The following is a 121,896-nucleotide window of genomic DNA, read 5'->3' on the forward strand; positions in this document are numbered from 1 at the left end:
ACAAACAGAGGAGCAAAATAAATTTATAAAACCATTTGAAAAAGAAGAAATACAGGAGATATTTAAAAAATTACCAAACAATAAAACACCGGGAGAGCATGAACTCCCAATAGAATTCTATAAAACATTCAAAGACTTATTAATTCCTCCTCTCCTGGAAGTAATGAACCAGATTGAAAATACACAAAACATACCAGATTCATGCAAAACAGCAATAATTACAGTAATACCAAAGATGGGGAAAGATCCACTAACACCAGCATTGTATAGACCAATATCTCTACTTAACACAGATTATAAGATAATAGCTAAACTATTAGCAAACAGATTGGCCGACTGTGTACCAAAACTAGTAAAACTAGACAAAACTGGATTTATTAAAAAAAGACGAACAACGGACAATATCTGTAAATTCATTAACTTAATCCATGCAGTACAAGGAAACAAAACTCCAACAGTAGTGGTTGCTTTAGACGCAGAGAAAGCCTTTGACAGGGTAGAATGGAATTATTTATTCAAAGTACTACAAAAATTCAACATACTGAAGAAATATATTAATTGGATTAAAGCATTATATAAGGGACCATTGGCTAAAGTGACAGTAAATGGATATATATCAAACCAATTTAAATTAAGCAGATAAACAAGGCAGGGATGTCCACTATCTCCCTCACTGTTCGCATTAGCTATAGAACCACTAGCAGAACAGATAAGAACAGAAAATAAAATACAAGGGATAAAAATAAGAGAAGTAATATAAAATCAGTCTATTTGTAATATGAAATCAGTTATAATATACTTCTTTGGCTTGGCTTCGCGGACGAAGATTTATGGAGGGGGTAAAAAAGTCCACGTCAGCTGCAGGCTCGTTTGTGGCTGACCAGTCCGATGCGGGACAGGCAGACACGATTGCAGCGGTTGCAAGGGAAAATTGGTTGGTTGGGGTTGGGTGTTGGGTTTTTCCTCCTTTGCCTTTTGTCAGTGAGGTGGGCTCTGCGGTCTTCTTCAAAGGAGGCTGCTGCCCGCCAAACTGTGAGGCGCCAAGATGCACGGTTTGAGGCGTTATCAGCCCACTGGCGGTGGTCAATGTGGCAGGCACCAAGAGATTTCTTTAGGCAGTCCTTGTACCTTTTCTTTGGTGCACCTCTGTCACGGTGGCCAGTGGAGAGCTCGCCATATAATACGATCTTGGGAAGGCGATGGTCCTCCATTCTGGAGACGTGACCCATCCAGCGCAGCTGGATCTTCAGCAGCGTGGACTCGATGCTGTCGACCTCTGCCATCTCGAGTACCTCGACGTTAGGGGTGTGAGCGCTCCAATGGATGTTGAGGATGGAGCGGAGACAACACTGGTGGAAGCGTTCTAGGAGCCGTAGGTGGTGCCGGTAGAGGACCCATGATTCGGAGCCGAACAGGAGTGTGGGTATGACAACGGCTCTGTATACGCTTATAATATACTTAACAGAACCAGAAATATCAATTAAAAAATTACATAAGAAATTGAAGGAATATGGAGAAGTATCGCGGTACAAGATCAACGCAAATAAAAGTGAGGCAATGCCAATGAATAATGCGGATTTCACAAAGTTTAAGGAAGAATCACCATTTAGATGGCAAACACAAGCAATTCGATAACTAGGTATACAACTAAATAATAACCTCGGCCATCTATATAAACTAAATTATCAGCCATTAATGAACAAATTACAAGATGACTTAGAGCACTGGAAAGACTTACCACTAACACTTATAGGAAGGATAAATTGTATTAAAATAAACATCTTCCCAAGGATACAATACCTATTTCAATCATTACCAATTCACCTAACAGAGAAATTCTTCAAGGAGCTAAAGAAAATAATAAGGAAATTCTTAGGAAAAGGGAGGAAACCGAGGATAGCACTAGATAAATTAACAGAATGGTACAAACAAGGAGGCATACAACTACCAAACTTTAAGAATTATTATAGAGCAGCACAATTAAGATACCTATCAGATTTTTATCAAACAAGGGAAAAACCAGATTGGACCAGATTAGAGCTAGATAAAATAAGGGAGAAGATACCTGAGCATATACTCTATAAGTGGGTTGAAAAATTGGTGCAATGTAGGAATTCACCAGTATTACACCATCTGCTCAACATTTGGAAGAAGATTCACGTATAAAGGAATAAAATAAATTATTAACTACCAAAATTAATATTGACACAAAATCAACTAATCCCTTTCATAATAAATAATCTTTCCTTCAGAGAATGGGAGACAAAAGGGATCAAAAGAATAGAAAATTGTTTTTCGAGAAATAAATTATTATCTTTTGAACAAATGAAGGACAAATATAATATAACTCACGATATAAGGTTTGCATACCACCAACTGAAAACCTCCTTGAAGGACAAATTGGGAAACAGTCTGAGGTTACCAGAAGGAAGAAATTTTGAATATGTGATTACAGACAGAATGATAATTAAAAAATTATAACAAACATGTACATCAAACTGCAAGAAAAGGAGAACGAGGAAACAAACTGTAAACCTAAACAAAAATCGGAACAAGATCTCAACATAAAGATAAAGAATGAAACATGGGAAGAGCTATGCTCCGGAACCATGAGAAATACAATAAACACGAGGTTACGCATGATACAATATAATTGGTTACACAGACTATACATCACACCCCAAAAGTTAAATAAATGGGACCCAACAGTATCAGACAGATGTTTTCGCTGTAAAAAGGAAACAACAATACATGCAATTTGGACATGTGAGAAAGTGGAAAAATGTTGGGAAGATCTAAACCAGATATTAAATAAAATCACAAAAAGCAATATACCAAAAAACCCAGAGATCTTCCTTCTAAGTAATATAAGAAATAAAGAATTTGGACTCGATTTGGATGGAGCACAGAAAAGATTTATTATGATAGCCCTAGCTGTAGCAAAAAAATGTATTATGTCAACCTGGAAATTAGAAGACAACTTGAGAATACAACAATGGTACATAGAAATGAATAAATGTATTCCATAAGAAAAAATAACATATAATTTAAGAAATAACATCACAATATTCAAACAAATATGGGAACCATACATGAAATACAATAGAGAAATCCTACCATGAACCTCCACCACCTAAAATGACAGAAGGAGAAGACAACAAAATGAACTGACTCAGTATATAAAAGTAAAAGATAAAAATTTCTAGTTTATTTTATTAAGTGACGACATTGTTTAACAGATTTAATGTATCTTATAGATTGAACTTTGAATAAATGGGAAGGGGGGAGAGGGAGGGAGGGAAGGGAGGGGGAGAAAGGGGAGAAAATGACACTGCATATATTCAAGAGAAAAATGTCTGTATGTATTTTGGTCAATATGGTTTATTATGTAAAAAATAAAAAAAAAATTTAAAAAAAAAGTCTGAGGAAATTTAGCATGTCATCACACAGATGCACTATGGAAAGTACACTGACTCATTGCATCACATATGCAGTATGTGAGGTTCTGCCTCAGGAAGGCAGCCAATTATTGCCATCACCCTGGTCACAACCTCTTCTCAATGCTCCCTTTGGGCAAAAGGTACAAATGCCTGAAAACCACACCAGCTGATTGAAGGATAGTTCCTTTTCATCAACTATCAGATTTCTGAATCTCCTCTTGATACATTAATCATGGACTGCTCAGATATTTAAAAAAATGTCCAGTGGCACTATTGCATTCACTTTTTGCATTCGGGATAATGTGAATATTTATGCCTATCTATTGCATTTATTGTCTTTTTCAATTTAATTCAATTCGTTTACTGTTAATAATTTTTTTTTACAACTACTAGTTTATCTGCAGCAAATAAGAATTTTGGCGCATGTGTACATTCATCACCAAACATTTTTCCAGGCTTTTCACCCCCTCAGTCATAAATTCAGTCCCAGTTTCTCTCCACATTTTGTCTGACTTTATTCCTATCAACTCCTGAATAGCAAGGGGTGGAAAACGATAGTGGGGGTAGTATATAGGCCTCCAAATAGTAGTATAGAGGTGAGGGAAGGCATTAAAAGAGAAATTAGAAAAGCGTGCAATAAGGGAACAGCTGTCATCATGGGAGACTTTAATTTGCATATAGATTGGACTAGCCAAATTAGTAAAAATACTGAGGAGGAGGAATTCCTTGAATGTTTACGGGATGGTTATCTAAACCAATATGTCGAGGAACCAACTCGGGAGCAGGCAATTTTAGATTGGGTATTATGCAATGATAAGGGGCTAATCAACAATCTTGTTGTACGAGGCCCTTTGGGTAGGAGCGATCACAATATGATCGAATTCTCACTCGACATGGAGAGTGATGAAATTAAAACCGAGACTAAGGTCCTGAATTTAAATAAAGGGAATTATGATGGTATGAGACGGGAGTTGAGTAAGATTGATTGGGTGGTGTTTATGGGGGAGTTGACTGTGGATAGACAATGGAAAGCATTCACAGATCTATTGGAGAAATTGCAAAAATCGTTTACACCGGTTTGGCATAAAAATAAACCAAAAAAGGTGACTCAACCGTGGATAACAAGGGAAATTAGAGACAGCATTAGGTCCAAAGAGAGAGCATATCAATTGGCCAAAAAAAGTACCACAACCCAAGACTGGGAACAGTTCAAGATGAAGCAAAGGAGGACAAAGGGATTAATCAAGAGGGCAAAAATAAATTACGAAAGTAAGCTTGCGACAAATATAAAAACCGACTGCAAAAGCTTTTATAAATATGTCAAGAGGAAAAGATTGTAGAAATCCAGAGTAGGTCCTTTGCAGTCGGAATCAGGGGAATATATAATGGGGAATAAAGAAATGGCAGACCAATTAAATTCTTACTTTAGTTCTGTTTTTACAAGAGAGGATACAAATAACCTCCCATGGATGTTGGGAAACATAGAGACTAATGCAAGGGAGGAACTGAAAGAAATCAGTATCTCTAAGGACATGGTCTTGGGGAAATTGATGGGATTGAAGGCAGATAAATCCCAAGGGCCTGATAATCTACATCCTAGGGTACTTAAGGAAGTGGACATTCAGATAGCAGATGCTTTAAGAATTATTTTCCAGAACTCGATAGACTCAGGATCAGTACCCATGGATTGGAGGATAGCTAATGTTACCCCACTATTTAAAAAGGGGTGTAGAGAAAAAGCGGGGAATTATAGGCCGGTGAGCCTTACATCAGTAGTGGGCAAAATGATGGAATCCATTATTAAGGATGTAATAGCGGAGCTTATGACTAGCAGAGAAGGGATCGGACGGAGTCAACATGAATTTACAAAAGGTAAATCGTGCTTGACAAATCTATTGGAATTCTTTGAGATGGTTACAGGTAAAATAAATGGGGGGAGCCAGTGGATGTGGTGTACCTGGACTTCCAAAAGGCCTTTGATAAGGTCCCGCATAAACAACTGCCTTGCAAAATCAAGGCTCATGGGATTGGGGGCAAAGTATTGATGTGGATTGAGAACTGGCTGGCAGGTAGAAGACAGAGAGTTGGGATAAATGGCTCGTTTTCTGAGTGGCAGATGGTGACCAGTGGGGTGCCACAGGGATCTGTACTGGGGCCCCAGCTGTTCACAATTTACATTAATGATCTGGCTGAGGAGATTGGATGTAATATCTCCAAATTTGCAGATGACACTAAGCTAGGAGGGGTTGTGTGCACAGAAGAGGGGGGGTCAGGAAGCTCCAGTGTGATTTGGATAAATTGAAGGACTGGGCAGATACATGGCAAATGCACTACAATGTGGATAAATGTGAGGTTATCCACTTTGGTAAATCAAATCGGAGGGCAGATTACTATTTGAATGGCAATAGATTAAGAGATGGGGAAGTGCAGAGAGACCTAGGGGTACTTGTACACCAGTCTCTGAAGGCGAGCATGCAGGTACAGCAGGAGGTTAAAAAGGCAAATGGTATGTTGGCCTTCATATCAAGAAGGTTTGAGTATAGGAACAAGGATACCTTACTGCAGCTGTACAGGGCCTTGGTGAGACCCCACCTGGAGTATTGTGTGCAGTTTGTGTCACCCTATCTAAGGAAGGATGTTCTTGCAATGGAGGGAGTGCAGAGGAGATTCACCAGGCTGATACCTGGAATGGCAGGAATGACTTATGAGGAAAGATTGCGCAAATTGGGATTGTACTCCCTGGAGTTTAGAAGATTGAGAGGGGATCTCATAGAGACATATAAAATTCTGGCAGGACTGGACAGAATGGATGCAGATGGGATGTTTCCAATGATTTACTGCATCCAGTGCTCCCTTTGTAGCCTGTACATCGGAGAGACTGGGCGCTGTACATCGGAGAGCTTTGCTGAGAACCTTTGCTCCGTCCACATCAGTGACAGAGACCTCCAGTAGCCAACCATTTCAGTTCAGTGTCACACTCCCATACTCACATGTCTGTCAATGGCCTTATATACTGTCCCACCAAGACCATCAGGGCACTCTCCAGCCAGATGGCCTTTACATCCACTTTTCTGGTTTCTGCTTACCTGCTCTCCCTCCTTCCCTTCCCAGTTCCTTTCCCTCCCTTCCCGCCATCCCTCCTCCCCTTGATCACTGCTGTTCCCTCACTCCCTTCTCCACCCATCACCTCGTGCCTTTGCGACCATCCCTCTCCCCCACCCATTTATTTGGACATTTGTTGACATTTTTCCATACCACAATGAAGGCCTCAAGACTGAAACATCAGTTATGTATTTTTAACTTTGCTTTATAAAGGACACTGCTTAACCTGCTGAGTCTCTCCAGCTTTGTAAGTTTAATTAAGTAATTAATCAGATGATTCCTGTAACTTACAAAATTTAACTTTAAATTCAACAGGGGGGCAGTGTTAAATTTTTAGGTGCCAGAGCTCACGAAAAATGGCCTGAGGAGGTGCCGGAGCTGCCCCCTGAGGTATCGGAGCGGTGCTCCAGTGAGCCCTGGCAGCACTGCACCCCTAAAATTTGAACCCCAGTCACTGTCACTGTAATAGTACTGCACTAACCGTGCTGCCATCATAATTAGGACCCCCCCCCCCCCTTCTCCAGGCTTACAGATAAAGCCTTAATAATACAGTATGCTTAATATATTTTTATAAAGTCCCTTACTAGGCAGGGATAGGGAGACACTTTGGGAGAGTTATCCTGGAGGTGAGCAACAAAGGCCAGCTCTTCATCCTGGGTGCTGGTATTTTATTCAGACATAACTTTATTGAAACTTTATTCAAACAGCTCCTGCAGTTGGGACACGACTGAGGCATTCTGCAGGCAGAATGTTTGCTCTCATCTTCACCAAAGGGTGTTGCTTCTGAGAACATTTACTATTATAATTTTAAACTTTTTAAAAAAAATTATTTTCGTTTTAATATCTATTTATTTATTTATTTGCCGGCTAGTGGGGTTGCCAGTTGCTTGAATTTCAGATGTGAATTTTATGAACTTTGGAAGCAGCAGCCAGTAAAATGTTCAATGTACCTGGGTAATAGCACAATAAATGTTATTCAATCATTATTTTTTTCCATTGACACAATAATGTTACTAGTCCACTCTTTTTAGCAATGGTTTCTCATCCAGTCCTCATCATTGCTCTGGGCTTCCCATGAGCCCTTCCTGAATCTTACTCATCCAAACAGTGTGCTTTGATAACCTCTTCTGTCATCATGCAGATAGCTTTAACATTTTAAAAGATAGTTCAGAGCTCTGCCTCTCCCTTATTTATTCATTCAGCTCATTTCTCTTTTGTAATGGTGATTTCCTTCAATTAACATTTGGGAATATTGAAACAAAAGTTTTAGTTTCCTTTCAGAAATATTGTACCATGGCTATTGATTCAGTTGCACTTTATGGCCACTGATTTCAAGCGTTTGCAATCTCTATTTTAATCAGCCTATAATCGAGAATCCTAACCCATGCCCTCTCCAACTTAAATAGCAACTACTTCAAAACATCTTCTGCTTCATTTCATGTCTTACCTATCTAGTGTTGAAATATTTTTCTTTTTCAGAAAGATTTAATTGGTGCTTCCCCAGATATTACTGATCTTCCACACTCCATAAACTACACTTTCTGACCTCTTCTGCACCATATTTCATACTCACCAAGGGTAATAGTAAATGAATGTAACAATGTACCATGATGGAAATATATGGATAAGACACGAATGATATGAAAAGACTTTGAATGTATTTTTTGGTAAATAATTTATGGTGAATAATGTTTCTTTTGTGGAAAAAATATCAGTCACACATTTTCAAATTTGCCAGAATGACTTCCTTTAAAATACACAGCCCTCCTCTCTCTGTCTCTGTCTCTCTGTGTCTGTCTGTCTCTGTGATTCTTCCCCCTTAATTTGATTCTTCTGTCTGATGACACTGTTCCCAATAATGGTTTCTCATTTTTTTGTTGGAATCATGATTTTCAGATCATTCAACCACATGAAGTCAGTTTTGTGATTATCCTCTGTATAGCACAGAAAATGTAAATTTCTAGAATGATTTTATTCATTCACTCAAACTGCACCAGAAGCCTTTTTTTCAGTATTAATAAGTGACAAAGAAATCCAGCATTCTACCTCCTCCTCACTGAAACAAATGTGTTCTGCAGTTCATCACTCTCACATCAAGCTTGCCATGAAACCTGGTGAGTTTTGCTATCTAGTCACAGGGAGAAAATGCAAAGTCCATATAGACAGCACTAGGAACCAGGATGGAAGCTGGGTCACTGGGGCTATGAGGCAACTCTACAAGCTATGTACTATGCTGATTGATTCCCTTATTGTCCAAAGCACATATGTGGGCAAGGATGTCAATCTTCATCTAATCTTGAACACATGATCATATGCTGAATTATCTGGAGAGAAATATCTGTAAGGCAGAGATGGGTACATGGTACATTCAGAAATATTTAAGACACATGTGACCTGCACTATTGTTCCTTTTACCAAAAATGTCCACAAGAATCTGATGGCAAAGATACTGAAGTCCCCAAAAATTTGCTTCTCCAAAACATTCCTATAAATCACTTCCCCAGGGCAGTGAGAATGCTGAATATCCAAAGTTATAGAACAATATTTAATTAATTTATTTACATATATGTATACTTGTCCTGCATATGTATTGTACATATGTGTGTTATGACTGTTTTTCACTGACCAGAAAATGCTGTTTTGTTGGGTGGTACTTGTGCAATTAGATGACAATGAACTTGATTTGATGAGATACACTATCAAAGAATATCAGGGAATAGATCTAAACCCATGACACCAAGACAGTTCACTTAGGTGATTATCTGAATATTTACTAGGAATCACAGGTTAAGAACACAACTCATGGTCTAGAATAGCAAGAATAGTCCTGAACTTCTGTGGGTGTGCCAATGTTTACAAAAAAATGATAGCAGCCTGTATTGGAAAGGGTTGTGGCTGTCATGTGACAGCACTGCCCTCTATCCAGTCAGAGGACATACCAGCTGCCAATCAAGGATTGGTTCTGCCCATCCATTAGTGGACATCTTGCTGATGGATCCATGTAAATGACCTGGACTGCACTCTCCAGCATGCTTGTACTGGTCTTGGGCCATTGGCTGTTGTAATTGGCACCAAGATATTGGACCCTGCTAATGATCTAGGTTGGACCATGTGCTCTTTGTTCTCCCTCTTTGCTAGCTTTGGTCCACCCTGCTTCGGTCCAGGCCTAGAAATGTTGAAGGGTACTGGAGAAACTGCTAGTAAGATGTTCATTGCTAAAAGGGTCGGGAGCATTTAATTAATGTCCCTTGCAGTATAGAGCCATCCCTGCACTGAATCAAGGGGTGGTGGGGAACTGTAGTGATTTTACCTTGATCATTGCATTAACTAGTTCATTGTATTTTGTGTGTGTGTGTGTGTGTGTGTGTGTGTGTGTGTGTGTGTGTGTGTGTGTGTGTGTGTGTGTGTGTGTGTGTGTGTGTGTGTGTGTGTGTGTGTCTGCATCAGTTACCATTTCCCACACTTGCCTTCTGTAAATAAAATCCTTCCCTACCAAAACTGTGTTCAGAGTCCTTGCCTTTGAAGCCTACCAAACCTGTTTCCTCACTCACAATACAGCTGCATTTTTCAGGCAGTCAAACCAGCACAGAGCCCATGGCATAATGACTTGGTTCGGCTGGGAGTCGGAGGAGGAGCTTGGAGAGAGCTGGGCTGTGAGTCGGAGGAGGAGAAGCTTGGTGAAAATGACAGAGTTAATTGGCCAAGGGATCTATAAAAGGAGCGAAAGGGGAGGGAGCGGCCAATGAGGAGTGGGGCAGTGAAGGAGTGGAGACTTGGGACTTTGGCTCAAGGGACTTCGGTAAGAAGGAGCTCCCTGTGTGGTAAGGTGTCCTTTTTGGTTAGTCTTTTAGTATTATTTGTTTAGTTTTTCTTTTAAATAATCTATATACATTAAGAAAGGAGGTAATGGAGTCAGCTGGGATAGTCAAATGCTCCAATTGTGGGATGTGTGACAGCACAGTTGTTCCTGACGACTACACCTGCAAAAGGTGCATCCAATTGCAACTCATGAGAGACTGTGTAAGGGAGCTTGAGTTGCAATTGGATGAAATGAGGATCATAAGAGGCAGTGATAGAGAGGAGTTACAGGGAGACAGTCACCCCTAGAAGGGAGGAGTCAGGGAATTGGGTGACTGTGAGGAAAGGAGGGAGAGTGCCAGTGCAGAGTACCCCTGTGGAAGTGCCCCTCAGCAATATGTATTCGGCATTGGATACTGCTGGGGGAACAGCCTATCAGGGATGAGTCGTGGGGGTCAGGTCTCTGGCATAGGGGCTGCCCCTGAGGCTCAGAAGGGAAGGAGGGATAAGAACAGGGTAATTGTGGTTGGGGACTCACTTGTCAGAGGGACAGATAGGAGGTTTGTTGGACGAGATCGGGGATCCAGGTTGGTCTGTTGCCTCCCCGGTGCTAGGGTCAGGGATGTCTCTGATCGAGTTAGCAGAATTCTGCAAGGGGAAGGTGAGCAGCTAGAAGTTCTGGTCCATGTGGGGACCAATGACTTAGTTAGAAGTGGGGATGAGGTCCTGAAACAGGATTACATAGAATTAGGCAGGAAGTTAAAAAACAGGACCTCTAAGGTAGTAATCTCTGGATTGCTGCTGGTGCCACGCGCTAGAGGGTAGTAATAGGAGGATGTGGAGGATGAATGCGTGGCTAAAGAGCTGGTGCAGGGGGCAGGGGATAAGATTTTTGGATCATTGGGATCTCTTCTGGGGAAATTCGGACCTGTACAAAAGGGACGCACTCCACTTGAACTGGAGGGGGACCAATATCCTGACAAGCAGATTTGCTAGAACTGTGGGGGAGGGTTTAAACTAGTTTGGCAGGGGGGTGGGGAGCAGAGTTTGCAAGCAGTGTCTAGGGTGCATGGCCACCTAGTCAAGAATGATAAAGATAACAAAGGAAGGATGGAGGTTAAGGTAAAAGGTAGAATAGGGAATATATGTGAGGGTCATTCTCTGAAATGCATGTACTTTAATGCAAGAAGCATAGTGAACAAGGTAGATGAGCTTAGAGCATGGATTGGCACTTGGAATCATGATGTTGTGGTAATTAGTGAGACCTGGTTACAGGAGGGTCAGGACTGGCAACTAAATATTCCAGAATACAAATGTTTTAGATGTGATAGAACAGGGGGTAAAAAGGAGGAGGAGTTGCTCTGCTTGTTAAGGAGAACATTACTGCCGTGAGGTGGCAGAATGGTTTGGAGGGATTGTCCAGTGAGGCTGTTTGGGTGGAATTGAGGGAGGGAGGAGGAATGAGGGTACTAATAGGAGTGTATTATAGACCACCAAATGGGCCAAGAAAATTGGAAGAACAAATTTGTAAGGAGATCGCATATATGTGTAATAAACATAAGGTAGTGATCATGGGAGATTTTAACTTCCTTCACATTGATTGGGATACCCATACAGTAAGAGGGCTGGATGGGCTAGAGTTTGTCAAATGTGTACAAGATAGTTTTCTTAATCAATACGTAGAGGAACTGACTCGGGATGGTGTAATACTGGATCTCCTGTTTGGGAACGAGATAGGTCAGATGTCTGAGGTTAATGTTGGAGAACAAATTGGGTCTAGTGATCACAACTCTATTAGTTTTAGGGTAGTTTTAGGGAAGAGCAAAGAAGGGCCTAAAGTTGAGGTTCTGGATTGGAGAAAAGCAAATTTCGAAGGAATGAGAATGGCTTTGGGGAGTATTGAGTGGGACATGATTTTTTCAGGAAAGGATGTAAATGAAAAATGGAGAATATTCAAAGAAGAATTTTTGAGAGTACAGAGTAGATATGTCCCAGTGAGGATCAAAGGAAAGGCTGGAAGTCATAGGGAGCCTTGGTTTTCGAGGATTATTAGAAATTTGGTTAGGAGAAAGAGGGAGGTATACAAGAGGTATAAACAGCAGGATGATGAGAAATTGAAAGAGGACTACAAGGAGTGTGGAAAAAATCTTAAGAAATAAATTAGAAAGGCTAAAAAGAGGCACGAAGAGGCTTTAGCAGACAGAGTAAGAATAAATCCAAAGGGTTTCTATAGGTACATTAAAAGTAAAAGATTAGTGAGGCATAGAATTGGACCCCTTGTAGATAGGGAGGGTAGGCTATGTGAAAAGTCAGAGGAGATGGGGGAAATTTTAAATGATTTCTTTTCCTCAGTATTCACTAGGAAAAAAAAATTGTACCAGTTGAAGTAAAGAAAAATAGTGGGGAGGTCATGAATCATATAAGGATAACCGAGGAGGTAGTGATGGCAGTGTTAAAAAAGATAAAGGTGGGCAAATCTCCGGGTCTGGACAATGTATTCTCAAGGACACTCAGGGAGACTAGTGTATAGATAGTGGGGCCATTAACAGAGATATTTAGGATGTCACTGGTCACGGGGGTAGTGCCCGAGGATTGGAGGGTGGCTCATGTTGTTCCTCTGTTTAAGAAAGGTCCAAATGTAAGCCTGGAAATTATAGACCTATGAGTCTGATGTCTGTGGTGGGTAAGTTAATGGAAAGTGTTCTGAGGGATGGCATTTACAAATATTTGGAAGAACAGGGATTGATTGATAGGTAGTAGTCAGCATGGTTTTGTCAGGAGTAGATCATGCTTAACAAACCTTATAGAGCTTTTCGAGGGGGTTACAAAAAAGATTGATGAAGGGAAAGCTGTGGATGTTGTCTATTTAGACTTTAGTAAAGCTTTTGACAAAGTTCCCCACAGGAGGTTAGGAAAAAAGGTGGAGGCATTAGATATAAATAAGGAGGTAGTGAAATGGATTCAGCAATAGTTGGATGGGAGGTGTCAGAGAGTAGTGGTAGAAAATTGTTTGTCAATTTGGAGGCTGGTGACTAGTGGAGTTCCTGGTTCCACTATTGTTTGTTATATATATTAACGATCTAGAAGAAGGGGTGGTGAATTGGATAAGTAAGTTTGCAGATGATACAAAGATTGGTGGTATTGTGGACAGTGAGGAAGATTACCGTAGCTTAAAAAGAGATATAGGAAAGCTAGAGGAGTGGGCTGAGAAATGTCTGATGGAATTTAATACGGATAAGTGTGAAGTGTTGCATTTTGGAAAGGCAAATCTAAATAGGTCATATACATTGAATGGTAGACAATTGAGGAGTGCAGAGCAACAAAGGGAATTAGGAGTTATGATGAATAGTACCCTCAAAGTTGATACTCAGTGTAGAGCTCGTTGAAAGAATCAAAGACTTGTTGATCCAAACCAAGGCTTTTATTAGCAAAAGACAGGAGCTCTTCACAGGTGGCCGACCAGTCCGGAATGATCCGACCTGGCTAGGGACACAACCCTTTAAGGCCCAGACAATAGGTGTGGCTTAGCTCTCAGCCAATCGCTGTAAGCACAGTCTAGATACAGTAACTATATACACTATGTACATTGGTGATAGATCTGTACTATCACATTCACCCCTTCTTGGAGAACTGACCCTGGAAAAAAAAACAAAAACGAGGGAGAGAATGAAAGGAAGGGGTAGGTCAAGGACTGTAGTGGTCAGGGGGTCTGACCATCCGGCGGGACCGCCGTGGTGCCGGGATTGGGGTCGCTGGAGTGGTGTCGCCAGCGGACTCGTCGGTTGCGACTGCTCCGTCACTCAATTCCCCAGTCGTGTTGTCGGCAGGGTGGCCCGGGTCGTTGGGGTGCTGTTGGTCCTTCTGTTGCGGCACGGGGCCTGGGGAATAAAGAGTTGGGGAAGGTTGGGTTGGGGGGTTTGCTGGGTCTACCGCGTCCTGAGCTAGGTCCCACACCGAAACAGTGTCCTCCCGCCCGTCTGGGAACTCAACGTAGGCGTAATGTGGGTTCGCGTGGAGTAGAGTCACTCGGTCGACCAAGGGGTCGTTCTTTGAGTGCCGGACGTGGCGTCGCAAAAGGACGGGGCCAGGGACGGTGAGCCATGCCAGTACAGTGGTTCCTGATTCAGATTCCCTCGGGAAAAGGAACATCCTTTCGTGGGGGGTGGCATTTGTTGCAGTACATAGGAGAGAGCGGATGGAGTGTAAGGCACTAGTAAGAACCTCCTGCCAGTGAGAGGTGGGGAGACCTTTAGACCGGAGAGCCAGTGTAACCGCTCTCCATATGGTGGCATTCTCCCTCTCGACCTGGCTGTTACCGTGTGGGTTATAGCTCGTGGTCCTGCTTGACGCGATACCACACTCCAGAAGGTACTGTTGCAGCTCTGCGCTCATGAATGAGGACCCCCTATCACTGTGGATGGAATTGGGGTACCCGAAGATGGCGAAAATACTGTGAAGGGCCTGTATCACTGAGGTGGCAGTGGTGTCTGGGCAGGGCACAGCGAACGGGAAGCGGGAGTACTCGTCGATGGCCGTAAGGATGTACGTATTATGGTTGGTCGAGTGGCCTTGATAACATGGGAGTTATCCGGACGGAAGAAGTGGGGCTTGCATTCAGCGCACACCGAACAGGCTCGGGTCATGGAGCAGATCTCCTCGACTGTATAGGGTAGGTTGCGCGCCTTCACAAAGTGGGCAAACCTAGTGACCCCTGGATGACAGAGCCCCTCATGGAGTTTCTGTAGTCTGTCCATCTGTATGCTGGCGCACGTCCCCCTGGAGAGCGCGTCAGGCGGGTCGTTGAGCTTACCAGGCCGGTACAGGATGTCATAGTTAAAGGTGGAGAGTTCGATTCTCCATCTGGCGATTTTGTCGTTTTTTATCTTACCACACTGGGTGTTGCTGAACATGAAGGAGACCGCGCGTTGATCAGTCAACAGTGTAAAGCGCCTCCCAGCGAAGTAATGTCTCCAACGACGCACCGCTTCAATTATGGCCTGGGCCTCCTTCTCGATCGAGGAGTGTCTACTCTCTGGACCCTGGAGGGTTCTGGAGAAGAAGGCTACAGGCCGACTAGCCTGGTTCAAGGTGGCTGCCAGGGCGAAGTCAGATGCATTGCTCTCGACTTGAAACGGGACAGACTCATCGATCACGTGCAGCGTCGCAGCGGCGATGTCAGATTTGATTCGATCGAAAGCTGCTCTGGCTTCTCCTCCCCTTTGGAGATAGTGGGACTGGAACATGTCCATAGCCTCCCTGTATGAGGCGCAGTCCTGGACTAATGCATACAGGAGGTCTCCCAGCTGGGCCACCAGCAGCATGAACAGGTCTTCCGGGTGCGCAGTCGGCATCAACACACAAGCATAGTTCAGGAAACAATGTCTCCAGTGGCTGAAGTGCATGCTTGTACAGGGGGCCGGGGGTCTAGTTCCAGGTAGTTAAGAGGTGCTGCCGTTGATTCGTTTCTAGGCGCCCCGATCATGATGGGGCTGGGGACTGTTGCCTCCACTGATGGACGTGGGATTCCCCAGAGACCGGCGTTACCTAGTAGGCGGTCTCATTCCCATGTCTGAGTCAGTCTCCACCAGGTTTGAGGGGGCTCACACACTTCTCAACCATGGAGGGTTTGTCCCCCTCTTTGATCTCGTCCTCGTGCTTGGGTGGGATCGCCCACATTTTATGTAGGTGGAATAAATTGTGGCGGACTGTACCAAAGGAAAACACAGACACAATGCTACTTGGAGCAACACAGCTTTATTCAATTCACATAAAGATAGTTGACTGCTAGCTGCTTGCAGGCAGTGATCCCGGGGACAGAGAGAGGGAGCACACAGCCCGGGCCTTGACTTTATACTATGGGCCCTCTCGGCCCACCTGATGGTTGGATGTCATTAGGTGGGTCCCTTGTCTCTAGGCCACCTATTAGCCGAGTGATGTACCGCAGCATATCATCATAGAGTTGATGCCAAAAAGAGATGCTTTATCTTCACCTCCATATCTCAGTCCTCTATTCATTGTTTCAACAGTGGTTGTAGTGGAATCTCAAGCTGAGTGACTGTGGCAAATGCGAACCAAGAATCAGTGACTGACTTATTGGTGAGTAAGTGCCACTTGAAATCATTGTCAAATAGTCCCTTCCATAAGTTTCCTGATGAGTGAGAAGAGACTAATTGGCCAGTGATTGGCAGGACTCAATTTGTCATGTTTTTGTGAACAGGACATATTTGGATAATTTTTGGATAGATGCCCAGTTTGCAATTGTATTGGAACAGCTTTTCAAGAAGCTCAGTTTTTCCTGGACCATGAGGCTCTGGTTCTACAACTGAAATGCTGTCTGGTTCCATTGTCTTTACTCAAATTGAGGTTCCAAGTTCAAATTTATTGTCAAATGTTTTGAAAATGCAGTGATGGAAGTTGTTTTGTGAGCAGACCAGTAAATATCCCACACCAGTACAACAAGTAAGACATAATTCAAAAGTATAAAACTGCAGAGTTACAGATCAGAGAGATCAATTGCTATGGAGCCCACCTCTCCTTCAGTTCTATGATCTTTCTAACATTGAGGGAGAGGTTGTTGTTCCAGCATTAAGCTACTAACTAGTCTCTCTCTCTCCCTCTCCCCCCCCCCCTCTCTCTCTCTCTCTCTCTCTCTCCCTCTCTCCCTCTCTCCCTCTCTCCCTCCCTCCTCCGTACTCCATTTTGTTGTTATTACAGATCCTGCCAATAACAGTGGTGTATTCCACAAATTTATAGATGGAGCTGGAGTTGTGTTTGTCCATGTAGCCATGGGTATGCAGGGAGTGTAGTAGAGGACTGAGTACACAGCCTTGTGGTGTGGAAGTATTGAGAATGATCATGGAGGAGTAGCTGTCACCAATCTTCATTGATGTGACCTGAGGGACAGAACTCATGGATCCAATTGCAGAGAGACGTGGTGAGACTTGGTGATTATTTTGTCTGGTACTATTGTGTCGAAAGCAGAGTTGTTGTCAATAAACAGTAGTCTAACGTAGGTGATTTTTGTGTTCCAGAGCTGAGTATAGGACCAGGGAGATAGCATCTACAAGTGAACCCATTTTGACACTGGAGTGGGTCACTGTAAGCCTTGAACAACCACACAAAGCACTTCATTATTGTATCCAATGCCTCAGCCATTCCATAAGAGTGCATGGAATTAATTGAATTGGAGGAAGACTGGCTTTCATTATGCCAGAGATCTTAATAGGAAACCACAGTGGAGCATTTACTCGGAACTTATGGCAGAATGTAGCTGTGAGCACTTTAGCCTCATCTTTCGTACATGCATGCGTACCCCATCACAGAAGATCTTGAAGTGTCTTTTTGCTGTTAGATGCTTAATTATCTGCTTAATGTCATCTGCAACAAGATATGGCATGACTGTTACGCTTTGATCTAATCACCTCTGTAATGTCTGTTGTACACTCTTATTTCTGAATAGCAGTTTCACAATGTTCATTGTTTTTAGATATGCCGGGTATTGTTGCTGATGTGCCTTTCTGAATTCATTAATGAACTATGGTTGATCCTTGAGTTAATATCATTCCCACAGAGTTATACACCACAAAAACAGACCCTTCAGCCCAACTCACACATGCCAAACTAAATCCATTTGCCTACATCCCTCTAACCCTTTCCTATCACTCAGCATAAATAAATGCTTTACATCTTAAAAAAAAATCCCTCATATTTTATCTTTGTGAGATTAAGCTGCAACATCAAGTTCTGCTAAAATATAATGGAATAAATTTATTCAATTGCAGTAACATTTAGACTTGTTACAGCTACAATAACATTCCCATTTAATAAAATGACTAAGTACAACAGTCCAAAAATAATTACAGCAATGATTTTATTGCTAACATAGGACAAATCAACCACAACTGACCTAATTTAATGTATATATAAATCTAATTGACATTGTAAAGAAAACTATGACCTCAATGAGGAAATAGTTTTGCAATAGTTGATTAGGTCACATCAAGAGTTCTTGGGTGTGCCTCTGTAAAATATTTTTCTCCTTTAGTTCAATATAATTGCATTATTATACTTGAAATAAAGTTGATTCCTCTTAATGGCAAATTATAACCATGTTTATTGTTAAAAGGAATTATTATATTTTGTCAGTAATGGTGAATGCAATTATTCAAAGTGATTTTTTTCTTCATTGTTTGAAAATCTTATAATGACTGAAGTGTTGGAAAACGACTTGAAAACCTAACATGATAGATTCAGGATGTGCTCTTCAATCACAAAGTCTATAAACAAAAAAATGGAAATGTCACAGAAAAATGGAAGATATTAGCAAGACTAGGTAGCAACATTTCTTACTGTGAAATTTGTGATATTTATCACACATAACAGCCTGAGTAAAAGTGGGTGATAAACACAAGATGGAGCCCACAATGAGAAAATGTACTCAAAACTGACCGCTGAAAATTAGAAACTTTCCTTTCAGGAGTTATAAATTTAGAAAAAGGCCAGAAGCTGGCAAATGGCTTGATCAATACAGAACAACCATTGCACAGCCTAAACAAGGATAGGGAATTTGTACAATGGCACCTGCAAAAAAACTCTTAAAAACAGGCTTGTGTTTGGAATAGCAAAGTTCAGAATGCAAGGAAGAGTGTTTTTGGAAACTAAACTCTCCTTTGAGAAAGCAGATAAGATTTGTCATTTTTCATAAAGCATGGAGGTTCAGTTAATAAGCCAACAGGGCAGATAGAAAGGTGTTGTTTTATAATCTAAAGAAATATCTATGAAAAGAAACAGCAAGCTAAAGTTGAAGATGACTCAAGAACATGAGAGCATTAAAATTATGGCGGAAAAAAAACCTGTTGGATATATTAAAGAATCAAAGGTCTAATGAGAACTGAAATCCAAAATAGTCCGAGAAAGTTGACAAATCTCAAAGACCCAATAATTTATATTACAGAAAACACATAGGCAGATGGGATGGAGTTTTTAAAGCCCAATCTGACTGAAAGCCTTTTCACTGTTCCTTAATTACTAGTGATTTGAAAACCCTTCAAAAAGAAAATAAAGAAGAACCTAATTGTTTTGATTAAATGATAAATATATAAAGCAACTATAAAGGTTTATATAATGCAATTAAGAAAAGTAAATAGCCAACCAAAATTTCTTTTAAATGTCAGATTGTGATCCTATTAAAATGAATGGGCTCATTTCAGCTGCATCAGATCATAAAGCTGAGGGGTTGGAATAATGTGGGTCTGCTTCCTTGGTTCAGTAACTTACATGCACCGTCAGGTGCAGTATCAAGTCCATTGATGAAGCAAAAGTCAGATTCGCAACAACTGCACTCTCCAGTCTCAAAAAAAGCAAAACATGTCCTTGCCCTTGCATGCTCTGTGATTAGTGAATTCCTCTCATTGAACCCGCTGACTAATCGGTGTGTTCTGAACAATTTTAAAAGGAAGAATTAACTGTTTGAAAATACTACACTTCACCTGGACTTGTAAAAATAATAATCCCGAAAAGGCAACAGTTCATCAAAGGCATTAAACAGAGGCAGAATAAAAACCCCACAACTTGAGGAGAACTCATGGTTATTACCTGGCAAGTTCGAAGATGTGTATATGGAAGGCATGTGGTAAATATTGAAACAAATCATTATTCATTGGGCACTTAAAGCTGCATAATAATTTGCCAAAGAGATCAAGGAAGCTGTTGAATGTACAAAAAATAATTGATTGAAAGTAATAAACAAAAAGGGAGTTAATAGTATTGTCAAATGTACTGTGTAGAGAAAAACCTACCAAAGGCTAATCAGAAGAAATGGATCATTGTTAATTTGATCATTTGTCAATAGATTATCTCGTTCAGTAGCCACTATGAGTTGTTATTCACCAAGGATCACATTTATGTTAAGTCAGAGGTAACTGAATGCTTTGAGTTGAATTACTGCTCAAGGAACTGTGATATCGGTTGTGTCCCATAAAGAGTGAATGTAATTTGCTCATTCAGCACAAATTGGCATATAAAATTCTAATAAATAGCTGAAACATTGAATGAAATAAATCTATGTGATACCATGAGGTTGAGACTAGTGACCAGAGTCTATGAAATGAAGAAATGTTGAAACATGTGGGGTCTGAGAACCTGTGGAAAGCCAACAGACTAGAAGCAGTCAACTTCTGACCATGGAAGAGTCACAGAATATCGATTTTTATGATGTAGTTCTGAGTGGATCTATGTGTTTTAACAGTGAACTGCATCACAGATGTTAGTCGATATAAAAGGTCTTTATTCACCTTGACAACCAGACATTGCCTTGGAAACCCTCTCAGTAGAACCTCAAGTTTTTTTTTGACTTTTTAAACACAAAGACAAAATAAAATTAATAGAAAATATAAAAGCTGCAGATGCTGGAATCTTGAGCAGGCAAAGAATTGCTGGAGGAATTCAGCAAGTCAGTGATGAAGAAGAGACCACTTTACATCTCTTCCCACACCTCTGTCCAGGACCACAAATAGACCTTCTAGGTGAGGCAGAGATTTGCATGAACATCTTCCAACCTAATCTACTGCATTTAGTTTACTCAATATGACCAAATGCGGATTGGATGACCAATTCAGTGAATATATATGCTGTGTTTGTGAGTCTAAACATGAGCCTCCTGTAGCCAACCATGTTCCTGAAGTGGCATCTTTGACCTTGGCCTCATCCATTGTCAGGGTGAGGTTAAACATAAACTTGAAGAACAACATAACAAATTCCACCTGGACAGCCTCAAACCTAATTGCATGAATCTTATTTTTTCTTATTTTAGGTAAATCTTTTCCCTATTTGATTCCTGTTTCCTTCTCTTCTTTACCTATACTTTACCCTCAAAGCACCAAACACAAAATATATTACTTTCATTACAATATTGAGGAATGGTTTCCTGGATATCCAACCAGAGAGAATATTAAGTGACAAACCATATAGGTCCTGAACTTTGTTTTATGTGGGATTGTGTGTTTTAACAATGTGATAATATGATGCCCCATGACCAATGATTGGTTTTGATGGCCTTAAAGTTTTATATTTTTGCTTCCTATGAATGCTGCAAGACTTGGTGAGTTCCTCTAGCATTTCTGTGATTTTACCACCCTGCTATGTCCCTCCAGCATTTCTGTGTTTTAACCATAATCACGGGATCTGCAATCTTTTTGTGTTTCACTCCAAAAGTAAATGAGGAAATTTAAGCTCTTGGGAGTCGATGAATCTTTCTTGGACCCAACACACCAATGGCATTGTAAAGAAAGCACATCAGTGCCTCTACTTTCTCAGGAATTTGCAGAGGTTTAGTATGACACCAGAAACCCTGGGAAATTTCTACAGATGTCTGGTGGAAAGTGTGTTGACCAGCATTATGATCTGGTATGGGGACACCAATACCCAAAAAGACCTGCAAAAGGTAATGGACACAGCCCAGGATGTCACAGCAAAACCCTCCCCACCACTGCCGTGGAAAGCAGCAGCAATCATCAAGAATCCACACCTCCGAGCACATGCTCTGTTCTTGCTGCTACCATTAGGGATGAGGTATATGTGCCACAAGACTTATACCTCCAGGTTCAGGAACAGCTGCTACTTCTCCACCATCAGATTCCTCAACAACAAACTCAATCAGGGATGCATTTAAGGACTCTTACTATTGCACTTTATTGATTTGTGCAATGCAGAGAGAAAAAAAACAATCAGTTTGTTTATATTTCTTTATTTGTTTACATGTTTATGCTGAGTAGAGGTTTTTTTGCAGTGTCAATAAGTAATAATCTGCCTCACCTGCAGGAACATGAATCTTAAGGTTGTGTGTGATGTCATGCATGATGTCATGATGTAATGTCATGTGATGACATTAAATCTGAAATCTGAATGTGGGTTGGAAAGTCATGCCAGCTACAAGCATGATTGAATAACACCCATTATGATTGCATATTTATTCTAATTAAACAGTGATTTTTAATTGAGGAAAACTATGTCTTCATTGTAAGTATTGGTTCAGGGTCAGTGGGTTAAGTGAGGATTTCTTTTTACTTACATTATTCCAGATCATTTGTAGAGGTGTCCATATGAATGTAGCAAAGTTTCCCATAAAATCATCGTCTCTTTAAATTTAATATCATTATTTTATTTAAAATAAAAGTTAATTTCACTTTAATAACATACTTCATCCACTCCTACCTTCAAATAAATGTTTTGTTCTCTTTGTAATTAATCTTATAATGTATGAGGAGGTCATGGAGATATCTCAATCATAGATCATCCATCTCTTTTATAACTTGCATGAGGTCAATGGCATGAAAATCACAGAGCTTATATAATGGGTTGGGAAACGCTGTTAATGCCCAGCAGCAATGATGACAAAAAAAAGCTGACAGCTACAAAGAAAATGGGCAGAAATGATTATTTCAGTTTCAAGGGTGCACTTTTTAATGTCCAGCAAGTAACTCCCCCCAGCTCTCCCTGTTCCCACCTTTCCACTCAACCCCACTCCCTTTGGAAGAAGCGTGAACGCCTGAGAACAATACACAAAGAGCCACTATCTCAAACCTGATTTCCTTTCGCTCTCAGAACTATACCCATTGTTATCCATTGCATGTCAAACTGTAGCAATGAAGTGGGGCATTCAAGTCGATCATAATTGTCAAGTCAATCATAATTCAAGTCGATCATAATTGCCTTCCACAATTGTTTCCAGAAATATCAGTGTATCCCAGTCCATTGATGGAAGGTTTGCTGATGGTTTAGTTAAAAAGAAAGAGCTCATATCATTGAGGACATAATCCTGTCGAGCACACTATTTTATTAAACCCAAAAATAAAATCGTCAGCAGGACTCCAGGATTACGCTCAGCAACCTTACAGTTATCAAATGTAACAGCAGATATATTTCCACATATAGTAATGTTTTGCCTTACCATTCCTTGGTCATGCCGTGTACGGTTTCAACTTGGTTCCAGGAGGCATTTGGATTTCTGGATATACAGCAAGAGACACAAACTGACTAAATTCCAGCTGTCCCCTTCAGGGAAACTGTTTACCACATCATCTTTGTCAATTCCATCTCCCTGCATCACAGAGGGATACATTTTAATCTTAAATTAACTGTGTAAAATGGTTGTAGCTCTTCTGCCACCAATTAACAGGAATTAAAATGTACATCAAAAAAAATGTCATCTTATTAATTGTGATTACTTCAAGATTGTAAAAAAACTACTCATCAAATGCTTCAACAAAAATACAGAAGGACAATGTTTATCAACCACTCCAATTCACTCCAAACTTTATCGGAACACCTGGTTTCAGCTCTCTCTCTGCCCTTCTCCTCTCTCTCTTTCTTTCTCCTTCCCCTCCCCTTCTCCTCCCTCTCCCTTTTAATCTCTCTCTCCCCCCTTTTCTCCCCCCTCTCTCTCTCTCCCCTTCCCCTCTCTCTTCCATTCTCCTCTCTCTCCCTTCTCATCTCTCTCTCCCCTCATTTCTCTTTCCCTCTCCCCTCCCCATCTCTCAACCATTCTCCTCTCCCCTCCCCTTTCTCTCACCCTTCTCCTTCCCTTCCCCTCTTCCTCCCTCCCTCTCTTCCTCTCCATTTTCCTCCCCCTATCTCCCTCTCTGCTCTCTCTCCCTCTATCTCTCTCCCTCTCTTTCTCCCTCTTACATCAACCTGTTAGCCCTGACTTTTTTTGTCCCAAAAGTAAAATTTATTCACAATAAAACTACATAAAAGAAAAAGTCTTTTTGCATCCTCATTGTCATACTCATAAATATTCCATTGCTGTACATTATACCTGTTCCTCAAATTTGCTACATAGCACTATTACCGCCACTGTGGCCCTTTGTAGGTTCTCCTCTCTTCATTGTTTGGGTGACTTCCCCTCTGGACTCAGCCCTCAATGCTCAGTAACTGTGGTCTTTTCCCACAAAGCCAGATTCCTGATTTCAGATTACATACATGATATCACATAAAAACCTGATATTCATTTTGCAGCAGGCCAGGAAGAATTACCACTTATTTGGGAGAAGCAAAACAATGTACACAAGTAAACAAATAAAGAAATGTAAGCAAACAGACCATGCAATGCAGAGAGAAAAAAATCAATAAAGTGCAACAGTGAGAGTTCTGAAATGAATGAAACATTAAAGTCTGCTGATGTTGTGATTATAGTAAAAGCACAGATATGCTGGAGGAACTCAGCCAGTCTTGCAGCGTCCATAGGCAGCAAAGATATGTTACCAACATTTTGGGTCTTAGCCCTTCCTCACTGAATAAGCAAAGAACAGGAAGGCGTAAAATAAAGAAAACTGAAGGCTGGCTGGGGGAGGAGTCTGAACCAACAAAAGGTGCTAATTGGATATTTTAAGAGGATAGGTGAGAAATAATTTTGTCTCTGTGATGGAAAAGGGAGGCAGCGCTGGGGAAAAGGCAACAAAGGGAAGAAGAAGGGTGGGGGGGGTATTGTTGTTTAATGGAAACCAGAGGACATTGTTAATGCTATCCACTTGGAGGGCGACCAGATGGAAGACGAGGTGTTGTTTCTCCAATTTCTGGGTGGTCTCAGTCTGGCTGTGCATGAGACCATGGATAGACATGTCAGGAAGTGAATGGGATGGGGAATGGAAAAGTGTGGCCACGAGGCAATCAATCCTATTGCCGCAGACAGAGCTGAGGTGCTCAACAAAGCAATGCCCCAGTCTGCACCCAGTCTCTCTGATGTAGGTGAGACCACAATGGGAGCACTGGATGCAGTAGATCACCCCTGCATATTCGTATGTGAAATGTTGCTTAATTTGGAAGGACTATTTTGGGCCATGAATGGTGATGAGGGAGGACCTGTAAGTGCAAATGAAGCATATCCTTGGTCACAGGGGTAGTTTGCTGTTGTAGAGTCTGATGGTGGAGGGGTAGCAGCTGTTCCTGAACCTGGTGGTACGAGTCTTGTGACACCTATACCTATTTCCTGATGGTAGCAGGGAGAACAGAGTGTGTGCTAGGTGGTGAGGATCCTTGAAGATTGCAGCTGCTCTCTAATGTTAGTGTTCCCTCCAGATGTTCTCGATAGTGGGGAGGGTTTTGCCTGTGGTATCCTGTGCTGTGATCATTGCATTTTGCAGGACTTTATGTTCATGGGTATTGGTGTCCTCAAACCAGACCATGAAGCAGCTTTCCACCACACATTTTTAGAAATTTGTCAGTTTCCGATGTCATAAACTCCACAATCTCCTGATGAAATAGAAGCGCTGACGTGCTTTTTTCATGATGCCATTAGTGTGTTGGCTCCAGAAAAGATCCTCTGAGATAGTGACTCCCAAAAACTTAAAGTTTCTCACCCTCTTCACCTCTGATCCCCAAATGATCACTGGATTGTATACATCTGATTTTCCCTTTCTGAAGTCAACAATCAGCTCCTTGGTTTGAGTGTGAGGTTGCTGTTGGTGCACCATTCAGCCAAGTTTTCAAATCCCTCCTGCATGCTGTCTCATCACCCCTTTTTATACAACCCACTTCTGTGGTATTGTCAGTGAATTTGTAGATTGTGTTGTGATAATGAGCCACACAATCATGGGTGTATAATGAGTAGAGCAGAGGGCTATGAATGCAGCCCTGTAGTGCTCCGATACTGATAGAGACTCAGGAAGAGATAATCTTACTGATCCTTGCTGATTATGATCTGGAGTTAAGGAAATCCACAATCCATTTACACAGAGGGGTGTTGAGTCCCAGGCTTTGGAGTTTGCTGATCAATTTTGAAGGGATGATGGTGTTGAATACCGAAATGCAGTTGATAAAGAGCATCCTGATATATGCATCTTTTTCTGTTCAGTGTCCCATGGCTTTGTGAGATGGCATCTGCCTTTTGACCTGTTGCTACAATAGGTGAATTGGAATGGGTCCATGTCAGACAGCAGCTGATATGTTTCAACACTAGCCTCTCAAACCACTTCATCACTGTTGATGTGAATGCCCTCGGCTTGGGTGCGTCAAGCCTCAATGCGTCCCCTAGCATGTACTCCTGAAGCCTGAAAAGTGCCAGTCAGAAGCATGCCCTCACTGACATCTCACTGTGCTGAAAGACCAACAGGTTCCAGGCAGCCCAAAGGGCGTCTTTCACCAAGTTGATGATCTTCCAGAAGCTCTGGATGTCCATCTCAGTGTGCATCCCCAAGTATCCCCAGCAGCAGCATGGCAGAGCATTCTGATTCATGCACTGTACCTGGCAATGCACACAGGGACAGGCATCCAGAACTGATGGAAGATCATCAATTCGGAGAAAGATGTCCTTTGGTCGGTCCGAAAATTGTTGATCATCCAGCACACTGAGTTGTTGGTGAGGGAATGGTGTTAATTGGCGCATTCCAGGCTGCTCGAGTAAATGCTGAGGTATGTACAGCCCAAGCAAGGATGCTGTGGGGATAGACCAGAGTCTAGAGACCTTCTATAACTGGGCATTGAGAAGCTGAGACCAAGAGAAAGTTCCTCAAACAACAAAGTGGGGAATAATGACAAAGTACCACAGTGGTGCAGGTGCCAAAGAGGTATGGGTGTCACAATACTCGTGCCACCAGATTCCCTGAATTGGACCACCTCATCTTCATGATGGATGTCCAATCCCTCCATACCTCTATCTCCCATACAGAAGGCCTTAAAATACTTTGCTTATTTCTGGACCAAAGATCCGACCAGTCACCCTCTACCACCATCTTCCTTCACCTGGCAGAACTTGTCCTCACTCTAAACAGCTTCTCCTTTAACTAGGCTCACTTCCTCCAAATCAAAGGAGTAGCCATGGGCACACACATGGGTCCCAGCTATGCCTGCCTGCTTGTGGGCTTTGTGGAGCAATCCATGCTGCAAATCTACACAGCCAAGGCACCTCAACTCTTCCTTCGGTATATCAACAACTACATTGGGGCTGCCTCATGCACCCACAATGGGCTTATCAACTTCATTGACTTCATGGCCAACTTCCACCCTGATCTTAAACTCACATGGTCCACCTCCGACAATACTCTTTCCTTTCTGGATCTCTCTGTCTCCATCTCGAGAGACAAGCTTTCCCTGACATATATTACAAACTGACTAACTCCCACAACTACCTTGACTACGCTTCCTCATACCCAGTCCCCTGCAAGGATTCCATTGACTTCTCTCAAATTCCCTGTCTCCACCACATCTGTTCCCTAGGTGAGGTCATCCAGCCCAGATCTTCCAAAATGCCTGCCTTTTCCACAAACTTGGCTTCCCCTCCACCATCATCAACTCAGCCCTCACTCACATCTCCTCCATTTCTTGCTCATCTGCACTGGGCCCATCTACCCACAGAATCACCCATTTCCTCACCTACCACCCCGCCAACCTTCACATCCAACACATTATCCTCTGGAATTTCAAGCACTTACAACAGGCTCCCACTACCAGACACTTCTTCCCCTCTCTTCCCCTCTCTCCCTTCCAAAGAGACCACTCCCAGTAATAAATTAACTACCAGCCAGGCCCTAGGTTGAGCTTTAGTAGCCCCCCTGATGTCCCAGGGCCCAGGCTACCGCCATGACTCTGAGCTCCCCACCTCAGGCCTGGCTACCCCCACCACCCCTCATACTCACCGTGGCCAGGCCTACCCCCACCACCCCTCACTCCCCGCTGTGGCCCTGGTGGCCCACTGCAGCCCAAACCATTTCCATAGACCTTTGCACCCCAGTGAGGACCTGGGCACCTGGGCGCCATTTGCTACTGGCCTCTCATTTAGCTGTACCAACCACCAGTCAAACACTCTGGCCTTGCACTCTTCCCGTTGTTCACTTACTACCACAGGGGACAGGCTGGACACCAATTTTTCATATCCCCCTGCTCGCACATGCCATAAATCTTCATGCCGCTGCCACCAGCTCCCAGAAACCACCACACACATCACCCTAGTAATGGAGTGGCACTGATTCTTGCCCACAGTCTCCGGCTTCACCGACACAGAAAGTGTGAAATGATAAACTGAGACCAGGCTACTCTTTACTTCACATAGATGCTGCCTGGCCTGCTCCAGCACATTTGCGTTTTGCGTCTACAGTCATTGACATGGAAAATATAATATTTGTAAAAGTACTGGGGGCTCAGGCCCCTTACACTCTGGACCCCAAGGCTTCAGCGTCATGGTTAATCCACCACTGACTGCTCCCTCCATGAACCCCTCATGCACTTATCCCTCCCCACCAATCACTCCCCCTCCCCACATCTTCCCCTGTAGCCACAGGATGTGCCACACTTGTGCCCACATCTCCTTCCTCACCACAAACAGGCTTTTCAGGTGAAGCAACACTTCACTTGTTTATCTACAGATTGATTTACTGCATCCTGTGCTCCCTTTGTGGCCTTCTCTACATCGAAGAGATTGGGTGCAGATTGGGAGATTGCTTCACTGAGCATCTTTGCTCTGTCTGCACCAGTGACAGACCCCCCCAGTAGCCAACCATTTCAGTTCTATATCACATTTCCATACTCACATGTCTGTCCATGGCCTTGTGTACTGTCACACCAAGACCACCCAAAAATTGGAGGTACAACATCTGATTTTCTGCCTGGGCACTCTCCAGCCAGATGGCATTAACATCCACTTTTCCAGTTTCTCGTAAACTGCTCTCCTCTCCCCTCCCCCCACGTTTTCTTCCCTTCTTACGTTCACCCATCCAGCTCTCCTCCCTCTTCTCTCTCTATTCACCCAGCTATCCTTCCTCCCCTTGCTTGCTGCTGTCCTGTCCCTCCCTTTTCCACCTATTAACTCCTGCCTTTGCGACCACACCTTCACCCCCCCCACCCACTCTTTTGTTCTGACACCTGCTGACATTTTCCATACCTTGATAAAGGGCTCAAGCCCAAAACGTGGGTTTGTGGGGGTGTGAGCAGTGGAAGAAACTCAGTCACCACGATGAGGGTCATTAATGACTGTTTTCAAATTCAGCGCGTCCCTTTAAGGGCACCATGAGCTCAGTCACCTGGTGCATTGTGACATCATAATCGCTGCCCAGGGTGGGCGCCGGAAGGGATGCTGGAGTCAAAGAGAATCCTCTGACGATGCCAGATCACCATGGCTGCCTCGCCATGTGGCAATACAAGCGGGGCTGGTTCTCCATGAGGATGTGGGCCACCACACAACACCCCCCAGGACAGGCTACGCGTCCTGTCTCTTTGGTGGCCGGCCCTGGCGCTTGGGTGTGGCCGTCTGCATCGGCTGTGATATGTCCAGGTGGGTCGCCTTCAGGCGTGGCGTGCTGGGGGTGGGGGAGCTATGGATGTCAGTCACCTGCGTAGGTCCATCAGCAGATTTTTGTCAGTGGCCGTGGTGTCAGGGTCTGGGCCGAAAAACTCACCCGGCAGGGAAAGCGGTACACCATAGACCATCTCTGCTGCTGAGGCCTGAAGGTCTTCCTTGGGTGCCATCCTAATCTGGAGGAGGACACAGGGTAGTTCGTCTGCCCAGTCTGGTCTGGAGAGCCTGGCTATAAGCGATGCCTTCAGGTGCCTGTGGAACCTCTCCTCCAACCCATTGGACTGGAGGTGGTATGCTGTGATGTGGTGGAGCTTGACCCCCCCAGGAGCTTCACCATCTGAATCCACAGGGGCAGACGTAAATTGTGCCCCTCTGTCGCTAGTGATGTGCACCGGGACTCCGAAACAGGTGATCCATTGGCTGACCAGAGTCCTGGCACACATCTTCGCGGAGGTCTCCTTAATTGGGATGGCCTCCAGCCACTTTGTGGCCCAGTCCACCATCGTGAGGAGTTAACGAGCCTCCTTGGACACCAACAGGGGCCCAACGACATCAACGTGGATGTGTTGGATTCTGCGAACCGCCGGATCAAAATTCTGGATGGGGGCTAACGTGTGTCGCTGGACCTTAGAGGTCTGGCACCTGGTACATTCTCTAGCCAGTTCCACCACCTCCTTCTTCAGCCCATGCCACACAAATTGCTCCACAACCATCTGCATGGTTATCTTTACCGCTGGGTGAGCGAAGTCATGGATCAAATTGAAGACCTTCGCCCTCCAGTGTGGTGGGACCACTGGGGCAAGGCGTGCCTGTTGAGATGTCGCAGAGCAATGTGTCCGGGCTGCTGGGCACCCAGACATCCTTGAGTTTGAGGCCCGAGATGGCGGTCAGCAAGGCCTGCATCTCCGCGTCGTTCCTCTGTGCCTGAGCCAGGTGTGAGAGTGTTGATGGCTGGATGGGAGAGCACATCCGCCACTACAATGTCCTTGCCCATCCTGTTTCGGATGTCGGTCGTGAACTCAGACATGTACGAAAGGTGATGCTGCTGTCTGGAGGACCATGGATTCTTGGCAATCGCCATTGCTTGAGTGAGGGGCTTGTGATCCGTGAAGGCTGTGAATGGCCTGCCCTTGAGGAAGTAGCAGAAATGGTGGATAGCCAAAAACACCACCAAGAGCTCTAGGTCGAAGGTACTGTATTAGAGCTTTGGCGGGCACAGCTGATTGCTGATAAAGGCCTGCGGGCGCCATTGTCCATCAAGCCACTGTTTCAGAACCCCCCCCCCCCACTGCTGTAGCTGAGGCATCCACAGAGACCAGCGTGTGTGCCTCCATCCGCAAGTATACCAGCGTGGTGCTGGCTAGAGCCTCCTTTGTCATGATGAAAGCCCTGTCCACCTCCTCTGACTGCGATATAGTCTTTTCTTTGGTGGCCATGAGCACGAACAATGGGCACATGGTGCACGTGGCTCCGGGGAGGAAATGATGGTAAAAGTTCACCATCCTTGCGAACTCTTGGAGGCCATTCAGGGTGGAGGGTTTGGGAAATCGTTGAACAGCCGCTACCTTCTCCAGTGCCGGCGCAGCCCCAGCCGCAAAAATGGTGTGCCCCAGAAACTGGAGGGACTCCTTGGCGAACTGACATTTGGCCGCATTGACCGTGAGGATGAAGTTCGTAAGCCGGGCAAAGAGTGTGTGGAGGTGGGTTTTGTGTTCATCGCATTTGCGACTGGCAATGAGAATATTGTCCAGGTAAATTAACACAAAGTCCAGGTCTTTTCCAATCGCATCCATGAGGTGCTGGAACGTTTGGGCCGCATTCTTTAGACCGAAGGGCATACGCAGGAACTCAAAGAGGCTGGAAGGAGTGATAATTGCTGTCTTACCTACATTGTCTGGATGCACTGGGATCTGATGGTATCCCCGCCCAAGGTCCACTTTGGAGAAGACCCATGTACTGTGGAGGTTGGCGGAAACGTCCTGTATGTGGACCACCATGTACCTGTCGGGGGTGGTTACGTTATTCAACCGATGGTAGTCGGATGATTTCTGGACCATATGGAGTGGCGATGCCCAGGCTCTGTCTGAGCACCAGACTATTCCCAGTTCCTGGAGCCTGGAGAACTCCTCCTTTGCCTGAAGGAGCTTCTCAGGTGGCAGCCATCTGGGTCTAGTGTGCAGCAGGGGCCCTGTGTGGTGATGTGGTGGAAGACCCCATGCTGTGGGAGGGTGGTGTTGAACCGTGGCTCTAAGATGGCGCGGTATTCATGGAGGATCTCATCCCTGGTGGCGGCTACGGCAGCAATTTCGGGCCTGCAGATTTCTGTTGTATCCAGTTGGGTGGAGTGTAACGTTCGGGCATTGACCAGCCTTTTTCCCTTCATGTCAACCAGTAGGCCATGAGCTCTGAGGAAGTCGGACCCTAACAGCGCGGTGCTCACAGAGGCTGGGTCAAACCTCCAGTGGAACTTCTCCTTCCCTATCTGATTCGTGTGCCTTGTGGGTGCCATAGGTCCTGATGGTGGAGCCGTTGGCCGCCCTCAGGTTTGGACCTCGAGATTGGGTGTGAGTCTCTAATGCTGTGGGGGGGAAGGACACTGAGCTCAGCCCCTGTGTCCACTAGGAATTGGTGGCTGGTGGATCTGTCCATCACATGAAGGAGGCTGTTTGTGTGGCCAGCCGTCGCAGCCATCAACAGCGGCTGGCCTGGTCATTTCCCTGAAATCTGCAGGGCTGGCTGCACTTATGGGCTTGTGCTCCCCAGCGCTGGTGTAGAAACACCAGGTCGACTGGCCATCCTCTGGCTTGGTCTTGGGACCGGCTTGCGGTCGGCTGGCTCCTGGTCATGCCAGCTAGTTGAGGGCAGCCTCATTCTCCCTCTTCATGTGCCAGAGGGCATTCGCACAGGCTGCTGCTCTCGGGTTTGAGAAGTCTTCATCTGAGAGGAGCAGCTGGATGTCCTCTGGCATCTGTTCCAGGAATATCTGATGGAAGAGAAAACAAGGCTTTGTGGTCTTCTGCTAGGGCCAGCATTTCATCCATCAACGCCGATGGACTACGGACATCAAGCCCATCTAGGTGAAGAAGCTTGGAATCCTGTTGCTGGGGAGTTTGCCTGAAAGTTCCAAGCAGCAGGTCTTTGAGCATGGTGTACTTGCCCATAGCTGGGGGATGGTGGATGATGTCATCCACCCTTGCTGCCGTATCTTGGTCCAGAGCACTCATGACATGATAGAACATCATGGTATCTGAGGAGATGTTGCGGAGTTGAAATTGTGCTTCCGCCTGCCCGAACCACATTCCTGGTCAGTGGGTCCAAAAGGGGGGGGAAGCTTGATGGAGACATGTTAACCTCTGCTGAATCCATGGTGTTTTGAGTCTAGAAAAATATCTAGGCTCATCGGGGTCACCACTGTGGCTGTGTGAGCAGTGGAAGAAACACAGTCACCATGTTGAGGGTCATTAACAACTGTTTTTATTTAAATTCAGCACGTCCCTATAAGGGCACCATGAGCTCAGTCACCTGGTACACTGTGACGTCATAATCGCTGCCCAGGGTGGGCACTGGAAGGGATGCTGGAGTCAGAGAGAAACCTCTGATGATGCCATTTCCCCATGGCTGCCCCGCCATACGGAAATACAAGTGGGGATGGTTCGCCATGAGGATGTGCGCCACCACAGGTTATGTATTTGTACCTTTGCTATATAAAGGACATTGTTTGACCTGCTGGGTTTCTCCAGCTTTCTGTTTCCACATTATGCCTTTTGTAAAATATTCCCTACACACCTGTGCAAGAAAATGTCCTATTTTATATTCCAATAAATCTAAAATGTTGATGCACAAGCAACTTCAGGTGCGAGAATCTGAAGTTCAACACAATCTGCTGGAGGAACTCAATGGGTCGGGCAGCATCAGCGGGAGAAGAAGGGTGTCATTTCAAGCTGACACTCTTCAACAGGACATTTAAAGCTAAATCTATAACTTTTAAATCTAAAACTCTTATCAAGGTGTCTTTCTGCACAGCATGCAATTTCCCAACCAGAGTAGAATAGAATACCAAGCAGGGTATATAATAAACAATCAAAATAAAACATTAAAAAGTAGGCTTGTTGGCTCTTTTTTTAAAATTTAGAGATCAGTACAGTAATAGTCCCCATGAGCCCACGCTGGCCAAGTACACCAATCAACCTACTAACCTCGTACATCTTTGGAAAGTGGGAAGAAGCCGGAGCACCCGGAGGAATCCCATGCAGACACAGGAGAACATACAAACTCCTTACAGCCAGCGCCAAATTTGCCACTGTAATGCCATTGTGCTAACTACAACACTAACCATGCCTCCCTTATTTGCAAAAAGAAATAGAATAAGGAAATATTGGAATAGGATAGGTATACAAGATAAGACTGATCTTCATGTGGAGGATAAATGAACATTTTACAGTTCTGAATTTCCATATTAACCCAAGTAAAGGAGAAGAAAATTAAATGAGAACTAAGTGGCAAGGAAAACGTTGAACTTCAATATCAATCTTTTTCTAATATTCTAACCTTCATAATTACATGCCCAGTATTTGATCAGAGACTGAGTCAACAGATTACAAATAATTGATAATTGCCACTCCTTATAATATTTCTTGTTTGAACCACCCAGATTTTATGTTTTAGTGCTCTGGGAATTTCCTCTATTTGTACTCCCTCTCCTCTGCCATTCAGTCAATAGAACTATAATTGAAATCTCAGATGCATCTTTAAAAGGAAATCATTATATATTTCTGCTTAAGTCAACAGCAGGAACAGCACTGTGGAAACTTCTGACCCTGGCAATGACCTTTACATTCTAAGATTCAGAGTTAAATTTTGAATTAGAATATTTTTAACCATGTGAATGCTTAGAGATATGGCAATGAATATGCAATTAAACTGAAGATCAAAAGAAAAATAAATTTAATTTGTTTTGGAGCCAATACTTCCACTCCTCAAATTATTGTCACTAATAAGGCAATTCATTAATGGCCATGATTACATGCAGGCTATAGCCTCCACTGAGTGCTAATCTATTTTGCCATGCTTCTCCAGTTAAATACAAAATGCTGTTACATGTGGGTACTATTAGCACCTATTAGGTGTAGTGACAGCACAAATACTTCCAATTATATGCTTATGGCATAATCTTAGGACATCCCATTGCATTTTTAAAAATAATTAGAAGCTTCAATCTACACAATCATCTCATTATAAAATCATTTTCTACCACTATAACATCATCCAACTCTACAGCTACATTAACTTATCAATTGGTAAGGCCATTGACTGTACCTTTGTTTTCTCTGGACAATTATTCCAACACAACCACCCAAGCCAAATGTGTGCAATTTTTGTCATCACAACACAGCAAGGTTATGGGGTCTTTGGAGAGGTGCAGAAGTTGTTCACTAGGATATTACCTGGATTGGAGGCTATTAGGCAAAAGGAGAAATTGTATAATGTTTACTCTGGAGGATCAGAGGCTGGTGATGGGGGTGGGAGGGGGAGCAACCTCATAGAAGTATACACACATAGGATTTTTCCCCAAGGTGAAAATGTCAAATTCTAGGAGGTATAGTTTTAAGATGAGAGGGGAAATATTTGAAGGAGATGAGAGTGATAGATGCCTGAAATGCTCTGCCAGAGAAGGTAGTTCAAGCTGGTACAATATAAATTTTAAGAGGGATTCAGATGACAGATGAGCAATGCAAGCAGATGGGATTAGTTAGAGTCACATTATGGTTAGCGCTGACATGGTACGCTGAAAGGCATTTCCTATGCAGTTATGTTCTATACCTATGTTGTTCATAAGAGTGTGTACAAGGTGATGGATACTTTTTTGAAGTATAGTTACTGCTAAAATGTAGAAAACACAGCAGTATTTTTTTTTGTGCATCATAACATTAAAATAACTGGACATCTGCTTTAAGAATATCAGTATCAGAATTTATTGCCATGAACAAGTCACAAAATTCAGTGTTTTGCTACAGCATCATAGTGCAAACATTCATATAAACCATCTTACAACAATAAATTTTTAAAAATATAGAATATAATGAGATGATCTTTGTGTGAGTTCTACTTGGTACCATTCCCAATATGTTGATGATTATCAGAATTGGTTCCAGATCCAAGGAGCTGGCAATCTTCACCAATATTCTGCAATTAATTATCATCCATTAACTTTATCTCTGAATGCTCATTCTCCAATGGCATAAAAAATGGGCAGGACATTGGAATGAACTCCTCTTATCTCCTTTGGAATAATGCCGTGTAATTTAGCATGTCTAACTGTGGCTGTGGAAAGACCTCAGGTTAATAGCTCTGAGCAAATAAATGTGTGTTCAACAATGTAGCTGGGCTGAATAATTAACTTAATTGCCAGCTTAGATTTCGCACCCAGATCTTTAGAACAATTCTTGATTCCACAGATTTTGATTCAGTTCTGAGCAATCAAAATTATGGAGCGGTAAAATTCAGATTTCAGATTTCTTGTCAGAGTACATACATAACATCATATATATCCTGAGATTCCTTTTTCCTGTAGGCCCAGCAGAATTACCATTAATTAGTTGTGCAAAAAAATCTGTACACAGCATAAACATGTAAATAAAGAACTGTAAACATAATGAATGTAAAGAAACTGACTGCAATTCAGAGAGAATAAAAGGAAAATCAATAAAGTGCACAATTAAGAGTCTTTAAATGAGTCTCTGATTGAGTTTGTTGTTGAGGAGCCTGATGGAGGAGGGGTTCCTAAAACTGGGTGGTGCAAGTCCTGTAACAATTTGTGACAATTGAAATGGTCAATTGTTTTTCAGGGCATTTCTCTTAAGTGAAGAGGAGCAGAAAACTTCCCACTCATCTTTCAATTTTTTCTGCTGCTAATAGACCATCATCTATTTTAGTCCTAACCTTCAAGAAATCCCCTAAAAAGCACATCTACTTGATTTAATTGATCTATCTCTGTGCCAGAATTCTTGAACCCTAAGACCTCCTGCTGCCATATATTAAATTAAAATCCTAATTGCTTTGGTGGAGTCTGATTTAAATATGGGGCACTCATAGCACAGTAATCACCAGTGCCATTGTAGCTCCAAGCATTTGTATAATGAAAATGTGATACATGTAATGTGAATGATATTAACCCCACCACTATCTATTTTATACCATTGCAAAGATAAGTTCTTCTTCATTATGGACTATAACCAAAGATGCAACAAAATATTAGTAATTTGGTTGTGCAGCTGACTTTCAAAATCCAGTATGTACTGGACAATATTTAATTGAGAGCAATAACTGATTATTTACATCAAAACAGCCATTTTGTTTCACATCAGAAAGCATATAAGGCCTTAAGGCTGAACTTAACATTCAAAACAATCCAATATCATCAGAGCACTTCTTTGCTGTTAAAGCAGAAATGGTCCATTCATTATTTCAGACCGCACCCCCCACCCCCCACTCAGACAGAGAGACACAGACACTGTTGATTATTGAATGCCCTTTCTCAGTTAATGAACAGAGTTAATTATATCAGCCACCTTAATAGGTTTTGGGAGTTGTGGCCGTTAATGGTATGGGCAACACTATTTCATAAATCAGTTATCAGAATTTTTATTGAACATTGTTACAGACTGAAAACAGTTCTGGACATCCATCACCTTCTGTAGCATGACAGAAGATTAGGTAAGGCATCACAAAGGTGGCAGATTTATTTGTCACACTCTGTCAAGAATTGAAACCTTTAAAGACAGCAATCTTTAAGCTGACATCTTATGACTGTGGCTTGTATTTGTTCTTACACTCCATACCACAGTAATATGCGGCTGTTGAAAACATCTGGTAACATGAGTTGTAACCTCAACATTTTCTCACTCAACCTTTCAAATACAATGCTGCACTGAAAAGAATGCATCAGTGATTCATCATGCACCAAAATGGTTTGCGGCTTACATTCTTAGGCAAAGATCAAAATGGAATTTTGATAAAACATTGATAATACATTACTGGTTTTAATTTACCTAGTCAATATTTAAAATAGACATTAGTGAAGTGAATGAGTAAACCAATGAGGTGGTGTTCTGATGCACAATGGCATCAGCAACTCTGGGAGTTTCCAAACTAAACTTCTGGAGGAGGCATGAGGAGAGGCTAACAATGTTTGTGCTTCACATAGATTGAACAGGTACTACTTTTTGATAGTTTAACTAGGAGAGGGCCTCCAATTCTTTTCAGTGGTTTTAATTTTCACTAATGGCTGGCAACATCATCTATTCTAGGCTCTTCAGAAATACCAGTCTCTGGATGAACACAAAATCTTGCACGTCTTCCATTGTTTAAAGTGCACCAATATCACTTAAGGATGAGATGCGCTTATTTGGGGATAGGCAAAACCTAAAGTTGAAGTCATGAATTCTGAGCTAAAGTCCAGAGATAATGCAAGATCAGGAGGAAGAAATTGCCAGAGGGAAGGAGAAAAAGGACAGAGAACAAAATGTGGCAGGAGCAAGGTTCTCTTAAATTTAATCATTATAATTTTCTATTCTTCTTCTATACCCTTTCTGAACTCATAACAAACTGGCTAGGATCTTCAGAGATAGACCTTGGAATCAGAAAGTGAAAAACTGGAGATCAGGAATGTAGGATGATCGCTAGAGAGTGCATGGTGGAAGGGGAAAGAAAGCATTGGGCAGTGAAAGGAATAGGTGAAGTGTGAGAAGAGGGATAATCACCTGGAACATTAATTATTTTTCAGAACTCGATAGACTCAGGATCAGTATCCATGGATTGGAGGGTAGCTAATGTTACCCCACTATTTAAAAAGGGGGGTAGAGAAAAAGCGGGGAATTATCAGCCGGTGAGCCTTACATTAGTAGTGGGCAAAATGATGGAATCCATTATTAAGGATGTAATAGCGGAGCATATGACTAGCAGAAAAGGGATCGCACGGAGTCAACATGGATTTACAAAAGGTAAATCATGCTTGACAAATCTATTGGAATTCTTTGAGATGGTTACAGGTAAAATAGATGGGTGAGAGCCAGTGGATGTGGTGTACCTGGACTTCCAAAAGGCCTTCGATAAGGTCCCGCATAAATGACTGGCTTCCAAAATCAAGGCTCATGGGATTGGGGGCAAAATATTGATGTGGATTGAGAACTGGCTGGCAGGTAGAAGACAGAGAGTTGGGATAAATGGCTCATTTTCTGAGTGGCAGGCGGTGACCAGTGGGGTACCACAATTTACATTAATGATCTGGATGAGGGGATTGGATATAATATCTCCAAATTTGCAGATGACACTAAGCTAGGAAGGGTTGTGTGCACGGAAGAGGGGGTCAGGAAGCTCCAGTGTGATTTGGATAAATTGAGGGACTGGACAGATACATGGCAAATGCACTACAATGTGGATAAATGTGAGGTTATCCACTTTGGTAAATCAAACCGGAGGGCAGATTACTATTTGAATGGCAATAGATTAAGAGATGGGGAAGTGCAGAGAGACCTAGGGGTACTTGTACACCAGTCTCTGAAGGCGAGCATGCAGGTACAGCAGGTGGTTAAAAAGGCAAATGGTATCTTGGCCTTCATATCAAGAGGGTTTGAGTATAGGAACAAGGATACCTTACTGCAGCTGTACAGGGCCTTGGTGAGACCCCACCTGGAGTATTGTGTGCAGTTTTGGTCACCTTAGCTAAGGAAGGATGTTCTTGCAATGGAGGGAGTGCAGAGGCGATTCACCAGGCTGATACCTGGAATGGCAGGAATGACTTATGAGGAAAGATTGCGCAAATTGGGATTGTACTCCCTGGAGTTTAGAAGACTGAGAGGGGATCTCATAGAGACATATAAAATTCTGGCAGGACTGGACAGAATGGATGCAGATGGGATGTTTCCAATGATGGGAAAATCCAGAACCCGGGGCCATGGTTTGAGGATAATAGGCAAACCATTTAGGACCAAGATGAGGAGGAATTTCTTTACCCAGAGGGTGGTGAATCTGTGGAATTCATTGCCACAGAGGGCAGTAGAGGCAGGTTCATTAAATATATTTAAGAGGGAATTAGATATATTTCTTCAGTATAAGGGTATTAAAGGTTATGGAGAGAAGGCGGGGACGGGGTACTGAACTTTAAGATCAGCCATGATCTCGTTGAATGGCGGAGCAGGCTCGAAGGGTCGAATGACCTACTCCTGCTCCTATCTTCTATGTCTCCCTACACAGATGCTGTCTGATCTGTTAATTTCCAGCATTTGCATTTTATTGTTAAAAAAAACAAGTTGCTCGAGAAACTCCATAGGTCTGAGAAAGTATGTGAATTGATATTTCAGGTTGAGACCCTGCATCAGGATACTTTGCCTCCATAAATGGTGTCTGACCGGTTGTTTTTCTGGTGTTCACTTCATACTCTGGTATCTGCAGTCTCTTTTGTTTCCATCTCCATTCTGTTGCTTTTCAATTAACTTTATTTGCCTGTGAATTACAATTTTCTTACTGAATCACACTTTGCAGAGAAGCCCTCGTGTTTGAAAATGCTAATTCTTGAGGAATAATTAAAGAGCAGAAATGTAGGCGACTTTCAATATAATGCGTGCCGGGGTAATCGTGCAGCAGGAGTAAAAGGAGGTGATTGACATTGTCAATCATATAAACATTGATTTCTGGGCAGCAAAGCAGTCATCACCTCTAAAAGATAAAGCTTTCATGTCATCTTATTTCCTACACAATCCTTTTCCTGCTCCTTCCTATGTTTTAATGAAGCAAAGCAGAACACGTCAATGAGTCTGGTTCTACTTCCACCTTCAAATTCAGGAATTGGTGCTTACCTTTTCCTTTGAACAGAACCACTCTATCAAGTTGCCTCGTCGTTTATGAAATAGAGAAGATAATGGTATGGGCTTTAATCAATGATGAGAATCCAGGATTAGCAATTAAAGAAGACATTTTCGATGTCCCGGAATGGAAACCCTCATCCGGGAAACATACATGGCAGAAGCAGAGGATTTAGGAGAAAAGGACAGCGTTCTAACACGAGACGAGTGGGAAGAGGTGCAATGCAGGTCGCTTTTGAAGTCAGTGGGCTTGTGAAGATGACTGTGGATAGTTTGTCTCCTGAGATGTGGTCTCAGATCACCAGGAATGGCAGAGTGGTGTCAGAAACAGTACAAGATCATTCTTTTCACCTACTGGAAGTAGATTGCAGCCCCAAACAGTCAGAATCCCTGAGGACAAGTCATTTTCTTACTCATCCATTGTCCAAGTGGTGAAGTACTCAAGGATAACTCAAAAAGAATAAAGAAATTAAAGTCAGCAAGTCACAATTTTTAACATACTAAACTGCAGAAATGTAATTGTTTTTATATTCTGAAAAATCATTGCCAGTGACAATTACTGTGCTGTGACATTCCAAGAAATTATTCTTTAATATGTAGCATTCAGGATACAATGTTAACATAATGTGTGGCCCTTTGTAAGGGGCATCAAATGCTCCCAGAAATCTAGCACTTCATCAAGATATGGGACTGATTGTAAATGCTTCTAAAAATGTCTTTACAAATAATTTTAGGTCAACATTATTTTACAAATTATATATATATAGTTGCAAAATTTAAAACATTATAAATGATCTGTTTCTTTGCAACTTTTTAATAATGATTTCAAGATTTTGCTCCAATTTTTCATAATATTTGATTTGTTTTTTTTTACTTGGGTGGGGCTAGCTTCTCAGGGTTTTATAATATCAAAAGTAAAGCTCATATTTGAAAAAGAGTTGATATGACATTTTATGATCTGATTAATATATAACTAGGCAAACTAATCAACAATGCAAGGGGCACTGTGGAGTGCATCAACCTATTAAAATCCCATAACTCACGATGCCTGTTCTGCCACATATGGAAAATCAAACTAGTGGTTGAGAAGTGTAATTTATTCATGACGTTGTCACTTTATGCAAATAAAATGAGCTCGTTAAATAGGTTGCAATCTCAAAGTCACACGTATAATTTTAGTTTGATCATATTTAGGATCTGAAAACTCACAACTTTGAATCTAAAACATGTACTGCGGCCAAATGGTAGGTGTCCTGTTTCATTTTTGTTTTCTCTTTTTGAAACTGTATGGAATACCATTGTGTGCCAAGACAGAACTTTAACTCCAAGATATTTTGGAGATGATGGGAAATGGGCAAATAACATTTTGAAAGTTAATACCAACAATGTTCTCCTTGAGAAAGTATGCTGAGTTTTGTCTGATTAATATAATTTGTTCACACCAGCAACCATTTTTCACCATCCATGAAAACATTTAATTGTATCCTGGTATCTCCATTTTTTTAAAAATCTGACTGTAGCAGCTACAAGGTAGTTTTGCCCAGATTAATATTTTTCATATCCTGAAACTATAAAGGATAAATAAATTTTTAAAAAATAATTATCAAATGCTTCAACAATTGTACAAAATCCTTTACCTACAACATTAATTTTTAAGGATATTTTTACCAGAAAAATCCATGTTTTTCAAAAAAATTTTAATAAAGTTAAATTCTACTGTTGGGAGTTTTTCCATGACCCTACATTGCTTCATTTTTTTTTTTAATGCTGTATTTCACCTTTTCATTCAATCATTGATGAACTAAAGCATCATTCCAGCTTAAGCAATGTTCAGTTTGCTCATTTATGACAGGTTAAAAATATTATTTATTGGATGTTATTTTATAAAGATTTGTCTATCATTTATTAATTAGAATGGTATGAAGGAAAGTTATTCATCAGATATCATGGACACTTATCAATATGTACTTCTCCCACATCAAGAGTTGAATCATGTTAATATTTTAACAGAAATGAAGCAGCTGGTTTTCACACTTTACACTGTCCCCCACGATAACCTCCATCATCCCCACCACAATAATCCTGAAAGAAGTTCGGAGTAGTCACAATGATGGTCCTTGACCCGAAATATTGACTCTCCATTTTCTGTCACGGATGCTGAATGATCTCTCAGTTCTTCCAACATTTCATTATTTGCTCCAGAAATTTAGAACCTATTCCAGAGAACATATGTTCAGTTTCCTGGACTCCCACAGACTGCACTTTATAGCCAATAATTAGCATATTTGGAGGAAACATACAGTTATGCCTTATAAGTGAACAATTACCATCTAATCTGAAATTAAGTCATGGTGGGTCCAGCTGTTTGAATTTATGGCCATTATTATCATTGTACAACAAGACCAAATGAAAGGATGCTCAAGGGGTGACTAAAATTCAGTGTATAAATGTGGAGGACCGAAGTCTCCATGAAACATTTGGGGCAGTACATTGTTTAAATTAACATGTTTTGGTTATTGCAGACATATGTACATAATTCAGCAATTATATATACTTCTATCGCTAGATATACTTTTCTTTAGTAAATTGAAATTTATAAGTATGCATCACACAAGACATAAATATATCGTTCATACTCTTTGCGATCCTCTTACAAATTGTTTGCACTTAAACACAGGACAAAGTTCCACATAAGTTTTCAGCAACATGGTCTCTATTAACCAGTCAATCTTTTTTAGAAAGTCATAACATACTGTGGTCACAAATAAAATCATTTATAACCACAGAGATAATTAAATCAATTTAAAATAATATACATGAAAACATTGAAAGGCCATGACACTACTGTTTTTCAGCCATGCCCAACTAGGGCCATATGATCCCCCTGGAGGCCACAGCACTTTTAAGGGGGGTGGGGGGGGCATGGACTGAAATCATATGTTTTTTGTAAGGAGTACAGAAGAAACCAACTAAATTTAACTGCTTCACAGAGCAAAGTTCAAAAGGGGCCAATCCAAAAAAAGGTTGCGAATGGTTGGTTTACTTTAAGTCATCACTTACGTAAAATATATTCCATGCAGATATTTAATATTCACCATAAATCACTATATATTATCACAATAATCCAACATTTGTCACTTACTTTTACCAAGGCATAACTCAATATATTGACTTTAATCCTGATGTTTTTTATACCGTGTTTGTTACTTATACTACCTGAAAACATGCACTTTTATTTCCTCAGAATCAAGGGACAATTTACCCATCAAATGACTTTAACCCTGGTCAAAATGCAGAAATGTTGGCCTCAGCACTTCAAGGAATGGGTATGTCTTTCCTAATAAATGCATTGGTATGAAAATACCTTTAAGGACAGATATTATCAATTTGCAATTCAGTTATTCTAATGGGAGATATAAAAGCAATCACTATCTCAAGAGTTTTAAGAAGAATCAAATCAAAAGAAGGAATAATTTTAGTACTCTGATTTTTGTTAATATTTTAGTCATTATACAGATAAATTTCACTTATAAATCTTACAAATTGTGAAGGCAATGATGTGATTTGATTGATATAGTTTTGATAGAATTTTCATTGACTTCACCATTAAAATGTTTTGTCATAATAGACAATGTTTATCCCATATCTCAGTCACAAAATTTGGCTTGGCAACACGCCACCATTTAGGAGCTTAGCACCAAAGCAAATGCACTCTCTTAACTTTGTACACCTGAATGCAATCCCCTATGGTAATTAACTACACAAAGGTGAGTTGTTGATTTTGTTTCCACTGGCTGTTGCTGCATTTTGATGTTATCTGGAGTTGTTTAATATTACTGCTAACAAAACCTGCTCATGTAGCACTTGTGGTTTGCTTGCTGCAGGTGCTGAACAGGGCATGTTCACCTATATAATCATAATATAAGTCAACTAGCTAACATATTGAGCAAGCAGTTTGTGTTTTCAATACTAGTCCCCTCCAGTAGAATGCTAAATGGGCAGAACGCAATCAGCATATAACACCAGGGCTGCCAAATTATTCAGTTCTTCAGCTGATCTCATGTATTAACCTCATGCATCTGGGAAGTTGTTCAACAGCAAAGAAGGATGCCCAGATCACATACTCAGACAACACAGAAACAGCCGTTGGCCCAGTGAGTGTGCATTAACCTGCATTGAATCTCCCCACATTTCCATCACCTTCCTCCAGATTCTACCACTCACATACAATGAAGGACAATGAGAATGATCAATTAACTTCCCATCTTGCACAGCATAGAAATGTGGGAGGAAACCAGAGAACTTACAGGAAACTCGTGATCACAGATGGCACCAGGGAGGTCAGGATCAAACCTCATTTATTGAAACTGTGAGCTAGCAGCTCAACGAACTGTGCCACTGGGCCTCGTCAATCTACTTAAAGTGCTTGACAATTACTAACAGTTTCGCCGATGAGTGATTGTCTGCTCTCTACTGCTTTGATTGAATTACCTTACAAGAATTCCTTAAACTGCTGCAGTCCACAGGAACTGCTCTTTGGCATGGATGCTGCTATCAAAATTTATCTTGGAAAATGACATGACAAGAAAAATAAGGAGGTCCCTGCAAAGAAGTACGGGCTCCTGGAAAAGGGTGAAAGTGTTTGGAGTTGAATGCTGCCATATTTACCCATGGTCTTCCTCCATCTATCTTAAAAAGGAACCAAACACCATACACAACACTGGGGCTTCCTGTATCCTCCAATGACTCAGGATTTGGCTTGCAAGTTAAATTCACTTCCACAATATCCTCCACTACCTCCACTCCAGCCCCCAAGCTACTTTTGCTTTAAGTAAGCTCACTTGAAATGTCATCCACCATTCTTTGAACCTATCTGCTTGAAGAAGCTCAGTAGTGGAAATAAGACAAATATACAACATAAAAACAGGTCATTTGATCTGTCAAATCTGCACTGACCAAACAGGCAGTATCCCATATTATTTCACCCTACATTTCCATCTCCCCCTTCACTTACACACTAGGAACAATGCAGAGTGGCCAAAATCCATACAGTCACAGAGAGAATGTGCAAACTCCACAAAGACTGCATCTGCGGGCAAGACTGAATCCAGATCGTTCAACATAAGAGGCAGCAGCCCCTCCCATACAGTATTCTGCAGTGCCATGGGACTGCACTCACTGTGGGGTGAGCACTTCCTGTGCACAATCAATAAGCAAGCTGCATGAATTTGTTTCCTCCCTTCAACTGGTCAGTCTTGATTGGGTTGGTCATGTGCTCCGTGCACAGATATGCTGGAGGAACTCAGCAGGTTACACAGCCTACTTGGAAAGCAATAGGCAATTGACTCTTTGGGCCTTGAGCCCTTCTTCAAGTGTGCCAAAAATCAGCCAAAATTCAGGCCATTTCTAAACTAGTCTCTTTGGAGAAGGTGGAGAGTGGCACAAAAAGTTATACACCCAACTATAGCATGGCATTACTGTATAATTCACTCATTCACTTGCTAACCTCACAGATTTTTGAAATTTATTTAAATAGTTATTAACTGATGACACATTAAAAGTACTTTTATAGTGTGGGCTGATATACACTCACGCAATTTTAGGAGTTAATACCATTCACCAGAGAGTAGAGAATATAAGTAAAATCACAAAATGGTGGCGAAACTCGGTTGGTCAAACAATGTCCTTTATGTAGCAAAGGTAAAAATATATAACCAATGTTTCGGTTTGGAAGAGTGTCGGCAGGCATCCGAACAAAAGGATGGAGGGGGGAGAGGCACAGGGTGGGTGAGGAAAAGGCAGGAGATGATTGGTGGAGAAGGGAAGGAGGGGACAACAGTGATCGGGGAGGTGGGAGGAGGGATGGGTGGAGGGGGAAGAGAGGGGAGAACCTGAAAAATGAGAAAGGGGGAGGGGAAAGAAAAGGCAAACAGTTTAGCAGAAATCAGATATTAATGCCATCAAGCTGGAGAGTCCTCAGATGGAATATAAGGTGTTGTTCCTCCAATTTGCAGGTGGTCAGAGTGAGATAGTATATAAAGCCATGGACACACATGTGAGCATGAGAGTGTGACTCAGAATTAAAATGGTTGGCTATTGGGAGGTCTCTGTTGTAGCAGAGGGAGTGGAGGTGCTCTGCAAAATGCTCTCCCAATTTGTGACTGGTCTCTTCGATGTAGAGAAGGCCACAAATGGAGCGCCAGATGCAGTAGAATCGAATCCCTCTATCACATTCAGATCCTTGTTTCAAATATCAGATGGCAGTCCTTTTTGTTGACAAAATTATTTTTAAATCTCTGAACAAGTACCCTGAACATTATTTCATCAGTAATTTGTGATAGACAATCTATTACTATCTTGCATTAATATAATGGAAAAATAATGCAAGTGACAGCAGACATTTCAAGAACACTTAGAATACTTGATTCCATTCATGGTGTTGGTAAACAATATAAATAGGTTTCTAACTGCATTTGCAGCCTGTTAATCAATTACTGTCAAAGTAAATATCTTGAAAGATCCAAAAATGCATGAGAGCTCATGTTGACCATAAATATTGTGCCATAAATTATGATCTAATAAGAAGCCTGTTACACCTACAATATCGAATAAATAGCCTTAACTTTATTCTAATGCTTCTCCAAAAGTTGCCCATTTTAAAGCAAACACTAAATTAATTTTTGGGAAACCAATAACTGATGCTCTTGTGGTCTGTTTTCTGTTCTAATTTTAGAACCATTTGATTCAAACGTTGATTGAAATGCTGAGGAGAAGCAATTATTTCCACAAAGAAAGAAACTGAATTAATTCTATCAGTCCCATCAAAGGTAGTAACACAAAATCCATAGCACCAAGTTATTTATTTTCCAGCTTACCCCAACAATAATAGTCACAACTAGGGTGGCAGAGTTAGTTTAGCAGTTAGCACAACATGACAACAAAGCCAGAAACCCAAGTTTGAATCTGGCGCTACCTGTAAGGAGTTTGTACGTTCTCCTCATGTCCATGTGGTTTTCCTCCCACGCTCCAAAGAAGTAGAGAGTTAGTAGGATCATTGGTCATGTGGGAGCATTTGTGGTGCAGCACAGGTTCATGGGCAGGAAAGTCTGTTAAGCTGTATCTCGAAATTAATCTTTTTTAATAAAAGATTATTTTAATCATGATTTGGACTGCACTATGGATGCCCATGTAGAGCAGTTTAATCAAATTCTGGATTTCCTTTCCAAAGCCCTATTTTGGAGAGCACTTCATCATGCACATGTGTGATATCTGGTAAAACAATCATGAATTGAGAAAAAAGAATGCAAAATGCTTAAATTCGTTGATAAAGGTTGATGTGAGAGGCAATTGTAGATGCTTTGTAACAAGTTTTAATTATTGTATTATGAATGACAGAATTACTTCAATTGTTCTTATCATACATGATTCACCCCAGCTGGGCATTGGACTTGGTTGGCACAGTAGCATCTCATACTTACACCTACTGAACAGTGGACAAGGAGTTGCTCAGAATCACTCCACCACCCCTACTGGAAAGAAGTGTTAGATAGTCCATATTTTCTCCTCATGACCATTCCACCATTCAAAAAGATCATAGCTGATTCTCCACCATCATCTTACTCAATTTCCATATCCAATATCTTTTCAAGTGATGGCAAGTATGGAGGCAACACATCTACGTTTAAGAAAAGGAGCTCCAAATATTTACAATCCTTTGTGATAACAAATTTCGTCTCACATTGGTCCAAAATGGAAGATCTCTGAAACTTAAGAAGCACCCTTGTTCTAGAATTTCTAGATTGAAGGAGCTGCTCAGTTTAGAATCATATCCATTCTCTAAAGAATCCTGTATACTTCAATGGCATTGCCTCTCATTCTTCTAGACAATCAATTTCTTCAAGCCAAAGGCCAATCCTGCTCATTCTTCTGGGAATCCCCTTAAACTTTGAAATTATGCTAATTTAATTTGGGCTATATTCACATTCATTTGCTTCTTTTTTCTGAATTATCATGGATAACGAGAATTTGGGAAAAGCAGTTCACAGTTATTGATAATCTTACACCAATATACCAAGAGCTCTTAAGGCAATTTTATTCCTTACTCCATCCATCATGAAATGGCCATGGTGGTGTGTGAGGCTGGTTTTATATCATAGCCAATGTTATTGTTTACTGAAGTTCTTGAAAAACAATATTAGGTGATCTTATTTTCCCTCCAAGAAGGGTACATCAAAATTTACCCAGTTACAGATTATAATAAAGCTTTCAACATGGTCTCTCATAGAATATCGAACATGACAGCGCAGTACAGGCCCTTTAGCCCAAGATATTGTGACAAATTTTATAAGCCTACTCCATAACAATCCAATCCTTCCCTACACATAACATTATTTTTCTTACATATATGTGCCTATCTAACAGTTTTTAAATGTCCCTGTTCTACCAGCCTCTATCACCATCCCTCGCAATACATTGCAGGCACTCATCACTGTGTAAAAAACTTAATCCTAACATCTCCCCTAAACTTCCCTCCATTCATCTGAAATAGATGTTCCTTGATATTTGCTATAGTCATCCCGTGAATACAGTGCTGGCTGTCCATCCACTCTATGCCTCTCATAATCTTATATACCTCCAGAAAGGCCTTTGCCAATTGAGTCAAGTCTGTCTTGGGGCAGGAAATCCACTCACACCATGGTTCCAGGCAGGAAGATCTTTGACAGCCTTGCACTGCTCAGGGATGCCATCACCTAAGTGCAAGACAGGGGGGTGGACATCTGCCTGGTGTTAGGTCTGCTTTGTTCATGAATGAGTGAGACAAACACCAGGCTGAGTCGAAATCAGGGTTCTTTGTTCTTTATTACCGGATTGTAACACTTGCGACTAAACATGTTAGTCGGAGAATGCATTCTGCCGTTATCAGCAAAATGGTGATTTTTTATACCCTTGGATACATGCTTAGAACATCATCATATCATTACTTGTCCAATGACTAAAACTGTTGCTATCCTTTCCCTGCTAGCTTCCTGCCTCTCAATCCATCAATGTCTCTCTTATCTTGTAAATACAAGGATGCATTCACATCTTGTTACAGCCCTGTACATTCCCATCTCATGATGTTTTACCTAACAGGAGTACAAGGACACCTCCCCTTCTTGTTACTGCCCTGTACAGGGTAACTCCCTACACATTCCCATCTCATGATGTTTTACCTTACACTGGTCATCTTCTCCTGCTCTAAGATGACCAACCAGATATCACACATGTGCATAATGAAGTGCTCTCCAAAATAGGGCTTTGGAAAGGAAATCCAGAATTTGATTAAACTGCTCTACATGGGCATCCATAGTGCAGTCCAAATCATTAGGTGGGAAACAGATTGCTTCCTGATCAAATCTGGAGTTAGGCAAGGCTACCCCCTCTCTCCAGTCTTATTTGTTTGCTGCAGAGACCCCTTTGCTGAATGAATCAGGAAGGATGAGACGTGCTCATCAAGAACTCCCTGTACATGGATGATGTTGCTGTCTTCTGATCAGCATCTGCGGCCAATTTGAGTCCTCAAAGGGCGCCAAGGTAATCTGGAAGAAGAGCAAGGCAATGCTCTTCAGTAACTTGCCTGACCAGTCCATCATCTCCTTCATGGTTAGATCTGGTTTGGAGAGGCTTGGAGGGACTGAAGCATGCAACAAGAATTGATCGGTGCAAATAGCAAAGGTCCAACAGATAATGTGTCTGAGAGCTCGGCGCTCCCTCTCATTTGTGGGAAAGAACCTGGTCATTAGATGCAAGTTGGTCTCAGTACTGCTGTTTGTGACACAGGTGTGGCCCAGCCCCCAAAACTCTGAAGATGGGGGTTACTAGAGCAGTTTTCCGGTTCATATGAGAATTCAAAATGGAAAGGATCCAAAGGACCAGCACAAACAATTTGCCGGACATTGGGGATAATGGTATACTCAACGTGGCCCTCATCCTGATGACCACCATCATGCATCAGGCTGTGCATGGAACCAAAGAACAAGGGCAAGAAGGGTCATTATGTGCCTAGGTTCTACTTGTCCCAGATGTTGTAAAGGATTGGCCTGGCCCCATTGGCTATGAAATATCCCAGTCAGCTACACACTGCCACACCACCTATCTTTCATGGAAATGTTTTTCCAGGTCAACCCCTTTGACCACCGAATATCCTTCAGACACTTAGAGTCATGGACTAATGGATACAATGGGGTGGTTCCCTAGCAGATTATCCAGGTGATCCGGTGGAATGCTTCATCACCAGTTCTCATGACCAAGCACCAGGACTTGGCCTGGCTGGTGGCCAGAGATGTCCTCACAGTCAGACCCTTTCTGCACAACTGCAACATCACCCAGAATGCACCTTATCCCCATGATGAGTGAGGAAACAGTCATCTCCACTTTGTTGAATGCACGTTTGCTCAAAGTGAGTGGAGAAAGACGCCACGGTTCATTCTCAGCAACAGCATGACAGAGGAATCTCTGATCTACAGGCTGCTCCCAGAGTAAGACATCCAGAACTGCTGGAGGACCATCAACATGATCCTACCAACTAGCTAGAGTGTTCATGCACATTTTCAATCTCTCTTTCCTGCAGTCAGGGGTTTGCACCTGCTTGAAAAGGGCATCTCTCATACCGGTGCCCATGAAGACCAGAGCGAGCTGCCTCAATGACTATTGCCCGGTAGCAATAACATCCACTGTAGTGAAATGCTTTGAGAAGTTGGTCATGGCCAGAATTAACGTACCTAAGGAAAAGAATGGACCCACTGCAATTCACTATTGTCATAATTACTCTACAGCAGACACAATGTTATTGGCTCTCCACTCAGCTCTGAATCACATCAAAAACAGCAAACATATATATGGCTGCTCTTCATCAACTGCAGTTCAGCCTTCAATGCCATTATTCCCTCAGTGCTGGATAAAAGGATCCAAACCCTGGGTCTCAATACCCCACTCTGCAACTGGATCTTTGACTTCCTCATTGGAAGACCACAGTCAGTACAAATTGGAAACACATCTCCTCCTTAGTGATTATCAGCACAGGTATACCTCAAAGATATGTGCTACACCCATGACTGTGTGGCTAGGCACAATTCCAAAGCTATCTACAAATTTGCCGATTACACCACGAGGGTCACCAGAATCACAGACGGCAATGAGGAAGCATACTGAAGGGTAATAGATCAGTTTGTTGAGTGGTTTCACACCAAAAATCTTGCACTCAACATTAGCAAAACCAAGGAAATGATTGTGGACTTCAGGAAGAAGTTAGGAGAACATGAACCAGCCCTCATTGAGGTCTCAATAGTGGAAAGGATCAAGAACTTCAAATTCCTCGGTGTTAGCATCTCTGAGGATCTGTCCTGAAGCCTCCACATCGATGCAATCATGAAGCAGGCTCACCAGCAGCTTTACTTTGTGAGGTGTTTGAGGAGATTCTATATATCATCGAAGACTCATGAATACTTCTACAGGTGTACCGTGGAGAGCATTTTGGCTAGATGCATCATTGTCTGATACAGAGGTGCCAATGCTCAGGGCAAGAAAAAATCTCTTGATAGATAGTCATTGAGGCAGCTTGCTCTGGTCTTCATGGGCACCAATATGAGAGATGCCCTTTTCAAGCATCAAAGAGAGATTGAAAATGTGCATGAACACTCTAGCTAATTGGTAGGATTGTGTTGATGGTCCTCCAGTAGTTCTGAATGTCTTACTCTGGGAGCAGCCTGTAGATCAGAGATTCCTCTGTCATGCTGTTGCTGAGAATGACACCATGGGCACCAAACTTCACTCCATCGAGAACATCTACAAGAGCTGGTGTCTTAAGAAAGCAGCCTCTATATTCAAAGACCCCCACCATGCAGGCCATGTCCTCTTCTCTCTGCCAGCATTGTGTAAATGGTACAGGAGCCTGAAGAGGAGCACTCAGCAACACAAGGACAGATTCTTCCCCGCTGCCATCATATTCCAGAATGATCAATGAACCATAGCCTTATCTTGACTTTTTGTGCACTATTTTTATTTATTTTTGTAAGGTATTTTATATGAATATTTGGACTGTGACGCTGGCACAAAACACCCAATTTTGTGATTTGTTCGTGACAATAAATTCTGATTCTGGTTCAGTTAAAGAAGCACTTTGTCTGCCCAAAACCTGTTGGTCTTTCAGCACAAGGAGATGTCAGTGAGGGGATGCTGCCAATTGACTCCTTCCTGGCTACAGGACTACTTGCTGAGGGACACACTGAGGCTTGGGGAAGGCCCACTGTCTAGATCCTTCCCATCACCAGGCATTGTGGGGCTGAGACTGAGGAGAATTCCCTCAATCAACAGAGGTGGGGGGGGAGGAATCAACAAGGTGCCACAGTGGTTGTAATGGTGTAAATAGAATTGAATGTAAAAATGTACAGTGATGGGAATGTACATATATGAATCTAAAGGTGGAAAGAGAATGGTTTTCCTTTAGTAAATAAATTATTGTGAATAAAATTAATTTTTGGTTTAAGCAAATAGCTCTATAAAGTCACCTCTCACCCTTCATTGCCCTCCTCAGTCAACCTTGCATCAAATATGGTTTATCGACTATAATGTTGGGAAAATTGCAGAAAAAAATAACATAATTCTGTCCATGTGGTCATTCACATTGAGCTCCTTTTTAGATGGCAAGTACCTGAGTGAAGCAAGCCCAGTAGTTTGGCGTGCAGTAGAGTGAATGACTGACAAAAAATTTTTCTGAAATAATTTACACTGCAGGCTTCTTGCAAAAAGTTGTAGGGGTCCTGCAGGATAAATCGCGTTGCAGGAATTGACTCAAAATTCCTGCACGTTCCTTTTTATACTGCGTGTGTAGTGACAAAATTCTTTGATTGTGCTGCTACACGGTTGCAGTCTTAAATCCATAAAAAAGACATGGTCTTCAATCCAGGAAACATCCTGGTACATCTTCTATGCATCCACTCCTACAGTTTACTTTCCTCCAGTAATGATGCAACGGGAACTGAAAACAATACACCAAGTGTGGTCTGACCTGAGTTTTATAGAACTGCAACATTACCTCATAACTCTTAAAGTCAAGTCAAGTCACCTTTATTTATTGTTTATACCATGCTCGCACGGTAAAGGCGAAATAGATTATCTCCAGGACCACAGAGCATACTTACATAAATATAAGTTAGAATAAAAGTTAAACACATTGAAATATTAAAATATTAAGACGTATACAGAAAAAGTACAGGGTACACTATCCACATATGTTCTGGGAATTCAGGAGCCTGTTGGCTTGGGGGAAAAAAAAGTGTTGCCCAATCTAGACATAAGAGCCCAAGTGCTATCCTACCAGATGGCAGAAGGGAGAACAATTTACATGAGGGGTGTGTGGAGTCCTTCACAATGTTTATTGCCTTTTGTCTGCATTGAATGTTGTAGATGTCCTTCATGGTAGTGTGACAAAGTATTTAGAGGTGGCTTGGGTGGAATTACTAAAGCAGGTTGCACGCAAACATTTTAAAACAGAATATTTGCAGGACTTTTGCAGAATGCTTTTTGCAGAGGAGCAACAAAGTAGCAACATTCAGCAGCTTGCTTGGGAGAACATGTGATCTTTGCAGGCAGGCCAGAACAGTTTTGCTCTTAGAGAGGGAAGGTGTGAAACAGAGAGGAGAGAGACAGAAATCAGTTCCAGAGGGACAAGCTGGCAAATTTTGGAAGGCTGCCTGGTCAAAGGAAAAGATTGACAGTCTGAAAGGTGACCTGAAAGAGGATCATCTGGAGAACCCTGAAGGGGGCAAGTTTCATCAGCAAGACTGATTGAGAAGGAATCAGTTGAGGATGTCCTGGAAAAGGAATCTCTCTCTGAAAACCAGCAAGAACCTTCTTGAGTGGTAACCATTTGCCTGTTAAGCACCAAAGACTGGTGAACTTCGTTAATGCTAACTTCTGTGCACAGGACAAGAATTGCCTGCCACCAATGAGATTGGACTGTGATCCAAAGAATTTTTCTAAGAGGGGGGATTAAGTAGGTTAGGTAGGTTAAGTTATAAGTTAAAGTTTAATTCTGTTTTCTTGTTCAAATTATAAGTAAAAACTACTTTTGTTTAAGTAACCCTGGGTTGTGGTGCATATTTATTGCTGTTGGTTTTTGGGGTCCTCTGAACTCCTTAACAGTAGGAAGAGAGTGCCCAATGATCTTTTCCATTGACTACACTATCCTCTGCAGGGTCTTGCAGTCCGAGATGGTATGAGGAGGTTTGAACTCACAACCCTGACTAATGAAGGCCAGCACACCATCTTAACCATCTTATCATTTTGAACAACAACCTTGGATGATCTATTTACTTGGACTCCTATATATCATTATTCCTCTATTAAGAATCCTGTCTTCAATCATGTACTCCAACTTCAAGTTCAACTTTTAAAAGTGCATCACTTCACACTTTTCTAGATTGAACTCCATCTGTCATTTCTCTGCCAGCTCTGAAACCTGTCCATATCCTGTTGCAACTTACAACAATCTTCTACATTATCCATAATGCCTCCAAACTGTGTCATTTGCAAACTTAATGACCCACCCTGTACTTTTTCATCCAAGACATTTATTAAAATAGCAAAGAGCATGTGTCCCTAAACAGATTTCTGTGGAATACCACAAGTCACTGAAGACCAGGCAGAATTTGTTCCAATTACCTCCACCATCTGTCTTCTGCAAGCATGCCAATTTCAAATCCATGCAGCCAAGTATCCATGGACTCTATGCCTCATGACTTTCTGCAGGAGCATACCATGGGGGACCTTGTCAAATCTCTTACTAAAATCCATATACACAACTTCTACCAGGCTTGTGAGGCATGACCAGCTCCTCTTTATACTGACTATTTCTGAGAATACTATGCTTCTCTAAATGCTCATAAATCCTGTCCCTATGCACCCTCTCCAATACAGTAAAACACCCGGTATCCACATCTATGGGGATTGGTAGGTGCCAAATAAGTGTATTTGCTGGTTGCTTGAGATTACGTACTGTGTGATTGGTGAACTAACTGCTGGAGGGCACCCAATTTAAACTTTCATATTTTTACCCATTTATGTTCCACAATTTGTTTGCCATTTGCTTGAATTCTGGATAGCGGGGATTTTACTGCAGTTTGTCCACCACAGACGTAAGACTCACTGGTCTATAATTCACAGGATTCTCCCTCTTTCCCTTCTTTGCCATTCTCCACTTCTCCGCTATCTCTTCTGTGGCCAGGGAGGAACATTGCCAAGACCCCATCAAGCTCTTCCCTCACATCCTGTAGTATCCTGGATCTGGTCACAATCATCAAGGTCTCTCTCCCTGATGAATACCAATGCCCTATCTCCTTCTCCACAAGGCACACATTCTTCCTTTTATCCCAAATTAGTCCTACCCTCACTCTAATCATTCTTCTGTTCTTCATGTATGTGTACAATGCTTTAGCTGTTTCCTTAATCCTATTTTCCAAAGACCCCTTCTAGCTCTGCTAAGTCCTTTCTTGTTCCTTCCTTGCTCCCATATAATTCTTATGAACCCTTTCTGACTTTTGCTTCCTAAACCTTATGTATGCTTCCTTTTTCCATTTGACCACCTCTCTTATTAACCATGGTTCCTTCATCCTCTAATTTTTCCCCTGTCTCAGTGAGACAAGCCTATCCAGGACCCTATGCAAATTGTCTCTAAACATCCTCCACATTTCTCTTATTTCCGTGAGAACATTTGTTTCCAATTTACTCTACCAATTTCCTGCCTAATCCTATTGTAATTAGCCTTTTCCCATTTTGTCTACGTTTTATAACATAAAAACTTTATTTCAAACTACAACTACAACATTGCAAAACACAAAACATACAAGTAAAAATCACCATTAAAAAATACCTGGGGGAAGTAATAATCTCTATTACACAGTACAGGTATTACATATCAAATCAAAACACAATTTTCATGATCAACCCCATACACGATCCCCTGGGGGCCCTACCATTCCCATCCTCATGGACACCATGTGTTCCCACTCTAACACTGCACGGAAAGTCAGCTCGCCACTCACTCATTTTGCTTATCCCCCACACTTGCCCATAGCTATGTTGAAGGTTGATGTTGATGCTTGATCACTGTCTCCGAAATACTCACCCTTTGAGAGTTCTGTCACCTGACCAAATTCATTCGTAGTACTAGATCTGACATACAATGTTAGAAATCCTTCTTGGACACACCTAAATTCTTCCCCATCTATATCCTTTGGATTAAGATGCCAATCAGTATTAGTGAAATTGAACACACCCATAACAACAATCCTATTATTTTTGCAACTTTCCAAAATCAATCTTTGGTGACAGAAGCTATTTGGAGGCCTATAGAATACTCTCAATAGAGTGATTGCTCCCTTCCCGTTTCTGACTTATGCTCACAATGACTCAGTAGAAAATCCCTCCACAATGTCTTTCTTTTCTGCAACTATAATACTGTCCCTGATGAACAATGCCATTGCCACACCCCCTTCTTTTACCACCACTCTTTTTCCTTTTGAAATATCTGAACTCCAGTACATAAATCAGCCATCACAGTTAAGCCAAGTCCATGTAATGGTTACAACATTGTAATTCCATGGTAGTCAGATCCAGAAGATTAAGGTGCAGAAGATTCATTATGATTTGGCAATTGGATTTAAAATGAGCTTGGTCATCGAACACAAAAGGCACTGATGGAGGGGTGTTATTCTAATTGGAGTTCTACAACCAGTGGTGTTCTGCAGGCATTTGTTTTGGGACTTGTTTTGTTGCTGGACAGTTCCAAGGTTGAAAGTTCCTTTTATAGGAAATTATTCAGAAAATGTAACAGTTGTTAGAGTAGATACAACACTCTGGGCCGAAGAACCTATACAGTTCTATAGATTTTCATGTTCTATGTTTGTGATATACATAAACAGCTAGGCAGATTAGTAAGTCTACAGATCTACAAAAATTGGCAAAGTAATGGATAGTTAGGAAGATTGTCAAAGGATTCAGTGGTATATGATCAGTTGAAAATATTGGCAGGGAAATAACAGATGGAGCTTATTCTAAACAAGTGTGGGTTGCTGCACTTCGGAAAGTTAAATATAGAAAGAAAATATGCAGTAAATGGAGATCCCAAAGGAGCATTAACAGACAGAGGAATCTTGGAGTGCAAGTCTACAGCTCCCTGAAAATGGCAACTCAGTGGACAGGGTGGTAAAATAGATATAAATCATTCTTGCCTTCATCAGTCAGCCCTAGAGAAGCAATGTTGCAGCTGTAGAAAATTTTGGCTTGGCCATATTTGGAATATCGCTCCACAGCAGATGCAATATCACTGACTCTCCACTCAGCTCTGGATCATCTCGAAAACAGCAATTCATACATACAACTGTTCTTTATCAACTACAGCTTGGCCTTCAATACCATTATTCCCTCAGTGCTGATCAAGAAGAAGCTACAAGCTCTAGGCCTCTGTACCCACCTCTGCAACTGGATCCTTGACTTTCTCATTGGAAGACCACAGTCAGTATGAATTGGAAAAAGTGTCTCCTCCTCACTGATCATCAACACAGGTGCACCACAAGGATCCGTGCTTAGCTCACTGCTCTACTCATTATACACCCATGACTTTGTAACCTGGCACAATTCTAATGCTATCTACAAGTTTGCTGATGACACTACAGTTATCTGCAGACTCACAAATGGCAATGAGGAAATGTACAGGAGGGAGATAGATCAGCTCATTAAACGATGTAACAACAACAATCTTGTGCTCAACATCAGCAAACCAAGGAGATGGTTGTGGAAGTCAGGGAAACATGACCCAGTCCTCACTGAGGGCTCAGTAGTGGAGATGGCCAAGAAATTTAAATTCCTGGGTGTCAACATCTCTAAGGATCTGACCTGGAGCCTCCATTTTGATGCCATCACAAAGAAGGCTCGCCAGTGGCTATATTTTGTGTGATGTCTGAGGAGATTCAGTTTGTTACTGAAGACTCTCATGAACTTATACAGGTGTACTGTGGAGAGCATTCTGGGTAGTTGCATCACTGCCTGGTATGGAAGTGCCAATTCTCAGGACAAGAAAATACTCCAGAGTGATGTTAACTAGCTTGCAACATCAGAGGAACCAAATTTCACTCCATCAAGGACATCCACTTGAGGTGGTATCTTAAAAAAGCAGCTTCTATCCTAAAAGACCCCCACCACCTAGGCCATGCCCTCTCCACTCAGTGGCACAAGGACAGCTTCTTCCCCGCTGTCATCAAATTCCTGAATAATTAATGAACCTTACTTTTCATGCGCCATTATTTTTATTTTTTATAGTAATGTCATAAGATGGTTATAATATGAACGTTTGCTCTATGATGTTGCTGCAAAACATTGTTCATGACAATAAATCCTGATTCTGAGTTCTGGTCATCATATTACAGGAATGATGTGGAGGATACAGAGAGGATGTAGGAGGGCCTCATCTTGAATTAGAGAGTATTACATATCAGGAGAGATTTTCTTTTTTGTAGTGTCAGAGATTGGGGGCGATCTGATAGAAGTCTCGATAGGGCAGATAGATTCATTTTCCAAGAGTAATATATCCACTTTAAGGCAGTGGTTCTCAACTTTTTTTTTTTCACTCACATGCCACCCTAAGTCATCCCTTTCTAGCCACCTACGGCATAGAATGCCTCTGTGGTTAGTAAGGGATTATTTAAAGTGGTATGTGACTAGGATAAAAAAATGTTTGAGAACCTTTGCTTTGTGGTGAAAAGGATAAAGTTTAATAGCAAGATATTTTAAGAGATTGGTAGTTGTGGGGAATCTGCTGCTGCCCAGGTGAAATGGTTGTAGCAGATACAATATAAATGTTAAAGAGGCATTTAGACAGGGGCGTGAACATGGGGAGTATAGAGGGATATAGACCTTGCAGAAGCAAATGGGATTAGTTGAGTAGTTCTCACCTTTTTTTTTCCACTCACAATCCTCTTTAAATAATCCCTTACCAACCGCAGAGCACCTAGGGCATAGGATGTTATTAGTGCTCTGTGGTCAGTAAGGGATTAAATAAGGTGATATGTGAATGGGGAAAAAAGTTTGGGAGCCACTGGATTAGTAGACTGGCATTGTGGTTGGCACAGATGTAGTGGCCAATAGAGGTGTTACTGAGTTGTATTGTTTTATGTTTAATATTATGATTTTGAAATACATGTAATCAGTATTAACATTGGTTTCACATTTCATACTGATCTGGAAAATTATAATTTATGTTTTGCCTTTTGTGTTTATTATTGGCACTTCTCCATTCATAATTTCGAAATGATTGAACACAGGAGATTCTGGATAAAGATTGTTCCATCAAGCAGATACAACATATGATTTAGAAAAGGAGGTCATGTTCAGCAAATTTACTGGAGTTTTTGAGGATATAAAAAACACATTAGATGGAAGGGAACAGATGGATGTGATGTACAGGCACTTGGAATTCCAGAAAGCATTTAATAAGGTGCCACAGAAAATACTTCAGAATATAATTAGGATGCATGGTGTTGATGGTAGTGCATAGGCATGGATAAAGGATTGGTTAGCCAATAGAAGGCAGAGTGGGGGATAAATGGATGTTTCTTTTGTTGGTAATGACTGGTAAGCATTGTGCTGCAGGGATCTGTTCTATTGGCCCATCACTGCTAATACACAAAAATGATTTGGAGAAGGGGCCCAAGTATATGTATCTTTGTTTGTTGACTACACTAAATTGGGTGGAAAAAGAAAAGTTGCAGAGGATACAGAAAGTCAACAAAGAAAAGCATAATAAGGGGCCTAAATCACTACTAATTGATGACTTTGAAGTTGACCATCATTGCGTTTTGAGAGGCTGGTCATAGCTCACATCAACTCTAGCCTAGCAGCCCCTTCAATTTGTCTACCAACTAAACAGATCCACAGCAGATGCATCTTCCCAGCTCTCCACTCAGCCCTGGAACACCTGGACACCAAGCACACCCATGGTCAGACCTCTGTTCATAAATTGCACGTCTAACTTCAATACCATAATCCCCAACAAACTCATTCTCATACTTTAGGGTCCAGGCTTCAATGTCCCCCCTCTGGAACTGGAGCCTTAACTTCCAGTCTAACAGACCATAATTAGTGAAGATGAGTAACAACATGTCCTCCGCGATCACACCATCACCAGCGCTCGTCAATGATATGTACTTATTCCCCTTCTATTCTTTCTCTGCAATCATAAATGTATAGCAAAATACTGTTCCAACTCCATCTTCAAATTTGCTGCCAACACCACAGGGGTGAGCCAGGTATCAAATAACAATGAGTCAAAATACAGAAAAGCAATTAAAAGGCTAGTAACATGGTGCCAAGATTACAACCTCTCTCTCTCAATGTCATTAAGATAAATGGGATGAGCATTGACTTCAGGAGAGAGTGCAGAGTTCACATTAATGTTGTTGAAATCAAAAAAATAAATTGCTTCAAGTTCTTAGGAATGAATATCTTTAATGACCTAACCCTGGGGTAAACACATTGATACAACATTCAAGAGAGTTATCCAATGTCACTAACCTCTTTGAAGACTAAGGAAGTTTGGCATGGTTCCATCCCTCATCAACTTCTAAAAGTGCAGCATCAAAAGCATACTTGCTGGTAGCATCACAGTATGGTCTTGGAACTGATCTGTTCAAGATCAGAACAAGATTTAGAAGGCAATGATGCAGCTCAGAACATGACAAAAAAACTTCCTCCCCTCCTGCAGTCAACTGGAATTCACTGACTGTGTGTAAAGTAGGCGACCGACCCCCCCCCCCCCCCCCCACCTCTTGGCTCTGCCCTTGTCAGCCCTGATATAAACCCTGTTTTCCTGCCTTATGCCAGATTCACCTGAAGACCTCTGTAAATACCGGCCATTAGTTGCAAGCTAATAAAAGCAGGTTTGTGCTTCACACAAGTCTCTGAATACTATCCATCACGTTACAATTTTATTAGCTTACTTTTGAAGACGGGATGGAAGGCCTAATGAGGCCAGGCAAGCTCCAGGTTGACCCTCTGTCCCCAGAGGCCCCGGAGGAATTCGCCTACTGGATGGAGTGCTTCCAGTTCTACACAACGACCACACAAGAAATCTTCCACTTTGACAACTTCTGGAGATCGACGCTCTTCTCTTGAGTTGTCCCCAAGGGATACGTGGTCATTAGGGACTACGCGACATACAAAACAGCCATCGAAGTCCTGAAGGCCCACTACATGAGGCCCCCAGAATGACATGCCAATGAGACACTGACTCTCATAACGTCAGCAACGATCAAGTGAATCTCCTGACGACTGACAAGGAAGTGCCTCTATGAGGTGGTCTCAGCCCGGGTGAAGAAAGAAGAACAAGTCCGGGATACTCTTGTGGCTGGAGTGAGTTCGAGGTACATGAGGTAGTGACTGTTGGAGTTGGGGAAGAAGGACCTTGCCAGTACCCTCGATCTAGTGAAATCCCTCAACCAGGCCCAACTTGAGCGGATCACCTCGTTTATGAAAGCGGCGCCTTCTCTGAAAGCCAGGCTTACAGAGCACAGTGGTCCCAAGTACCATCTACTGAGGCCACAAGTAACCGGGAGTGCTACTTTTGTGGACAAGCCAAACACCCCTGTGCCAGATGCCCCGTGAGAGATTCTATGTGTTCATGATGTGGTAAGAGGGGACACTGGCCAAAAGTCTGTCAGACAAAGGGGACCCCAGGAAGGGAACTGCGTGCACAGACCCTGAACAGTTGTATACCCTGTGCCCAAGCCGAGAGGTGCGCACCCCAGTCTCTCAATGCTGCTTGCCACTGCCATCTTGCTGTGCTTCGTGGTGGGAACCATTACCCAAAGAGAAGCAATGGCAGGAGTATTGTACTGTGTACTTATCTGTAAAAGGTGGGGTGGGGGGGGGGGGGGGGAGTTTTGCAAGTTCCGACTATCTGTATTGAAAGGTTTGTGTGCTTCTGTGTTGTTGGGCCTAAACTTCTTGAGTCACCTGAAAAGTGTGACCATGGAGTACTCAGGCCCACTTCCCCCAATCACAGTGCAGAACGGAAGGTCCCAAAACCCAGACACTACATGCTGAATATCGAACCCCCACCCACCACCCCCCCCCCCTCCGTTTCAGAACCTAACCCCCGATTGTATGCCAATAGTCACAAAGAGCAGGTGAAACAGTACAGGGGACAGAGAATTTATTGGAGCCGAAACGCAGCAGCTGCTTAAAGAAAAAATCATTGAAACCTGCAATAGCCCATGGAGAGCCCAGGTATTAGTCGTTAGAGGGGGAGGAAAAACCAAGACTAGTGATTAACTATAGCCAAACTATTAATTGCTTCACACTCCTGGACACATACCCCATCCCCCGAATCTTGGACATGGTGAATGAAATTGCGCAGTACCGGATCTATTCGACCGTCAACCTGAAAGTTGCATATCACCAGTTACCAATCCATTCCAAGGACTTCCCCTACACAGCATTCGAGGAAGGCAGATGGCTTTATCAGTTCTTGAGGTTCCCTTCCGTTATTACAAACAGGATCTCGGTCTTCCAGAGGCAGATGGACAACGTGGTAGACAAGAACGGGCTAAGGGCTACCTTCCCTAGCTCGACAACGTTAATATTTGCAGATACAACCTGGAGGGCCATGACACCAGTCTTCAGAAGTTTCTCCACACAGCCAAATCCCTGAACCTCACGGACAATGCCAGTAAACACGTGTTCAGGACCAAACACCTAGCTGTCCTAGGCTATGTGGTGGAGAATGGCATCAATGGCGCAGACCCCGAGGGTATGTGTCCCTCCCTTTGACCTCCCTGTCCTGTGGACCATGAAGATGCTAAAGAGGTGCCTGGGCTTCTTCTCATACTATGCTCAGTGGATACATCATTACACTGTCAAGTTCGGTCCCCTCTTAAAATTACATTCCTTCCCATTGCTGGCCGAAGCCCAGGTGGCTTTTAACTATGTCAGGAGCTACATCGCAAAAGCCACCATGCATGCGATGGGGGAAAACGCACCATTCCAGGTGGAAAGCAATGCCTCTGATGTAACTCTGGCCATGACGCTTAACCAGACAGGCAGGCTGATAGCTTTCTTTTCTCACACCCAGCAAGGCCATGAGTTCCGAAATCCATTTGTGGAAAAGGAGGATCAGACCATTGTGGAGGCCATTAGGGACTGGAGGCATTACCTGGCTGGCAGGAAATTCACTCTGCTCACTGCTCATTCATGTTCAATAATGTGAATAGGGGTAAAATAAAGAATGACAAGATCACGAAGTGGAGGATCGAACTCTCCAACTATAACTGTGAGATAGTGAATAGGCCAGGTATGCCCAATGAGCCTCCAGATGTCCTATCCCAAGGAAGCTATACTGCTGCACACACCAGTCAGTTGTGGTCAATTCACGATGAGCTCTGCCACCCGGGTATCACCCACATGGTTCACTTCATCAAAGCACATAACCTGCCCTTCTCTATTGAAGACAGCAGGGAGATGACTGGGTCATGTCAGATCTGTGCTGAGTACCAATCACACTTCTACTGCCCTGACAAAGCGCACCTGATAAAGACTTCTCGCCCCTTCGAACGACTTAGCATCGACTTCAAGGGGCCCCTTCCCTCCACCAACGGAAACATGTATTTTCTTAATGTTATCAATGAATACTTGCATTTTCCAATCGATATCCCCTGCCCAGACACCACCACCCTCACATTCATCAGAGCTCTGCACTCCATTTTCACCCTGTTCATGTATCCCAGCTATTTCATAGCGACCAGGGCTCATCATTTATGAGCGAAGTTACACCAGTACCTCAAGCAGGACAACTAGCTACAACCCCCGGGGGAACAGACAATTTGAAAAGGAGAATGCAATGGTCTGGAAGGCTGTAAAGCTAGCCTTCTGGGCTAAAGGCCTTCCAGTCTCACGCTGGCAAGAAGTTCTGCCCACCACGCTCCACTTCATAAGATTGCCCCTCTGCACTGTGTCCAGTGTGACTCCTCATAAGCTAATGTTTCCATTTCCGAGGAAATCCACATCAGGGGTCACTCTTCCAGCATGGCTAACGACACCAGGACAGGTACTGCTGAAAAAGCACATGAGGAGAAGAAAAACAGACTCGCTGATTGAGAAAGTGCACCTACTGCAAGCAAATCCGATGTATGCCTATGTGGCATACCCAGATGGCAGGGAGGACACGATCTCGATCAGAGATCTGGCACCTTCTGGAACTGAGGTCCTGATGCCCACAATAGGCCTGGAACCTCCAAACTTCTCGGCACAGGGTTTCATCACTTTGTCAACTTGTTCCACATCCCCACAACCTTCTTTGTGAAAAAAAATGTTCCTTCATGCCCCTTCCAAATCCCCCTCCCCTGCTCTCTCCACATTTTATAGTTATGCCTCCCTTTTTAGATTTTCCTTCTCTGGGAACCATCTGTCACTATTCACCTTATCTATGCCCCTCATGATTTTATGGACCATAATCTCACGTCCCCAAATCCTTACTGAAATTTCTGGTTATGCCAGACCTGAATGTCGTACTCCCTTTTTATGATTCCAGATTCAAGACTCGCAATCCAGAGGAAGCATCTCACTAGCCAATGTCCTTAACAGAATTTATAAATGGATCTCATAATCTCTTGCCTCCACAATATTTTTAACAGGAATATAATCAGAACTGAAAACTAGTAACTGAGAACAGAGAAAGCTAGAGTTTGTTATTCAAATGCTTCCTACTTCAGTAAACTCAGACAGGATGTGTTTGTTTATTCATATTTCAGTGCATCATACAAGCATGCCATTCAGCCCATTTTCTTAGTTGCCTCCCAGAACAATCCCATTCCCCTACTTGATTCTCCAATTCTTATCATATATTTGGGATAATTTACAGAAGCCAATTGACCCAACAATCTAACAGCTAAACCAAGAAACAGCACGATCATGGGGTGTATGAGGTAAAAAACTTAGGGAGTTCATGTCAACTTAACCAAGGCAGTACCAGAGATTAGAGTCAACACAGAATTTACTGGAGTTGAGAGATAGTTACTCAACTTGTTGAAGCACAGTGTTACTGTGTTGATTCCTGTGGTTAATCATATGAGATTGGGGATTCTGCTGGCCAGCAGTGGAGTAGCTTGTTTTCATGAAGCTAGTTGGCTGGCATTCAGCATGATGGGAACTTGCACATATCCAGTCTGCTCCATTGCACTAAAAGAATTAGATACCAGCCCACAAACAAGGGGAAGTAAAGCAAACACTAGAATGACATACTTGCTCTCAATGACTTCAAGACCATGGAGCTTATTGTTGATTTTAGGGAGGAGAGGTTGAGGGATCTCATATCTATCCATATTGATGAGAAAGAAGTGGAGGGAGTTAAAGAACCTTCAAGCTCCTGCGAGTCAATATTTCAGAAGACTTCTCCAGCACATCGAGGTAACAATGAAGAAGGCACACCAACGCCTCTACTTTCTAAGGAGTCTGAGGATATTTGCCATGCCACCAGATACTCTGCAGGTATATCATGGAAACTGCTTAAAGAAATCTCTTGGTGCCTGCCACATTGACCCCCGCCAGTGGGCTGATATCGCCTCCAACCGTGCATCTTGGCGCCTCACAATTCGGCGTGCAGCAACCTCCTTTGAAGAAGACCACAGAGCCCACCTCACTGACAAAAGACAAAGGAGGAAAAACGCAACACCCAACCCCAACCAACCAATTTTCCCTTGCAACCGCTGCAACCGTGCCTGCCTGTCCCGCATCGGACTTGTCAGTCACCAATGAGCCTGCAGCAGATGTGGACATACCCCTCCATAAATCTTCGTCCACGAAGCCAAGCCAAAGAAAGAAAAGAATATCATGGAAAGTATACTGGTTAGTTGCACCACAGCCTAGTTTGCTCATTTGAGTGCCCAGGAATGCAGAAGGGAGTAAACTTAGCCAGATCCATTACAGGTTCTTGCCTCCCATTCCACTGAATGCCTCAAGAAGGCAGCCAAAATCATGAAGGACCCTCATCATCCTGACAAAACCTTTTCTCACTCCTAACTTCAGACAGAAGGTACAGATGGCTGAAGACCAGCACTTCAAGAACAGTTTATTTCTAACAGATGTAAGGATCTTGGATCGCCTCTTGATCAGGGACTTCTCGGACACCACCAAATGACCGTATTATTCCTTCCTCACTTTTTTTGCCCCAATAACTGTGAATATTTATGATCCATCTTTCTTTTGTATTTAGTGGTCCTTTTAACTCAATTAAATATAATATTTTAGTTGGTTTTGTCGTAGTTTTTTTCACAAAGTACTTGTTCAGCTGCATCAAGTAAGAATTTCAGTGCATATGTACATGGTGAAATGTATTTGATGATGAACTCAATGTCATTTATCATGATCAACTCTCCATCCTAAACCACAAATACATTGTGCATTCTACACAGAGAGACAAACATAGGTTTTCTTTTCCTTCATCGTTCTTGGATAGTTTGCTTTCCTGTACTCCATTCCCAACCAATAATACATGCACTTATCATTTTGGGTGACAGCATGTCTGAAGATGTTATTGCTCATGTTAATGTATCCAATTCCCAAATTTTTAACTGAAACTGCAGAAATATGTTTCTTCTAAGGACAGTGGGAATGTTACTTCAAGGGAAGGCAATGAGATAAAATGCTTGCAACAAAAAAAACCAATGTAAGACAATAAGATCATTGGAATCTTCAGATCCAATTGATGGAAAAGTTACAAAATAACCTATAGTCTGGCTGCAATAATGACACCTCCATTCATCACTGTGAAACATAATCATTTAACAGAAGAATGAGGTATCAATGAAGCTAACTGTTTATAAGAATAAGTGCCTTAGGCAAGGACAGAAATTAATTTGGCAGGGGCAGAAATTAAAAAACTTAAAAATGTCATAAAAATTGCATTATCAGTTATATTATCAGATATTATAAATTCCATTGCTCCTTTTATGCATTTAAAAGAAATATGATATTTAACTGTTAACTTATCATTCAAGGAACTTATCTTCTTTTGTTGACATATTTTACCATAAGATGTTGCTCACATAAATATTTTTAGAGAGGATTTTCTCATACAGTTTTATCTTTAGTTTTTTTTTCTCCTTTCCCTTCTGTGTACTCCCATTAAAATATGTTCAGCTTAAAGTGGTAATCAATGAATCAAAACTATTGATACATGGCAATGACCTTTTCTCCATCAGAATGTTAGAAGTGGTGATGTTAGCTGCTGATCTCAAAATATTCAATCCTGTTTGTAACTCTTCATCAAATGAAACAATCCATAACTGCACACAGCTAAACCAGGACAACATTGTTGTGGAGTAGATTTACATTGGTCGGCACAACACTTTGGGCTGAAGCGCCTATAAGGTGCTATAATGTTGGATCAAACAGAGGTCAGTACATGGCATTTGAGACACACATTTCTCAAGTAATTAACAAATTCTTGATTCACCTATTTTTCCTTCAGCTCACAGGGACAGACACAATGGACAAGTTCATTTTGCTGTATGCAGACATCCCCTGAGTGCAGACATTCAGAAACTGCACCCATATCTGCACAAAAGGATATTGGCCATCCTCCTGCCAGGGTTGACTGACTTTAGCCCTGGAAAATCTCTGGTGAATTGGCACAAAATAATTAACTGCTGAGGCCACTGTTACTCATTATATTCTCCGACATCTCAGGCACCTTAAGAGTATGTTTTCAGTATCACCCCCAACTTAATAGCATCCCTTCATTCAGTTAAAATACACATCTGCAGCTGGAAGACTGTTGTTTGTATCCTGTTACATAACTTTAAATCGTAAAGTCATGAAATCATACAGCACAGAAATGGGCCTATGATCCATCATGTCCATACTGACAATCAAGTACCCATATTTGCATTTTTACCAATAAATTCAAGAAGAGATAGTTTAACCACCTATCATTGATGTTAATTCTCCTTGGCATCACTGAATCCCCACTGTCAATATTTTGGGAGTTATCATCTCCTCTGGATCAGACATATGAGCAACACAGATGGTGAATAATCCACCTCCTCACTCTCCAAATCCTTTTTCCCAATTGACAATGAACAAATCAGAAGTTTAATGGAATACATTCTACATGTCTCTACTCCAACTCTCTATCTATTTAATTTTTGCTTTCCCTTTCCTATAAGCTTTGGTGACACTAACTGAAGACCAGTTAAATAAATGCAGACTGATTTGCAGTTCAAATTTGGAAACATTTAGAAATGGATACATCAACATGGTTTCAACAAACTGACCCCTGATAGCGACAGAATACGCATAAACCATACTAGTTAAATACCATCCTAAATAAACTGATTTCTTCCATCTATTAGTTCTAGATTCTCTGTGCACAATAAAACCAAAGGGAGTATTTTGACTGTGGACAAGGGACAAATCAGCTCAGCCACTTCTAGTGAAATGAAATAAACTTTATTTTTGTTGCAACATTTTAAACAAGATCTATGTTATTCATTTAGTGCCATTGTTCTCCTCCATCAGGCCTTTTTATTTATTCTTGTTCCCTGAATATCCAGCTGATATCCAATTTAATTTCAAAAAACTTCTTGCATTCATGCATTTGGAGCAGATAAATTCACACTAGAATATTTCTGTCTTTCTGTATTGCTCTTCGATTATTTTAATTTGATTTCTTTCATTAGTGTGTTACTTACCAGTGTACATTTCAATCTAGCAGGAATTGTATCTGGTGAAAGTGATTGACTGATTGATTTTTCATAACCTTTTATAAATGGAAATGATACAATAGTCATATCTCCATTCTTTGTTTTTTTTTACATTCAGAATGCAACAAAGATGATCTCATTGATGTCCTGACTCAATGCTCAAATGCACAAAGAATGATTATTGCTCAGACCTACAATGCAATGTATGGAAAGGTATGATATCTGCCAGTTTTGCACTATCTTTAAATATGTTTTCCAACCAATTTCCAGATCATTAACAATGAGCTCAGGTTGAATTTCAGAAAGATTCAACATTGATTGTGCAGCCTTTTGTGTCATGGCAGAAAATGAACAGGATGTTAATTTCTTATGTTAAGCTTCCAAGTCTTCTCATTGCCAACTGAAAACCAGACTGAAATGCAAAAGAGGAGAGAAGGCATTTGCTGAGAGTAAGAGGTATTCAAAATCCCTCAAGAATGACCAGATAATGGTCTCCAGAAGATACTTTTTTCTCAGTTTTCATCAATTGTTGTGGAGTAGGTTTACATACGACAGCATGGCATAGTGGGCTGAAGGGCCATGTACACATGTAAACAAACAAAGAATTGTAAATAGAAAATGAATGCAAACAAACCAGCTGTACAATGCAGAGAGAATTTAAAAAATCAATTTAAGAGTCCTTAAATTAGTCCCAGATTGAGTTTGTTGTTGAGGAGTCTGATGGTGGAGGGGGTAGCAGTTGTTATTAAAACTGGTGATGGGAGTCTAGTGACATCTCTACCTCTTTCCTAATGACAGCAGTGAGAACAGAGCATGTGTTGGGTGATGTGGATCCTTGATGATTGCTGCTGCTCAGACGGCAGCATTCCCTGTAGATGTTCTTGATAGCGGGGAAAGATTTGCTTGTGATGTCCTGGGCTTTGCCCACTAACTTTTGCAGGACTTTATACTAAGGGGTATAGACCCGTGATGCAGCCGGTCAGCAAAATTTCCACTACACATCTGTAGAAATCTGCTAGGGATTCTGGTGTCATACCAAACTGCCGTAAACTCCTGAGGAAGTTATGTTACTATTTGGGCAATGCTGTAACTAAGGCCAGCATTTATTACTTGTGATTATTTGTCCTAGAAAATTGAGCTTCCCTCTTAAAGTACCACAGTCCATTTAGTAAATGTGTTCCAGTTATTTGGTCCATGATTTTGAAGGATCAGGTCAGAATATTATCTGCTTATGGCTGTGCCCACAAAGTTGCTATTTGACAAAAGCTGGGATGCTGTTGAAATCTACTTGGTGAATAATTCTGTAAATGGTTCACTTTGTAGCCACAATTACCCATGGTGAGGAATCAAAATGATGGTTGAGCTGCAGATGTGGCTTAATGAAAATCTGTGCACCAGAACATTAGTTGAAATGTCTAATTTAACATTCTTGAACTTGCAGAGTTCAGTGATTGTTCACCAGACTGTTATGTGTTATATTATATGTTATATATAAATATGTTTTTAAAGGAGATAGATTGTGGAGTTTTAGTGTAGGTCACTTCACAAACAGATACTTACACCTCACATCTCATTTAAAATGCAAGAGCTTTGCTGAAGCCAGACATTCAGGCACCAGTAGCTTTGCAAAAGACAATGGAACTGCTTTGGAAGGAACTTTAGAAGTAACTCTGTGGTGACCTGGAAGAAGAAGTTATCATTTGGAAAACCCATGATGGGGCAAGTTTCTTTGGCAAGACATTGAAGTGACTGATCAGAGGAAATCAGTTGTGTGTGTGTCCAATGTGCAACAAATACATCTCTGAAAACAACAAGAACCTTCCTGAGCGGTAACTATTTACCTTTAAGTGCCAGACCCTGGTCAAAATTCGTAAAAGTTAAATTCTGTGCACAGTACAAGATGTGCCTGATACTGATGACCTTGGAGAAGTAAGAAGTGAATGATTAGACTATTAAAACAAAGAACTTTCCTGAACATGTACATATTACATACACGAGCGCTTAGAATTAGAAGGGGATTAAGTTAGGTTAATTTAATAGTAATAAGTTAAATTTTGATCTTGTTTTTATGCTTAAAGAAAATTAAAAGCAACTTTTCTTTAAGTAACCATTTGTCTTGGTGAATTTCTATTGCTGCTGGGTTTTGGGGTCCTTTGGACTCGTAACAAGACTAATTCCTAGGATGGCAGGACTGATGTATGAAGAAAGATTGGATTAACTAGGGTTATCATCATGGGAATTTAGAAGAATAAGAGGGGATATCATAGACACATAAACTCTGAGCATACTAGACAACCTAGATGCAGGAAGAATTGCCCCAATATTGGGGGTCCAAAACAGGGGGCCTCAATCTAAGGTCAAGGGGATGAGGAGAGCTGTGAACTTGATAGAAAGTTGCCACAGAAAATTACTGAGGCAAGTTCATTAGATATATTTGAAATGGGGTTTCATGTGGTTCTTAGAACTAAAGAGGTCAAGGGGTGTGGGGAGAAAGTACAAACAGGGTGCTGAAGTCATATTATCAGCCATGATTGTATTGGAGGGATCACCTGCTGAGTCAATGTGGGTAGAACTCAGAAACAGGAGGGTAAAATCACTCTATAGGAAGTATTCTATAGGCCCACAAACACCCATCAGGCCACCGAGGAACAGGTATGTAGGCAGTTTTTGGAAAGGTGCAAAAATAACAATTTTTCTGTCATGGATGATGACAATTTCCCTAATATTGATTGGCACCTCCTTATTGCAAAGGGTATAGATAGGGAAGAATTTGCTTGGTGTGTCCAAGAAGGATTCCTGACATAGTACGTGGACAGGTCAAATATAGGATATGCCATATTGGATCTTGTACTAGGCAATGAACCTGGTCAGGTGACAGATCTCTCAGTAAGCGAGCATTTAGATATCGTGGTCACAACTTCTTGACCTTTAGCACAGTTATGGAGAAGGACAAGAGTGGATGATGTGGATAAGTAGCATTAATTTGGAACATGTGCCTTAGGGAAATGGAGCATAGTTGGTTTAGCGGTTAGCGCAATGTCATTACAGCACCAGTGATTGGTACCATGGTTTGAATCCCATGTTGTCTGTAATTTTCCTCAGGAGCTCTGGTTTCCTCCCACTGTTTGAAATGTACTGGGGGTTGTGGATTAAAATTGGGCAGCATGGGCTTGTGGGCCAAGATGGCCTGTTACTGTTCTCTGTGTCTAATTTTTTAAATAAAAAATGTGAAGGTTAATTAGAAACCACTTGAATAAGGTAGTGGAAGGTTTGTCCCACTGACACTGGGAAAGGAAGGAGCCATGGCTGACAATAAAAGTGGAATATTTTGACAAGAGGAAAGAAAGAAGCAAAAGCAAGCAGAGCTCTTGAGAATTACAAGGTAACGAGCAGGGAACTTACAAGAGTGAGCAGGAGTCATGGGATTAAAGAAAATCCCAAAGTGTTCTCCATGTTCATGAAGAACAGGAGGATCACTAGGGTAGGATCCCTCAAGAACAAAGGGGGAAACATGTGCCTGTAATTTGTGGAGATAGAGAAGATCCTTAATGAATACTCTGCTTCAGTGGTTACCAAGGAGAGGGTCCTTGATTAATGTCAGGACTGTGTAGAACAGGCTATAATGTGACAGCATGTCAATGTTAAGAAAAGTGTGTTGTTGAAACCTCTGAAAAATGTTAAGATAGATTGGTCCCCAGGTCCAGAAGGGATATACCTTAGATTATTACAGGGAATGAGGGAGAAGATTGTTGGGTCATTGACAAGGATTGCAGGATGGTAAGTGTTCCATTGTTTGAGAAAGGTAGTAGGGATAGCTTGAGAATTATAGACATGTCAGTGGAAGACAAACTATTAGAGAAAATAGATTTATATGCATTTGGCAAAGCATAGCCATACTAGAAATAATCATTATGGCTTTGTTAGAGGCAGTTGTTGGCGTATAAACCAATCGAGTTTTTTGAGGAGGTGACAAAACAAAATGATGAAGATAGAGCAGAGATTGTAGTGTATAGGGATTTTTGTAAGGTGCTTGACAGGATTCTCCATGGTAGGCTCATGCAGAAAGTTATGAGGCATGGGATCCATGGAAAATTGGCTGAATTGATTCAGAGTTGGCTTGCCCTCAGAAAGCAGAGGAGGAATGTATTCTACCTGGAGCACACTGACTAGTAGCATCCCACAGTGATCCACCATTTTTATAAATGATGGATGAGGACATGGAGGGGTGGTTTAGTAAATTTGCATAGGATACAAAAGTTTGAGGTGTATGGATAGAATAGACATTGTAGGCTCCAACAGGGTTATAGATAGGATGCAGAGTTAGATTGAGAACTGGCAGATGGAATTCAATCCAGAAAAGTATGGAGTGATGCATTTTGGAAGATCAAACCTAAGGTTAATGACCAAATTCTTAGCAGTGTGACAAAAGAGTGACCATAGATCCCTTAAAGTTGCCATGCATGGTGATAGGGTGGTTGAGAAGGCATATGGTGTGTTGATCTACATTAGTCAGGGGATTGAATTCAAGGCCTGTGAGGTGATGTTGCAGCTCTATAAAACTGGTTAGATCACACTAAGAGTATAGTATTATGTTCTGCTATTATGAGGTACATCGATAGAGTGGAAAGCCAGCACCTTTTTCTGAGGGAAGTCATGGCCAATTCAAGAGAATATCTGTTTAAGAAGAGTGGAGGAAAGTTTTAGGGAGATGTCAGATGTTTTGAGGAGAAGTCAGGTCTTTTTTTACAAAGAGCATACTGCACACCTGGAATGCACTATCGGGAATAGTGGTTGAGGCTAATACAATAAGGACATTTAAAAGACTCTTGATTAGGTACATAGATGTGAGAAAAATAATGTGACATGAATTGTGAAGGAGGCAAAAGTTAGATGAACTGTGTTGTAGATTTTAGACAGATGAGCAAAACATTGTGGGTTGAAGGGATTATCTTGTGTTATGGTGTTGTATATTCTATGAATGGCAGTGAAGGTTCAAAGGGCTGAATCGCCTACACCTGAACCTCTTTCCCATGATTATATTATTCCAATGGTGTAATAATGTAGCGAACAAAGACACAGTAGTCAGTGTGATTCGTTTTAACTGATTTTACTGAAACTCCCATGTGAGCACAACCCCCATGATACATTGCTGCCCCTGGGAGAATTGTGACATCAGTCTGGAGGGATGGCAATGTTCCCAGTGTCTCCGGGCTCTCAGCCCATGCGAGCCTGCACCTCCATGACCCAGTTTGCTTGCGAATTGGCACAGCCCACTACAATAGGATATTTCAGTGTTCACCTGCGCAAACCCATCAGTTTTAATACTCTAAGTGAAGAATTTCGATCAGAAATGTATTCACACATCTTTGAATAGAATCGTCTTGCACTGTTGAAAATCAAATAAAATATAGTAAAATTATTTCATACACATTTCTAGGAGTCTATGCACCACTCAGGGAATCTCCTCATTTTCTGTGAAGATTTTCATACTCTCTCTCATTTTCTCAAGCTTATTTTTTATATATTAAAGCATCAAAATGGCTTAACAGGTCAAATTCAGCCACAGTGAGAAATTTGAACAGACAGTTCTGCAAAATGTCAGCCCTTTTTTACTTATAGAACATACAGGTATGACTAATCACAGTTTCTCCTGAAACCATGGTACCAAACAGTATTCTTTGCCATCACTTAAACACGTTATTTCCTGCAACCTCAAGCACAGCCTTATATATGTGCCTTGATTGAGATGTCCATAATGTTGAGGTCGACATTACTCTCAAATTCTTCATCTTTGGCGAGGTCCTTTTGATTGAGACATTTGATCTAAGGTGAGTTGATAGTTGAGGAATGGAATTGGCTGGCCCATTAAAGCCCATAGAAGACAGAGAGTCATAGTGGAAAGGGCATTATTCTGGCTGGAGACTGATAACCAGTGGCAATCCACAGGGATTATTCTTGGGTCCTCTGTTGTTCGTGATATATAAAAATGATTTGAATGAAAAAGTGGGTGGGTAGGATAGCCAGTTTGCAGATGATACAAATATTGTTGGAGTTGTGGACTGTGCAGAGGGCTATCAAATAATACAACAACATGGATCATTATCGATGTGGGCTGAGAAATAGCAGATGAAGCTTAATCCAGAGAAGTGCGAGGTGTTGCACTTTGGGAGGTCAAATGTAAGGGGAATGTATACAGTTAATGTCCAAGCTCTTAAAAGCATTGATGTGAAGAGCAATCTGTGGAGTTCAGGTCCACAGCTCCTTGAAAGTGGCCGAGCAATTAGATTGGGTTGTAAAGCAGGCATATGGTATGCCTGTTTTCATTGGGTCAGGCATTGAGTACAAAAGTAAAGAATCCATATTCCAGGCTGAACCTGGAATACTGTTTGCAATTCTGGTTGCCCATTATAGGGAGGATGTGCAGGCTTTACCTCTTTGGTGAAGAGGTTTACCAGCATGTTGCATGGTTGAGAGGGTGTGGGTCACTGGGAGAGCTTGGATAACCATGGGTTGCTTTCCCTAGACTGAGGGTTGACCTGATGGAGATATGCAAGATCTTGAGGGGTATTTTTATGGTGGACAGTCAGGACCATTTACCCAGGAAAAATGGACATGCATTTTAGATCAGAGGAGAAAGCATGCTCTGGGGAAAATAGATTCTCCCTACACCTCAAGCTTCAACACCATTATTCACTCAGTGCTGGTCTACAAGCACCAAACCCTGTGCCTCTGCACCCCCATCTACAACTGGATCCTCGACTTCCTCATCAAAAGACCATAGTCAGTATGCATCAGAAACATCTCCTCATCATTAACTATCAACACAGGTGCACCTGAAGGATGTGTGCTTAACCCACTGCTCTACTCGCTATACACCCATGAGGCCAAGCACAATTCTAATGCTATCAACAAATTTTCCAATGACACCATGGTTGACAACAGAATTAAAACTGGCCATGAGGAAGCATGCAGGAGGGAGATAGATCAGCTTGTTGAATGGTGTTACACCAGTAACTTTATACTCAATGTTAGAAAAACCAAAGAGATGATAGTGGACTTCAGGAGGAAGTCAGGAGAAAATGAACCAGTCCTCATCGAGGGCTCAGTAGTGGAAATGGTCAAAAATCTTCAAATTTCTGGGTGTCAACATCTCTGAGGATCTGTCCTAGAGCCTCCATGTTAATTCAATCACAAAGAAGTGGAGTTTGAGAAGATTTGGTATGTCACCAAAGACTCCCAAAAACCTCTACAGATGTACCATGGAGAACATTCTGGCCGGTTGCATCATTGTCTGGTATGGAGGCGCCAATGCTCAAGGCAAGAAAAAAAATCTCCAGAGGGTTGTTAATTCAGCCTGAGACATCACAGGCACCAGGCTTCACTCCAGTGAGGACATCTTCAAGAGGTGGTGTCTTTAAAAAACTTGCTCTATCCTCAAGGATCCTCACCACCCGGGCCATGCCCTCTTCACTCTGCTACCATCGGAAAAGAGGTACAGGAGCCTAAAAATAAGCACTCAGTGGCACAACCACAGCTTCTCTCCCTCTGCCATCAGATTCCTGAATGATCAATGAACCAAAGACACTGCCTTACTTTGACTTTTCATGCATTCTTTTTATTTATTTTTATAAGGTGGTTTATATAAATGTTTGCGCTATGTGGCAGCCAAATAAATTTTGTGACTTGTTCATGACAATAAATTCTGATTCTGGTTCTATTCACCTCAGAACTTTGGACACTTCTATCAGGTTCCACCACAGCAAGAGAAACAAGGCTGGTCAATCTAATTTCACCTGATAATTGAAAGCTCCATCCCAGGCAACAGCTTGTTTAATCTTCTTTGCTAGCATTCAGTTCCTTCCTGAAGTCTGGCAACCAGAACTAATTTAATACTCAAGTTATATCCTAGCAGGGTTTATAATGATGAATACAGCATTACCCCTATCGTCTTAAATTCTATGTCCTGGTTAACAATCACATATATTCTGTATGCCTTCTTGATTGATTTATGTACTTGTATGGCCACCTTTGGGGTGCTTGAGTTGTAAACCAAAGTCCCTCTGTTCTTCAATATTTCTCAAGATTCTGATATTCATTGTGTATGTCCTAGCTAATGTTCCTAAAATATATCACTTTACATTTGCCACGATTAAATTCCACCTATCATTGCTTTGACCATCTGATCAATCTGCTTATGACATATCTCCTTATTACAAACAATGCTGCCCTTTTTTGTGTAAATTATTAATTATACTTCCTACATTCACATCAAAATCATTAATGCATATAACAGCAATGGTTCTAGAACTGAACCTTCTTGGAAACCTTCACATGTTCCCAATTACAAATCAACTCTCTCCCATTGCTTTTTTCTTCTCATCAAGGAAACGTGGATCCAATTTGTCAACTTGCCTTTGATCCTATGAACTTCCCAAATGGCACTGGGTCAGTCTTTACCTAAGTCCATGTAGACTACCTCAATCACTGCCCTCCTGAACACACTTTGGTAGCTCTTTGAAAAACTCCACCAAATCGGTCAGATAGGAATTCCTAACAAAACTATGCTATCTTTGATCAATCCATGCCTTTCCAATAACTTCCCTACTATTATGTTGGATTTGGTGACCAGGATTACCTTACATCTCTGTTGTTCTTCTGACACAAAGTATCATGTTTGCTGTCTTCCAATCACCTGACACTTCAACTATGGCCAATGAACAGCATTGAATAATGGTCTATTTAAGATCTGGCTGAAAATAATCATGCCAGCTAGACTACTTGTTACATGCTGGCAGCTCTAAGTATTTACAATACACCAATGGAGAGTGTCTCATTGAAACTAAGAATGTGGCACCACATTCGGAAGCCTGGCAATGTTGTGAACTTTCCAAGTTAAGTTCCCACTCTTTCTGTGATCATTAGAGACCCAAATCCTCATTTTAATGCCAACATAATGACATCAAAAAGTTTCTAGACCATTTGCCCAACAAGAGTACTTTCAATACTTAAATATGGTAAATTTTGAACTGAATCCTTCTAACATGTATATTTCAAAAGATCCAATCTGTGATTAAAAGAAACCTTAAAAAAAAACCCAAAATGTAATGAATTGTTAATGAATAGTAAGGTGTGTCAGCCTTTATGGTCAGTCATTTTTGTGACTAATTCAAAGGCTTAACAAACAAGCTATCTCTTAAGTCATGGGTACACTTTTTAGACACAGTACAAACATGTCATAGATTGAAGAGTGAGTCAGAAGCTAATGTCAAGAGTACAAATAGAGGTAACAAATCTTGAGTCATTCAGTACACAATAAGGTTCATTTCAATTTGCAGCAAATAATCATCTATTTGTGAAAGCCCAACCTCATAATTCAGAAGTTGCTTAAAGTTAAAGATAAAGGGCCATTCTGTTTCAGTTTGATTTTCTTGTGGCAAGAATGATAATCACAAATTGTTTTCTGAAAATGATAAGCATTACAGTTAAATATTGCAAAGCAGCTACAATGTGAAACCCCTGGACCATTATTCAGGAATGTTGCCTTGAAGAACATTAAGCTGAAACCAGACACTGCCCCTCAGAGTGGGAATGAAATCTATAAAATGAGCCTTGAAGCCTAATTATAGTACATTGTATTGATCGGGAAATTGTAAGATATGGTCTTGTTAACATAATCTGATTCTGACTCCTGCCCATAGCCGATGGCATTGACTCTTACACTTTTGGTCTGCTATCAAAGTTTATTCAGGAGGGAGTGAGAAGATTAAACTTGCCTGACCACCAAAAGTTGAACTTTACTATTCTTTACTAACTCTAACTCTGAGAGTATACACCTAAGGAAACATTGGGAAAATGCTCCCCCCCCCCCCCCCCAGGGTAACTATGTCACTATTGTAGTTCTACCTGTATTAATTTTCCCCTTTTTGTTCCTTTGCAAAGATGTAAACAGAAAATTAGGAGGGCTGAAAATCAGAAAATACATGTGCCCTTCCAAAACTGTAGTGAGAAATTTAATGTCAACCCTTCTCCTTCCCAATATCCCCTCTTCTCTCTCCTCTTCCTCGCCCTGCCTCTTGGTTCCTGCTTCTTTCTTTTATTCCCTCCAGGCATTTTTTTTCTTTCTCTTCTTTCCTCTCCTCACCACCCTTAATCCTTATCCCCTTGCCTCTTTTCTCTACTTTAGTGCAATTCTTCCCTACCCCAAAATAATCTTCACTAAAGACATCACTAACCATGAATCCATTTGCAACACCACTTATCTTCAAATAAGATATTGTTAAATTCAATATTATTGTTAATTCTGTTAAAAATGAATTGGCTGTTTCCATATGATTATTTTCCTTATTTTAAAGCAAATCCCTCCAACTTTTTTGATAATGTCAATTTCTTCATAAAATATTGTCAATATTAAAGTTATTATAATTGACAAAGAGTGTGTGATTAAGTATATGGTGGGTGTCAATTCATTGCAAATCATATTGATTTTATTGTAGTATTGATTTCATAAAAGATATGCCAATATATGATATCAAAATAAATCACTTTCATTATGTCGAGTAACAGCTACTTTACCCTTTAAAAGAAACCACAATCTTTGATTCTAGCAAACTGTCTGTTCATCATCTTTGCATCTAATTAATCATTTATTATGTATGACTTCCTACACAACAAAACTAACATTGAAATATTTAACAATGATGCAACATAGAGTCATTCTTTAATTTTATATAGCAACCATATTCCACATGATAATATTCTAAACTTTTATTTCCTACTTCCTTCTTATCAACCTAAGATTGCCCTCCCTTTGAATGTAGGGGTCATTTAATTAGCTCGTGTCCTTATAATGCATTGACATTTTCTTGGACCTTGTGCCCATTCCAAAAATATCTTGAACCAACTTTCTTTCAGCATAACTTTACTTTCTGATATTTCTAACACAGAGGGCTGAACTGGTTATTCACAACTTTGCAAACTTATTTAACATAGTTTGATCTTTCAAAGTAGCACTGATGCCAAGAAATTATATTAATCAGAACCCTTTTCTGGTGTAAATCACAACTAAAAGGGAGTCCCCCAATGTTAAATCACCCCAGTGATCATTTCTGGGTGATCATCAAGAAAATGGTTCAATTCACCATAGTGCATTTGTCATTTTTTTTTCAAATAGTACAACTCATGATGCTGTTAGTTTCCTCCTTTGACAACAGTGGCCCAATTATTCTACCAACCTATCCATTTTACAGGGGATCAAAGAAAGATCTTTTTCACTCAGATGATTGGATGAAATCTAGGACATTCTGTCTGTGGGGGTGAGGAGAAAGAGATTCCTATGATGTATCCAGACAAGCATTTAAATTACTACGGTATTGAAGGCTGTAGGCCAAGAGGTAGTAAATGTGATTTGTGCAGATAGATACATAATGGTCAACATGGACAAAGTGAGGCAAAGGGTCTTTTTATGTGCTCAAAGCTCTACAACTCTGACACAGTGTAGACTACTCAAACATTTTCCAAAGTTCTCAGAGAGTACTTAGGTGAACAGGTAATATAGTTTTTTTTTAGCATTGAGCTACTAAGATACTCATTCAATGGGTGCCTCAATGGTGACATCACACTCCATTACTGAAAGTGTTGTGTCGCTGTGATAAATCACCCACGTTAGGTCACAGACCTTTGAGCCTACAGGATAAGATGTGCTCACCTATGAGGAGCCTACTCCCACAAAATCTGTAGAGACATGATATCATTCCTGGACTCTGCTATTGGTAATGAACTTGCAAATGTCAGGTTTGCCAAAACTGTTATAACTGAGATATGTGATATTCAGCGAGAAAACTTTTGAACACACTCCCATGCCTAGACTGCCCTTTCCATGGAGGTCAAATTAATATTAACTAAATTTTTTTGCCAAAGATCCTCTACAAGCAGCCACAGAGGTTTTCTGCCATGTCTTTTGATTCGCTGCTTATTGCAGTATTGGAGAATCTACCCAGGTGTGAAATATTTTCATGGAAAGAATTAATCTATTTTAATTAAAAAAGGGACAGACATTGGGATTTTCCAGAACTGTTGGCTTCCCTTACACACAGGCAAAAATTGATTACATGCTCTTGCTCATAAGCACTTCCTTTCGTTGCCATAACTTTTTTATCATCAGGATTGGACTCCATTCCCCCAATGTTCAGATGCATGTGATCATTAGCAGGATTTTTTTTAGATGGCAATGTTTTTGTGGATCAAATGTTGCATATCCATTGCCATGAGGACTGAACTACTGGAGTTTTCTGCATACAGGCATACCTGAAGGGAGAGATCCAGGGGAATCAAGTGTAATCCAAATTTTCAATAGTTTCACCATCCTACTACTGCTGCTGAGTGCCGATGCAATGAGAGCCAGGCAAGCACCAGAATTGAAACACTAAAAAAATTGCAGATGGTGAAAATCTGAATTAATTACAAAATTGCTGGATGCACTCAGCAAGCCCAAAGACATCTGCAGAAAGAGAAACACAGTTAATTTTTCATTTCAAAAACCTTGCATCATGGATGTTGAAAACTGCATTGGTCTACCAAAAATAAGATTCCAGAACCTACATCAGCTTTCAGGTGTGTTCTGCACCATACATACAGCAGGTATGGAAACTCCATGACTGTGCTATATGTTGCAAAACATTGCTAGTTAAAGGCAGCAGCCAGTGCCAGAGGAAGAACAATACACAGGCCCAGAGTTTGAGGTATGTGAGACTCAGGCTGAATATTATCTTTGCTAGGAGGCAAGGTTGATGGAATAATACTGGGGCTTCACTAATTGCTATTATTGTCCTCCAGCCCCTCTTGCTCTTGATATGCGCAAATCTTCACATGTTATGATTGTAGTAAAAGGACAGAAGTGCTGAAGGAACTCAACAGGTTTCACAGCATTCACAGGATGTAAAGACATATAACTAATATTTTGGACTTTAGCCCTTCTTCAAGGTATGAAGAAAAAAGCAGGCAAGCATACACTTCCTGCAGCAAGTAATTGGAGGAGTATAAGACCTGTTGTCTAGTCTTTGCAAGGTAGAGGTCAGTGTGCCTGACCACTCTGGTCTCAGCCAACATGGATGGTGTTGTTGAGACTGGTCATATTATACTGCATGATTCTGGAAGATGAAAACCTCCACAGCACTGATAATGATGCTTTTTTTTGGCAATTTCATAATGTTGTATAAAGGATTCAACTAGCCATAGCCCCATGCATAGCACTTCAAAAAATAAGATAAACCCATTTTCTCAATGTGACTGCTTTATTAGTTAGAAAACAAGAGATTGCCTCAGGATAGAGGTTGGCCATTAAAGACTAAACTGAGGGAAAATTTCTTCTCTCAGTGTTGTGAATCTTTGACCTCCTTGCCACTGGGCATTGTAAGAGTTGTTTCTTGAGTATATTTAAGGCTTTTTTTTTTAATTAATCAGTTGGTGTATCAAGAGAAATCGAGGAAAGGCAAAAAACTGAATTCAAGGAATGCCAAGTCAGTCACAATCCTATTAAATGACAGAATTGGGACGAGGGACTAAATGGTTTACTCCTATTCCTATATTACAATCTTTTAAACGTTAGACATATTTTCCTGCTTGCCTTTCATTTTAAATAATCCATCAGTTACTCAATTTACTCCACGTTAGTTCAATTTTCTCAGCCATTATTAACTGTCCATTATGAACTGCAGGATTATGATAATATTCTACTTAACCATGAAAGTAGACATGAATGGCTCCTTACATTACTATATCTTACATTCAAACTTCAACCCACCTTTTATATGTGAAGATTATAATATAATAAATATCATTCCATTTTTACACATTAATGTTTTCCTAGTAAGCTTATTTTTAAAATGTTTATTTGTGAAGCATGACATTTTTTGATAAAATTATTTCTGCTTTTTAAATTTAAAACAGTGCTAGGTCTTTTAACATTCACAGTGTCTTTTTCATATTGCTATTTCATTACTGTATATTGTAGCATTTATAGGACTGTTGCCACAAATGTGGCCCCCTTCCCCAAGGTTACTCCCCCATATTAATGTCTGGTCGTGAAAAGATCCTATGCTTCTTCCTCACAGAGTTCGGCATATTTGATTGTCTTCTGGTTTGGTATTCATGGCCAAGCCCAAAATGCCCATTTACCCAGAATAGGAACCAAATGATTACCATCCACATTTTACTAATCCTCATCACACTCCATCATGCCCTAGACTCACTTATAACAATCTCCATCCATGATCTCCTGCACTTCCTGCATTTTTCTGTGGATAAGGGAAACATTTGTCTATTCTGATCTCCTCTTTCTACAATGGCTCTTTAAATTCTGATTCATGTTTGCACACTTTTTTTCATTTTTTAAGTTTGTTCTTTACTTTCTTCATTTTGGCTTATTGTTGTACAACTCATGTAGTCTATAGGTGTTCTTTTTGTACCACATAGGTTTATTACGTATTTAGTCACTTGGGTTTAGAAGAAAGGTGTTCTAATTGGAACTTATGAACTTCTGACAGGGCTACTTCTGACAGGGCTAGACAGACTGCAGGTTTCCATGGACTGGGGTATCTGGGATGAGTGGTTAAAGATTAGTAAGGATTTAAAAAACTGACATGAGGAGTGATTGCTTCACTCAGACCTGTGAAGTTTGGTACTGAAGAGGACTGTATAGGCCAAATCATTTAAGAACAAAATAGAAAAGTTCTAGAACAAAAGGACATCAAAGCATTTGAAATAAATGATCAGCCATGCTTTAATTGAATGAATGAGCAAGCTCCTATTTCTCTGTGGGGAATTCCTTCAGAATTGCAATCCCTTGTCTTTTATGTAGAATGTACATTTATTTATAAGAAATACTTTAATACATTTTTCACTCTAGATTATCTTTGAAGACAGAGGTTATTGCTATAAAAGTAAAGACCTGCTGCTCTCCACCTGCAAAGTCACATTCTCCTCCTGTCTTACTCATCCAAGTAAACAGATCTTGGAAGAATACAAAACTTACATCATCATCTTAAACTCTCGTGGCATCATTTAATTTAAAACTTTTAGAAAGAAGAATGTTAAACTGAGCCAAGCTGACTAAAGGAAATGTGAAAGAAAATTTTGAACTCTGCCACACATTTTATCTAACAGATTGCTGAGGGAATTCATTATCTAGTATTCATCAACATGAATTCCAACATGGTTTTTTGTAAAAATTAATTAAAGCTGCATCATAAATATGATTGTAAACTTTTATTTGGTTTTGCAATATTTCAATTTTGTGGAGCTTGAGGGAATGGTGAAACTTGAGCTGATTATTATCTGCGATTCCTCAGGCAGTCATGAAGATTTCTGAAAGGTGCTACTATGTTTTCATTCTTTATTACATGCCATATAACAAGATGTTTCAGAGATTGCTGAAATGTGATCTTACAGCCATTTCACAACTCTCATCTATATTGCCTGTCCCTTCACTGGGAACAAAAACAAAGTCTTTATTTCCAATTATTTGGAGCACAAATTGCCAGCCTTTGTGTCAAATTTTTCTACCAATCAACGTGCCTGCTTCTTTAATTATTTCATCCGCATTTGAATGAAGGAAAATAAAAGATCAATTTAAAAACGAGTTTCCACCCTCGTGTTGGCTTACAATATGTGGCTCATTCAAATCAAAGATGACATCCACTGGTTGTTAACTCTATTTGTACCTTCCTTGTTGGGGATCTTCCTACATTATGTTATTGATGTCACTTATTACAGTTATTGGATCAATATTCATATTGATGCAGATTGCCCATATGTTCATGTAAAGCGCTGTCACCTCTCTAGTTTAATGTACTGAAAGTATAACAAATATTATTTTTAAAGCACATTTGAAAGTTTGCAAGATTGTTAACAAACATAGAAATCATGTTGGATGGTTTATTTCAATTAATCAAGTGCCAAAAACAAGCATTCTGTAGGTTAGGCTGTGTCGAGGTATCACTCCTGAATAAAACAATTTCTTCCTACAAATACAGGATCTCGTCGCTGACCTTAAGGAAAATTTGTCTGGCCATTTCAAAGAAGTAATGGTAGGACTGATATATGCACCACCTTTCTATGATGCCCATGAACTGAGACATGCTATGAAGGTACTGTAACAATCTTGCACATTGTTTTGAAAATATTGTTGTCTAATCCCTCCTGGAGCAATTGATTTATTTGGTAGCACATTTATATTGGAATAGGCTAACATGATCATTGGTTGTATAGGATTGGGTCATTTAAAATCTGAGTAGAATGGTTATAGAAAATAAAACAATAATTGTTTTTAACTTACAATTTAAAATGTTTTCTGAACTTAAGTTATTGATAAGTTCCAAATCATTTCCTTTGGTCACTATCTCAGGATTCACAGACACTCTCTAATTTATATTTGTATCTAGACTCTAGCATCAGTTGTGTGCAAGAGTGAGAGAAAGGCATGTATGAAGATGAGAGATGGAAGAGGGAGGAGAGAAAAGGAGGAGTCGTGGAAGTAAAAGAAAACAGATGAGCCACGGTTGGGATTGAGAGCTGTCTTCATAAACTCTTGAACTTCAATAGTCTGAGAACCAAACCAATAATCCATAATACACCGTAATCTCCTCTTCTGAAGTACTGCAGACATGTACAAAAAAAGAGTTCATGAAGAAAAGCAGTCAAAAAGATTGTAAATTAATTTAATTACCAGCCAAACTTTGAATTTAAACTCTGCTGAATCAGAAAGTTATGTCACGGGGAATATAAAAAGAAATAAAATGTAATATCGTCGTCAAAATCTTGAAATCATACTAAATGAGCATATTATGAAAGTTAGATTTAGTTTGAGTGATTAGATTTATATTCTCCAAATCTGGCAGATGGTTAAATGGGAAAACCACGTGTACCACTGATGTGATGACTATATCCACAAATGTTTTATACACTTTGCCCTTTCAATGCTTCATATAATAAAGGTAATTTTCCACTTTGCATTTGCAACAAGGGGCCTTGCTCCTGTCAGTGAATATTTGAAAATCTGGTGCTGCTACACTTGAGTGCTCAGCAGTTAATTTGTAATAGTTTGAATAGCTGGCCTCGTGCCTGCTCTAGTCCCAAAGCTGCACATGCTTTCTACAGCCCTGCAGCTCTAATGGAGATTGCAGCAGACCTCCAAGAGGTAAATTCTGATCACCTGGCTGCTTTGATGGTTTATTGTCAAAAGGCCATTGAGATGCTTTTAAATTCCTCGGATGCTCAGATACATTTTACAAATTTTTAAGGATTTAAATAGTTAGAACCATAGAACACTACAGCAGATAAACAGGGCCTTTGGCCATCTGGTCTGTGCAGAACTATTATTCTCCCTCGTCCCAATGACCTGCACCCAATCAATGGCTTTCCAAACCCTTCCCATCCATGTACCTATCAAAATTTTTCTTTATTATCAAAATTGAGTCCGGATTCACCATTTCAGCGGGCAGCTCATTCCACACTCTCACCACTCTTAAGTTAAGAACTTCCCCCTAATGTTCCCATTAAACCTTTTACCTTGTCCTTTAGTTCTTTTCTCACCTAACCTCAGTGGAAAAAGCCTGCTTGCATTTATTCTATCTACACCTCTCATCATTTTGTATGCACCTATCGAATCTCCCCTAATTCTTCTATTCTCCAAGGAATAAAGTCCTAACCTGTTTAACCTTCCTCTGAAACTAATTTCCTCAAGTCCTGGCAACACCCTTGTAATTTTTTTCTGCACTCTTTCAAATGAAGCAAATAAAAATGTTTAAAATTACTTTAAAAGTTTAATTAGAAATTAATTCACATATTAAGATTATTTTTTTAAAATCCTTTAGTTCAGTAAGTTAAAAAGCAACTGATTATCCCTGTACATCTATCCTTTGTGTTATCAAATATCACCTTCCATATTTAAATTGCCAGTATACAAGCAAGAATTCAAACATTTTCAGCTCCAAATTGGATGTGTAGGAGGTCAGAGATGGAAGAGACAAAGCAACAATGTGAGTCAAAATGAGAAATTGCTCGTTCTCAGACCTGGAGCAGATAGACAAGGAATTTAAACCAAGTTCTGGGAAATTCCTTCTGTTTTGGAATTAAATAGAAACTAGTGTGGCTTTAAGCAATGAATTTATCATTGCTTCTGCTTTTCTCTTTTCCAAATCATCTTAACACCAGTAATGCAGCAAGGTTAGTGAAAATGAGGTACACATAATGTTCCATGTCATGAATAAGTATCAAAATTCTCTATATAATCCTTATGTTAAGATCCCAAAGGACTCCAAGACCCAGCAGCAATAGATATTCCCCACAAGTAGTTAATTAAACAAAAGTTGTTTTTAATTATCTTTAAACATAAAAAAAGAATCAAACTTTAACTTATCACTATTAACGTAACTACCCAACTAAACCGCCTTCTAATTCTAAGCACATGTGTGTGTAATGTGTGTGTAAATTTAAGAATTTTCTTTTGTTCACAATTCAATCTCACTTCTCATTTTTCCAAGTTCTCTAGTTGCAGGCAATTCTTATACTGTGCACAGAATTTAACATGTATAAAGTTCATCAGGCTTTGGTGTTCGAATGGTAAATGTTTACCACTCAGGAAGGCTCTTGTAGTGTTGCTGAGAGAGATGTGTTGTTTCAGGATTTTCACAACTGAAGTACCACCATTAGTCACCTCAATGTCTTGCTGATGAAACTTGCCCCATCAGGGTTTTCCAGATGATAACCTCTTTCTTTCAGGCTACAACAGAGTCCAGCCATCTGCCACTCTGGAGCTTCTGTTTCAGTTCCAACAAACTTTTCTTGGCTGATACTGTTCAGTCTCTCCCTCTCTCTGATTCCAACTGCCAGCCACATGTCCTTCCCTCTCTCTCACTTGCAAACCCCCCCTCCCTTCACCTTCTCCAGTAAACAATTGGAGTTAGTCTTCTGCTCCCATCTGTTGTTTTAGGTAAACAACCCTCTCAATGACCTCTGAATGAGGACTTTGCAGAGAGGTCAAAAGCCTTGCAAAAAAAAGTCCAACACAGACGACCTGTGTCGGACTTCGAAGACAATGGTCTATTCATTTCATGACATCATTTCAATTAGCAACTACTTGTGAAATGTGCATACCACCTCCATAATTTCTGCAAAGTCACTGAATATGAATTCTTCAGTATTTCAAATAAGATCTGTTTTAAAGTGTGTGTATGTATGTAACCTACTCTAATTTTACCAATTTATCTCACAAAAACATTTCCAAATATTCCATGACACTTAAAACAAATTTTATGAAAGAGGCAGTGTAGAGGTTCACCCTACTTTGGTGCCCCCTAGAAAATGTGACATAATCATTATCAAGGCACAATGACTGATTCTGCTTCAATAATCAGAAGAAGATTATATATTTTCAAGTGTAAAAGTATCTGAATTCAGTGGTACGTGAAACTTGTCTGTGAACTACTCTTTGCAGATGATGCCACTTTAGTTGCCCATTCAGAGCCAGCTCTCCAGCGCATGACGTCCTGTTTTGCGGAAACTGCCAAAATGTTTGGCCTGGAAGTCAGCCTGAAGAAAACTGAGGTCCTCCATCAGCCAGCTCCCCACCATGACTACCAGCCCCCCCACATCTCCATCGGGCACACAGAACTCAAAACGGTCAACCAGTTTACCTACCTCGGCTGCACCATTTCATCGGATGCAAGGATCGACAACGAGATAGACAACAGACTCGCCAAGGCAAATAGAGCCTTTGGAAGACTACACAAAAGAGTCTGGAAAAACAACCACTTGAAGAAACACACAAAGATCAGTGTGTTCAGAGCCGTTGTCATACCCATGCTCCTGTTCGGCTCCGAATCACGGGTCCTCTACCGGCATCACCTACGGCTCCTAGAACGCTTCCACCAACGCTGTCTCCGCTCCATCCTCAACATTCATTGGAATGACTTCATCACCAACATCAAAGTACTCGAGCTGGCAGAGTCCGCAAGCATCGAATCCATGCTGCTGAAGACTCAACTTTGCTTGGTGGTCACATCTCCAGAATGGAGGACCATCGCCTTCCCAAGATCGTGTTCTATGGCGAGCTCTCCACTGGCCACCGAGACAGAGGTGCACCAAAGAAGAGGTACAAGAACTGCTTAAAGAAATCTCTTGGTGTCTGCCACATTGACCACCGCCAGTGGGCTGATATCGCCTCCAACCGTGCATCTTGGCGCCTCACAGTTCGGCGGGCAGCAACCTCCTTTGAAGAAGACCGCAGAGCCCACCTCACTGACAAAAGACAAAGGAGGAAAAACCCAACACCCAACCCCAACCAACTAATTTTCCCTCGCAACCACTGCAACCGTGCCTGCCTGTCCCGCATTGGACTTGTCAGTCACCAACGAGCCTGCAGCAGACGTGGACATACCCCTCCATAAATCTTCATCCGTGAAGCCAAGCCAAAGAAACAAAACACAGATGCTTTGGCACAGATAGCCTTTTGAATTTCTTGGATAGTAGCCAGTTATAGATCAATTGCCTATTAAGCAGGAAGAAAGGATAAAGTAAAAAAATCAGAGTCCATTTGAAAATTCAATTAATTGTTACTTACAGAACTAAAACAAATTACCTACAACTTCACTTCTGCACAGCAGTTAAACAGTGATTTGAAAAGTTATTTCCCATGATTAGTTGTTTATGTTGCAGATAAATCTCAGTTTGGCTTCATGACTCATTGCAGCAATAAACTATAATTTGACAGACAGCCCTGGTGAATTTAATTCCATGCCACTAATTAAACTTCAAGATGATTTTTAAAAACAATTGGATAATATTTTGAAAAACTTAATTTTGTTATTCCATTAGGTTAAAGTTCATATTTAGTCTAAATATTCTTCATCTCCTCATTACAGTATTAGCAACTTTTAGATTGCCATTGATTGTCTGAGGGGATTTTAGATAATATTTTATCTTAGAACAGAAACATCATCCAAAGTAATTTGTTGGCATTGGCAACAGGGGAATATAAAGTTTTGCCTATATTGAAACATGTAATATGATTATTTTTCCAAGTCAGTATTCTGATTCTATCTTTCTTTGGCTTGGCTTCGCGGACGAAGATTTATGGAGGGGGTAAAAAGTCCACGTCAGCTGCAGGCTCGTTTGTGGCTGACCAGTCCGATGCGGGACAGGCAGACACGATTGCAGCGGTTGCAAGGGAAAATTGGTTGGTTGGGGTTGGGTGTTTGGTTTTTCCTCCTTTGCCTTTTGTCAGTGAGGTGGGCTCTGCGGTCTTCTTCAAAGGAGGCTGCTGCCCGCCAAACTGTGAGGCGCCAAGATGCACGGTTTGAGGCGTTATCAGCCCACTGGCGGTGGTCAATGTGGCAGGCACCAAGAGATTTCTTTAGGCAGTCCTTGTACCTTTTCTTTGGTGCACCTCTGTCACGGTGGCCAGTGGAGAGCTCGCCATATAATACGATCTTGGGAAGGCGATGGTCCTCCATTCTGGAGACGTGACCCATCCAGCGCAGCTGGATGTTCAGCAGCGTGGACTCGATGCTGTCGACCTCTGCCATCTCGAGTACCTCGACGTTAGGGGTGTGAGTGCTCCAATGGATGTTGAGGATGGAGCGGAGACAACGCTGGTGGAAGCGTTCTAGGAGCCGTAGGTGGTGCCGGTAGAGGACCCATGATTCGGAGCCGAACAGGAGTGTGGGTATGACAACGGCTCTGTATACGCTTATCTTTGTGAGGTTTTTCAGTTGGTTGTTTTTCCAGACTCTTTTGTGTAGTCTTCCAAAGGCGCTATTTGCCTTGGCGAGTCTGTTGTCTATCTCATTGTCGATCCTTGCATCTGATGAAATGGTGCAGCCGAGATAGGTAAACTGGTTGACCGTTTTGAGTTTTGTGTGCCCTATGGAGATGTGGGGGGGCTGGTAGTCATGGTGGGGAGCTGGCTGATGGAGGACCTCAGTTTTCTTCAGGCTGACTTCCAGGCCAAACATTTTGGCAGTTTCCGCAAAGCAGGACGTCAAGCGCTGAAGAGCTGGCTCTGAATGGGCAACTAAAGCGGCATCATCTGCAAAGAGTAGTTCACGGACAAGTTTCTCTTGTGTCTTGGTGTGAGCTTGCAGGCACCTCAGATTGAAGAGACTGCCATCCGTGCGGTACCGGATGTAAACAGCGTCTTCATTGTATTCTGATTAACACTTTAGTATTTAAAATGTTAATATAGTTATATAACAGGAAAAGAACATTTGTACTGTCAAGCATAATGGATTTCCATATGTAGCATTTGAAGCAAAATCTACATTTCCTCGTGGAGGAAGAATTGAAATCTAACTAATCTGAAATCTCTCAGTAAAACAACAGTGCCTTTTCCACATAAGAGGCGCCTCATAACAATAGATATTTTCCTAGTGCACTGATTCACGCAAATGAAGAAGGACTTACATTTACATGAGTTCTTTCTGCATCTCAGGGAAGTGGTTTGCAATCAACAAAATACTTTTGTTGTGTTGTTTCTATTGCAATTTAGAGAATGCAATGAATATTTGAAAATTTGAATGCAGGCATGTAAGAGAATCCATTAAACTTTTATGAATATAAATCCATTTATAGCCACAGAAGAAAACATGAGTTTCTTTTTGGGTAGTTGTTCCCATCCTCTTGAATTTCCAATGCTCACTGTGCACAGCCATTCCATGTACAAAGGCATGGCCCAGTGAATTGATTAAGACTCATCAGTAACATTGCATAAATATTGGACTTTGATCAGGTCTATAGATTACCAGTCAGAATTGCATTGTTCGTTTCATTCTTCTGAGTGAAATATGAGTATGGAGAATGCCCTATTTGATTCAGTTTCAGCTAATAAATCAATTAGATCTGTTCAGTAATTTGAAATAATGTTTTACACTCATCAGTCCAAGACATTTCTCAGTAAGTGCTTAATTGCACTGAGGAAGTGATCACCTTTTCACACTTTAGGTTTCGGCTTCTTCAATTCATTCATCAAAGCTATTTCACATCAAGATCACAGAAGAGTATAACAGAAGAAACTAATGGTTTCAGGTTGCAGACAATGAGGATAAAGGTTCTTTATTCTTCCCTGCTGCATTAAATAATGACAAGCATTCTACCTCCCATGTGTGTCTCAATTATTTTGAAATGGCTGATCCATATGGTTAGGAAATAGAAATTATGCTTTATTATACAATTTTATGCAAGAATCAAACCAACATTATTACTAAGTCATACAATGACATGTCTCCAGAATGGAGGACCATCGCCTTCCCAAGATCGTGTTATATGGTGAGCTCTCCACTGGCCACCGAGACAGAGGTGCACCAGAGAAAAGGTACAAGGACTGCCTAAAGAAATCTCTTGGTGCCTGCCACATTGACCACCGCCAGTGAGCTGATATCGCCTCCAACCGTGCATCTTGGCGCCTCACAGTTCGGCGGGCAGCAACCTCCTTTGAAGAAGACCACAGAGCCCACCTCAATGACAAAAGACAAAGGAGGAAAAACCCAACACCCAACCCCAACCAACCAATTTTCCCTTGCCACCGCTGCAACCGTGCCTGCCTGTCCCGCATCGGACTTGTCAGTCACCAACGAGCCTGCAGCAGACGTGGACATACCCCTCCATAAATCTTCGTCTGCGAATCCAAGCCAAAGAAGAAGACAATGAGAATCTGAAAGGACTCAGCATGTCAGGCAGCATTTGGGAGAGAAGTGGACAGTCAACTTTTTGTCAACTTTTTGTCAGATTCCTATTTTGAACCTCAAAATGGTTCCAAACTAGCACTTTCAAAGTCTCAAAAAGATGTTCTTGCAAATTCACACTGATTGAGGTCTGGATGTGAGGAAATTCGGGAGCCAATAACACAGTGGGGTATTGAGGCCAGGTCTTGCAATTGGCTGATTAGTTTTTGGGGGATGATTGTGTTAAATGCCAAACTACAGTCAATAAAGAGTATACTGATGTGCATCTTTGCTGTCCAGGTGTTCCAGGGCTTTGTGTAGAGCTAGTGAGATGGCATCTGTCAATGACCTTTTGTTATGGTTGGCAACTTGGAATGGACAAGGAAGCTTATAGTCCAATTTTATAAGACATTAGTTGGGACACCAAGTGTACTATTCTGGCCAGCACATAAAAGGAAGGATGTCATTGCACTGGAGAGGGTGCAAAAGACATTCATCTGGGTGTTGTGAGAAGCAGAGCATTTCAGCTAATGAGAAGGTTAAGTTTGTTTTCTATGCAGTAAAGTAGGCTGAGGGGGAACCTGAGAGAGGCATAGATAGGATAGATAGTATGAACTTTTTCATATAGAGGAAAAAATGGTAAATATTCCTGGCAAAGACTGAGAGGAGATCTAAGGAAAAACATTTTCACCTCAAGAGGGTTTCAGTATACAATGTACAATGCACTGCTTGAATAAGTGGTGGAGGCAAGTACGCTCATTATATTTGAGGTATCTAGACAAGCCCTTGAATCACCAAGGTAGAGAACGGTATATGGGTTTAGAATTTATGATTAACTGATATCCAGCATGAACAAAGCAGGACAAAGAGCCTGCTTCTGTGCTGTATGTCTTTATAACTGAAATTGTACTGGTGTAGTTCTGAAGTCATGGATCTACATTAGTACTTAAGCAGGTTGAGTTTCTTGGCTCCTGTATTGGCCCTATAGCTGCTCGCACATCCTCATAGATACAAACTTATATTTTTATTTATTCAAATGTCTATTATCCAAAAAGTATTATGGCAAAATTAATTATAGCATTTGCATTAATATTCATAGCATTATGCATTCCTAAATCCTGTGCTGTGATATAAAAGTTGTTTTTTACATTGCTAATGGTGCAAGTTACTTTATTCCTTAGTTTATTGAAGTTTTGATGACACAATCACTTGTTTCAATGTCTTTTTAATCTAATAAGATTCCTTTAAAGTTATTCTCTGAATTATTTTATTTTCTCTTTTCATATATAGGGCGCAGGTACAGATGAAAACTGTTTGATTGAAATACTTGCCTCAAGAACAAACAGTGAAATCTATGCAATCAATGAAGTCTACATGATGCGTAATATATTTTTATAGTTATATTCAAATTCAAATTCCAACTTATTATCATCTGATTATACATATACAACCCAATGAAACAGCATTTCTCTGGACCATAGGCACAAACATTCACAAAGTACATGATAATCACATATATATTAATGAAAATATAATTTAAAATAAGCATATATATAAATATTTTGGGATGATTTATTCAGTTACAGGATACTGTTCATCAATCTTACAGCCTGCGGGAAGAAATTATTTCCCAGTCTGGCAGTCTTGATTTTGATGCTCCTGTACCTCCTTCTTCATGGTCGGGAGCCAAAGATACTGTGTGCTGGATGAAAATAGTCTTCTATAATACTTTGAGCCCTATTTAAGCAACATTCTCAGTAAATGTCAATAGAGCATAAGGAGACCCCACTGATCTTCTCAGGCATTTTCATGATCCTCTGTATTGGCCTGGTCCAATTCTTTGCAGTTGCCATACAACGCAATGATGCAGCCAGGCCAGACACTTTCAATTGTACTCCTGTTAAAAAATTATCAAGATGGGGGCTGGTAGCCGTGCTCTCCTCACCTCCTTAGGAAGTATAGGTGCTGTTGCACCTTCCTGATTAATAAGGAGGTGTTGTGATCACCGCCAGTGTGCTGATATCGCCTCCAACCGTGCATCTTGGCGCCTCACAGTTCGGCGGGCAGCAACCTCCTTTGAAGAAGACCGCAGAGCCCACCTCACTGACAAAAGACAAAGGAGGAAAAACCCAACACCCAACCCCAACCAACCAACTTTCCCTTGCAACTGCTGCAACCGTGCCTGCCTGTCCCGCATCGGACTTGTCAGTCACCAATGAGCCTGCAGCAGACGTGGACATACCCCTCCATAAATCTTCATCCGCGAAGCCAAGCCGATGGAAGGGTCCAGAATAGGTCATCCTTTAAATGAACAGCAAGAAATGTTTTGCTCTCTATTCTCTCCATAAAGCAACCATTGATGTGTAATGGAGAATGGTCATCATGCTGAAGTCCACAAATAATAAATTTCAATTAAGATTCTCAAAATAACATTTTTCAAACTTGCTGCAGCCAAATAGGTACATAAGATATATCAACTGCAATGGTCTAAATTACCACAATATGCCAAGGAGATAATAAATATAAATGGATAGATAGTTCAAGAAAGTAAATGTCATTTCAATACGGTAGGCAGATCTTTTGGTGATCCCGGTGTTATTTATGGTTGAGGTAAGAGTGGTAAGGGGAGATTCAAGAGCCTGAAAGTTGCTGGAAAATAACTGTTCTCAACACTAGAGGTGTTGGACTATAGGTTTCTCTAACTTCTGTCTGAATGGATTAGAGGTTGGTGTCCATGATGGACTTGGTTGGGTTTGCCACTTTCTGTAGCCTCTGTGTCCCTGGGCACTTGAGTTACCGAACCAGTCCATGATGAAGCCAATCAACATACTTTCCATATTGCATCCATAGTAGGATGTTTAACGACGTGCCAAATGTCCTCAGACCTCTTAGAAAGTAGAGAGATTCATGTGGCTTTTTCATGGTTGCCTTAATATGCTGCCTCCATGAGAGATCCTCTGACATATGGATTCCCTGAAACTTGGAAGGTCCCAACCCTCTCCACCATCCTATCAATGAAAACAAGTGTGTGGTCCCTCAGCTTCCCTTCCTAAAATCAGCCTTGTGGTGCCCCTGAATCAGCAAGGCAGAGGTGAGACTGTTGATCCTCGCCTAGAGGGATCTGCCATTTCAATAATATTGTAATTCCTTTCCTCCTCAATTGCAGAGGTTGTAGGATAAGTTTTAGAAGTTGTGGCAGCACATGTTACAAGGTGATCACTGCTGCAAGAGCAGTGAACTTTTTATCGAGAGGCAGAAATCCTGCCTAGATTACATCAACCAAGCTACTTTTTACTCTACGATATCTATTTTCTTGGGTATTGATCTATCTGTAACCAGGCAGATCATCATATACTTGACTTAAGCTTTGGCAGAGAAGCTTTAAGGATGCAAGGCTATATCATTTCTCATAAGAATATCCAAATTGTGCCTCTACAATAGGATTAAAAAGGTGACCCCAATAAATTACCTACGTCCAGATTTTAAATTGGGCACTTTGGAGGGTACATTAAAAATCACTCAATCTTCATTTGTGGCGGCAATAAAAAAAATGACCCTACCTCTAGGACTTGGCATTAATTAACCACTCAAGTCCATGAGGTGGTTGCTATGTCTTTTCTTCTTGGAGGTAGTCATTGTCCAGTTGTTTTTTAACATGAATGTCTCATGTCATTGTTAAGCCAACCTTTAAAATCAAATTGCTGTGGTCACAGAGAAAACTTCCAAGAAGCAGCAGGCTATTGACGACAGTTTATTGACGACAGTCTTCTAAAAGGAAATCCTTGTGCTATTGTGACTCACCTTTGATTATTGATCTGAAGCCACAGGTCCCTGTGATGTTCAGAATAGATGCATCTACTCTGACTATTTCAATACGGGACATTCCCAAGGGTGATATTAGTTTTTAAATGTAATAACTATCTTGAGGTTTACTAAATAATTGCAAGTTATTGCTGTGATTCTGAGAAAACCTCCATGTCAGGCCATTGCTTGAGAAGACTATCACCAATTGTCTCTCGATGTTGATGACTTTGACTTCTGAAGGATTAATAAAACTAAGAGTTCATATACTTTATCTTTGCTTAATATCTGAGTTACTGCCAATAGGTACATTCATATTCCTTTGTTATTGAATAGCCAGTACAATTAAGTAAACTCTCGCACCATGATATTTCACAAGAAAACTTCACTAATCGAAAAACAATGCTGATAATGGGGAACAAAGAAATGGCAGTTGAAATGAATAAGTATTTTACATTTGTCTTCACTGTCGAAGACACTACTTCAAACGACGGGGTAGGAGTGAGTGTAGTCACTATTATTAAGGAGAATATGTTTGGGAAGCTGAGGGGGCTAAAGGTGGATAAGTCACCTGAACTCGATGAATGACAGGGTTCTGAAAGAGGTAGTGGAAGAGATGGTGAATCCATTGGTAGTAATCATTTACGAACCGCTAGTGGCGGGAATTCTTCCAGAGTACTGGAGAATTGCAAATGTCACTCCATTCTTTAAGAAGGGAGAGAGGTAAAAGACAGAAAACCATAGGTCAGTTATCCTAACTTCAGTAGTATGCAAGTTTCTCATTTTCTGCTCTACTCTATTAAGACAGAGGGTGATGAAAGCATAAGATAAATCAGGCCCAAGTCAGCATTGTTTCCTTCAGGGGAGTTTATGCTTGACAAATTTATTAGATTTCTTTGAGGAAGAGGCATCAGTAAATGTTGTCATTTGGATTTTCAGAAGGCCTCTGACAAGGTGACACACATAAGGCCTAAGTAAGATAGGAGAGTGTGAAATCATAAGAAAGATACTAGGAGATTAGTTGACTGGCAAAAGGCAAATATTGGGAATAAAGTGGGTCTTTTCTGACTGCCTGCTGATGTCTAGTGGTATTCCGCAGGGTTCAGTGTTGGATTTGCTAATTTTCACGCTGCATGTAAATGATTTAGATGATAGAATTGATGGTTTTGTAGCCAAGTTTGCACATGACATGATGATAAGTGGAGGACTGGGTGGTGTTGAGTAAGTAGGGAGTCTTCAGATTGCAAAAACGGGCAAAGAAATGGCTGATGGAATGTAGTCATGCACTTTGGTAGAAGGAATAAAGACATAGACTATTTTCTAAAGGCGAAAAAAATTCAGAGAGTGCAGATCCAAAGGGACTTGTGAGTTTTAGTGCAGGATTCCTTAAAGTTTAACTTGCAGGTTCATCAGGAAGGCAAATGCAATGTTGGTATTCATTACCAAAGGATTAGAATATAAAAGCAAGAATGTAATGTGGAGGCTTTATAAGGGGTTGATCAGACTGCATTTGGAGTATTTGTGAGCAATTTTGGGTCCCATGTCTAAGCAAGGATCTGCGCTCATTGGAAAGGGTCCAGAGAATGTTTACAAGAATGATCCTGGGGGTGAGAGGGTTAATGTATAAGCAGCGTGTAATGGCTGAGAGTTTAGAAGGATGAGAGGGGATATTATTGAAACAATGAATATTGTAAAGACTGGGTAGAATGAGGTAAGAGATATTTTCAGTGATGAGAGTTTAGGTCTAGAGGCCACAGCCTCAGAATAAAATGGTATCACTTTACAACAGAGATGAGGAGAAATTTGTTCATTGAGAAGGTGGTGAATCTGAAGAATTCATTGCCACTGGCAGCTGTGGAGGCCAAGTCATTGGATAGCTAATATATTCTTGATTAGGAAAGGTTATGGGGTGAAGGCAGGAGAATGTGTAGAATGGAAGGATATATCGGCCACAACTTGAATGGCAGAGCTGACTCGATGGGCTGAATTCCTTCATTCTGCTCCTCTATTTTATGGTCCTATGGTCCAAATTAATTCAGTCAATTCCTTTTTTTTCTCTGAAAACACTTTTCTATTGATTTACTATTTCATTGGTCCTATAAAAATACTCATTTATTGAATTCAGAGATATCCACATTCCAGTTTAATCACAAGAACTTTGGGTTAGTAGCCCGCAACATGATGTGCAATTTATAAACTTAAAAATTTCACACGGCTGTCGATATCATTTGCATTTTTTTTATTTGGACTTCAGAATTTGGCATTCAACTCCAAGAGGATATTGATTCAGAAACATCTGGACACTTCAAGGATGCCTTAATGCTGCTTGCACAGGTATCTTGTGGCTTTTTTAATATTGCCTCCATTGCTTATTGAATTTTGTGAAAGTAATTCTACGTTGCATTATAAAACCCTCAATATTATTTGTTGTTATTCTAATTATTTCTTTGGTTGGGCCACACTGATGAAAATAGCCAACTCACTTTTCAGTTCTTTTCAATTGAAAATGAACCATACCTAAACAAAAGGCCTCATTATTTCTGTATGATTATGTGTAATGAAAGAGATTGGATTTTATTTCAAATCAAGAATTTTAGCATTTACAATGGTCACTATTATTTATGTGCTTCAGTACCTGTAAGTCCCAAATTCTGTTGTTCTTGATTCTTTGCATTATGCAGGGAAAGGGTGATGGATTTGGCTTTGCTTTTCATTTTCGCATGACAGGAAAGTTTTGATCAGCTTAGTCTCAATAAACCCTCAGCAACGGACAACAGATTTCTAATCAGTGGAGACCCTAGGGATGTATGGAATTTCCAGCTTGTTGAAATTCTCAGCAATAGCCCATCCAAATGGTTCAAAAGTTCATTTTATTGTAACATAATAGTCATTACAAATGTAATACACATAATATACTTCAACTTTTGTCTGCTGTGAGGCAAACAAAGAGGTGCCATAAGCATTATCCGGTTCCCCAAAATTCAGGAGAAAGTGGAGCAAAAGCGAGTCCCTTCAGAGACACTGAGTGTCTGTGGATTCGCCTCCAGTACTCTCACGACTTCTGCAGATGCGCAGGATCCAGTCAAACTATTAGCAGCCCAAACTCCAAGTCCAAACTTCTAATACAATTAGGAAGCCTTCAGTGCCTGAGGCCCTTTGGAAGCCCTTCTTGCCCTTCTTCCCGATTCCAATACCTGGTTCTCCTGAGCCAGTCTCCACCAGCCCACAGCCTGTGCAAATCTCCTAACCACAAGTCACCAAGAGCCCATAGCCAGTGTGGGTCCTCAGCCACTGAGTCCCTCACTGGTCCACTGCTGTGGTCACCATCTGCTCTGCTTCTCCTTCTGAATGGGCTGGTGTTCTGCCATTTCTAGAGCCCTGCACAGGTCTGCTGCTCTGCTGGAGTCTGCAACCCCTAGTGGTACACTGCCCGGCGCAGACACCTCTATCTTCAGCACGGACCCTGTGGTTGCAGAATTTAAAACAAAACACTATCGGCTCCTTTAACAGGTTGTTTAAAGCCATTGGCATTAGAATTGGGCAGTAGGACCCTGTGGAGCAGCACTCTGTTGCCACTCCCCACTTTCACGGATTGACACCAGTGGCAGCGCTGCCTTCACAGCAGCTGTACCAGCACAGCCATTTCTTTTATATCACCAGGATGAGACAAGAAAGTTCTCCCAGTGAGAACCCACAAATGGATGGGTTGAAGGTGGCCTCAATGTGACCCAAGGAATTGGGTTCAGTCTCAACAAAGCCCTGGGAAGCCTGAGATAAAACAATTATTTGGCAACAAGATCAGTCACAGACTTTCTCAGTTCAACTGAGCTCAATTATCTCTTTCCAAATCCATTTTTTAAAGATTAAATCATTTAATTTCCAACAAAATTGACTTCAATTAGTTTTTCAAATTCCCCATACATCAGAATCCAATGCAGTGTATGTCCATACATTAATTTGAGTTTAAAAATTCTTACGGCAAAGGGATTTCCCATCTGAAAAAATCCAAGTACAGTTCAGCAGAATAGTTTAATAATTGTGGTGTAAAACAATCACAGAACAGTTTATCCTGATTACTTCCAGCATTCAATCTTCCTACAAGACATAAATTCTGGACATGATAAGGGGCTCTGACTGCAAGATAATTGCATTAAGAATCTGAATATTTAAAGAGAAAGAGGAAGAGAGTAAGAGAGCTCAAAATTATTAAGGAATCGTAATATTGCTGGGAAGTAGACATGCTGTCCAATAAGTTGTGAGATGCTACAACCCAATGTAATCATTACTTGACACTGTTGACATAAGTTCTTAGAGTTGAAATATTAATTGTTCTCTTTCCAAAGATTTTGCCTGACCTTCTGAGTGTTCCCACACTTATGGTATTTTGGTTTTATATTTCCAGCATCTTCAGTTTTTTTTTAAATTTTCTCACTCCTGCTATTAACTGAATATTGCCATCAGTATTTCAACATGCGTGCCATAAATGAGTACATACCTTTCTCCACTATAACCCATAAAGCAACTGGATTTTACCCTGGCTGGCAATTCAGGGCCATGATCCTGCTGGCTGCGAAAACCAGGTCCAACCACTTAAGAGTCTGAATAAACTCAGGCTTTTCAAATCAGCTGGATGCTGCCCTCTCTTGGAGCATTGTGTTCAGGAATGAGATCCGTGAGACAATGAGATCAGTGAATTTGGGCAGCTCACTGGTATCGGAAAGACTGTTCTGTTTAACCTCTTGCTTAACATGAGATTGAGAAATAGAGAAGAAATAAATTAGATCCCTCTCTCTTTGGACCATTCTACTCCATAAGTAAGTAAGCTATGAGAAATGGAGAAGAATTAACCTGCTACATTGGTAGCTGATGTGATTCTCTCTTCAAGAATTTAAAGGTGCTGGAAGTGGCACATTCGGAGGGGAGTCACATGATGGAATAGTGGCTGGTCGAGTGGAACCAGCCCTCTCCAGAGAAAAAGAAAAAAAAAGTGTGAAAAAACAGAGCTCAATAAACATAAAATACAGGAAGAGAAAGATAAAGTTACAGAGAAGAGACAGAAGATGACACCCAAAAGAGAAAAAGTAAGAATAAAAGAGAAAAGGGAAGAAGGAAAATCACTGGAGAAGAAAGAAGGCTTTATCTGCACATCGGAGCAGAGAGCCACCGTGGAGAGGAGGGGACGATCTCCGGTGTTGGTGAGTCCCCAGAGGAGCGGTGTCCTCCCGACCGGCTGACTTCAAAAATGGCTCTCAGAGCCAAGAAGAGGTGTGCAACTATGCATGCATAAGTAAAAGAAAAGGTTAATGCCGGCGGGAGGGGAACTCAGCTGAGGAGCGGCCAGTTGAGAGACGCCCAGTTTTGAGGCGTTCGGCTGGGGGAAGTAAGCAAGAAAGAAGAAAAGAAAAGTGGTGAGAAAGAGAATGAAGAGTTGGAAGAGGGTGAGTAGTAACAGGACCGACAGGGGTACGACCTGCGGCAGGAGGCCCAGCAATGGGTCAGCGTGCAGCATGGGGCCCAGCGGCAGGTCGACCTCCAGCAGGAGACCCAACAACGGGTCGACCTGCAACAGGAGGCCCAACAACAGGAGACACAGCAGCTGGAGGCCCAGCAAGGATACAGAAGCAGCTCACCAGAGAAGGATGAAGATTCACAGATACAGAGAAGAAAATGACACAGACATAGATACAGAAAAAGAAGAGGAAGAAGAAGACCAAGAATTTCAAAGGAAAGAAGAAGGTAGAATAGAAGGAAAAAGTTTAGATAAAGCCTTTTTTGAAGAACAAATTAGGTCATTAAAAGAATAGCTATCACTAAAATTTAGTTCAATCAAAAGAAAAATGAAAAGAGCTGAAGACAGAATGCAAACCTTAGAGTTGGTCATGACTGAAATAGGGAAAAGAGTAGAAAATGTGGAGGAACGAGAAGCTGCTGTAGAAATGGAGATAAATGATTTAAGAGGGAAGTTGGAAGAGAGCGAAAAAAAAATTAAAGAGACACAAGATTTATTGTCACAAAAAATTGATGTATTGGAAAACTGCAGAAGACAAATAACATAAAAATAATGGGCCTGAAAGAAGGCAAAGAAGGATCAGATATGAAGGAATTTATAAAAGAATGGATCCCAAAGGTGCTGGGAACGACAGATTCACATGAAGAAATAGAAATCAAAAGGGTGCATAGAGCGCTAGTACCGAAACCGCCACCAAATCAAACACCGAGATCCATATTGGTAAAATTTCTAAGATATATAACAAGAGAAAACATACTGGAGCAGGCAAGAAAGAAGGTTAGAGAAATCAATAAGCCGTTGGAATATAAGGGACAAAAAATATATTTTTACCCGGACATAGGCTTCGAACTTTTAAAAAAGAGCAAGGAATTCAACTCGGCGAAAACAATCTTATGGAAGAAAGGGTATAACTTTATATTAAGACATCCAGCAGTACTCAAAGTATTTATTCCTGGGGAATCGAATAGACTGTTCTCGAACCCAAAGAAAGCCCAAGAATTTGCTGAACATTTGCAGAACAGGAGAAGAGAGGAGGAGTGACAAGAAGGATGACCGGCAAGAAAATATACAAAAAAATGTAAAAATATAAAGTAAAGATAATGTACATATAAAGATTTAAAGATGGATAAGAGAAGGGGAAGAAGGGGAAAAAAGAGAGAGAGCTTTGTTATATGTATAGGAAAATAGTGTTCTCTGCGGGGGGCTGGGGGTGGAAGAATAATGGTCACTGCGAAATCAGTTGATGCTTGCGAGTAAGTTCGCTAACCGAATGGAAAGGGGAGTTATGGTTGCCGTCAAGGGACAAGGGGCAATCCAAGGAAGGGAGATTCACTTGGGGTTAAAGGGTTATTGCTTGTGGGGATTATTGGGGTATTTCATGTCTTAAATGCGTTGTCATATATTGAGATTAAAAAGGAAAACTTAAAAAACATTAATGGAAAAAAGGGATGGAGGTGGTGAAGAGGCGGAAAAGAAGTGAAAATAAAGATATAAGATGGCCACGTTGGATTATATGACTATAAACATTAACAGAATATATAACCATGTTTAAGTGTATCCCATTGGGAAAAAAAAAATCACATATAATTTAAAAGACAATGTTACAATGTTTGAAAAAACCTGGGAACCATATATGGAACATAACAGAAAGAGCAGGCCTCGGACCACCACCACGTAAAGTGATAAGAAAATAAACACGATCAGATTTAATGTGAATAAGTAGATGATACAACTTTTTTGTTTGTATTCCTTTTGTATAAAGATATTGCTTTATTGTATTTTATATGTTCAATATTTATTGTTTGTGGAGGGGAGGGGGAAGGGAGGGATGGGGGAAAAAAGAGAAAATGTCACTGAATATTTAAAGAGATGCATCTGTAAATATATTGGTTGATATGGTTCATAGTGCAATAAATAAAGAATTACAAAAAAAAAGAAGTGGCACATTCAGGCTTTATTTACAGCTTGGCAAAAATATATTTCAATAGTGTGTTAAATCATATTCTTATATCAAAACATTTCAATGTTATTACATTTCATTCACATTTTTTTCAAACATTGATATATTCTGGTCACTGGCAAATATTTTTATTTGTCACTTAAGCCACTGATTCATAAAATCTTGTGACCCAGTCTAATAATTTAGCCCATAAAGCTGCATCAATAAATATTCCAATTTGGAAAGTGAAAGACCGTTTGATTTACAGAACAATTTTATGTTTTCTGAGGTTTCAGCTGAAATAGATCTGCTCTCAATAATGTACGAGCACTGGCCCTGGCTATTCAAGAGGAGATCAATACTGGTCTCCAGATGCAAAAGCAAAAATTGTCCTTTTCTCCTTTGCTTTCAAATGCCAATGGAATGCTCAGCAAAATAAATAGCAAATGTTTAGCTCACACAAAACCTTTGGGAATATAGCTGTAATGGCATTCACAACATCTCCGCTGTAGGTCAGGGTCACTTCTTTGAGTGTATAGCATAACTCAAGCTTGTTTCAAGCAGGCTAAATGCATGTTAAATTATCAGAAACTATGGATTCAAATTATTAATGTATATCTGGGCATGGTGTGGATTAATGCTTAATCGATTTTCAAGGTCGAAAGTGGTCAAAGGTTGATCAGATTGGCTTCTTTGTCATAGGAGAGATCAGTTCCAAAGTGAAACTTCTGAGCCTATTTTCTGTGAGATAATTTGAGCAAGCTTAGCCTTAGAACATGTAACATTATAGTGCATTGCAGGCTCTCTGGCCCATGATATTATGTCTGATGTATGTGTACCTACTCCACAACTTTAAAGCCATAACCCTCTATTTTCCTTACATCCACATGCCCATCTGAGACTTTTAAATGTTCCTATTGCATCAGCCTCTACCATCATCCTCAGCAATGCCTTTCAAGTACCTATCATTCTCTGCATAAAAAACTTACCTCTGACATCTCCCCTCACTTTAAGCATATCCTCTAGTGTTTCCTATTTTCACCCCAGGAAAAGGTGCTAGCTGTCCACTCTATCAAAGCACTGATGCAAGACCACTGGTCTTAATTCTCAGAATTCTCCCTATTACCTTTCTTAAATAAAGGGCCTACATTAGCTATTTTCAAATCCGCCTGTAGCTCTCCTGTGGCCAAGGAAGATGCAAAGATCATTGCCAATGCCCTAGCAATCTCTTACCTCGCTTCCTGTAGTATCGTAGAGTATATGCCATCCAGTCATGGCGACTTACCTATCTGAATATTTTTTTTTAAAAATCAAGCAGATCCTTAACCTCAGCATGTGCAACTTCTTTCCAGAAAGGAAAAAAAGCTTATTGAGAGTGTAGTTTCTTCAAAGTAAGTAAGTTGTCAGTGGAGCAATGCCCTCTAGTTTGTGCCTACTTGACTTCTTCCTGGACATAACCAAAGAATTCCCTGATGCTGATATATGCTATTTACTAGAACAGGCAAAAGAATAAGCAAAATCTAATATAGAGTAAAATATAATATTAAAAATAGACTGAGTGAATTTCCAGCCAGGTTATCTCATTTTCTCAAAAGAATTCTTGAAATTCCATGACCCCCTATTAAAAGGTGTTTAGAAATTTCATAGCATTTTTGAGTTATTTTGCAGTATTTCTGCTGAGGTAATATTGGACATGTGTAAAATCCTCCAGTGAAATTCCAAGGTTCATGGTTCCTTTATGTTTGTATGTATACACTTTTGTTTATTTATATTTAAAGTCACAGAAAGAGGCACCCATCGTCCAGCGCCCCCTACCAAGAAGGGAAAGAGAAGCAAAAATGAGTCAACGTGATCCCTTCACCTCCTCTGATGCCATTGCTTCCTCCGCTACCATGACCTCCATTGCCATATAGCCTCCTGTATGTTCCAGCAATGAACCCAAGCTCCAGGCATCCTTGTCAGCCTCTTCAGCCCCTGGTTCTAAACCCTCAATATGATTAGGAAGCTGTTAAAACCCTCAGGAGTCCTGCTCAGCATCCTCATGGATCCCAGTCACGATACCTAATTTCCACGAGCCGCTCATCAGCAGCATACAGGCAACACAAGGCCTGGTGTGAGTCCTACAGCCATTGAGCCCTTCACTGGAGATACCCCGTGAATCCTTCCCACCTCCTATGATAAAGAAGTAAGAGATCCTGAGGGTTCACCCTTTTCATTCATTTTCAGTTCAATGCCTGAAGGGGAAGCAGATTTTTTTTAAAATTATAACAGTAATTACATCCTTTTGAACACTTACCCTCATTCCTTTATTGGCAATGAGTTTCAGAAAGTGAAGTCATTCAGACCAATATCGTGTTCAAGGCTCTGCTGCCACCTTGTGTTTTGAAGAATTTTCTCACAACAATGCATGAAAAAAGTGGACCCAACAAACTATACAGTACTTTATCTGGTGTGGAATGTATCCTCAGCGGCAAAAGTATCCACCTCTGTGTGTGCACCTTCTATATTTCGTAGGAATTAGGAAAATAAAATTGCAACTGTAAAATAAAAAAAAACTGTTGAAATTACTAAAAACTAAAATGATATCAGAAAAATATAAAATTATATAATCACTTTATAAGAACAAAAGGGAAGGTGCATAATATAACATTTATTAAAATAATATCAGAAAAGTGAGTCTATATCTATTAGGAAAAGATTAAAAAGATGTGTGTTTTTCTTGAAAAATGTAATCTAAGGATGATCTAATTAAGCTCTTTGAAATTACAAAAGGTTTTGTTGGACTGCAGTAAAACTCAATTAATCCAGATCTCTTGGAAATTTAATGTTGCTGGATTGGCAAATCTGGAATATTGGGTGTTATTTATACCCTAACATTCTTTTAATGCAAATTTTCCAGTTAACCTATTAAGTTTAAATGAACCATGGGAAATAAAGCCTGGTAAATTTCAACAGAGTGTTAAAAACTGAGCCTGCTGTGCCTCAAGGGAGCAAAGAAAATTAGTGAAAGCTGGGCCTCAGTTAAAAATAACATGGGCAACAACATCTGGTAAAGCAGAAATTGGCCATCCAGAAACCCTGAGATCCATCATCATCAAGTGTTTCATGAGGCTGGTCATGGCTCACATTGACTAACCCTCCAAGCCAGCCTCAGCCCACTTCATTTTGCTTACTGACACAACAGGATCACAGCAGATAACATTTCCCTTCCCCTCCACTCAGGCCTTGAACATCTGGATGACAAGGATACTAATATTCATTGACTACAGCTATGCCTGCAACATCATAGTCCTAAATAAATTCATTCCCAAATTCAGAGACTTTACCCTTAGCAATCCTTCTGCAGCTAGATCTGTGACTTCATGTCCTACAGACTGCAATCAGTGTGAATTGGTGACAAAACCACCTTCACCATCACCCTTAGCACTGGTTTCATGCAAAGCTACATACTCAGCCTCCTACTTTACTCCCTGTACAACCATGCTGTGCAACCAAACACAGTTCAAACTCCATCTACAAATTTGCAGGTGACAATACCTTTATAGACCAAATCTCAAATCACAATGAGTCAGAATATAGAAGGATGATAGTTGGTCTAATGAGAATGTCAGAATAAAAACCTTTCCCTCAATGACAACAAGATAAAGGAGCCTTCAGAGATTTCCTGAAGAGGTGTGGAGCTCATTCCCTTGTCCACATCAATGGCACTGAGGTAGAAATAGTAGATAGGTTTAAGTTCCTAGATGTAAACATCTCCATCATCATGTCCTAGTCCAACCACATCAATGTAACAGCAAAAAAAAAAGCAATTTGGGAACTTGGGATGTAACTGCATCCCTCAACAACTTCTATAGATACAACACTTAAAGCATCCTCCCAGTTGCACTTTAGTGTTAAAATATCCTCAGTGGTCTGAAAGGATTAATGATAAAACATATTTTCTAGGTGCATCTGTGATGTTTTTCCAAGTTGAAATTCCAATGCCTATAGTATAGAACAAATTATGACCATGACTCAGCTCAAAGTGCAGCACTCAGCTTGAGTTTCAATCTATAAATTATAGATATCTGAGGAATAGTTTCACTGTGTGGCACAGGAATTTCTCCACCCAGAAGGCTATCAATGTGACTCAGGTCATCGTACATAATCCCCTCCCCTCCATCCACTCCATCCATACCTCCTCTTGCCTTGGAAAAAACAACCATCATATTAAAAGTTTCATCCCACTCCAGCCACACTCTATTTTCCCATTGGGAAAATCATTCACAATTGCGAAATCATGCGCCACTGATTTAAGAATGGTTTTCCACTGTTTCAACCTGCTGAATGTTCTTCTCACGAGTAAAATAATGTTGGTTTTGCTCTAACTGATCCTTCTCTGCTACTCGGTAATCTGTACATTTTATTATTGTATGGCTTGACCAGCTGGATCGCATCCTAAATGAACCATCTCGCTGTACCTCAGTGAACGTGACAATACTTGAACATGAAATGGCCACTGGAATATCTGAACAGTCAGAGAGCAGATCATCAATATTATTGTAGAAGATGTAGAGAGAATTTTCCACCTGTGGGAAGAAGCAAAATTAGAAGCCTTCGATATGCATTAGTCACAAGGGAATTAACTATCAATTCAGAAGATTTATTAAAATTTCATAACTTTTATTACAATGTCTGCTGCTCAAATAGGCTTCCATTCTTTGTTGTATCTGATGACTTGCAAACTATACTAAAATTTGGCACGATTTTCTCAGTTGAACTGCAAACATCTTTATATTCCTCAGATATCTATAATTTATAGATTGAAACTCAAGCTGAGTGCTGCACTTTGAGCTGAGTCATGGTCATAATTTGTTCTATACTATAGGCATTGGAATTTCAACTTGGAAAAACATCACAGATGCACCTAGAAAATATGTTTTATCATTAATCCTTTCAGACCACTGAGGATATTTTAACACTAAAGTGCAACTGTAAATATTTATTTATCTAACCTTTTATATTTTTTTTTAATTGTCTTATAGACCATTGTGATAATTTAACTTTGTTGTTAGTGTATCTTCCTGCAGCATGTAAATGTTTCAGTGGATCTAACTTATCTAAATTTCACTTATCTAAATGACAATAACTTTCATTAAATCATATCAGAAAATTTTTCTGGCAACAAAATTCTCCCTTGTTTACATTACTTGTACACCAATCAATGTTGTGTGATATTCACAGGGAACCAGGGAAGAATGCTATGGATATGAGGATCAGGGCATGGTTGCTCAAGATGCCACGGTAAAAGGAAATTATTTTGCCCACTTGGCTTTCACATGTATATTTTTATTTCTTTTTTAATTAACACATTGCACAAATGCATTTGAAGAGGTAATAAACAACATTGTTAATGATTTCTTTCAACATTTTATCTTCCAGGGACTTTGGGAAGCTTGCCAAGACGAAACAGGGGAGCATAAAAACATGTTGCAATATATTTTATGTAAAAAGAGCTTTCAACAGTTATGGCTGGGTAATTACAGATTTTAATGCTTGGAATAGGAGTAATATCGTAAGGAAATAATAAAGCCATAAAACTGTTCATTCAATGCATTTGAAAACACAAGATCTATATGTGACAACATTATTTAAACCGTTTTTAAATTATTTCTATCGTGCATTTAAGTCAAAGAAGCAAAAAGGCTATGTTACAAATGAAATAGAGAAAAATTCCTTTTGTCAAATCAACTAGTGTTTGCCTTCCATGCATATTAGCCTGTGCTGTAACCTAATATTTGCCCAGAAGAAGTCACTGATGGCCAAATGAGGAACCAGTACTTCAACGAGTATACAAAATAGCTCAATGAACATCTATAGAAAGATTAAATGTGTTTTTCCTTATAATCCCATCATTCTATGTTACTGACAGTAATCACCGTCATAAGAATCACTGCAAGCAAATTATGGATGCAACATCTAATTTTCTAGCCATCATTTACAAAATTCACCATCAGAATTTATCATCGTAAATGTGTCAGGAAATCTGTTGTTTTATGGGAACATTACAGGTACAAGAATTGCCATAAATAACATTTGAAAAAATAAATAACAGTGCAAAGGAAGATAAAAGTGAGGTAGTGTTTGTGGATCAATGTCCATACAAAAGTCTGATGGCAGAGAAGAAGAACAGTTTTGCACTGTTGAGTAAAACACAAAAATCTGCAGACACTGTGGTTGAAGTAGAAACACAATCCTGGTCAAACAGTGTAGTTTAAATAGCAAAATAACGATACATAAGCAACGTCTCAGGCTTGAGCCTATTTCATGGTAAACGTTGGTTATGTATCTATCTTGGCTATAAAAGGGAAATGTTTGACCTGCTGATATTCTCCAACATTCTTTTAATTGTACTGTTGAGTAATCAACTTCAGGCTTCTGTACCTCTAGTATCATAGTATTCCATAGTAGCACTCCCTGTGCCTTATCCTTTATACTGGTTATATGAAGCATTTAATATTGCATTTGTCATACTGTAGTCTGCTAATGCCACATCAATGCAAGGTTTAGAAATGAATATTAATTATCCAGAGAATAAAGAGTATGCCAGCCTATTTTCACCAATACCACTTTATTTCTTAAAGAAAAGTACATTCAACGACTGAAGACCTGAAAAGGTTGAAAGAGCACTCCCATTATTTTATGCCTTCAAAATGAGAATCAAAATCAGAATCAGAATTTATTGTCAGGAACAAGTCATGAAATTCGATGTTTTGCGGCAGAGTCTCAGTGCAGATATTCATATTATAACCACCTTAAAGCATTACAATAAAAAAATATAATAATGCATGAAAAGTAAGGCAGTGTCTTCGGTTCATTGATTATTCAGGAATCTGATGGTAGTAGGAAAGAAGTTGTGTCGTTGAGTGCTCGTCTTTAGGCTCCTGTACCATTTTCCTGATGGTAGCAGTGGAGAGGGTATGACCTGGGTGGTGGGGGGGGGGGGTCTTTGAAGATAGGGGCTGCTTTTTTTAAGACCCTGCCTCATGTAGATGTCCTCAATGGAGTGAAGTCTGGTGCCTGTGATGTCGCAAGCCGAATTAACAACCCTCTGGAGTTGTCCTAAGTGTTGGCGTCTCCATAACAGGCAGTGATGCAACCAGCCAGAATTCTCTCCACGGTACACCTGTAGAAGTTTATGAGAGTCTTTGGTGACATAACGAATCTCCTCAAACACTTCACAAAGTATAGCTGCTGGCGATCCTTCTTTGTGATTGCATCAACATGGAGGCTCCAGGAAACCCAGGAATTTGAAGTTCTTGACCCTCTCCACTTCTGAGTCCTCAATGAGACTGGGTTGTGTTCCCTGACTTCCTTCTGAAGTTCACAATTATCTCCTTGGTTTTGCAAATGTTGAGTGCAAAGTTGTTGTCTATGTCCCTCCTGTATGTTTCTTCGTTGCCATTTGTGATTCTTCTGACAACTGTAGTGTCACAGGCAAACTTGTAGATAGCATTGGAATTGTGCCTGGCCACACAGTCATATGGGTAAAATGAGTAGAGCAGTGGGTTTAGCACGCATTTTTGTGGTGTGTCTGTGTTGATAATCAGTGAGGAGGAGATGTTGTTTCCAATTCATACTGACTGTGGTCTTCCGATGAGAAAGTTGAGGATCCTCTTGCAGATTAGGGTACAGAGACCTCGAGTTTGTAGTTTCTTGACCAGCACTGAGGGAATAATGGTATTGAAAGCTGAGCTGTAGTCGATGAAGAGCAACCATATAAATGAATTGCTGTTTTCGAGGTGATCCAGAGCTGAGTGGGGAGCCAATTATATTGTGATAATGGGTGAATTGCAGTGGGTCCAGATCTTTACTTAGGTACATGTTAATTCTGGCCATGACCAGCCTCTTAAAGCATTTCATCACAGTAGAAGTTAGTACTACCTGGTGGTAGTCATTGAGGAAGCTCACATTACTCTTTTTGGGCACTAGGGTGACTGATGCCCCTTTGAAGCAGTTGAGAACCTCTGACCGCAGCAGTAAGTGATTAAGAATATCCGTGAACACTCCAGCTAGTTTTTTGGCACAGACTTTCAGTACCCTGCCATGTACGCCATCAGGGCCTGACACCTTGAAAGTGTTGACCCTCTTCAACGATGTTCTGATGTCACCTCAGAGACAGATATCACAGGGTCCTCAGTCTTTTCACACATTCTAGTAGGCACTATATTTGGTTCTTCTTCTCAAAGTGGGCAGAGAAGGGGTTCAGCTCATCAGGTAATGAAACATCAAAGCCATCTCTTGTATTCGTCCTCGCTCTGTAGACTGTAATGGCCTGCACTCATTGCCATACCTGGCATGTATGTCTCTGTTTCTCCACCTTTTTTCCTTTGTACTCCGATTAACAATTTTTTTTTCTTTTAGTTTGATGATGGACAAAACATTTGTACCAGACAGATGGATCCAGAAATAAACCATCTGCCCTTTCCAGTTGACAGGATAATGACTAGTTCCACATTTAGCACATTGCATGCATAATAGCGACAGGACAACCTCCTGCACTTCACATAATCAGCTGCAAGAACAATTTCCTCTCTGAGAACCTTCTCTCCTGAGGTCAATAGCAACAACCTTGTGGAATTTCTTTTAACGTTCCATAATATCATTATTACTTTAAAATCAAAACTAGTGAAAATACGTAACACTATTTTTATTGTGAAATAAGTCTGTGCCAAATCAAATCGAACTTCTGCCATCAATTTCATAAAGCAGCTCTAAATGTAACCAATATGGAATTTCTTTTTGAGTAATGTTCTAAAACCAAATTCTTGTCACATTATCATGATCTGGCTGAAAAATAACACAATAATTTTAAAATAAAAAGTGATGTCCTGAAAGAGATTTAACAATTAATTATGTGATTGCTCTACTTAATTTTTCTGTAGAAAATTGGGAATGAGTATTGACCAATAAAAAACTTAGAATTGATGTGGGCAATTTGGTACTGCACTGCTTGTACCCTCAGGATATTTTGAGAATGTTCCCAATCAAGGAAAAAAACTCCAAAACAAACAAAAATGTGATAAAAAAAACTTCTATGTTTCTTTATCTCACATCCATTCGCAGCTTTTCAACAGTTCCAACAAGTTTATGGCCAAGATATTCAAGAAGCGATAACTAACTGCTATGAGGGAAACTTCCAGCAATTACTTGTTGCAATTGGTGAGTAAAATATTTTAGCTGAATAACATGTGCTAGATATTATGTTCAGTGTGCAGATTTTAAATCCTAGTTGCAAAATGAAAGGCATTCCAATTTTAGGTTGATTTTCTTGTTTATCTTGTCACAATGATTAATGTATAGCTTTTTATTTAATCTCTCCTAGTCCTTTGTGTAAGAGACAAAGCCTCCTATTTTGCATACATGTTCTACAGTGCAATATATGTAAGTAACTTACTTCTTCAGCCATTGTTTCAGAATACTATGGATAAGCAAAAATCAAGTAGAAATTCATTGAAATTTCACAGAAATATCGAACACATGTATTGCATAAACATTTTGGGAAGTGTACCACTTTAAATATTAATCCTTAATTATTATTTTTCCTCATTTCCTTCTTTCATATGATGTCGTGCTTTAAATGTTCTTGTAATACAATTTTTTTGAACAAGACCCTTCTTTTTAAATGCTGAAAGCTGATATACAGCAAGCACTGGTGCCTTCTACTGTCATAAAATAAGAAATAAAGAACATGGCATTCAATGCAAAAAAAAAGTGAAAAAATATTTTACAAGAATGGGGGATATGGTGGAAAACAGAAGTAGCTGGAGATATTTGTAAAGAGTTTTCTAAAGTATAGGACAGGGTGGAAAATTATTAATGAAACTGACAGAAGGGAGATTGAGAAAAATGTATTCACTTGAATTCACTGCCAGAAAATTGGAGGCAGAAACCATAATTATGTTTATAAAGTAACTGGACGAACACTTGAGGAGCTCTGATCTACAAGATTATGCATCACAAACTGGCAATTGAGATTAATTTAAACCCTCCCTTTTGCTAGCCAGGTCATGATGGGCCATAACATTTTACATTGCCCGTGAAACTAATGGTATCATTGAAAACAAAAGCGAGTCGAAACATTCTTAGATATTAGTTTACCTACAGCTAATGTATTGTATCCAAACCCTGACGCATAATTCAGGAAAGGTAAGGTAAAGGGTGCAGAAATTTATTAGCTTGGCTCCCTGGGAGGAGGTACATTACAGTAACATGAATAGAATGTGGAAGTTAGTTGTTCTTCTCAAAGAAAACAGACCATGGTAGATTTAGTGAAGTAAATAAAGCTAAACTTTTTCTGGTGGCTACTGAGCAAAGAACAAAAAATGATAAGAGGCTAAATCTTCTTACACAATACATTTTTGGGATTTTCAGAATTCTTCCTATAGATTCAATAAGAGCCTTCAACGTCAGAATTAGATATTTTCTTAACAAAATATTGCAGAGATATTGGGAAAAAGAGATAAGCAAGAATAAATTTGATTAAGTCAGTATTGCCTTGATAGCTTGATTGAAAGTTGTCCAGGATTCCAATATTTTGATATATGAAGTGCTTCTATATTTAATTTATATAACACATGGGAGAATGATTGAAAATGAGATGTGTTTCATCTTGTATTCGTATGTGTGAGTTCTTAAGGCAAGACATGGATGAAGGAAAAGGCTTGATATGAACAGCACCATGAGGCTGAAAGTCTCCATCACTGATCTGCATTCTGTGTGTCTCCTGCTCTGTGTCAGCCCCTGCTGGCAGCCAAGTATAATCAAACAGTAAGGCATTGGTAGTTGCCTTGCAACCACAATCACTATCATGACAAGATGTAAAAAAAAGTTATAGGAATTTTTTGCAAATGTGGTGATCTATGATGTACAATTGTGAATAACATTGGGTTTTCATTATGAGGTAATCAGATAGTAATGCCTAGGATACACTGAAATTCAATAATTCGAAGATGTAGCATTCAAAATATATACCCTTTTTCCACTTGAATCCCAGTTAATTGGCCATGCAGTGTCCCGGGATAGGAAACGATATGTGCTGGTTCCACTGAGCCACCTTTAATAGGGACACTGAATACTTTTCCACTGATCAAAATTCATCCCAGGAATAAGAGAGTCTACCCTTTTTTACCTTCAATGGAAAGATGACTCTCAGTCCCCAGCACCTGGTGGAAGAGGAGCAAGCAGCGGCTGGTTCAATGCGAGAGCAATGGCTGTCTTCCTTACCCATAATCCCCCACACAACTGGAACTGCTCTGGTGCTGGCAGAATGGTTCTAGCTGTGTGGGGGATTATAGGTAAGAAAGACTGTCGTTACTCCCGCATTGAGCCGTCGCCGTGATCTGGTGCGGAGCTCTTTAAACTCTGGGCTCGGCAGCACTGCAATCCTGCTAACATGTCAGGAGTTAGTTGGGGGGGGGGAAGGGGTGCGACAGACAATGCTGTGCATGAGGACTGGCCCAATGAGCTGGTAGAGTGCCTGAAAGCCACTGGTGCTCAGCTCCATTGCCCCAACGTCCGTTCCTCATGTAGCTCTGCACCTCATGTCCAACTTTGACTCCACTTGGCCACAGGCTCTGAGCACCTGACGCTGGCCACCTTTTTGGCCATGCTCTCAGTCCACCCCATCACTTCCAACCTCCATGCTGGCTGAGAGCCTCCTGCATGGCGCATGTTCCACCATTACTCACCCTGGTCAGCACCACCCACTCAGCCCAGTCAGCATCACCCCTCTCCATTCTGCACTCAGTCTGGCCTTGGGTGCAAATAGTCTGGCATTGGTTCTGGGGGAAGGGGGTGACAAATGGATAGCTGGAGGCAAGGGGGTGGGCGATGGATGGCCAGGGGGGACAAACGGTGAAGAATCCAAACAATGGCCGATGATCCTAGATAAAAGGTTAGGCACCTTAAGTCCAGTGATGCAACGTCCTTTTTCCACTGGTTTAATCAGCAGGCCAGCGTCAGTTGATGCCGGGGATTTGAGTAGGGGTCGAGGCTGTCAATCCTCGATGTGATTTGATTTAATTTGACACCAGTGTGTCAACTGAATTGCTTTTCCACTAGACCTTAACCAGTAAATTGGCTGTCAATTCCTGGGACAAGGTCCCAGTGGAAAAGGGGCTTTTTGACTCTCCCTATGGTGAGAGCATGCAGATCCCTAATGTAAGGAGCACACACCTCACAAACTATCCACTCGCTTCTCTCTACCTTATGTTCCTAATGTCTTACTGAACCTCCACAAACTCCCGAGGAAGTAGAGACACTGACAAGCTTTCTTCAAGATGACATTAGTATGTTAGGTCTAGGAAATGTTCTCCGAGATAGAGAATTTAAATTTGTTCTCCACCTCTGATCCCACAATGGTCACTTTGGTTTTCCTTTCCTAAGGTCTACAATCAGCTGCTCGGTTTTGGTGACATTGCATGCAAGCTTGTTGTTATTATGCCATTCAGTCAAGTTTTCAAACTCCCTCCTGTATGCTGACTCACCACCCCTATTTATACAGCCAACCACTGTGGTATCATCAGAAAATTTGCAACTGAGCAAAAATCAGTAAACGTTACATTTTTCTGCAACATTGGGAAGCTGGGTATTCCTTCTCATTTCCCAAGCAAAACCATTAGCTGATTTTAAACAGCTTAACAGGACACAGCCTCAGCAATTTACAAAATACCCAAAGTTGTGGGTCTTTCTTCCACCAGAGATAAGTAACACAGACACCAATTTGAGATATATCAATAAGGTAGAAAAAGGAAATCGATCAATAAGTACAATTTTATCCCGCATCGGACTTGTCAGCCACAAACGAGCCTGCAGCTGACGTGGACTTTTACCCCCTCCATAAATCTTCGTCCGCGAAGCCAAGCCAAAGATCATTCAAAGCAAACGCCTTCCTGCTTTATCTTGTATGATGTCTTTTTTTTTAATTTCAAAACTGGTTATTTGAGGTTGGGTTTCTTGATCGAACAGTGTTAATTCAGCTGCAATGGTTCTTTGACCTTTCTGTTGTGTATCATGATTTTATGGGATTTTTGGAAAATGGGTGGCAGCAAGTTGGCTCTAAGTAATATATCTCCTGAATTTTACATTTGTTCAGTCAATTATGGCCTCAGTAATAACATCATTTATTGTTGAACAAATAAATAGGATTGAAAGGCCTAAAAGCTACAGGAATAATCATCACTCAGGTTAATTTTATGATTTAGTTTTTGCTGAAACCTATGAATTAGAAATATGTACTGGCAACAGAATTTAAAGTTGTTCTGAACCCACCATTAAAAAGAAAATCAATGTTCCAAAACCGAGATATCCAGAGGTGCTCCCAGCACCACACATGGTGAAACATGCCAAAATACATTCCCTGTGAACACTGCTACCTGTTCAAAATTGGATGTTGCAAATCACCCCTCCTGTGAATTTTTATGACATTTTTTCTCCTCACGTTAACCAGAAGGTTCAACACACCAATTTAAGAAGGCATTACTTGCACATTTTGAGTAATCACAATTCAACTAAACCTGAATGACACTGCACACAAGGAACACCTTGCAGAGGCCTAATAAATAACCATGGTTTTTATAACTTTATTTAGGACTATGGCTTTCACAACAGAACAGTTATAAGGGTCATGATTTCACGGAGTGAAATTGACCTGATGAATATCAAAAGCGTTTACAAAGCCAGCTATGGACATTCATTACATCATGATATCAAGGTATGGTTGATTCATTCTTATGCACGTGTACATGTAGGCACCATGCAATTGCCTAACAATCAGATTTGCTGGTCCTTTTTGTCGCAAGTGCTACAGAATCAGCCTGCTGGAATTTAAGTAGTACTCCTGTCACTTCGTTTTTAGACTTCTTTTCACTTCAATTTAATTCTTGTGTTATTTTCCTCTCAGTCTGCTCTCTTCTTGTTGTTGCCCTCAGGCTTCTGCTTATTTATTTATTTATTTGTCTGACTATTTACTTATTTACTTGTCACGGGTGGCTTAGAAGTTAGCGCAACCCGGCAGCCTGGGTTCAAATCTAACGCGATCTGCAAGGAGTTTCCCCGTGACCTATGTAGATTTCCCCCACACATTCTAGTTTCTTTCCACACTCCAAAACATATGGGGTTGGTTGGTTAATAGGGAGCAATGGGTGGCATGGTTTTCAATGGCCGTAATAGGCTTCTACTGTGCTATATCATTAAAATGTCACATTTAAATTCACATTAATTATTTGTTCTCTACCTTTTATATCTGTTATCTTTATTTTATGTACCTGGAAAGCTACAGCAAGACTTTCATTGCATCTGTATATTTCACATTTGCGTATGACAAAAACTCATTCATTCATTCATACATATGAGAGATTTGGCTGAATCCAGCTGAATTTGTTCCACTGCTCAAGTGTTAGTGGTTACTAGTTGCCCTGACTTACTAGGACATGATGCAGAGTGCTAAACAAGTTGAACATTTGCCAGAGAAACTCAGCAGATCAAGCAGCATATGTGGAAGCGAAGGGATTGTTGACATTTTGTGTTGGGACCCTGCATCAGACTTCATTGTGGATTTTAGTTATGAAAACAAGGCTTTTACCTAAATGTGCTTTGAGGCTCCTCTCGCCACTATTCTTAATTCTCAAAGAGTCCTTCCTGCAGGGGTTACCTTCTGCATCAGATTCTGCTGTTGTCGCACCGAGAGACTGGTCGCAGATTGGGAGAGAGTTTAGTTAAGCAACTTCGCTCTGTTTGCAGCTATAGTGAGATCCTCCCAGTGACCAACTATTTTCCAACTTGTCTGTCCATGGCCTCATGCATTGCCAAACCGAGGCCACCTGCAAATTGGAGGAACACCTAATATGCACTCTCCAACCAGATGACCTTGACATCAACTTCAATGATTTCTGTTAGGCCTCTCCCCATCTCTCTCTTTCCCTATCGCACTGTCTCCTTTCCTCCAACCCTCCAACTACTTCCCTCCCATTTTAAGAACTATCCCCTCCCCATCACTTCTTGGCTTTTTCTCCTGCTCTCTCATCCATATCCGTCTATGTCCTCTTGCGTGTTGGCCTGTGCTCCTCCTCAGCCCTATTATCCCATCTTTTTATTGAGGTGCATGCCTGCTTTTTGCTCATACCTTGACGAAGGGCTCATATCTTTGCTAAACAGCAGCCATTCTCAACAGGAGCCTTGCAGCCCCCTACCCCATCCCCGGGGCCGCAGCACATTTAAGGAAAAGCCTTGGTTTCTTTTCACCTCATGAAACGTTAATATTTTTGGATTTTTAAAAAAGTTGGTAGGAGAGAAGTATGGAAGAAACCAAAACTTGGCCGATTCACAGCAAAGGTTGCCCATAAATTTTGAGCAGAATCCTGGGGTGGGGGGGTGGGGGGGCACACCCAAAAGAAAGTTGAGAATAGCTGCCATAAAGAATACTGCATGACCTGCTGAGTTTCTCCAACACCTCTGTGTATTAAACTACAATCACAGCATCTGCAGACTTTCTTGTTAAGTCCTATTTTTAAATATGTGGTTAACCATTTTGCTGTAATTTGAGCAATTGTATCATTGAAAATTATTAGAAATTGAATAACTTGTGTTAGAAATGTATATCTTACCAGCAATAGGAGTGGCACTGCTGTTCAAACTGTTGTCTCACCACTCCAATTACCTGAATACAAGTTATTGCTGCTTTCTGTGTGGAATTTGCACATTCTCTCTGTGACCTTTGTATTTACTTCAGGTGTTCCAGTTTCCCAAAGATGTGTGGGTTGCTAGATTAATTAGATGCCATAATTTCTCCAAGTGAGAGGTAGAATCTGGAGTAGTTGATGTGAATGGGGTAGAACAGGATTAGTGCAAATGGATACTTGATCTTTGGTATGGACTCAGTGGGCATACCTTGTGATACATGGACACAGATCCAAAAGTGAAGCTAAGATTATTTAAATATCTTTTTTTTTATTCCTTTCAGAAATATGCCTCAGGACACTATGAGGCAGCTCTCCTGGCAATATGTTCTGGTGATGTTGATGATTATTAAGAGAGATCTTGATTGAAGATTTTTAAGTCTGACAAAACCATCTTCACCCCAGGAAATGTAAATTGTAAAGTCAAATTATCTTAGGAAAAGTTAGTGATCTGTACGTCTATTCTGTTGTCAAATATCAATCTTTTTTCCTCATCTACAGAGCATCTCTACAGAAAGATTCTGATCCTATTGTGAATCATACTTCAAACATAATCTATTTGAAGTTAAAGATCATTTTGACATTGCAAAACAAAATCAACACACATTTTGATTATATAATAATTTTAAATATCAGGATAATTTATACAACGTCAAGAAAGCTATTACATAATTTTTGTTGTTCTTATCTACCACAGTTAAGAGCAGAATATGTTGTCAGATGAAGAAACTTTATTCATTTAGTGTGTCCAGATTAATTCTGCCAGTATCTCTTTATGGACTGGTTATCATGCAGCTGATTAACTCAAGTTAATAATAAAGATTTTTTTTTCCCTCTTTAGTTCCATTTCATTGCATTTTAGTTACAATTGCCTGGAGTGCATTTTATTGTTGTACTTTTGGTCCAAATAAACACAAATAATTGGAAAATATTTACATTTAAAAATTGGCAGCCTTTCAAATACATGAATTTCATTTCAGAAATGTTATGACCTAATTTGTTTCTTATGAGAATCTTGAGCAAGAATGCAAGAAAAAAGGAACAGGTAACCTGGCTCCTCAAACCAGAAGCACCATACAAAATGATAATGGTTTATCTATGCTGAACTGAACTCTTCTTCTGCGCCAATTTTCTTCACACACACTTTCAAAAAATTATTAACCTTCACCTTAAACCACATGAAACCTCCATAACCCTCTATAATTGAGATGTCTAGATATTCATTACCTTTTTTGAAAATAAACTTCTATGTATATCCATTTTAAATTACCATCTGTAGAGCACATCGAAAGAACCAAAGACTTGTTGATTAACTAGAAGACTGGAGCGTATCGCATGTAGGTCGACGAGTCCAGAATGACCTTGTCTGGCTCGGAGCAACCCTTTAAGATCTGCCAATAGGCGTGGCTACGCTCTCAGCCAATCACAGTCATCCTACACTACCATCTGTACATATACACATTGGTGATAGAATATGTACTATCACATTCACCCCTTCTTTAAGAACTGACCCCGGGGTGGATGGAGGGCTGTAAAAAAAAAAGGGCCCGGTGGAGGTTAGGGGCTGTACCGGTCAGGGGGTCTGACCATCTGGCGTGACCGCTGTGGTGTCGGGATTGGGGTCACTGGAGTTGTGTCACCGGCAGGCTCATTGGGTGCAGTCACTGCTTCTCTCAATTCCCCAGCGCCGTTGTCGACAGTCTGGCCTGAGCTGGTGGGGTGATGCTGGTCCCTCTGTTCAAGCACATGACCTGGGGAAGAAATATTTGGGGGAGGTTAGGTTGGAAGCACTGCTGGGCCTGATCTGGCTTGGGCTAGGTCCCTTACCAAGACTGTGTCCTCCCACCCGTCTGGGTACTCAATGTAGGCATAATGCGGGTTCGCATGGAGCAGAGTCACTTGGTCAACCGAGGGGTCATTCTCTGAGTACCGGACGTGTCATCGCAGGAGGA

The 121,896-nt window shown here is 40.8% G+C and overlaps 1 protein-coding gene across 2 annotated transcripts; it reads left to right on the forward strand.

The window, feature by feature from the left end:
• The first annotated feature begins 32,619 nt into the window (after positions 1-32,619).
• LOC138757957 (annexin A10-like) lies at positions 32,620-120,570 on the forward strand. Of its 2 annotated transcripts, XM_069926143.1 has the most exons (13): positions 32,620-33,302; positions 41,676-41,725; positions 43,726-43,807; positions 69,387-69,481; positions 85,297-85,410; positions 94,270-94,360; positions 99,035-99,114; positions 109,452-109,511; positions 109,650-109,743; positions 113,334-113,429; positions 113,593-113,651; positions 117,859-117,981; positions 120,229-120,570. In XM_069926143.1, the coding sequence occupies exons 2-13, from the start codon at positions 41,708-41,710 to the stop codon at positions 120,295-120,297; spliced, it is 981 nt and encodes a 326-aa protein (XP_069782244.1). In that variant the 5' UTR covers positions 32,620-33,302; positions 41,676-41,707; the 3' UTR covers positions 120,298-120,570. The 2 variants fall into 2 exon arrangements, with proteins under 2 accessions (XP_069782244.1, XP_069782245.1); XM_069926144.1 differs by lacking the exon at positions 32,620-33,302 and having other exon boundaries at positions 41,435-41,725.
• Positions 120,571-121,896: the final 1,326 nt, after the last annotated feature.

Source organism: Narcine bancroftii, chromosome 3 (genome assembly GCF_036971445.1).
Source record: "Narcine bancroftii isolate sNarBan1 chromosome 3, sNarBan1.hap1, whole genome shotgun sequence".
Classification (NCBI taxonomy): Eukaryota; Metazoa; Chordata; class Chondrichthyes; order Torpediniformes; family Narcinidae; genus Narcine; species Narcine bancroftii.

Bases quoted from the DNA above. Each gene is read 5' to 3' on its own strand.
- LOC138757957 (XM_069926143.1), top strand. The intron at 113,652-117,858 runs GTAAGTAACTTA...AACTTTATTTAG, and splicing joins TGTTCTACAGTGCAATATAT to GACTATGGCTTTCACAACAG. The intron at 117,982-120,228 runs GTATGGTTGATT...TATTCCTTTCAG, and splicing joins CATTACATCATGATATCAAG to AAATATGCCTCAGGACACTA.